This window comes from Cornus florida, unplaced genomic scaffold (genome assembly GCF_030987335.1).
Source record: "Cornus florida cultivar Cherokee Brave unplaced genomic scaffold, ASM3098733v1 CherokeeBrave_3.0.0_Hap2_Chr10, whole genome shotgun sequence".
In the NCBI taxonomy this organism is placed as follows: Eukaryota; Viridiplantae; Streptophyta; class Magnoliopsida; order Cornales; family Cornaceae; genus Cornus; species Cornus florida.
In genome coordinates, this window is record NW_026775580.1 from 93,840,775 (window position 1) to 93,984,953 (window position 144,179).

General features: G+C 34.1%; 9 protein-coding genes, 1 long non-coding RNA gene and 1 other non-coding gene across 20 annotated transcripts in view; 6 read left to right on the forward strand and 5 right to left on the reverse strand.

Moving 5' to 3' along the window:
- The first annotated feature begins 8,869 nt into the window (after positions 1 to 8,869).
- On the forward strand, positions 8,870 to 10,777 carry LOC132275954 (protein ALP1-like). The gene has a single exon (XM_059777170.1). It carries the CDS (start codon positions 9,008 to 9,010, stop codon positions 10,592 to 10,594), a length of 1,587 nt encoding a protein of 528 aa, XP_059633153.1. The 5' UTR covers positions 8,870 to 9,007; the 3' UTR covers positions 10,595 to 10,777.
- A 7,317-nt stretch (positions 10,778 to 18,094) lies between these two features.
- On the forward strand, positions 18,095 to 36,016 carry LOC132275955 (uncharacterized). Of its 3 annotated transcripts, XM_059777172.1 has the most exons (14): positions 18,095 to 18,510; positions 20,096 to 20,270; positions 20,775 to 20,858; positions 22,463 to 22,704; positions 22,827 to 23,070; positions 27,278 to 27,357; positions 28,452 to 28,536; positions 30,496 to 30,627; positions 30,711 to 30,824; positions 32,893 to 32,940; positions 34,824 to 34,908; positions 34,977 to 35,010; positions 35,733 to 35,783; positions 35,876 to 36,016. In XM_059777172.1, the coding sequence occupies exons 1-13, from the start codon at positions 18,329 to 18,331 to the stop codon at positions 35,743 to 35,745; spliced, it is 1,518 nt and encodes a 505-aa protein (XP_059633155.1). In that variant the 5' UTR covers positions 18,095 to 18,328; the 3' UTR covers positions 35,746 to 35,783; positions 35,876 to 36,016. The 3 variants fall into 3 exon arrangements, with proteins under 3 accessions (XP_059633155.1, XP_059633154.1, XP_059633156.1); XM_059777171.1 differs by lacking the exon at positions 34,977 to 35,010 and having other exon boundaries at positions 18,097 to 18,510; XM_059777173.1 differs by lacking the exons at positions 18,095 to 18,510; positions 34,977 to 35,010 and adding an exon at positions 19,497 to 20,011.
- Positions 36,017 to 40,536: 4,520 nt separating this feature from the next.
- LOC132275956 (uncharacterized) lies at positions 40,537 to 61,536 on the forward strand. Its single transcript, XM_059777174.1, has 15 exons — positions 40,537 to 40,710; positions 44,997 to 45,538; positions 45,608 to 45,881; positions 47,363 to 47,658; positions 49,561 to 49,743; positions 49,983 to 50,741; positions 50,863 to 50,954; positions 51,065 to 51,115; positions 51,231 to 51,319; positions 52,294 to 52,899; positions 53,210 to 53,284; positions 54,696 to 54,766; positions 54,871 to 54,928; positions 59,564 to 59,801; positions 60,473 to 61,536. Exons 2-15 carry the CDS (start codon positions 45,132 to 45,134, stop codon positions 61,156 to 61,158), a joined length of 3,885 nt encoding a protein of 1,294 aa, XP_059633157.1. The 5' UTR covers positions 40,537 to 40,710; positions 44,997 to 45,131; the 3' UTR covers positions 61,159 to 61,536.
- A 4,344-nt stretch (positions 61,537 to 65,880) lies between these two features.
- On the reverse strand, positions 65,881 to 69,212 carry LOC132275957 (pre-mRNA cleavage factor Im 25 kDa subunit 1). 2 transcript variants are annotated; one of them, XM_059777177.1, is made up of 8 exons: positions 68,965 to 69,212; positions 68,801 to 68,846; positions 67,070 to 67,163; positions 66,871 to 66,944; positions 66,696 to 66,782; positions 66,490 to 66,600; positions 66,081 to 66,184; positions 65,881 to 65,989 (listed from the first exon to the last, which is right to left on the reverse strand). In XM_059777177.1, exons 1-7 carry the CDS (start codon positions 69,117 to 69,119, stop codon positions 66,113 to 66,115), a joined length of 639 nt encoding a protein of 212 aa, XP_059633160.1. In that variant the 5' UTR covers positions 69,120 to 69,212; the 3' UTR covers positions 65,881 to 65,989; positions 66,081 to 66,112. The 2 variants fall into 2 exon arrangements, with proteins under 2 accessions (XP_059633160.1, XP_059633159.1); XM_059777176.1 differs by having other exon boundaries at positions 65,881 to 66,184; positions 68,965 to 69,211.
- Positions 69,213 to 70,694: 1,482 nt separating this feature from the next.
- Positions 70,695 to 74,921, forward strand: LOC132275959 (uncharacterized). 3 transcript variants are annotated; one of them, XM_059777179.1, is made up of 6 exons: positions 70,696 to 70,906; positions 72,287 to 72,360; positions 73,205 to 73,303; positions 74,058 to 74,184; positions 74,257 to 74,374; positions 74,559 to 74,921. In XM_059777179.1, exons 2-6 carry the CDS (start codon positions 72,351 to 72,353, stop codon positions 74,610 to 74,612), a joined length of 408 nt encoding a protein of 135 aa, XP_059633162.1. In that variant the 5' UTR covers positions 70,696 to 70,906; positions 72,287 to 72,350; the 3' UTR covers positions 74,613 to 74,921. The 3 variants fall into 3 exon arrangements, with proteins under 3 accessions (XP_059633161.1, XP_059633162.1, XP_059633163.1); XM_059777180.1 differs by having other exon boundaries at positions 70,696 to 70,862; XM_059777178.1 differs by lacking the exon at positions 72,287 to 72,360 and having other exon boundaries at positions 70,695 to 70,862.
- Positions 71,458 to 71,579, forward strand: LOC132280664 (small nucleolar RNA snoR134). Its single transcript, XR_009471668.1, has one exon. It is a non-coding gene; the product is annotated as a small nucleolar RNA snoR134 (small nucleolar RNA).
- Positions 74,922 to 82,200: 7,279 nt separating the features above from the next.
- LOC132275961 (uncharacterized) lies at positions 82,201 to 84,636 on the forward strand. The gene has a single exon (XM_059777183.1). The coding sequence runs from the start codon at positions 82,337 to 82,339 to the stop codon at positions 84,245 to 84,247; it is 1,911 nt and encodes a 636-aa protein (XP_059633166.1). The 5' UTR covers positions 82,201 to 82,336; the 3' UTR covers positions 84,248 to 84,636.
- A 2,607-nt stretch (positions 84,637 to 87,243) lies between these two features.
- LOC132275962 (glycerophosphocholine acyltransferase 1) lies at positions 87,244 to 92,509 on the reverse strand. Its single transcript, XM_059777184.1, has 8 exons — positions 92,181 to 92,509; positions 91,965 to 92,084; positions 91,728 to 91,785; positions 91,533 to 91,633; positions 90,740 to 90,835; positions 90,554 to 90,647; positions 87,979 to 88,216; positions 87,244 to 87,820 (listed from the first exon to the last, which is right to left on the reverse strand). Exons 1-8 carry the CDS (start codon positions 92,262 to 92,264, stop codon positions 87,463 to 87,465), a joined length of 1,149 nt encoding a protein of 382 aa, XP_059633167.1. The 5' UTR covers positions 92,265 to 92,509; the 3' UTR covers positions 87,244 to 87,462.
- Positions 92,510 to 99,503: 6,994 nt separating this feature from the next.
- LOC132275965 (ankyrin repeat-containing protein BDA1-like) lies at positions 99,504 to 102,961 on the reverse strand. The gene is made up of 2 exons (XM_059777187.1): positions 102,246 to 102,961; positions 99,504 to 100,870 (listed from the first exon to the last, which is right to left on the reverse strand). Exons 1-2 carry the CDS (start codon positions 102,813 to 102,815, stop codon positions 99,971 to 99,973), a joined length of 1,470 nt encoding a protein of 489 aa, XP_059633170.1. The 5' UTR covers positions 102,816 to 102,961; the 3' UTR covers positions 99,504 to 99,970.
- Positions 102,962 to 111,114: 8,153 nt separating this feature from the next.
- LOC132275963 (ankyrin repeat-containing protein BDA1-like) lies at positions 111,115 to 115,934 on the reverse strand. Of its 3 annotated transcripts, none has more exons than XM_059777186.1 (3): positions 115,221 to 115,934; positions 112,905 to 113,846; positions 111,115 to 112,215 (listed from the first exon to the last, which is right to left on the reverse strand). In XM_059777186.1, exons 1-2 carry the CDS (start codon positions 115,788 to 115,790, stop codon positions 112,947 to 112,949), a joined length of 1,470 nt encoding a protein of 489 aa, XP_059633169.1. In that variant the 5' UTR covers positions 115,791 to 115,934; the 3' UTR covers positions 111,115 to 112,215; positions 112,905 to 112,946. The 3 variants fall into 3 exon arrangements, 2 of the variants coding, with proteins under 2 accessions (XP_059633169.1, XP_059633168.1); XR_009470808.1 differs by lacking the exon at positions 111,115 to 112,215 and adding an exon at positions 112,315 to 112,601 and having other exon boundaries at positions 112,694 to 113,846; XM_059777185.1 differs by lacking the exon at positions 111,115 to 112,215 and having other exon boundaries at positions 112,625 to 113,846.
- Positions 115,935 to 135,400: 19,466 nt separating this feature from the next.
- The window catches only part of LOC132275969 (uncharacterized), a 9,427-nt gene continuing 648 nt past the window's right edge, over positions 135,401 to 144,179 (reverse strand). The window contains exons 2-6 of one of the 3 annotated variants that reach the window (XR_009470812.1): positions 143,282 to 143,347; positions 142,958 to 143,017; positions 136,183 to 136,292; positions 135,845 to 136,096; positions 135,401 to 135,746 (exon numbers count right to left, since the gene is read on the reverse strand). This is a non-coding gene — a long non-coding RNA (uncharacterized LOC132275969). Of the gene's footprint in view, positions 136,097 to 136,182; positions 136,293 to 136,486; positions 136,671 to 142,957; positions 143,018 to 143,281; positions 143,348 to 144,179 lie in introns of all 3 variants that reach the window. The other 2 variants (XR_009470811.1, XR_009470810.1) reach the window with 2 other exon arrangements.

Sequence of the window (144,179 nt, forward strand, 5' to 3'; positions counted from 1 at the left end):
AGTCATGAACCTCATAATATCTACTTCTGATTGAAAATCAGAACTAGCATATCTAACTAGGACCATATCATCACATCCATAAATGAGTATGATATCCTTGGTCCTCCTTAGGTACTTAATGATATTTTTCACAATAGACAAGTTGTCAAGTCCAGTATTGGACTGATCTCTACTGACTATCCCTACTATGTAGCAGATGTCCTGTTTGGTATAGACCATGGCATATATGAGACTCTCATATGCCGAAGCATATTGTTCCAGTCTCATTTGCTCAATCTCCTTTGATAGTCTTGAAAAATTACTTACTAGAGAGAGCCATCCATATCAATAAAGCAAGAACTCATTCTTTGAGTTATGCATACCAAACCTGGTCAAAACTTTATCAATGTAGGATTATTAAGATATGCCTATTTTCCTTTTAACCTGATCTTGCAAAAGCTTGATCCTGGGAATATAGCTTACATCCTGAAAATCCTTCATTTAAAAGTAATTGAACAACTGCCTCTTTATTGATGACAAAACTTCCATATCATTCTAAATGAGTAGGATGTCATCAATATATATAGAATCAGAAAAATAATGACATTCCCTTGTACACTCATGATTTATTCACTAAGAAATCTTCTGGTATCTTTTTGTAGATTAACTTGCCTTCCATAGGAATCACCCTACTAGAAAGTTCTACAAGATCCCAGAATTTATTAGAATACATAGATTCCAACTCTGATTTCATAGTAACTCGCCAAAACGATCTGTATCCATATCGGTTCACGCTTCCGTGTAGCTTACTGGGTCCAACTCGTGTTTAACAGGGATGTCCATAATGGTCTCACCTAAAAACATGATTCTGTCGGATTGGATGATAATCCTCCCACTACATCAATGTACCGATGCAAGAATCTGTGTAGTAGATGATGCAAGAATCTGTGTAGTAGATGATGCTAACGCATCAATAGGGAATTCATATATTATTCTCAATCTCTATAATAAGTGTGTTCACATGTGGTACATCTGGTACTCATACCAAATTCTCTAACATTGTGCTACTAGGTATGTGATTCATAATATGATTCTCCTATAGATAAACAGTGAGTGAAAACAATCAACTTTTATCTTTGAGATCATAAAATAATCCATCCTAGTGACTTTAGAGTAGCTATCAAATCTAGCATGCCTATGATCTGCTTCCAACTTACTTGTCCATATCAAGCGCACATGTGCAAGACTACCCTATATGCGCATATGATTCAAACTAATATTTAGTCAAAAACACAGCTCAACGGTATCCTTGAGACAGACTAAGATGGAATGCAGTTCATAATGCGCATCGATGTCATTAACGCTAAACTCTTAAATGAAAGAGATAATGTGGCATAACTGATCATAGATCTAACCATGTTAAGTGGAATTCTGTTATTCTTATTTGACACCTAAATCCATTTAGCGTCAATTGCGGAAAACTGGTACACAACACCCTCATTGACCATATAGTCTTTGCACTATCCCAAGAAATACTTATATCCTCGATCAGATCGAAATGTCTTGATAAGTTTACCTAATCTGTGCTCTACATCAGTCTTAACCTTCTCAGAATATACCAAGAGTTTAAGACTTGTGTTGCATCAGATAAACTTATCCAAAACGTGAGTAATCTTGCTTGGATGTTCATAAGACCACACGTGTCAGTATGTACCGACTCCAATTGTCCTTTATGTCTATTTCATCTGGCTGATTAAACCCTTAGAGTTATCTATCCTTCAAAACAGGGTTCACAAGTTTGGTTTAGGCTCCTCTGCCTCACTAGGTAATTAACCTTCTTTGACCAATCTTTGAATCTCATTTTGACTGATTACAACCCAAAAATAAACACTAAAAATACAATGAGTCAGGAATAACAATTTTTCTCTTAACATTCAATCTAGAAGATGCAACATTAGTTTCTACATCCTGCAAATCTTAAGAGTTTGTGATTATAGTATATTAACCATTTTTCAATGCACCAGAAGCAATCGCTTATCTATTCAATTTTATAAAACCAGTTTTACAAAATAACAACACAGTTTTTATAAACCACAAGTGAAACAAGAATAAGATAGCGTCTAACTTTTGTGCATAAAGATAGTTCTCTAATACTAATATCCTCATACTCTTTAATTTCAGATGTAATACTCCCATTGACTTAGCTACAACCTTGACATTAGGTCAAGTACAAATATATTCTATATCATCGAGGCTTCTGGATTCCTGAATCCTTGCAACGAATTGCAAAAATGTTGAGTGGCTCCAGAATCTATCCATCAGGAATTAATAGATACAACCACATAACATGGCTCAATGATTAAATATATATTTTCCTACGCCACGTCATTGCTTAGACAGTTCGTCCTTTAGTGTCTTCGTTAGCAGCAAAAGAAACAATTTAATTTGCCCTCAACATACACTGTCTTATTCCCTTTAACCTTTTGGATACCCATGTTTTGTGCTAACCTAGCCCTATTATCATCCTTCTTTTTTGCTTTGCCCGTCCACTTGGGCCTAGAAAAAGATGATATAGACTAGGTTAGATTGATAGGAACGCCCATACCCTTGATTATCCCTTCATCTGTTATCAATTCTATAAGAATATCAGCGAGTGTGAACTCAAACCGATTCCTTATTTAGTTCACTCTAACAGAGTCGAACGAGTTTGGTAACAAGGCAATAATCATGTCAACTTGAAACTTACCACCCAAGTCAGCCCTATTGATCTCCAGCTAATTTTTTAAATAATAAACAATCATTTTCCAAAATTCGATTTCATACTGAAGTTCCTTAGGCTATCTTGATGGTATGTAAATTTGACACGGTACTCAGGCATATCCTCTATCTAATCTCACCAAAACATTTCTTTAAGTATCCTAAAGTAAAAGAATTAGGTATAGGAGTATTAAATACATTTCGTACCCTTACGTTGTGAAAAAAATATCTAAATTCATTTTTCAGTCATTATAAATGAGGTCCAAAAACATTGAATATGTAAGCAAGCAGATAAAATGGATAAGACATAAATAATTTGAATATAAATGCAATCATACAATATACAAGGTGAATTATTAATACTGTCATGCATATTTAAAATTAAAATGAGTTTGTTAACCACATAATATAATAAATCTCAATCGAACAAGAGATCATTATCATTATTGGTGAACAATTCCTTTTAATTAATGCGGGTCCCTCAACTCTATAGTATAATAAATCAACCAATCAATATGTTAATAACTTATCCTGTTGGAGGAGTTCATTATTACTATTGTTGAGATTCATTTACTATTAGGCGAGTACTTCCATTAAAATAGTATGTGGGTCCCTTAACCACTGCATGAAAAATCGGATAACCAATACACCAATAACTTATTCGGTTGGCGAAGTTCATTATTGTTATTGGCGGGCAAATCCCATCATCTCCATATTTCTTAAGACAATGTCTTGTCTATCTATATGAAATGATTCCCGATTATATTTAACCTTTTTAAAATCACCTAGTGTAGACCACTTCGTTGGGGAGCTAGCACTATTGATTTTAGATTGAGTGTATAACGTTATTAATGCTCTAATGAAAAATAAAACATTAAATATCTTGTCATTATAATCTAGACTCTTTAAATCATGCGTAGGGCTTTATTTTTAAAGATCTAATTATAATGAACATTTAATATTATTATTTTCATGAGATAACCATTCTTGTAATATTAAGACTCTTTAAATCATGCGTGGGGCCTTATTTTTGAAGACCTAATTACAATGGTATTAATAACGAAGGCCATGGGGCAATGTATAAAAATTCCCGCTCCCACTCAATTTTTTAATCATTTATAATTAGGGTTTTTCAATTTATTCATTTACATGATATGATGCATGCAAAACGTCTTGATTTTAATCCAATTAAATTTAGAAAATATTTGGACTTTAAACGATTCACTATTATTTAATTTGAGGCACACTTTCAAAATAATTTACAAAAATGATTTTTCGTTTCCTAATAAGTGCCCTCAAATTAATTAATATTTAAATCCAATTAATTTTCATAATTTAATTAATATAAATCAAGTCATTTAATTAAATATCATGGATCCAATGCATGAATAATAATAATAAACAATTAATTATTTCATGCATCAGATAAATAAATAAATAACAGACAGAAGCAATTTAAATGGCCAATGGATTTAGCTTTTAACATTTAATTGCTCTAATAACTGCACGATGGTCTTCCATCAGCATGAAAACACCCGCAGGAGGTTGATACGCGCTAGGAGAAGCAAAACGAGGCTTGAAACGCACCTGGAAGGTCATTCACGCGCTCCCACGCGCCTCTGGAGAGTCCCAGCGCGTGCCACGCGCTTACACGCGCTGGAAAGATGATTCAGCGCATGCCACGCGCTACCACGCGCCGGCACGCGCGTGGGGAAGGTTCCTTTGTCCGGCGCGTGAGGCACGCGCCGGATGGTTGACTTTGTCTGGCGCGTGTACACGCGCCAGAATGCTGACCTTGTCAGCGCGTGTACTTCACGCGCTTTTCCATTGGCTGTCCTCTTCAGTGCACCATGGGTGCTACTACACTGGATTATAATCCCCTCTGATCTTTGATCCAACGGTAGCTAGTCCACGCGCATGTGTACCGCGCCACACCGGATCATCCGTCCATCTTCCGGCGCTGTCCCTCGCAGCCGGCATTGCTCCGGTCGCCGGAAAATCACCGAAAATTCCATAAAATATTTTAAAAATTCCAGAAAATATAAATTAAGCCTAAAAAATTCTAGAAAAATTCTGAAAAAATTCTAGAAAATTCCTGAAGCCTAATTTAACCTTCTTGGACCTTCTTGAAGCTTCATAGCATCCTTTGATGAATATTACATGGCTTTAAAAATATTTACAATTTGAAATACAATGAAAAAAAAATTAAATTACATCATTGAACTTTCAAACGGCTAAATCAAAGCCTTAATTACATTCATCCAAAGATAAAATTACATTCAATTATCCTATAAACTTCATCCATGGCCCAAACACACATCATCGTCCATTCACAATTATACATACATCATTATATATCAATATATTAATTCATACATCAACATACATTAATAAATAAATATATATGCATATCAAAATTGGATCCATGAATGATGAATTTTGATAAAAACATGATCTTTAGTAATGAATCAAACCATGCTCTGATACCACTGTTGGGAAACGTGCTAGTTTTAAAAACTTTTCGAGGGATTTTAATTCATAGATCTTGATTCATCACATAGAGACAAGTTTTATGTAAAAATAAAACATGATGTATCATTCAATTAAAAGATTGAATACTTACATCAAGGTTTTAGTAAACCTTAGATCTCTCCTCTAAAGTGAATGTTCTCACTTATTGTAGATCCCTTTTGTTAGACACCTTTTCCATGGATCTCCATCTTCTTGGTAATGGTCTTGCCTTTAGGAATCACTCATAAGCCTCCATGAATGACCTTGGAAAATTAGGCTTGTGGGAGCCTCCATTAGATGCGAACACTAACTCTAATTTTCTAAAGAGAGAAAATTTATTCCTTTTTCCTTCTTCCAAAAATCACCCCTAAAATATTCATAAACCATGTATATTTATAGGCAACATAAAGGTAAAGAAAATGAAATAACAAATCCTTCTCAATCTCTAATTCACATGTCTCAAATCTAATATGATTCCAATATCAAGTGGGCTATGAGTGAGAATCCATTGGGCCTATTATTTTATTGGCTACAATGAATTAATAATTGACCCGGTCCATGGACCCAATTTAATTAATTCATAAATTAATTTCTACTCCACTAAAAGAAATTAATTGAACTCCAATTAAATAATAAATAACCACTAAGTCAATATTGCACTCTGACTCTTCTATGCATAATTAGTTATCGGATAAATAAAGCCATCAATCCGACTACTTAATTAATATATTTATTTTGGTACCATTGATTATTTCTAGCTTGATCACAATAAAACATTTGTTTGACAAAAAATAATAATTTAAATAAATAAATATATAATAAATCATTTTGTCTAAAAACATACGAAGGCCTTCGAATTTACTTTGTGATCAACTATAATCAATACAAAATAAATACAAGTAGCAATGATGCAAATATTGAAAATATAACCCTCTAACTATTAATTACATAACTACCCAAAGTGTCGGTTTAAGGATCCCGAAGAATCCGCCGAACAAATCAAAGTAATTATTAATTAACAAAAGAGTCTATACTTTTCTCATGCTTAAGAGTCAAATGCCATGACGGTAATAGGGAGTAATTGCATACGTCGGCTCTCGCAATATATCTCAACCTAACGCGGATCCAGTTCAAATCTTAATTAATTATGAGTCCATCCATAATTACCGACTATGAACCATTTATGATTACTATTTATATATCATGCATTGATTGTCATCACATACATATATATAAATATCTCTTGTAATCAAATGGATACTATCAATTCTATAATGAATCGAAATATAATACATTGAATTTACTAATTGCATAAAACATAAATATTTCAGAAACGTCAGGAACATATGTCACTTTAATCCAAATAGGAATTTGCTATGCCAGGACATATAAATCCCAACACATTCAGTGTCCTGCTCTGTGGACATTAACCTTTCCTAATAGAGTGCAACAAGTGCTCCAAATGCAAGGGAGGAATTATTAATGGGATAATTTAGGCTATAGCCCAGGTTCAATTAAAAAAAATAGTACTATTATTCATATAAGCCTAGAATTGTAGTACTGCTCTTCCTCTTCGTATTAGCCCAACTATTTATGTGTTTATCTGGGCTATATGCTACTACTATCATTCTTCTTCGAACTGTTCCTGTGTTTATCTTTGATTTTTCTTCCTTAAGCAAGAGCATAAATTATGTTAAATATAAACCACAATTCAAAAAGTTTACAACTACTAGAAAGTGAAGAAATATCCAATTTTTCATTCAAATTAGGACATAAACCCATATTCCTTAGAACATGGGTAGTTTTATTTCAAAATCAATTAAACAAAAAAATTTTGTTGAATAGATGTTCAAGATTTAATTGGATAATTTTTTACTTTATTTTTACCCGGAAAACGAATTCCAATTGATACTTTGATGGTGGATAACAAACATGTTTTTTATACCTGATTTTAAGTTGAGATCTAAACTTGGTAAATTAGGTTTCTAGGTCCTCTCGAATCGGATCTTCAGTAAAAAATGATTAATTTTATGATTTAGTTACTTGGACATGAAAGTAAGACTATATTGAACACAGTATACCCTTACCATCACTTCTACAAGAAAATTTTCTAATATTTTATAATTTTTATTGTGTTCATCTTCAAATTTTTTTATCTTTAGTCCCCCTACTTTGCAATCCTGGCTCCGCCCCTGTCCAGATGTATGATTTGTCATCTTACAAAAGGAAGACATTTTTAAAAATGGGGCATAGTCATTCCTTACTTTGCAATCCTGGCTCCGCCCTATTCAAATGTATAATTTTTCATCTTACAAAAGGAAGACATTTTTAAGAAAGGGCCGTAGTCATCCTATGAATACATGCCCAGCTTAATCCTACAGAATACTCTCAACTTTCATATTTTCTATTAGCTCTCTTTTTTCTTTGTTTCTCATGTGCACCCATTAAAATGGTAGACAAAGTATTTGATTACAAAAGTTAAACTGTAATTTTCCAGGGCATGAAACTTCATAATTTCATTTTTAATTTTTCCGTTCCATTTTAAAAATCTAACTTTATAAAGTTTGATTTTTAAATTTTTGTTTATTATTATTATATTAATAATAAATAAATTAACAAATATATTTAGTGAGACGATTATTTTAAAGCAATGTCACATTACAAAAGTATGAAAAAGTGAATAATTACTCTATTTTGTAACAAATTTTTTTTTTTTTTTTTAATGAATAATGTTATTAAGACTATGTTTGGTTGGAGGGAATGATTGAGAGGGATGGATGAAAGGAGGGACGGATAAATATTTTCGTGTTCGGTTGGAAGGAAGAGAATAGAGTGAGGAAACAGGGAAGGATGCTTTATCCCTCCTTCCTTTATGTTTTTATCCATCCACTTTTGAGGGAAGGGATGAGAGAAAAAAAAGCATAACTACCTATAAATTTATAATTTACAATTTTAATCTTTTTAAAAATTTTGAAATAAATATCTACCTTTTATATATAAAAGAGTGTATTGTTTCTTCCCTCTTTTCTCTTCCCTCCAACCAAACATAGAAAATATTTATCCATCCCTCCTCTCATTCATCTCCCGCAATCCTTCCCTCCAACCAAACATAGCATAAGAAAAAAGTATAACTCCATTTATTCTTTCTATTAACCATTTCATTCAACTAAATATAAAATAGAAAAGACACCCTCTCTTTTTTAAGGATATCTCATTCATCCCTCACTTATCTATTTTTTTCACCCCTCCAACTAAACGAAGCAGAAGAAAATTTTAAATTGACCAAATAAAATATCTACATAGGTATTGCACATCCTCAGCTCATAATTAATTAGTTATTTGTCCTTAGTCTCAACCGGTTAATGCTATTAAAGTTTGACTACCATCCGACGTGCCTCGGTTGTCCCAATTATAAAATTTAACACCGCGTAAGTACTACATAATTCCTGATAATAAACTTTAATAATGAATTAATTGTTTTAGTTTGTACCGGAACAAAATAAATGTTGTAGTGGTGTCCTTCCCCACTTTTTCTTAACCGCTTTGACGAAACTTCGACACAACAACATTCCCAAAGTATACAAACGTGTTTCAAACCCAATCGTTAACAAAAACCATCAGCTCAATCTATCCCCCAACCCAACCGCGTAAGGGTCAACTCTCATTCCCGAGAAACAAACAGAAAAGTCCCTCATCCACGCCGCGTTCACACTTGCTCACGCGCTTCCTTCCTCCCTACACCAGCATCTATTATATATATATGACCACGTCTGAATTCATCATCTTCATCTCATTCAAGTTCATACTCTTCAGCGTTCACATTTCTATTCAACTCCACTTTATCAAACACTTTATCAAACACTTCCCAATGGAGATCTCTTCCTTCCCATTTCTCGACCAAGAAGATTACTACCCAATTCACAGCTTGTTCCAAGAAATTGATACCGATAATACTAAAAAGCGGCAAAGGACGGACACAGTTGGCGACGACGACGACCAATTATCTAAGAAAACTTCCATAAAAGAAATTCTCACCACATTGTTGTTTTTGGACCAAGAAGAGAAATCCAATTCAGTCCCCGACAACTACTATTTCAATCACAAAATCGAACCCATGAGTGAGAATTACAATCTCTTCCAAGATTTCTCTCATTTGGATGACAACAATCAATTGCCAGAGCCCTCCACCGAAGCAATTGGTGTTTACGCCACCACCGTCGCGTCAGACGGTTCAGCTCAATCGAGCGGCGGCGGTAGCGGTGGTAGTGGCGGAGTTGGGGGTCAGCACCGTCGGTTATGGGTCAAGAACCGATCGAAAGCGTGGTGGGAGCAATGCAACCATCCTGATTTCCCGGAGGAAGAGTTCCGTCGCGCGTTTCGGATGAGCAGAGCGACCTTCGACATGATCTGCAACGAGCTCGATTCCGTTCTCAATAAGAAAGACACGATACTTCGCTTGGCGATTCCGGTTCGACAGCGCGTCGCCGTTTGTATATGGAGGTTAGCCACCGGCGAGCCTCTTCGCCTCGTCTCGAAACGTTTCGGATTAGGCATATCTACTTGTCACAAGCTTGTTCTTGAGGTTTGTTCAGCTATAAAGAGTGTGTTAATGCCCAAATATGTTCAGTGGCCTGATGAGACCAAATTGAAGGACGTCAAGGATGGGTTTGAATCAATCTCTGGAATACCCAATGTGGGTGGGTCAATGTACACCACACATATCCCAATTATAGCGCCAAAAATCAGTGTTGCAGCCTATTTCAATAAGCGACTCACGGAGCGAAATCAGAAGACTTCATACTCAATTACAGTCCAAGGAGTGGTGGATCCGAATGGGGTGTTCACTGATGTTTGCATTGGTTGGCCTGGTTCAATGCCTGATGACAAGGTTTTGGAAAAGTCTGCTCTTAATCAAAGAGCCAATCAAGGGCTTTTGAAGGATGTTTGGGTAGTGGGAAATTCTGGGTACCCTTTGATGGATTGGGTTTTGGTTCCTTACACCCACCAAAACCTGACTTGGACACAGCACGCTTTCAATGAGAAGATTGGTGAGGTTGAGAGGGTGGCGAAGGAGGCGTTTGCGCGGTTGAAAGGGCGGTGGAGTTGCTTGCAGAAGAGAACAGAGGTGAAGCTGCAGGACTTGCCGGTGGTTCTCGGGGCGTGCTGTGTGCTGCACAATATCTGCGAGATGAGAAATGAGGGAATGGAGCCTGAGCTGAGGTTTGAGATCTTTGATGATGAGATAGTCCCGGAGAACAGTGTGAGGTCTGTGAGTTTGATGCAGGCTAGAGATCACATTGCTCACAATCTGTTGCACCATAGCCTTGCAGGCACTACTTTTATTTAGTGTAGTGAAAGAGTGTTTTAGTTTTTGTATCTTGATTATAGTACTGATTTCTAGTTTTTTTTTTGTTTGTATCTTGATTTAGTGATTCTTTTTACATGGCTTGTTTCTGTCATGTTATAGAATAGTTTTATTATAATTTTGTATGGGTTTATATAGAGAATTTATTCACCATATTTATTGGACTGGCGATTGGTCTCTTCATTTCTTTTTTTTGTCTTTTTTTTTTTTTAACAAGGTCAGTCTTCTAACTAATTTGAACATGTTGCAAAGTTGCTATCCTTTCAGTTTATGTCCATACCATTTACTTCTTGTTTGTTATATATATCTATGTATATTTATATGTATGGTGCGCGCTTATTTGATGAGCTTGGTTTTCTTTTGCTGTTGGTTTTTATGGAAAGCTCGCAGGCTGATTTTTGAAGTTGCTCTACGAAATCCTTCATTTGTGGCCTCTAAGGCAGTCCAAAGCTTCTGGGAGTTTTTTGATTCGCAGAAGTGTTGTTTAAATATGCATTTGACTCCTAAACCTTCTGTTTCCCCTCTTTCTTGGTCTCCTCTCCCTTTCAGCATCTTTTTTCCATTCAACCAGCCTTGGGCCGGGGGGGGGGGAGGTATTTTCATAAATTCAGAAGGCTTGGTTCTTCAGGCAGTAGTTTTTAAGCAGTTTTCGGTTTCATCTCCATTGGTGGCTGAAGCATTCGCTTTTAGACTTGCTGTCATGAGCGCTCGGTTTTTGATTTTCGGCACGTCTGGTTTGAATGTGATGCTAAAATCTTGCGGAAGCTTTGCAAGTAGGTTCTTGGTGCCCTTCTATCATCGCTCTATGTATCTATGATATTCACACTGATCTGGACCTCTTCTCGTGAGTTAAGGTGTCCCATGTGCGGCAACAAGGTAATCGAGCAGCCCATGCCCTTGCATCACTCTCTCCTTTGCGCTTGTGTGCTGATTCTGTCATCTCTCAACTTCCGGCGGAGGTGCTTCAGTTGGTGGAGTTGGACTATTGTCTTTTTATCTGTTAGTTTTTAGTGTTTGCCAGGGAAAAATATATATATATATATATATATATATATATATATATAAGAGAAATACTTACAGAACAATAGCAAGTTATTTGATGAAAGGTTACGACCATGTAACACTCCTGTAGTGGCATATGCATATATTTCTAAAATTCTCCTAATGTTTATTTTTGGGACACAAAGACCTCCTCTCATTTGACTGTTAATGGAGCGATGAAAATAATAAAATGTCCTTCATACAATTAAAATAAAATTAGTAAAAAATTCAATTAATGCAAAATAATAAAATGCCTTTCATACAATTAAAATAAAATTAGTAAAAAATTCAATTAATGTAAAATAACTAATATGGCCTTTATTAGACAAATTCAGTTAAAGAAAGACAGTATTTAAATAGTAAATAAAAGTCAGTTAATGTAAAAATTGACTTTAAAAAATCAGTCAAAGAAGGGCATTTTTGATATTTAATACAATTCATTAGTCATATGCAAGTCACATAGTTTGTTAACGATAGTGTTATAACTGTTGACTGCTAAAAAGTTATAGTTTACAATATTTTAAAATTTTAAAAAAAATTATACATTCAAAATAAAAGAGAAGAATATTATTTGCTCAAAAAGTATACACTAATAGTGTTTTATGTGCTTAACCCAATATAAGGAGGACCATGTTGTTAGATGCAAGATTCATTGTCTAAAATCTAAATCAGGTCACAGGAGAATTTATGGAATTTGGATCGGGAAGGAGATTCTGTGCACCCCTCTTGGAATGCTAATGCAACGCGTTATACAGCCGTGCAACGGTTTTATGACAAAATGTTTCACTATAAAATAAAGACGTAATATAGCTGTCACCTAAGCGTAGTAAAATTAGTGTACGGGTGATGTAAAAGCACAGAGCAAACGTGTGGGTGAACAGGTGAACGCTGTTGCATAGGTGACGTAAAAGGACGGGGCAGACCACGGAATGAAACGGCACGGGATAGGTTCCGGTTCCTTAAACATGTGGTGTGGTTTGGTGTTCTTTGTCACTTGATTGATCTAGGTGGCAAAGCGAACTGTTTCTGTTGTAGAAACAAAATGATGGTAGTTTGAACAAACCTGATGGGTAGAAAATGACACCCGCGTACCTTCCCCTGGTATGAACATAAGTTGATTTGTCAAGTCGACTTTTCAATTAAATAATGGTACGGCATGCATGGTCGATGTGGGTATCAAGGGCCCATAGATTGACTCACTTGTGCATTTGACTTTGCAATTATGCGGTTCAATTATTATTAACCCTTCAACTAAGCTACATTGATGGACGAGTATTTTATTGTGTTTGTCGTATATGAGCTTTTGTGAAAATGTTGTCAACATTTCAAACTATCCTTTGTGAGCAACTCTAGGGTGTGTTTGATTATACCGTGTATAAGATTTGAAATTGAAATTGAAAGGTTCAATTTCAATTCTCGCATTTGAAAGTCGCAAAATAATATAAATTTGTAATTATATTATAATCTCAAATATTTTAAAATAAGAGATTGAATCTCATGAAATAAGAAGAAATTTTCAATACTAAAGGTCTCCTCTCTCCATTGCTCCGTCAACACAACACACCAACATTATCGATACCTATCTCGATGGCTGATCCGAACCAACACTTCCATATCAATAGAACAATTCAAACCCTACATCTATAACACCATTGTAGTTTTCATACTCAAGCAAAAAAAAAAAAGTGTTCATACTCTTCCCATTGACGAGGAGCAATGTTGGGTAGCTGTTTTGCTTCCTGTTTTGTAGCTCTTGTACATCAAGGGGAGACCCATCGATTGACTCACCTGTGCATTCCACTTTGCAACTATGAGGTTCAATTATTATTAACTCTTCAACTAAGCTACATTAATAGGTTAGACGAGAATTTTATGAAAATGTTGGCAACATTTCAAACTATCCTTGTAAGCTAGTGTGTTTTGGTACCACGTATTAAAGGTTTCAATTGAAATTGGAAAATCCAATTTCTTTTCCAATTTTAAATCCCATATTTGAATACCACAAAATAATATAAATTTGTAATTGTATTATAATTCCAAACATTAAAAAATAATGGTATTGTACGTTGTTCTTTTTTCTTTGTTTATAAAAATCTCATTTAGGAAAAAAAATGTCTGTGTATGTATATATATATATATATATATATATATATATATATATGTATGTATGTATATGTATGTGTGTATATATGTTAGTTTTGTACAAGCGGGGTATGTCTATTCAAGTGTATGTGCTTGTATATCGTGTATGTAATTTTATATATATATGTATGTATATGTGTGTATATATGTTAGTTTTGTACAAGCGGGGTATGTCTATTCAAGTGTATGTGCTTGTATATCGTGCATGTAATTTTATATACATGTATATACATATGGGGTTTATACTATTTAATTATTTTTTTACTCAATTCTAAATTAATGATTTATCCGAACAATAAAATTGGGATTGAAATTCAATTACACTTGAATTTCAAAGCTTATCCAAACAGTGAATTTAGAACTGGATACATTGGAATTCAATAACATAAATTAAAACTTTTAATGCAATCCCAATCCAATTCTAATTTGGGACAACCAAACATAACCTTAAAGATGTTTCTGAAATGAAAAATGGATTTTGAAAAATGAGTAACAAATCAATTTACACCAACTTCACATCTCATTATATGTGAAATTGCTGAGGTTTTTTTCTATTTTTTATATCAAACCAACCTCTTAATTTTGTTCTGGTCGAATTTCTCATTCTTTGTTATCAGTTCCGTTGCTCTAACTAATTGTCTACCTTTTTAAGTGTGATTTTTATGTTATATACTACAATGCCTAAGGGCATTTCAGTAGATTCTTCTTTTATATCAATCAAAATTCCTTCCCAAATTGTACAAGCTTCTTTCAAATAATCCAAAGCATACAACTTTCTGAATGTAGAAGATATTTTATATATATATATATATATATATATATATATATCATATAATGTAGACACTTTCTAAGTTGCCTCTTGAGTTCCAGTTCTCATAGCATTGCAGCTACACAGACGATCTTGACAGTCAATTTCACGTGTGACAAATTAGTTCATGTCTTCATGGTATCAATCTAGAATAGCTCTATATTTTCATGATTCAGCACAAATTAGTGAGATGACATTATGAATCTATGAGATTTCTGCTTTCAACCAACAAATTAAGGACAGCTGTTTTCATCAACTCAGGTAGCTTCCTAATTGTAGCTTCCTTTTGGGATTATTGGCATTGGAATTTCATTGTAGCACAAAAAAAGGTCTGGTTTAAGACTTCTCCAAGGATCATTGCAACAACATGCTCATCATATGTTTCTTTTTAGTGCTAATGTACTAGTTGCAAGATTCTGTTCGGGGACTAAGGAATTTTTTCTTTTGAAATTACCATGATTAATTTTATAGGTATGATTACACTTATCTGTTTTGTAGATTGTCTAAATAATATGGACCTCCCTTATTATTTGAAGGAAAATGATATTTTTGACAACTTTCTAATAGAGATAAAAACCGACTTTCACGTGTCAGTACACTAATCGCAATACCAAGCCTCATGTGGCATATTAAATGCAATAGATCATGTGGCATATTAAATGCAATAGATTTTTTCAGACAAAATTACCTTTTTCTCTTCGTTTCCTTTGATGCTCTTTCTGTTGTGCTACGTTTGGTGTGCAGGAATGGAATGGAATACACATTCCATCCATTCCTTTATTTGGTATGCAATTTAAAGTAGGAATGGTCTTCCATTAGAATGAAAATTCATTCCACAACTAAATCTATGCAATGGCCATTCCATTCCCAAGTAAACTTTTTTAAAAAAATCAACTTCCCAAAAAAACCTCGTGTTCCAAGTCCAAAAACCACCACCACTACCTTCTACCACAACCACCTCCTCCTTTCACCACCGACTTCCACCACTACCGCCGCCTTCCGCCGCCACCGACTTTCACCATCGCCCACCGCTTTCCACCACCACCACTGCCACTTCCTTTCACCATCGACACCGCCTTCCTTTGCCGCAAACACCACCACCACCACCTTTCATCACCTTCTACCACCGCTACCGCCATCGCCTTTCACCATAACCACCACCTTCCACCAACACCGCCGCCACGGCCTTTCACCACCGCTACCTTCCACCACCGCCACTACCTTTCTCCACCACCACCACATTTCAGCACCGGTACCACCTTCCACCACTACCGCCGCCGCCGCCAGCGCCAGCGCCGCCACCTTCCACCACTGCCACCACCTTCTACCATCACAAGCGCCACAGCCTTCCACCACCGTCACTGCCTTCCACCACCACCGCCTCCACCTTTCACCACCACCACCGCTACCGCCTTCCACCACCACCACCACCGTCACCTCTTTCCACCACCACCACCACCTTTCATCATCACCACACTACTGCCACCGCCTTCCAACACCACCACTACCTTCTACCACAACCACTACCGCCTTCCAACACCACCAACTACACCACTACCGCTTTCCATCGTCACCACCATCCACCACTGCCACTGCCACCGCCACCATTTATTTTTAAAAAATTATAGAAGTATGTCATTTTGTTCTTTTAATTTATTTGTAACTAATAGGGATATTTTGGAGAACGCAATTAGAAATTTATTCCATTCTAAATTTTAAATTGGTCCAATCAAACACTAGAATAGTTATTGTCATTCTATTCCTACACATTTCATATATACAACCAAATAATAGAATGAGAATGGTCATTCCATTCCATTCCATTCCATTCCCATTCTCATTCCATTCCCACTTGCATTCTATTCCATTTATGCACACCAAACACAGCATTATATCTTTTCTTTGTGCTCTTTCTGTTACATTTTTCTCTGTGTATAAGTAACTCATATGTACATATTTTTGCTTAAAATTCCTTCTCTTTATAAAATATCTTTTCCATTAAAAAGCCTTGTTGCAGGAAATTTTTGTCTTTCTCTATAATCTTCAACTACGGTTTTCACCCCCAAGAAAGAAAAAGATTAAGAAAAAAAAAAAGAGGTTTGTATATCTGTTTCATTTATTAGTTCTCTTTTACGTCATCTGCAATTTATTTATTTTTTGGATATCAAGAACAATAATTGAGAATTAATATATATATTTATAAGTAAACATTTGTATAGAGAGAGAGGGGATGAGAAGACTTAACGAACTGCATAAAGAAGACTTAAGGAACTGCATAAAGATGTATGCAATCCATGACCGTACTCTTAGAGATTTTGAGATTCGTTTTCATCCATAAGCCTTCAAAAGTCCTACTTCGCAGCCGATGATTTTTCAATTGCATGCCTAAGAAAGAAAATTTGGCGTGCTTTTTTCATAGGTGCCTTTCCAATCGGAGTGAATCGGAGAGATCGAGACCATCGTCGGAGAAGTTTGGTCGTTCCGGCCAGATTTAGGTGTCCAAAATTCGAACGATCCCATAATCGGCATTAGGCCAGAGCCAAGGAAAGTAAGGAGTGTGAGTAGTGTTCTGGTGGACACGATCTAGGAAGACAAAGAGGAAACGGCGGAGCTCCACCGCCTGAGTGGTGTTTTGATTTGGAGAGCATTGGGGGGATGGGCTAAGAGAAAAGAGACATGTTTGTTTCTATAAAGGACTTCATTAGTTACAACATGACACTTGGACATCAAGGAGGAGTCGGTACTAAGTAGGTTATTTTAAGTCGGGTGAAATAGCAATGCTCTTATTTCAAATATAACATTAACCTCTCCCGTTAGTATTGACTTTGACCCGAAAGAGTTAAATGGCTATTATATCTATTGTACTTTTATTGTTTTTGTATGTAAAATATATGTTTCCTTACTGACAAAATAATCTTTTTAAAGTTTTCAAAGGTATTCCCGGGATTTAAGTAAATATTTAGCATGACATCAATGTGACAAGAAAGGTCAGTGCTTAGAGTTGAACCAGAAAAGAGGTCACTATTATTAAATAATCTATGAAGAGGTAAGTGTAATTATCCCTTTCTTATATTAACCCTAAATTAGATTTAGCTTCAATGGAAGGCATAGAGGGCTAATGATGGAATATCAGTTGACATGGCTTAAATTATTGAAACACATTTTAATTCATTATAACTTGTATTACTAGTTTCTTATTAGCTTATATTATTCGTTTCTTACTTCTTTTCCACATATGATCTATGTCAACTGTCAAATGTAAAAGGTCGAAACCCCATTTTTTATTTTATTTTTTTGTTGAGAATTTTCTTTTATATTTGTTCAATTGAGCATTTATGCATCACTAAATTAAAATTGTTCGAAATATATGGGGAATTGGAAATAGCTCAAAAATGGGGTTCGGGTAGGGTTGTAAAAAACCGACCCATCTGTTTTCCTGCCATAAATAACGGTTCATCATTCCAAGGTGTCTCTCTCCACGGACTGGAACTTTCGAATGCGAGTGGAGACCACCATTCAGTGGGACCTATTCAATGCTGAGCTGCCACGTGTTCTGTGAGGGTGTTAGAAGCAAGAGAGGTGGTTTGTTTCTGAAGAGGTTTTCATTCGCCCGACTTGCTTCGCTGTCTCAATGATCACATTTACAAACCAAATAGAGAGAGAGCAGAGAGGGGAGAGAGAGAATTGGCGGAGGCGTCCATAATCCGGAGATTCTAGAGAGAGGTATGGAGATTCAGAAGGAGGACGATAAGGTGACGCCAATGGTGGTGGAGACGGCGGCGACGGAGGAGGAAGAGGAAGAGCAGCTCGGTTCAAGCTTGACTTTGGAGAGAGTCGCTGCCGCTAAGCAATTCATCGAAAACCACTACAAATCTCAGAAGAAACACCTCCAAGATCGCAAGGAAAGGTACCAATTCCTCATCAACAAATTGAAATTAAATGTGTGTATGTATATACGACAGATACATATATGTATGTGTACATTCATACAAATATATGTATATATATATAGATATATTTGAATGCGAGCATATATTATATTAATAAAATTAATATTGTGGAATTCGTCAACATATTCTTTCGGCATTTCTTTTGTTCCAACATTTTCTCTATTCAAGGTCTTTTGTCCTTATTTTGATTGTTCATCAACATAATCCCTTTACGTGTTGATCATTTCTGTGTGTTCCGGTTTCTTTTATGTTTCTCTTGACTTTAATTTCTTGTTGGTCCGTGTTATGATATGAACATAGCTAATCTGAAGCTTAAACATTTATTAGATTGTAATATAACTCCATCACTCGATAAATTATTGTAGAATAATACCTAATGTAACTGATGTAATGATAGAATTGCTTCTGTTTTGTGGGGCGGTATGGGTTTGAGTGCATCATATTGCAAACGTACCACAAATTTAGCGAGTGCAAATAGATGAACTTGACGATGAGGTTGTTATTGTTTGAAAGCCATGGCTAAAGTGTACACGAGAGATTAGGAATCGAATGATGGCTTTTGAAGCTATTGTTTGAAAGCCATGGCTAACGTGTACAAGAGAGATTAGGAATCGAATCTCACCTAAGTCGAGGTTGAGGGGCTTATGGGGTGTGAAGTGCATTGTGCCAATCCAGAATCCTATGGTTGCCTGACCTAAAGAAGATAATTTATAATCTGAAATGTTTTAATGCATGCATTGAGCTGATTGTAGATGAAAACATATTACACAGACACGTGATTTGGTGTGTAAAGTTCAAACATGCTCTGATATATAATTGGTTAGAAAAATTCCACTAAAATAAGTTATACCAACCTCAAAATATGAAAATTTCAAACATACCAATGATGCTATGAGCTTTTATAGCGGGTCATTTGCGAACATTCTTTATGAACCCGTAGAAGTTATTCTTGTTTCAATGCCCTTGACAAGGTGGTTTTGGGATGGCATTGAGACTGGCACATCACTTTTCCAGCGAGGATAAGCCAAATGGGGGCTGGCTTTAGTTGCTGATTGATTGGAAATAAAAAATTATGTGAATTAAAGGGCAATAATTAAAGATATGATAATAATGAAATTTGCTACCAATAAATATTTTTTAAATCTTGTCTCACTATACTTGGCTGGAAGATGAAAGACTGATTTAACGCGGTTACTTTAAAGATAATATATTTCTCGGCAGAATATACTGTCTGTGGTTGCTATCGTTTGTTAATAAGAAAATCAAATTTTCAGCCATGAAAAATATTAACAAGTTGGTTCAGTTTTGTTGCATCATCTGTGGTTGTAGTTTTTGCTTGACAATATTCCTTGTAAGATGAAAGGCACCCTCCGAGAAAGGAATAGTTGGTCTGAACTCCGAATTGAAAAGCTCTGCTGAGAAGTCTAGAGCTACAAGAATATTATGTGGTCCCATGTGGTATAGTCTGCCCCAAACTGGTCGAACAGATCTAAATTTTGTTTTTGGAATGCTCCCTGACATATTTTTTTTTATATTTTGCAGGCGTTCAGTTCTAGAAAGGGAGTTAGCATCTTCAGATGTATCTGAAGAGGAACAAATTAATCTATTGAAGGATTTGGAGCGCAAAGAGACTGAGTACATGAGACTTAAACGGCACAAGTTCTGTGTGGATGATTTTGAGCTTCTAGCCATTATTGGGAGAGGAGCCTTTGGAGAGGTTTGAGATATGAATTTTCTTCAAAATGAATAAAAATTTCCTTCTTCCGGGTCCCTTTTTACCTTCAATTCACTGCATGAATATTGTATTTAAGCAATATTCTAATTTTTAATAATTGTGTGAAAAGTTGAGTGACTCATAATGATTATGACAAAATAATTAAAAAAACTCAGGGTGCGACCATCAGTCATCGATAATACTATTAGGTTTTTTTTTTTAAATAACCTCGTCAAATTTTAGACCGGATCTTGTATCTCTCTTTTCTTATATTACTCATAGTAATTTATGACAATTTCTCAAGTTAGTATCCTAGCTTTCAATGTGCTAAATGTTACATTTTTAGTTCCTGAACGCAATATTAACTGTCCCAATTTATTGAAATATTTTGGTTATTCATTTGATCAAACTTCAGGTGGTCTTGTATGTTTTGGCTTCAATACATATCATTTGCTTTATATTGTGAGGTAGGAGACTGACAGTTGTTTATGTAAAACTATTTTACAGGTTAGACTGTGCCGGGAGAAGAAATCTGGCACTATATTTGCCATGAAGAAGTTGAAGAAGTCAGAAATGCTTAGCAGGGGACAGGTGAGAACAGACATTATTAGCAGCTTTTATTACTTTCTCTAGAAAAGGACTACTTCGGTTTCGATTTTTTTATGTGATACTCTTCCCCCTTTCCTATTGGTTTTTATTTCATTCCACTCAAAGTAGAAGCTATTTCTTGGTAATGATGGTTCTATATTGTATGAGTTTGTAAAAAATATACTTATAGTTCATCTTGATCTCTTGGAATTAGTTATCATTATATAAAGCCTGTATATATATCTTATAGGAGTTCTATAAATTGAGCATTGAGATATATTTACAACAGCCATGATTCTAAAGTACGGTTTTATGTAGTGTGAAAAGGCGTCATGTCCTATTATTAACACAGCCATGGCTCTAAATTAAATTGAATGGAAAAGGTTCTTCTTTTTTTATTAATTTAATCAAGTTTCATAATATTTCGTTTGATCAATCATGACTGTTATGTTTGCTTTTTCACGGGAGTGTTGGACAAATGATCAACCTTTGATTGTGCACTTATATTCCGATTTAGATTTATGGTGTTTTATTGTTTAGTGGGATCAACATGATGCAGCATAGTGTGTGATCTGTGGTATGATGACATACTGCTTTTCCTTATATGGTGTCATGTTAGATATCAATGTATACTGAGCATGTTGCTAAATTTGTATATACTTTTCCCAGTTTCATTGATATTGAAGATTAAAAATGAATTGTGCTTTTGGCATTGCATGCCACAAATCTCTGCAGCTCTTGCTGTTGATGTGTTGGTGGGTTAATCATTAATGGTGATGCAAATCAGTTAGAATAATGATATTAAGAATAAGGAGTAGAATTCAACAGTTGGGACTCGGAGAGGCTCACATAGTGCTAATGAAATAAAAGGGTTATATAAAACCTAGGAATGGGGTTAACCTGTAAAAGGGAGATTGACCAATTCAGCTACTATATATTGGTGGTATGAAAACTGAATGGGTTTACCCCATATGTGTTTGAACAGTCTCCTCAATCTGCTTGTGGATAATTTTGGGGCTGGCAAATTGACCTGCTGGTGAAGGGTTCCGTTCTTGGTTTTATCTGGTCTTGCTTGTGGCCTGCGGTTTTGATATGTGTTTGCCCACGTGCATGAACACGTGGGCGTGAGTATTCAAAGGAATTTAATGGTCACTAAAAGTTGAAGCTCTCTCATTGTTTATATTTATGAAAGTCAAATACTTGCTGCTGCTAAAAGAGATTCCGTATTAATTGTGTGCCTTTACTTTTATCAACCCTTTTGATGTTATTCCTGAATCTATTTAATAACTTCTGTGTGCCGTTATTTTTGATGCAGTCACTATGTCTATGAAATGTGAATAGGATTTGTTAACATCTGTTACATTGAACGGAAGCGATTTACAATTCTCATGGCATGTAACCATTGGAAGCATTATGCATACTTCTCCAATAATTCAACTTCTACACAACTGCATTTTACTATAACTATGGTTACATTCTTGATTACCATGTCTTTCTATAGCCCATTTACAACTTTTACGCATTGGACAAATTACACGGGCTTCATACTTTTACGGCCTGTGGGAATATTCTTGTGCTCACTTATTGTCTTTCTCTTTACACCATAGGTTGAACATGTTAGAGCTGAAAGAAATTTGCTTGCAGAAGTTGCCAGTCACTACATAGTCAAACTTATTTATTCCTTTCAAGATGCTGAATTCTTGTATCTGGTGATGGAGTATTTGCCTGGTGGGGACATTATGAATTTGCTGATCAGAGAAGAGACTTTAACTGAGACTGTGGCTAGATTTTACATTGCCCAAAGTGTTCTGGCCATAGAATCTATTCATAAGCATAACTACATCCACAGGTTGGTGTTACCTCGATGGTCACATGTCAATAAACTCACTATAAATTAAAGTATGTTATAATGTATTAAATGTGAAGCTGGGTATTTTAATTTACCTTATTTAGAAAAGTATTTTCTTGCAGAGACATTAAACCTGACAACCTTCTATTGGATAAAAATGGTCACATGAAGCTCTCCGATTTTGGTCTTTGCAAGCCTCTTGACTGTTCAAATTTGTCTGATATAAATGAAAATGAAGTGATTGATGATGAGAATTTGAGGGAATCAATGGATGTTAATGGATGCTTTCCAGATAATGCAAAAGGAAGACGCTGGAGAAGCCCCCTTGAACAGTTGCAGCATTGGCAGTTAAACAGAAGGACATTGGTATGTAATCAACTCCTTTTCCTTGTCTAACATATATATCACTTTTTACATATTTGTCAAATTTGGTTTTAAGATCTTTATGTAGTTAGTATTGTCAGAATTTTTCTAAAAAAATATGTAGTATGAAGTCAAAATATTGAAATTTAAGACGAGACCATAGCAAGAAGTTCTTCTCCCTAGATAAACATCACATGAAGACCTTTTCAAAAGGTTCTTCTCAACACAGTAAATCTCATTCGAAGACCTTAGCAAGGAGTTATTTTTCCAAGATAAACCTCGCTTGAATAAGAGGCAACAGAAATTTCTTGAAACCTCAATGACACCTTGTACACTCCTGGACTGGGAGCAGGACCTAGAAGGTCTACCCATCTGTACAAGTCAACCTATGTGGTACTATGCACATCAGAAGGTTGATCCAGTGGGATCTTAAGCAGGTGTTGGCTCGGCGGATAAAGGTCAAGATTCATCGAGGAAGGTCCCCATTAAGTGAAGTAGCAAGACACTGTTGAATCCTCCCAGAGAGTGATTCACCCTTTCACATACTGATGCATCTAAATAATGAGTTGTCTGACCACAATAAATAGCCACTCTTACAACATTTTACAGCCACTGAACTCTATTCCCGCAATAGCTATTACCACGAATCAGTTTAACTGCGCTATTGAACCAAAAGAACCCCATTTGTTACAATAACTTTTCTCCTATGTGACAAGCAAACAATTTTTTGAGTTGAGTTGAGTTGACTTGACAAGTAGACAGTCACTGAAATGTTTTAATGTATAAAGATTGAATCTTTGAATGAAAATGAGAGTTTTGAGTTAAACTTAACCAAGTTCCCTTTGAAGTCACAAAGAGTGTTTCCCACAACCGGCTATATAAAGGATATTCTTTTCGGTCATCAAAGGCAGAAGTTATCGAAACCACCTAATTAAGGCTGTTCTTAAAGAGTCTGATATAAAGAAAATCTCTCTCAATGAATCAATAGTTCCACCTTCTTACTTACCCTCTAATTTAGCTTGGTCCTTTCACCTAGCCCATTCCACATGGAATATCCATCATATTACATGCAATACTTCATTGTTATTGTTATTTTTTTTTTTTTTTGGTAAGTTATTGTTATTATTACTTTTTTGGTTTGTTAATTTTGTGCTTAATAGCCTAGACTCTTGGGCTTTGACTGGCTTGGTCTTGCTGCTGTGCACCCGCAAGTTTTGCTCACGAACTTGTTTGGGCTTTTATTTCTATATTATGTTTTTGGTAATTTAATTTAAGGGCAAATTCCACTGTCCTCCCCTCGGGTTTTGTCAAATTACACAGATGTAGCGTTTGAGACTTATTACTTTGACCTCCCTTGAGACTGTGAAAAGTCCATTTTACCCTTCATATTTTAATACTTTCAAATAAATAAATAAAATCTTTTGACGTGAAATGCCTTTTCTGCCCTACATTTATAGAAAAAGCCTCTCTCCCCTTTCTTCTTCCGTCTCTGCATTCTCTCTCCTACCCACCCCTCCCATCTCCTACCCCTCCCACCACCACCACCCTTCTAACCTGAGTTCCGGCAATAATGAAAATCAAAATCAAAACTTAGAGAGTACATCACTAGTTAACTGATCAGTAGCAGAGGAAGATTATTCAAATTTTGGAAGAACTGCTAGTGTTCCCAGAAAAAGAGAGGGTAAAGCAATAGACTTTGCCAAAAGCCCAATTCAAAAAAACGCAAGCTTTAATCCATTGCAATTTGAAAAGGCGGTCAAAATTTTTAATTGATGCTTCAAAAACCTAAAAAAATATATATATATATATATATATATATATATATATATATATATATATATATATTCTTGATGGCCCAAAACCACCGGCATCATCTTCAATCGCCAGCACCACTTTCATCTCCGACTGCCTGCAAATTTTTTTTGTTGAAGCAACGACTCCTGCAAGATCTGTGGTTTTTAGCTTTATCAGTGTTTAATTTATAATTTATTTGCTCTGGCTTTGCCAATGGATTTCTTTTAATCTATTTTATATAGATACATGCATATATATACATAACTTTTATATGGACAAACATATACATATAGCTATATATATGTACACACAATTCATATGCATGACTCTGTATTTCGAATTGGAAGGGGACTTCAAAATCCAATACTGTCAGTTATAGATTCCTCACCGAGATTGCTTATACCTATTAAATACATACATATACATGTACCCAAATCGCACAATACACACACCTTAAACAAGACCCAGATCTTTTCAAAAAAGGAAAAGGAAAAAAACAAAAAACAAGGCCAAGATTGGATTATACATATTATAGATATACAAACACATGCACCCCTTAGACAAGACCCAATTTAAAAATAAAAAATAAAAAATAAAAAACTGATTGTAGTTTTGTTTTTGTGAGTCACTATTTAGATAATCATAGCACTAATTTGGAGTTGTAAGTATGTATTTGTGTCTTACTAATTTGAATCATTATATCATCATTTATATATACATATACATACATATATATATGTACTATGTATAAGGTCTTTTGAAACGATGAAGAAAATTTAAAGGATAAGAATAGAAAGGTTCAGAGAGATTATGAGGAGAGAGAAATCTATGTAACTTTAATGTTGAATTTAAAATAATAAAAAATGTAAAATCTTCTTTTTCATCACATCAAGGATAAATTTGTCATTGTGTTGATGGTATTATTGTCATTTCATGTCAAAAGACAAAGCTCTTAAAGTCTTTTAGCTCAAAACAAGGGCAATTAAGTCATTTTATAAAATTGTAGAAATGGATTAATATAGGAAGGGGGTCATTGAGCACACGCTCCTAACCTCCGGGGAGGTCAAAGCAATAGGTGTCAAACGCACTATCCGTGTGTAATTTGACAAAACCTCTGGGGAGTTCAGTGTAATTTACCCTTAATTTAAACTTACCTACTGATAACATTAAAAAAAAAAAAAATGTATTAGCTAAAATTTGTGGGAGGGCTTCTCAGCTTTGGCATTGCTCCAAGAGGGTTGACATAAGCATGGGATCTGGTCATCATAAATTAATATTAAAGTTTGTCAGATGCTATATGAGTCCATAAAACCGATAAAAGCTGGGCTACTTGCATAAATATATCGTTGCCTTTTAGATTAGAAAAATGGGCTACCACACAAATCAAGGCCCAAAAAGGCACTTGAGGTGTACCTTCTATTATATGCTTCTGATCATGGCATGGGAGTAATTGTCTAGACCATCTCCAAGTCTGAGACTTGAATCATAATGCTTCAGCTTTTGAGGCTTACAGTCACTAGGACTCTTTTTTATTTTACACTTCAGTGAGTGGTAGATAATAATATTAGCACAAATCCATGTGATTTATATAAATTACGAGTCACTAGGACTCTTTTTTATTTTACACTTCAGTGTGAGTGGTAGATAATAATATTAGCACAAATCCATGTGATTTATATAAATTACTTCCTATCGTTTAGAGAAAACATTAAAACTTTATCGAAATTAAAACAATTTGTAAAGTGTTGTCCTCTTTTTCTTGCTATAGTCAGTAGTCAGAAGTTATAACTTTGCTATTAGCTTCATATGTTCAAACTTATCGTACCAGTTGCTTCATTTGTTGAAATTAATTGTGTCTGTAACTTTATAAGTTTGCTAATTTCTAGTATTCACTTTTGAGATTCTTAAATTAAAATTCCTCTTCAATAGTTTGGATAATTTGGTGGATGGGGAGGAGGAACATATTAATGATATAGATGGAAGACTCTCTCCAAGTTCTTGGTGCTGTCTACTTTGAGGTATCCTTACATCCAAGTCCTAATAGTTGACCATGCTCTGGCTGTCAGCACATCCCATGCTGCAGTGCCTTTTATTGCATTGTGTTCCAGTAATTAATTTCTTCATATTATTTCTATTCTGAAATTCTGAAGTCATCCCACATATGAGACCAATTTTTTATGAAAAATTGCCGTCAGGAAGATCATTAGAATTTGTCATGTGACTACCGAGGCTTCATGTTGTTATTGTTTGACTTATGCTCTTAGGCCACGGTCATTTTCATATATGGTTAATTTGGAACTAATTTTCTTTGTTTGGCCGTGGTTGTCAAGATTTCAAGCATTTTTGCCTGTAATGACTGTCAGTTTAAGACTAGCTATCATGTGTTCTTTTTTTTTTTTTTTTCCCCTTCCAACAGGCATTTTCCACTGTGGGCACACCTGATTACATTGCTCCTGAAGTATTACTGAAGAAAGGATATGGCAAAGAGTGTGATTGGTTAGTTAATTCAAAACGAATGGGGCTCAGTCTAGTTATTCAGACAATTAATATCTTATATATGCCTATAATATGATTTGATATTTTATTTCCAGATTTGCTTCAGTAACAAGTTTACTTTCGTGGTTATGATAGAAGCTAAAGAATGAGAAGATCATTTTCCTTTTTCTTTAAACTTAGCAAAAAAATTTGGAGATGTAATAACGAGTAAAAATCTTTTCTGTTAGATGTACAAGTTGTGCACTTGTTTATGAATGACATTTTAGTTGAAAAGAACCAAAGGTAATGTCATGCTTTTCACAGAATTCTATATTTTTACCCAATTTGGTCCTGATTTTTTGATCCAGTGTTCACAACTTTTTGAGGTTTCTAAGTACATGTTGTTGTACCTTAAGATACTTGGTTTCTTTTTTACTCCCAGGTTCTTTTTTTGTTCAAGTTAAATTCTTTTATCTATTTTAAGAGAGATAATTGATGCAATAATTATATAGTAAGATATCTTATTTATTTACTGTTTTTGTGCTACAGAATTATTACAAGATCAAAGAGAGGTTGAATTTAAACTTTGCCTAAATTCCTAGATTTATTTCTTTTTACATATCCATCATGAAAAGATTTCAAGTGCCTTCTTTGACTAAATCGCATCCATTTTTTTTTTTCAAAACTTAGACTTGTATCATAATTGTGATAAATACATCAAAATTATATATCGCTATATAAATCATCCAATCATTGATCGCGAAAATTTCTGCAATAAATTGGGGTAGGTCACTAGTAATCGAATCGGTTGAATTTTTGTTCATATTGAAATAAATTGAGATCGATAAGGAGTTGGTTAATGATGCTTGAACATGTACTTGTTTTGAGTGCCTATTTATTTTGTTATTGACAGCTTAATAAGAATTACTGTCTTATAAATTGCTTTTACTCTTTAGCAATGTAATCCTATTCAATTATTGAGATACTTACATATAAGTACAGGGGGATCACTTTCCTTCCCCTTGGAAATTGTGTGTGGTTGGTGGATTTCGTTTTCTTGATACAATTGGCCAGTATTTTCTTTTCTTGTATTCTTACTAGTGGCCTGCTTTCAGGTGGTCTCTTGGTGCTATAATGTATGAGATGCTTGTGGGTTACCCTCCATTCTACTCTGACGATCCAATAACAACATGTAGAAAGGTTAACATGCTATCTTTAGTTTAAGATGATCAGCTGATATTAGTTTGTTATTGTTGTGAGTAATAATTACATGATGTCCGTAGGAAGTGTTAAATTTTATCGTTTTACAATGTTTTCATTCCAACTGTTTATCTATTTTCTTCTCTATATATTTGAAGGAAGTTAATATTTCTATGTACCCCACCGTCTATCTGGGTATTGATGATTATGTTCAGCTATCTTGGTCTGTTGATGATGCCAAAAGCACCTTGTCAGGAATCTTGAGACGTAGTTAGATGGCTATTTGAGAGTGTTTTATTTGGAATTTCTTTATGAAGTTATTTTCTTTCAAAGCTAAGTAACGGCATATGCCTCTTAATACTAATAGTTGAATTGATACCCAAAAAATACTAATAATAATAAATAAATAAATAAGCTGAGTCATCTTTGGAAAATTTCCTTTTTGGTAATTTATTTGTAGTTTTAATCTCCTTAAAGGTATTCAGGTAATAGTCTCAATTACAATTCTGACATCTCTTAGATCCTTCACAATCTAATGTAACAGGACGTATCTTGGATGCTGTAAGCATATTCTAGCAATTGTTTTAGAGGATATGTCTTTTGCAGCCTTTCATATTTGAGGTATATAATAAGCTAAGAAGTTCGAAGGGAGGAAAAGAAAAAAATGGACCAATGCCATAGGTGCTAAGGTAGAAGTCTTCAGTAGTCAGTCTACACGAATCTCTCTCTCTCTCTCTCGTGTGTGTGTGTGTGTGAACTGATGAGATAGAGATGAAAGACAGCATATTTCATCTCTAGTTAAGAAAATTGGTCTAATATTTCCGGTTCAGAAGCATATCGACCCAGTTATCTACAATTCTTGGATCGCTATTTAGATTGTCAAATTTTCTGCAAGAATCTAGCAGGTTCATCAAAATGTTATATTTCTCTTCTATTGCTGGCAGTATCTAACCTAAACCTTTGAGTCTACCTATAACAAAAGTTTTAAGGGAGCCCATTTGGTAACAGAGTCAAATACGGGAATGTTATGATTAATGGGTGTAGTTTGCCGGGCTTCTCAACTCAACTGTCCATGTGTCAAATTAGTTGTAATTTAAATTATTTCAAACACCCTGACATGAAGCTTTGTGATAATATGTAATATGATCTGTTTGGCTCGAAGTCTCTTAACCTGTTTATCAATGGGTCGAGTGGTTTTGACCACCCACCCAGCCAGTTACAGTATGATTAACTATATAGTTTCTCCCACAGACTTCCATGTAAAATTCTTACTGATTTTTTTTAACTGAACTTCATTACAATCGAAAAAGAAAGGGCAAATCCAAGTGTTTTTGATGATTTAAGTCACAAATTCCACTGAGCCATCAAATGAGATGATAAGTAATCAGCTAACTTCCCTTCTTCCTGAATACATAGTTGTTTAGTTTGGTTGGTTTTTATGCTTTTTGAGCTCCTTTCTTACTGCATAGTTACTTTGTGTATCAGTCGGATTCTAACTAAATACATTCCCCTCTTACTAATCACATTACACTCCAACTAGAGTAATTTGTCCCTAGATTGTATTCAACTCCATAATTCTCTTTACATAGTGCAGAAGGTCAATAAAGGGCAGTACCTGATTTTCTGTCAGCATCCCCTGGCACATCCATTGGAACTCCTGTTGAAACATAACAGTAAAGTGATCCATACTAGGATTAGTTAGTACAAGATATAACTGTATTATGTTGTCATTGCTCACACTCTTATTAGAGGTGTATAGTTTCTTGTGAGCATTGCTGCTTGAATGCTGTAGATTTTCTTCTTCTTCTTTTTTTCTTTTGCTCTACTCTTATTTATTCCATTGAACAATCATATCAGTACTTGTTTACTTCTACCTCCAAAGAAATCATGTGATGCATTATCTTTTGATATACATTGATTTTTTATATATTCCTTCTCATGTTGATTTAAATTTGGCAGATTGTTCACTGGAAAAACCACTTAAAATTTCCGGAGGAGGCAAGGTTGACTCCTGAAGCAAAGGATCTGATCTGTAAGTTGCTTTGTGATGTTGAGCATAGGCTAGGTACTCAAGGGCCAGAACATATCAAAGTAAGTTTCCATCAACTACAATGTAGTCCTCTTCTCTCTGTACCATCTCTTCCTCATTTTTATGTTCCATTGAATTGGATCAGGCTCATCCTTGGTTCAAAGATATTGTATGGGACAAACTCTATGAAATGGAGGCAGCATTCAAACCAGAGGTCAATGACGAACTTGATACACAAAATTTCATGAAATTTGATGAGGTAGAGTGTCCTGGCTATTTATTTCTTTGCCATCCTCTAGTAGTTATTAATACTATTATTATCATCGATGCCATCCTTTTGCTCTTTTTTTTACTTGGGATGATGGCTTTTCTTAGCTATTGTTTTTATATTTTTTAAGAAATGCCATTATTTCAAGTAAAATCTTGGTGTATGAAAAAACAGCACAATTTTGAGTCCATATATATAAATTATGTTATATTTATTTCATGATTTTTGAATGTCTCTGTCCGGTGTTTTTTTTTTTTATTTTTTTGTTGTTCTCTTAAAATCTTCAATGGTGGGTTATATCTATGGGTGCAAGTTGGGCAGGTTGAACCTGACCCAACCCAAAAATCTTTGGGTTGGGTTCATTTATTTTAACAATCGGTTTATGTTCGGGTTGGAAAGCCCAACCCAAATTTATATTCCTGAACCCACTTTTTTTATGTATATAAACTTGAAAGTAAACCCTAGATCTGTTATTCCTTTCCATCACCACTACTACCTTGCTACCGCAATACCACCGTGAAATGAATACTTGAAGATGGTGAGATGGTGTTTCTAGGGTTAGTGAGAGAAGAAGTGGAGAAGAAGAAGAAGAGAAATAATATAATCGTGGAATAGAAAACTCAACTTGAGATTCTACACCACTCCAATATTATATAGAAATAGCATGATTACAAAATAGCCCTCAAGCCCACAATAAAGCCCACAGTACAATAAGACCCAAACTCTCTAATTATCTAACATGATCCAAAGAGAAAACCGATGAGTTTTGGTCTATGATTTAATCTCCGTCCCACTGTAGCTCTTGGGTAGTCTGATAGCTCACCCACAAGAAGAAATACATATAAAGAGACCAAAACGAAAATCACTACCTACAAAAAGGAAAGAAAATTTGGTATGCAGAGTTTATCTCCTTCCTTCTCTCTCAAATCTCTACCCAGAAAATCAATGAAATCCCATTTCAGTGCCAGTTGAAAACACTCAAATAAATCTGATATAGATATAGAGATAGTCGATAAATCTTGTTACTTCATTTTATCTAATTTTTTCAAAAGAAATATATATATATATATAAGAAATTAATTTTCCTTTGATTTCTATTTTTTGGTCTGTTTTTGTTATAAATTATTGATGTCTTTTAGTTTCATAATGCAAACACTGGGTGGTGAGAGATAATGATAACCCTATGCTTAGGTTTAGAGAATATCAAGTGCAGTTAATATCCCTTGCCAGGGACCACCAAAAAAAATATTTATGGGTGTCTATAATCGGGTTTGGGTTGACAATCAAAAACCCATGATCAGGTTGAATTCAGGCTAACCCAAGATAACCCGAACTCGGGTTGGGATCGGACCCATGTTGGGCCTGCCCAACTTGCACCCCTATTTATATCTTCAATTTGAAGAGTAAATTTCAGGAATTCCTTAATTCTTTTTTTTTTTCTAAATGAATTGTCTTGGCAATGGTTATAAAATGCCATCACCATGAAGTGGACATCATTACAACATTTGTCATAAACAAATGAAAAAAAAAAAACTCTATTGATAATTATGATCATTAAATTACAAATCTCACATGACCAAAGAATATAAAATGCATTAGTCATAATGTAATTTTGGTCGTATATCATACAATATTATATAAGGAAAATATATATATATATATATATATATATATAAATATGTATTGTCGTGTCCCTGTCCTACTTTAATATTTCCTGAGTCCATGTTTCATACTATACTTGTATCTACGCTATATTGTTGAAATAATTGAGCTTTGGTTGGTTTCAAGTGACAAAGTGCGAACATATACAGTCTTCATGAACTTGTTCGCCATAAGCAACTGATGTGAGTGCAGATTCCAAAGCCAACTGTTTTTCCTTGCCACTCCAATGTAGAGTAATTTGAGCAACTTTTTAAGCGAGGATACAAGTCTTTTTGCCTTGTTTTATCATCATGTTTCTGATCTATGGATGGATAGATATGACAAAATCTTTTGATGATGTTCAGTATATTGCCTTTCTGAATCACCACTTTTGAAATGTATTCAAATCATGACACAGGTGGATCCTCCAACGCCAGCAAGAACTGGTTCTGGATCCATAAGGAAGGTATGTAAATTTTCTGTATAAAGTAAGCCTAATTTGCATCAAGTAGATGTAGTTTATTCTTACCAAGCTTAGTGGTATCTCATCAACCTCCCAAAGTGAGATGGCCAATTCCCATAGGGGCAAATGGGTGTCTGAGTTTTTCTGCCATTTCTTCTAGTTTGATAATTTCATAATTTAAAGATATTTCAGGGTCTCACGCAAAGGTCTGTCACCAGGCCCATAAGCCCCTGAGAGATACCAAGTCAGCCCATCATCTACTGTTCTGAATTTTAAATTGACGAGAATTCCCTTCTCTTGCCTCCATTTGCAATTCCCATCTACACTGCTAATGAACATCAACAAGCTACCACCTTTCAAGAAAAGCATCACCAAAGATACCACCCATCATGCCTTGAGAAGGCTCACATTTACTTATCAAAAAAAAAAAAAATGTGTTCTCCCTCACTTTTCATCACTGCAATCTCCGATTCAGTTTCTAGCAACACCGTAATTAGTATCCATTCATTATTTAATACACCTTCAATTATATATTTTTCAGTCCCCTTGGAAACTTCATCAATCCATGATATTTTACTCCTAAACTCTTTTACTGGTCCTCCCTCTACCTTCTGCTCCTACCTCAAGAACACAAAATTATTTTATGCTTGTAGTCAAGGTTTTAATGGTTCTTGGTATGTTATTTCCTTTCATTCTAGCATTAAAAGCTTTGCACCAACCAATGGTTAGGTCCTCCCAGAATCTAATTCAAAACATTCTATTTCCCGCACCACCCCATCCGAATTGTAAAAATTGGGAGTTCCGTTTGTACTCGTCCTAACATCAGTGGCATGTCCTTTGAGTAACCCTCCTTTGAAATTGTTCTTCGCTCAAATTAAATTTACCGAACAAGTTGAAGTTCTCTTGACTATTGGAGTTGGTCCTACACCCATCCTTTGACCAGCTCAAAACCTTAACCTCTCTCTATGACAACTACACTACTCCTATTCAACTTTTATTACCAGCTTTTGTAGTTGTTGTCAGAAAACTATTATCATGTCAAACAAACGATGGCAAATATGTCAAATCAACCAATCTTATTTAAAAGCCACAACAAAATAATACTGATTAAAGTATCGTGCAACGAAAACTTCATTTGATTCCTTCATGCATAAGAAGATAACACAACTTTCTTTACAGTAAAATGGCAACTAAAGCCAAATAAGCTGTAAAAGGGAAAGAATTCCAGAAAATAGAACAATTTATCTACCTTTCTATATCTCTTTCTACATATATATATATATATTAAATAGATAGGAATGCAACATTTGATTTTTCACATGGCAGCCTTATTTATTTCTCCTGGTCTCTCTCCTCTTTCTTTCTCTCTCCTCTTTTCTGTCTTCTCTCTCCATTTTTTCCTCTATATTTTACATAGATTAGAGTATCAATATTGCTGGATAAATTGCACATCAAAAGGATTCGTGGAAGATATTGTATCAAATAATATTTTGAAATTTTGGTAGAAGGCAATGGTGGAATTTTTAGCAAAAACGCTGAACAAACTGGTTTGAAAAATGAAACTGATAGCACAACTGAAGAATAAATATTTTAAATTAGTTCAAGAAAGCATGTCCAGCCTTCAAAGGAAGTGCGGAAGGAGGAGGATCTTTTCCCTTGATAATCAATCCACCTTGATTGAGTTCTGCCAGAAGTCGATTTCATGCTTTTCTATTATGACATGCATCATTCCTCTCTTCAATGTCATTAACTAGACCACTTATCTGCAAAAGTTACACAAAGTTATCCATCTTGAATATGCTTACTTAAATGCCATATTTTTATGTATCCCATACTGAAAAGATTTACCAAGACATCTTATTCTGTTCATTGAATCTCTGTCACAGACGTTGTTGACTCCCAAAGATTTAAGTTTTGTTGGTTATACATACAAGAACTTTGATGCTGTCAAAGGGATGCGTCATTCTTTTGGTCAGTGATTTTACTTGATTATGATACTTTTTGTTTCCTTTTTCCCCCTATTGAATTTATTCGTACAGGATGGCCTTGTATCTGCCAAACATTTTTACAAAGGTAAAATCCCTATCGAACATTCTCGTATTTCTGAGTATATCAAGGTGTTATAAGTTGCTCTTAGATTAACTGCTATTGCAGTGGGCTGGAGTTTTGATAATTCTAATCTCAAAATTTAACGTGTGTACTGCAAGCATTGTACTAGTGACCAAAAATAAATGTCTTTTTTTTTCCTAATACTTTCATCCTCAATTTCCATGAGACATCCAAAAGTATTATTAGCTAAAAGAATTCAGTTTTTTATTCTAACATTCTGCCACCTTTTGTGGTTCAGTTTGATGATATGTTTACAGGTTCTATGCTCTATAACTTGTAAACAAATCTTCCCGCCATTGGAAGATGTGTATGACTTCCGCAGCTATCTTAAAATACTTGTGGAATAGTTACCTTTGAAAGAGGGTTACTAGAATTTTGAAAATAGCTCGGCCAGTAATTGCACATTCCCATTTTGGGCAAAGGAAAACTCAATCTGCTATTAGTTCAAGACAACAATTGTTTTCTTTTTCCTTGACTGCATAACTTCTTGCAATAAAGCAATTAGTAATTTAACATTTTGAAGTAAAAAGATAAGTGAAGCCATCATGTACTTTATATTCTTTTCTTTTTTCCTGTGAAAATTTATAAATTCATTGAACAAGAGTTTTAATAATTTATAGGCCTGCTTGTTTGCGTTACCCTATAATTTCCACTGTGGATCTCTGATATTTGTTTTATGCTCACAGATATAAGGAGTAGCACGTCGCCACCACGTTCGTCAATTGATTCTATTCGCAGTAATGAAATTGAATACTACTCTAAATCTTTAGTAATGTTCTATGACTCTTATATGTGGTTGGATTTTTATGATAGTTAATGTACCTTTTAGGTGATTCTGCCGTGGACTACTCTGTCCAGCTGACAACTGATGATGATGCAGAGACACTGATCCATGTTCCGTCAGCTGATATCATTTCAGAGTGATGAGCAAACCAAGCCATCGCCTTGTAAATCTTTCTTTTTTTTTTTTGGGTAACAGATGGACAATCACCCTTATGAATATGGTAATGTACCTACTTTATTTTTATCAGGTTTGCCCTTGTTTGCAATCTAAATGAAGTTCAATCCCGCTTATTTTGCAGAACCTTCCAATTGTACAGTCATCAGAGGAATTTCCAAAAGGCCGGTTGATCAGTAGCAATGTAGTCATTGTAACTGAAAGTTCTTGTGTCCGGTTAGAGAGTTTATCATTTTCAAGTCCTGACTACCCAGGTTGGCAGAGCAAAATCTGCTATCGCTTGTGACAGTTTCATGGCTTTTTACTTGGTTTCTTTTCCTTTCTCTCCCTGCGCTATGGTGTAGAGAACTCCAAATACATTTTAGCTGTATTAACGACACCAGTAACTAATATTTTATTGAAAGCTTTGGGGTTTTATAAAGACAAACAGTAAATCAAGTAACTAATATAGTATTTCATGATGTGAAATATTACATGTTTATTTGCAATCTAAAGATTTATTTGCAAGCAGTATGGACTTCAAACTTATCCACACTGTAATCTATGGTAGACTTTTAATATATATATATATATATAAGCTTCGGAGATGCATTAATGCCAACACTCATTACTTTAACAAATATTACTTGTTGGATGACACGTGTAAATTGCTGTAAGTAAATTCAAGCTCATCAAATTGGCTAGAAGGTTGTTAACAGGTTCATGAACTTTTCTTCACATTTATATTGTAATTAATGCATTCTTCCCATTTTAAATTATTAACTTATATTTTAAGTTTAAATATGCATATTTAAAAGACAGTTATAAAAAGATGGCAATTATATAAGAAACACAAACATTACTCATACCTAAAGGATTTAAACTCTCACTATTTAAATGAATCAATTAATTTGGGATGTTCTTAAAATAAAATAGGTACTAGTAATATGGTTACACAAACCAATCACCTATTCACAAGGGTTGCAACAGACCGGACCAAACCGGTGCGCCAGTGACTTTGAATGCCCTGGTGCCCAAGCTTGGGTACATTGAACTATTGACCTATTCATGGGAACAGGCCTGGCCAGAAACGAAAATGAAGAAGGCATGCCCGGTGCAAGGGTTACTATGGCGGGTTGTAAGTAGAAAGTACTCCGTGGAGACTATTAGGTGGTTGTTCTAGTGGATAAGGCTCCAAATGAATTGAACTGAGCCGAGCCGAGCCGAGCCGAGCCTTAGGTTGTTCGGGCTCGGGCTCGCTTGTTTATAGTTCGGCTCGGGCTTGGGCACGTGACGAGCTCAAAAAATTGAGCTCGGGCTTGAGCTTGTCGTGGTGTTAAAAAGCTCGAGCTTGGGCTTGTCATGGTATTAAAAAACTCAGCTCAAGTTCGGCTCGTTTAAAAAAATAAATTGAATTTATAGTCAAAATTTGTTCAAGCTCGTTTCCGAGCTCGCTAGCTGTTTAGTAAATTATTATATATTTATTTTATACTTTCAAAAATTGAAGAATTTCATTAAAAAATAAAAATAAATGTAAACGAGTCATGTAACGAGCCTACAGTTCATGAACATAAACAAGCTTACACGAGTTCATGTTCACGAGCTGAGCCTAACATTGTTCGAGATCAGTTCATTTACAGCCCTTAATACACTCTTGTAGGGGAACTCAGTTCATTTACAGCCCTATTGGTGAACCAGTTCAATTTATTCTCTCATATTAAGAAAATGGTTCTACAAGAATGTATTAATATATTATTAAATGGTCCAGAACCATATAATAAACTTTCAAGCCGTAAAGCGTCTTATTTCAATCCAGCTATTCTGGGCCTTTTGGAAGTGGAAAGAGGTTGGAGGGAGATAATTTATGTAATCCACCTCCATTCATATGGAATTAAGGTAGGGAATATGACGATGTTTCGATAATAACAATGGTATTTGTTTGTAATCTTTAAATTTCGATGGATCATGATCGTTAAATAGTTAAATTAGGTCTAGTGTATGCAACTACTAATTGAATATGTTAATATATGAAATACCAACCCCAATGGGTTGGCTCAAGTTTTACATAGGGCTGCAACTCAGGCAGGCTCAACTTGAAATAACCCGAGCCTAGTCCGAATTTTTGTGAGCTTGGACAATGTTTTTCTAATTTCAGTTTGGGCTTGGACTATATATTTTAAGCCCAAATTCAATTCCGGCTGGGCTTGAGTTGATATGAATGAAACCCGAAACCCAACCCGAGACCAAAAATATTATATATATTTTATAATTATACTTGAGTTTAAGAGTGTAGTAGTCAAGTTGATAGTGTTTTTGAGATTTATACCTAAGGTTTCAAGTTCAAGTCATGGGTGTAGCATTTATTGATTCATTTTTCACACACAAATTCTTTTTAGTTGGGCTTAGTGCGGGCTCGGGACAAATTATGTATGGGTTGGGCAGCTCGGCTTGGACTGAAGATTTTCTATACGGGCCTAACCCGAGATGAGTGCTAAGTCCGCCCGAGTTGCAGCCCTACTTTTAGAGTAGTATCATGTTTAAAGTTTAACTCCATGTGTGAGTAACATCTACGAGGGGAAAAAAATGGCAAATTGCAAAAAAAATAAAATAATAATAATAATAATAATAAAAATAAAAATACAACAACTTCACTTGTAACCATTTGCAATAAATCCCCCCTTTTGAATTTTAACTGGGGGTGCTTAGCTATATTTTGAGACCAAAATGCCCCTTGCTCTTTACCACCATACATAAGCACAACTCATTTTGTATCCAATTCGTTAAAATTTTGAAATTGTTAAAAAGATAAATTTAGTTGGCATAATTTTTAATTTTTAATTTTTAATTTTTATTATTATTTATTTATTTAAAGTAATGCGATCGACCTTGGGTCCTTCTAATAATCAATGGCCGTGCCGGCATACAACTGAGTGATTAATACTCCGTGTCAACGATAAAACATTACCACCATACAATTCTACCTACAAGTGAAATCAACTTCTCCAAACAAAATTCAAAATGGGAGTTTAATGCAAATGGTAACAAGTAAAAGGGGTTATTTGCAATAATTTTTATTATTCTCTCTCTTGAAGTTGCAATAAGTTGAGGAAATATAAAAATAATATTTACGTTTTAGCCTGATAGTGATTTAATTGTGGAGACAATTGATGTGTAGGAAAGTTGATAAATTACAAAAGTCCAAAATAAATATAATGTTAGAATAAGTATTGTTATGCTGTATACTTTAGAAATTAGAAGAAATTCAAAATGTGTGAGACACTGAGATTATTGAGAAGACAAATTGAAGTAACGGTAACATAAATCTATTGAGAAACTTATGTGGACCAATTGAGGAGTTGTTTTTATTTGGTAATTACTATAATAAACAAAGCATAATCAATGCTTTAAATGAAATATATATAATTAATATAAAGAGATGACTTATATGGAACCTATTATTCCCACTGGGGCTTAGGCTATTGTCAACTTGTATTCAACAACAAAAGAGCGATTGTATTTATTGGTTATTAACACGGTAGACAAAGCATAATAAATACATAAAAATGAATAGGGATGAATCTTAGGGAGCCTCTTTTTTCATTGAGCGCGTCAGGTCATTGTCTTGTTACAACATACAATGTTAGTTTTATTATCGTGAAAAAAAAAAATGATAGTAATTATATTTGGAAAATAAATAAAATGAAAATATTTTAATAAATTTATTGCAGAACCATTTTTTATATATTTTTTCTATTATAAAAATAAGAGAAAAATTTATATTAATAAAGTTTCATTAAAAATGTTAGTATTTTCTTTCATTTCTTTCCATTTTTGGGAGAAAATTAAACTCATCAAACTTTAATGTATCTCTCCAAATCCTTCCATTTAATTTCTCATTCGTTCAAAATTATATAGCAAACGCAAAAGTAAAAAGGTGAGCTCAAGATATTAATTAATTCTAATTTTAAAAAGTGAAATTTCTTATACTATGTCGAGTGCAATGCAATGCAATGATTTAATATATATTTTATAAATTGAGCAATGTTGTTTGTTACACGCGGAGTGTTTCGACACATATGGCAACAATTACAAATTTTCTTAAAAAATTCAGCTATTAAATTTAAAGTGGGTAATCGATCACACAATACACAAGAAAAGATATTTAATTTTATTTTGTTATCCTCATTTTCACGTGTATCGGATTATTACCCAAGTTTCTAAATTTTATTTTTGGACTATTCCTTAAATATTAATCTATTTAACCCCAAATGTTATAATCCTAAAATTTTTCCTTTGCCTATAATGGAACTTAGGTATTCAAATTTCAAATTTTTGGTATCTTGAATCTTAGTATTCATTATATTTCTAGTTATGTTCTATTAAAGTTATATTCCATATATAAGACACGAAATACTAATTGGAGCCCCTGAAGCCGACTCAGCATTTCTCTTCCAATAATGCCACTGGTTTAAACTCCATTCTTCTAGTATTTCACTAAACAAAACATGGGCATATCCGTAAATTGAAATGCCAACACCACCGACCATAACACCTGGTGCTTTCGTCTTCCACGGCTTTGAACGAACCTTCGATTTCAAGCTCCGAACTCAAAAACACCTTAGAATCTCCAAAATAATTCAAACTAAATTTCGAATCCCTAAATTGATTGAATCGATTCAGCTTCAAACCACGGAAGAATGCATTTGCACTTGTAGTCTCATCCAAAGGTATATATATATATATATTTACTTGTATATATAAATGTTTGATCTCTTTATTCAAAACATTTCGTTGATTCAGCTTCTAGGGTTTCGTTTTTATCTATAGTTTCTGTTTTAACTCAAGGTAGATTAGGCGTTTTTCTCCTTTCCTATTTGTCGATTCAACTTCTAGGGTTTCCACTTTTAATATATATTTACACGCAGGCATATATGCAAATAATAGTTTATATATATGCTTTGCATGTATAGAATTTCGTTGGTTGAACTGAATATGAGATGAAAACCATTTATTGTGGTATCAGATGGTGACACTGTCTGGCTAAACTTTCTGTGCTGATTCGGTGAAGTACTTATTTTGGTTTTTATACTGATCAAAGCACTTGCGTGGAATGCAAATTTAGATGAGCAAACAAAGATATATAGAAAAAAGGAAAAAACATTATGAAAGTATTTGTCCTAGATTATAGAGATCAGACAAACAATTTGAACTGAGGAAGTGAGAGAGAGAGTAATATCATTTTTTGGATATATTATAGAGAGAGAGTAATATAATTTTTTTGGATATATTATATTTATCATTTTCTTTTTTTACGATGATGATGGTAGTGTCGAACTTATTACACACAGCTGTTCCGTCCCACAAGCACAATTATCAGGAAATTATCTGAGAGTCCTCCAAGGGGATTTGAACTCCTAACCTATTGTGAGGTGAGAGCCTTGTCATTAGGCTATTCTTCTGGGATCAAGTTTTGGAATTGACAAGCTACATATATTGTCTTTTATTTATTTATTTATTTTTATCAGATTTTGTTATCTGTTGTTTGATTCACTTACTGTCTGGCACAGTCAACAAGTTCGGATATATTTAAAAGTGTGATCATAGTTTGAATTGTGGCTGGTCTGAAGAGAATTTACATGGATAAGGAAAATTGTGGTGGGGTGTTTTTGAGTTTAGTTATGGTTTAATTATTTTTGTTATTCATCATCACCAACATTACCTTTAATTAGCATATTATTTTTTCAATAAAGTTTATATGGTATTTGTTTATGGTAAAGGTATCCTAACGTGTGTGTGTGTGTGTGTGAGCACTGCGAGGGTGTGTGAATACAGTCTGAGCTTTATATGCAGCCATTGTACTAGTTCTGGTTTCCATTTTAGTATTCATACTGTCCCAGTCGCATTTGTTGCTATTGTGAGTGTGCCCATGTGTGGTGTGCTTGCCAATATAGTGATGTATCCTCTTATGTATTGTTAATAGTGATAATTATGAATTAATAAAGAATCTAACTAACAAATGTTATAAAAATCATAATGTTGTGGAAAACTATGTTAGATGTGGAATTGAAGAATAACTGATTGTTTATCCTAGTTATTGGATTTCATTTATTTAACCCCTTTTAAAATCAAGTAAAATTGCTACTCATCGTCAAAAACACTAATATTATCATTCTTATCTTTATCCTTCATGGATGGATAAATTGCTACTATAATTTAAAAAAGAAAAAAAATGATTACTCTACACAATATTTTAGAAGTTGCTTTTTACTAGCCAAAATAAAAATACACTTGTTTAAGATAAGTAGGATTAAATTTGAATGTTTGAAGTGCAAATAGGGATACAGTGAAGATTGATGATTAACTTTTCTACTATTTAGGCTCAAATGCTCATAATGAAGGAAAAATTGGATTTGTTGTTAATTTGACCAAGGCAGTGGAGGATTGCATTTAGTATAATGTCTGTTCTTCGTATCTCTCTAAGATTGAAAGGGTAAATCTATGAAATAGACCAACCATTATTTATATGACAAAAAAGTTGGGTTGTCAAGAAACAACATATGCATGAAATGAGTGTGGCGGAAATGAGAATGTCCAGATGGATGTGAGACAAAACAAGGAATGATAGAAAAAAAAAAAAGAATACATTTGTGAGATAGTGGAAGTAACACCATTGGATATAATGAGAGAAATGTGGTTAAGAATGTCACCAACATTAACGTGGGTAGAGTTATTAAAGAAAGATATGGCAACATATGGTTCAACTGAGGTTATGACCTTAAATAGACCTTAACTAGAGTAGAAAAAAAAAAATTGGATTCAAGAACGTGACCCTAAGTAGTCGGGTGTAGGATTTCTTTCGTTGAGTTCATATTGGCTTGAATGGATAATATTTTTATCTTAAGCAGCTTGGATTAAGACTTGGCAATGTTGGATGATATATTTATATGGGCACTTGGTTCTTGACTGTGAGAAATTATGTCCTCCTTTTCTTATTCATGTTTCAAAGTCTCCAAGTTTAACTATTTTAACCAACAATTTCGTTTTACCTGTGGCTAGGTTTACACCGTGTTATCTATTCCATCCGGATGACCAGTTAGAAACTCTCAATTTCACAATATTGTCCTCTCCGAAACATTATGCCATTGTCAAATTATAATAAATATATAGTGTGCCACCATGAATTGCTCACTTCCAAAACCCTCAGGAGCTCCGTGTGCTTGGACGTATGTCCATTTTACATTGGGTATAATGTTATATAGAATAATAGTAGTTAAGAGAACTAGCATATTGAAAAAGACAGAAGGGCAACTGGGCAAGGCCCGTGTATGGGGATCGGCCACTGACTGAAAAATGGAGGAGAAATCCATAGCAAATGAATAGGTGGGGACTATGGAAAATACTGTAGAATAGGTTGTCGAATTTGAAATTCTGTCTATGGGTTTCTCCTTTTCCCTTGTTAGGGTGCTTTTTGTCTGATTTAAGTGTCATTTTGTTCCATTTTTAAAAGAAAATTTAAGTCCGTATGCCTACACCTATAGACTACGTTCTGATTACCTGTGGAGTTCGAGAGCAAGACACAACTACTAAAATTGCGTGATATCTTATATAGAAATATCATAACTCACCTGGTTAGATCAGTACCGGTCCACCCTTCTCATTACATCCTGCACATACACTGAATGATGGCATTTGAGTGAGAAGAATTTTTTAGTTATAAATAAAGATAACTATTAGCACAAACATTGTTGAATTAATTGTGTGGTATAATAACATATCACGCTGTCAAAGTGATTTGCAGCAAACTAGGAAATGCGTTATATAGTTAATGTAAGCCATTGATTACCTTGTGGTGCTTTAGTACTCTAGAATTTTAGAAAAAATGGTGGTTGCCTTTCTACTATGCCTTTCACTAATAGAAACAGTTGTGGTACTGATTATGATAATGGCAATGGTGCCGATGCTGATGATCATAGGAGTGGCAGCAGTGGCAATGGACCCCCCCAAACCAAAAAAGAAAAACTGTGCTTAATGCAAATGAATCAAAGAAGGAAGTTATGAAGACTAAAGAAAAAAGTTTTATGTAAGGTATAGTGGTTAAAAAGAGAGGGAGCGAGGGAGCAAAGCTCTTCCAATTTTTTTGATCTTCACGCTTTAATTCCGTATTTCTACACGGAGGTTAATTTATAAGGTTTTTCGATTCTGAAACATTTATACACTGAACCGCCCAATGCAGTAACGTGAGGAGTTGAACTTTGAAAATTAGAAGGAATAACAATATTATATTCCTGTAATATCATTTCAGTGACAATTAGTCCATCTGAATGCCATGATTGTGGGACCCAAATCAATAAGCTCTTGAAGAAATTGTGATTTTGGGGAGTTGTTTTGTCGATCATTTGTTCACATGTGCTGCTACTAGGGTATACAGTGGTGACATGTAGTGGGAGAGAGGTGCTGATTGCTAATTGCTCTATAATTGCCTTTGTGGCTGTTGCTCAACTTTGTTTGTTGTAATCTGTGTGTTCTTTCCTGAGTGAGGAGTTTATCACCATCCTCTTTTTTTAATAAATTAACAAGGTTTTACCATTTATAAAAAGATTCATGTTCTCATGATCTCCATTTCTTTTCTTTTTCTGTATTTCCTATCTATAGATTTGGAAGAAGGGAGGTGGATTATATGAATCTAGACTTCTTTATCTTCCAAAACTATTGTTATTAATGTAAAAGCAACTTCTATTGACATGTAGTCCTACGAGACCTTTGGAAAAGTTAATGCCTCTTAATTTGAAGAATTGTGGATTTATAAATCTTAGCTTTGTAGCTTGCATTGATCTTTTTCTTTTTAACTAAATACTGCTGGTCTTGTTGGGGACTTGGTCCAACTCAATATTTTCTTGTAGTTTTTGGTCATTAGCATTAAATATATTAACTTTTTTACCATGCAAAAAATGAGCTTTCTTATTTAACTGATCTGGACTTGGGTTCTTGTCCTCAACTCATTTCTACTTAACAGGTGTAATCTCCTGTTGTAGACTTGTAGTCATTAAAAATTCAAGTTTGGCTCTCATGTGCTGTGGTACTACAGTATTGTCATGCACTACTGTGTTTACCGGGTTTATAACGGAGAGGGTGTGCGGATACTGATGCGATGGCAGCGTCTAGTAAGTTTGATATGTCATCTGGCAGCCCTGATAGGCCATTATATCCACAGCGTGCATCCTTCACAGCTGCTTCATTGGACAGATTGGGTAGCTTTCGTGAGAAAATGGAGAATCCAATCCTCTCAAGTCTTCCAAGCATGTCAAGAAGCTGTTCTGCTGTAACACAAGGAGATGTGTTGAACTTCTTCCAATGTCTGAGGTTTGATCCGAAATCAGTGGCAGAGTATAAATTTAGTAGACAAGGGGATTTTAAGAGGACCACAAGTGTTGCTCTTGGCCTTCCACTTGATGACTCTCCTTCTGGTTCTTCAAAAGGCAAGCTCCTGCCTTCTCCCTCACCAGAGGAACTGAAACGGCTCAAGGCTGGTCTTCGTGAAATCTCCAGTAAAGCCAGGTAGTTGTTTGCATTTTATTTGATTTCGATTAGAGATATATATACTTTATGGAGTTCTATCATAAACAGGGAGCGTGTGAAGATCTTTAGTGAAGCCTTGTCTGTTATCAAAAAGTGTTTCCCAAGCATACCATCAAGGAAGAGATCCCGACCAGATTTTTTGTCCACCGACCGATCCAATGCCTCACTCCCGAATGATCGGCCAGTTCTAGGGACAGTCATGGGTAAGATGGGAAGTCAGAGTCATGCCATTGGCAGTGCTTTTGAACTGGAGCAGCAAAAGTCGGAAGAAAGGACCAAAATTGCCAATCCAAACAAGCGCACACGAACTTCTGTGGTGGATGTGAGGGCTTGTATCTTGTCTTCTCTTTTCTTTATGTGCTTCCTTGGGTCATGTTAGCAGATATTAATTTCCTTTTTAGGATTTTACATACTAACCATGTAATTGAATTTAGTACAGGATTTATGTTTTACTTTATTTATATATTTATTTTACTAATTTTTTGAAAATCTGTAGTCCGCAATGTACTTGTTGTAGTTAGTAGCTTGCCTGCATGCCTTTGATCATACCCTAATACTTCCCTCCACTTATTATGAAAGCTCTATCTTTTACTTAAGAAGGGTCGAATTATTAGTAGTTGGAATCTTGTAAAATGTTTCTGAAACTTGTGGATTTTATTTAGGGTTTTGGTTGGTAGAATAAAGGATATAACATAGGGAAAGGATTAGAATTATGGAAGTTTACTTTTAGGTTCAAGAACCGATGAAGTTATAAACTTATTGTGATTAAAGTTGAAAATCCTGCTTGCAGAGAAACAAATAAAATAAAGGTGAATAAATGAAGAAAGGGATATTACTTGGGGTTCTCTTATGCATCATGCCTATGATTGAAATTTATCAGGCAGAGTATTATTGCTAAATTTTTCTATGAAGCATCTTCCATATTAAGGTGGGATCTTTAGAGGACTTGGACTATCCATATTTAGGAATTAGACTATCAAGTAATTGCATTTGTAATTCTAATTGGACTTGGACTTGGACTATCCATATTTAGGAATTTTGGGACTGAGACTGGTAGAACTTGTGTAAATCTACTTAAATCCACACATAAAGAGTGAAAATGAAACTCGACTCAAAATCCAATTTATGGAGACATACAAGAGTCCATGTATTTAAAGGAAATGATCAAAATACCCTTGACTCCACAATCACAGAAAAATATGTTAAATTAAACTAGAAGAAAACTAAATTTAAGATTAGCTTTATATACAAAGTTCTAGGTGTGTGTATATATATATGTATTTTCCGGTAGGTAAAATAAATTTTATTAACAGAAAATTATAATTACAGTAGGGGGGGAAACCCACAAATAAAACTAGCGAGCACCAAAAACTTTGAGGTAATTGTTACTTTAATAGTATTTGGATTATATATATAGAGATTTAGAGACTTTAATTGGTAAAACCTTGATAAATCAACTAAAGTTCACGTATAAAGACCCAAATACCATAACTGGTACCAAAATGTGGTCCAGGTACTACCACTACAACCCATGTCAAGAAAAAACATAAAATTACCAAACTACCTTCAACCCTTAAAACATAAGAAATAATATATTAAAATAGACCTTAAGTAAAAATTAAACAACCAATAAAATAAGCTTCGCTCAAGGCTTGTACTAAAAGTTGATTTAAAGGTTCCATGTGGGTCCCCTCAAAATTAAACCAATTCCCGTTATTTATTGCTCTCTTAAATTTGCTTTTCCTTGGGCTTCTTTTGTGTTGCATTTTCATTATGTTTATTACTTTATGTTGACTATTGTAGACGGATACGCGTGCAATAACTCCTGCCAGAGCATCTGGGAGTATGGATAGGGATAGGGAAATATTAAGACATCCAAATAGTGGTGCAATTCAGGGTGAGGATCGAACATTAACCATAGGTGTTGATGGTTGGGAAAGGTCAAAAATGAAGAAGAAGCGTTCTGGGATCAAGCCAGATGTCTCTCCAAGTCGTATGACATCAAAACCTGTTGATGGCTACAGGGAACCCAAACAAGGAATGCAGCCAAGACTTTTTACAGATGCTCGATCAAGGTTGAATGACTCTCATGGGTTCAGGTATTAATTCTCAAAGTGCTACATCATGTATCTGTGCTTGGTAACTCTTTGAACTCCAAGCATGACTTGTTAGTTCAATACCAGTGGATTATATATGTATATATATGCTTGAGGGCAATGCCCATGTCCTATTTGTCGTCTCACTTTTTTACGAGAGTTGCTTATTTCAGTGTCTTTAATTTTTACCATCTGTTATCATTGAATTTTTTTTACTTATTTCAGATATGTGCTGTTATATGCTCTTTCCAGATGTAATTTATAATGAAAATTTTAAGCCTTTCAGTGAGATACTTACCAGAGATAAAGCCATATTCAATTGTTTGTCAGTATTGTGGTGTTGTGGCCCAAATTTGGTGCCGGGTCTTGTGTGGGCCTAAGCCCCCAAGGAAAAATTTTGACCCGGTTTTTTGTTTGCGGGTCGTGGACCCTGTTTAGTAATCTTTCGTAGCCCAATATATAAGGGCACTTAGGGTTTGGAGTGAGATTATTGAGTGACACTGAAAATCGAGCGAGAGCTAGGGTTTGGGGGGCTGAAACTTGTAATCTCCACATTTTCTTATAGTGAATTCTTTCGCCAGATCTTCATCGTGGACATAGGCTTTGCCGAATCACGTAAATGTTTGTATTCTGTGTGGCGCATTTATTTTTCTGTTGTGTTTTTTGATTGTTTCTTGGGTTTGCTGCCTTTGTCATAACAATTTATTTGTTTTTGATAAGTTATAGCAGTTTATTTATTTATTTTTATCTTCTTCTCTTTGTTACAATTGCACCTTTTAGATCTATGTTACATGGACTCTTCCAAAGTAGGTGAAGTACCCGCGTCCAACACACATTATTTGGACGTGAGCATGACATACGCGTCTGATATTTTTGTTGAACATGAACCTAAAAAAAACCCTATCCAATAATTTCATTTTATTATTACTTCAAATGAATGAAATGTCTATATTGGTCACTATTTTACATAAAAATGTTACTCTACTAAAAAAAAAGAAAAAAAAGAAAAGAAAAAGAATATTTAGCTGTGTCTTGTCCTGTTTGGGAATTTGACACATTCAATGCGTGGGATACATACCCATACCCGACACAAGTACCCGAGTCCATCTAACATGGCTTTAGAGTTATACATTCCCCATTTCCTTCTGCAAAACCATGCAGAGACTAGAATCTAGATTCAATATCTTGATAATGAGTTCCTTTCTTTAGCCCTTTTGGAAACATCTTCCTTTCTAAATTCTTCCTGGAAATTGATTGAAGGGCAAAAATGGAGCTGAGTTTTGGATTTTCTGTATCTGAGATTCAATTAATGACTTATCAAAAAAAAAAGATTTCATTATATACATAGGTCCATCATAAAAAACTAATGATAAGATGTAGAAATTGATTGATTGATATACCTTGAAACCCTATGATTTTTATTCTTTAAATAAAAAACTTTGTAAGTTATGAGGTAAAAATAATGACTCATACCATGGTAACCTTCCGTAAATTCTCTTTTATATCTATTATTTTGTTGACCCATTTCTTATTTTTTAAAACTAACATCTTCTTTATTGTATATGAATGCAATGTCTGAGAAGTTACTTTCGAGGCTTTACTTCAGACTGTTGATTGGCCTTGTGGGTACCTAGAAAGTTTGGTTTTGTTGCTTACTTGTGGGTCAACCTAGAGAGAAAGTTTACACTGTCAATAAGATCTGGGTTGAGATAATAAAGTTCTACCTTGAAGGTTTTACCTTACCTTATAGGAGGAAAAGTTTCTTGTTTAGGGAAATTATTGAGTAGAGTTATGGATAAGTTAAACATTTGGTTCTTTTTTGGTTCAAATCTCATTTATTGGAATTATTTTTCCAAATAACACCTGTTCTTTTTGCATTGATCTTCGTACGCATCTTCAAAATAGGCCTGGAGTTGCTAATGGAGCTGTTGGAGTTGGAAAAGCAGATGGCACCTCACAGCAAACTGGCTTGGGCATGCGTTCATCCATCCCTAGGGCCGATCAGGACAATAGTTCCCATGTCCATGATAGAAGAGATCGTCCTACTGGTTTAGACAAGGAAAGGATGAATCTCAGAGCTGCTAACAAGTATGCAGGGCGTCCTAAACACATCTTTTCTCATTAACATTTGATTTACTGCATTATGTTCACAACTGGTTTACATTCTCTCTCTCTCTCTCTCCCTCTCTCTCCGCACACACACACACACACACTCTTTTAATTATATTTCTTTCCAAGCACATTCTTACATACCCTGTTGGATAATAGTCTTTACCTTCCAGAGCCTCCTTATTAACTAAATCCTTTTTGTCCTGTACATTGTCCAGGACCAATATCCGAGAAGATTTCAATTCGGCTAGCCCTACTTCAAACACAAAAATGAACGCAACTGCTCGATCTCCACGATCAGGTTCAGGTGTTGTGCCCAAGTTGTCCTTGATTGTTCAACGAACAACTGCTGCTAGTGATTGGGAGCTTTCTCAATGCACAAGCAAGCTCCCTGCTGCTGTTTGGGCTAACAATCGCAAGCAGCGGACGCCATCAACAAGGTCTTCATCACCACCTGTTGCACATTGTGCTAGCCAGAGGCCCCAAAAGATTTCCCGTACAGCTAGAAGGACAAATTTCGTTCCTGTCATTTCAAGTAATGATGAAACCTCTAGTTTGGATACGGTATCTGATGCTGCAGGTAATGAAAATGGGTCAGGATTTGCAAGAAACTTGCCCAGTAATACTCCTCAACCTGTTAAATTAAAAGGTGACCACTTTCCTATGGCTGCGTTATCAGAAAGTAAGGAGTCAGGGGCCACTGAAACTAAATATAGAGATAAAATTAAGAAGTCAGATGAGATGGATGGGAAAGCTGGTCAGAACGTTCAAAAGGTGTCAGCTTTGGTGTTGCCACCAAGAAAGAATAAACTTGTCAGTGGGGAAGAGCTCGGAGATGGTGTTCGGAGGCAAGGGAGGACTGGCCGAGGTTTTACTTCCACTAGATCTCTCATGCCAATGACAGTTCAAAAGCTTGGCAATATGGGAACAGCAAAACAACTCAGAAGTGCCCGAGTTAGTTTTGATAAGACTGAAAGGTTACTACATTTTCCTCTTTCTTGATCTTGTGGTTATTTGATAAATGTCTTCCCCATTCTGTTCTTGGTGATGTTTGGTTTCTGATTAAAATCTTAAAGTATTGTTGATTTTTTCATTCAGCAAAGCAGGTCGTCCGCCAACTCGGAAACTTTCTGACCGCAAGGCTTATACACGTCAGAAACACACTACTGTTAGTGCAGCAGATTTTCTTGGTAGTTGCACCCCAAATCTATTAAACAAAGATTTCATGATTTATCCTGAAATTTGTGTGATTATTTGTTCTTCTAATCCTTTGATAAGTTAAATTTTTTGGTTGGTTCAGATGATGGGCATGAAGAGCTGTTGGCTGCTGCAAATGCTGTTATTAATCCCAGTACTGTTTTCACTCAGATATTTTTTTTTCCTTAATACTTTTCACTGAGAATTCTTTTTATTTACTTTTTGTCAAATTATTTCTTCTTTATTACTTGATTCAATTGTGACTGCAGGTCATGGTTTTCCTAGTCCATTCTGGAGGCAAATGGAAGCATTCTTTTGTTATATATCGGATGGAGATATAGCCTTTTTAAAGCAACAGGTTATGGGCTTCATTTTTTTACTATAGTATTTTAAGATTTGGTATGAGCATTACCTTCTTACTATTTTTGATGAGTCATTGGCAGATATCTTATGCTGAAAAGTATTTAGGTGATGATATGAGCATATTCATGACAAAGAAGCTTCTTTGACTCGTCTCATGTACTGTAGGGTTTTCTTTTTAAAAATAAATGAAATGATACATAAGCGCTCTTTTTTTGGGACAATTGTGGAGTGGAAGAATGTTTTGGACACTTATGTCTTTTTTTTTCCCCTTAAGAAAAATGCAAGAGCGAAGAGGTACAAAAGTGGAGTGCGAATGTCAATTTCCTTTATTTATATGTATGTATATATATAGATATATAAATTCCCCCCGAGTAGCATAGCATATTGTAGCTAGTTCCTTCCATTATTGGTTTTGGCTACATGTTTTGACATTTGATATGAAAATAATTCTTAAAATGAAAAAAGGGAAAAAGGGAGGGAGTTTTAATAATTTAACTTGAATTGTCCATTTTTGTTATTGCTTTATTTTAGATGGGCAGTGTTAGGTTTGTAGAACTTAATGCATCTTAAGTTGATGTTACTGTATTTTTTGGAAGTTGAGTCGATGCTTCTGCTGGTACTATTTTTATTATTATTGTTGGTATGAAAAATTATTGTCATCGTCATCATTATTATTATCATTTTGGTTTCATAGAGGAAGCATTGGTTTTAATAAAAAAAAAATAAAAATTGAAGAGCTTGTTTTGGTGCCTCTTATTGGTTGACCATTTCGATGATATTTTCCAAGTTTGTATGCGATACAGTGTAGATTGCACTGATGCATTGTTGTATATTGTAAAATTGGACCGCTGTTTACTATTGTAAAATTTAGGTGCAATCCATTTAAATTATAAATTGGGAGTTACTCGGATAAATTTCTACTGTATTTTTGAATTATTCTAATTATTGTTGATTTTTATTTTTATACAGGGAAAATCAGTATCCAGTGTGCCAGCACCAACCTTAGTTCCTCTATATGGAGATAGTTTCAGTACTCCCAGTAATGGATTTCGGTTAATTGAATCTGAGGAAGCTATGAATGGAACAGAAGGTGTTGAACCCATCCCTGAACAGTGGACAAGGAGTCCTAATGAAATTCCCCTTTGTCAGAGACTCATTGCGGCTCTAATCTCGGAAGAAGGAAATGAAGAGCTCTGCTGCAGTGGGAATGAAGACCTCAAATTTGATATTCATGGATCGGAATTTGAGATCGATGCAGAGTTGGAATCCAGTCCTTTGTGTCATCGGTCATCAAGAAACCTTCACCTTGCTGGACGTGCTGCTTTTAATGGTTACAGGATAACTTCAACTGGGAAATCCCTTGATAAACTCGAGCACATTGCGCTAGATAATGACATGACAGCCATCCCAGAAACAGGGATACTTTCAACTTCTGATCATCTTGAAAATGGCTTACTTTCAGACCAAGCAGTGGTGCCTGGCACGGTCTGTTCTGAGTTTCAGTATGATAGTATGACCATAAATGAAAAACTTCTCCTGGAGCTTCAGAGTATTGGACTTTATCCAGAGCCAGTGGTAGGTTCTCTTATACAAGAGCTCTCATATGAAATCAGATCCCTGTTTCCCTTTTTTTTTTTAACTTCTATAAGGTTTTCATTTTATATTGGATGGCTGCTGTATTGGTTTTTGTTTCCTTACCTTGTTGTTTTCATCAAAAGTTTTGCAGCCATTGTTGCATTTAGGATGTAGGGCTTTTCTTGTTTAAATGGAGTAGGGCAGGGAATTTTATAAATAAGAAATTGATCTTATGTTAATGTGTTGCTGAACCAGCTTTCGTATAGCATGCATTAATATAATTTTCTGATTGCATATTCCATTTTCTCAGCCTAATTTAACACACACTGGGGATGATGAAATCAATGATGATATCAGAAGGCTGGAGGACAAGTACCAGGAACAGGTATATTCTGATTAAGAGAAAGCCTTCTCTCTCTCTCTCTCTCCCCCCTTGATTCTTACGTCCACTTGATAAGACAATTAATAGAAGAGTGTAGGAGTAACAAAAAGATCTACGCATGGTTTTCATTGACCTAGATAAGGCATATGATAGGGTTCCAAGGGACATAATTTGGTGGGTTCTACAAAGCAAGCATGTCCCTAAGAAACTTATAAACCTTATTCAGCGTATGTATAGCGAGTCGTTGACTAGAGTTTGTACTACATATGGGGAAATTGAGAATTTCTTCATAAAGTAGGACTACATCAACGATTCATGTTAAGTCCATACCTATTTACAATAGTGTTGGATGAAATAATGAAAGACTTCCATGAAAACATTCCATGCATGTGCTTCTTGTTTGCGGATGGCATGGTTTTAATAGATACGCCGAAAGAAGCTTTAGAAACATGGAGAAAAGCTTTAGAAGCAAAAGGTCTAAAAACTAGTAAAACTAGAATAGAGTGTATGAGATGTAATTTTGATAAAGCAACAAAAGAATACAATATAAATATTAAAACTCAAGGACCAAATAGTTACTCAAAACAACTATTTTCGCTATTTATGTTTAATATTACAAAAAAAGGGGGGGATAGATGGTGATGTGGTAAGTAGGATTGGACCAGGGTAGACAAAATGGAAGCAAGCTAGTTGCATCCTTTGTGACAAACAAATCTCAAATAAATTAAAAGGAAAATTCTATAGGACGGTTCTTTGGCCAGCTATGTTGTATGGAGCAGAGTGTTGGGTGTTGAAAAAGAAACAAGAGCAACACATTGATTTAGTGGAAATGCGGATGCTAAGATGGATAATAGGAGTAGCTACTATTAGTGATAAAATTAGAGGAAGTAGGCTTTGGTGGTATGCTCATATACAACATAGAGCGGAAGACGGACTGGTTAGGAGGGGAAGGCTTGTTTGCCTAGAAGGTAAGTGACAAAGAAGCCGGTTAAAACTTACATGGGATGAAGTAATTAAAAATGATTTAAAAAAACTAAATTTTGTAAGATACATGGTTAAAAATATGAAAGAATGGAAAAGGAGAATTTATGTGGCCGACCCCATTCATATGGGACAAAGTCAAGGATGATGATGATGATGATGATGACATATTTGAGCTTGCTTCTTCTCACCTTGATGAGGGCAGGATTTGATTCAAGCTTTCTAGTACAAGTGCCTGGAGACTTGAATGATAGTTGGCACCTCTGTTATATATTGTAATGAACAAGAAAGCAACATGCTCAAATAGATTTAGAATGGGAATTGGAAACAAATTTAGTAATTTTTCATGCATTGTAACATTATTTTTAATTACTTTCCTATCTTGCAATTATGCATATCTTCTGGAGTTTTCATTGTTTAGTTGAATTCATAGGTTTCCAAGAAGAATGGCTTGCTTGGGAAGTTGTTAAAATCTGCATCAGAGACACGAGAGATTCAAGAAAAGTAACGATTTTGCCCTCTTTCCGTAGATAACATTACATGCATTCAATTTTTGCTCTTCCTCTGTGCATTATGGTACTAATCCATACATTTATAATATTGTGTAGGGAGATTGAACAGCGTGCTCTTGACAAGCTTTTAGCAATGGCTTATGAGAAGTATATGGTAATTTTATTGTTCAATCCCTAATTCTTTTCACTCGATATTTTGGAAATTTGAATGGATACCTTTTGTTGCATTTGGAGTAAATTATTTCTTTTGGTTTTTCCGTGTTAGGATTCAAAAGAAAATGTGGGTATAATGCAGTGTATTGGTGTATGAGGGAATTTTTGTATCAGTATAGTTCAGAGAACAAAATTATCCATAACGAGCATGGTTTTTGATGATTATGATTATCGGAATTCGGGAATGGGTGCAACAATGTTTTACCCAATACGTTCCTTGATTGATTATAATTTTAGTATCCATGAATAATTTAGTAATGAGCTTGGAATTGCTGATGCTACTAAAAGAAATAATTCAGAGTATGATTAATTTTTTGTTTTCTCAATAGTACAGTTTTTAATCTGATTACAATCATAGAAGAATCTATTTGAGGATTGCAAAAGTATTCCCAAAAAATGAGGTTCAATGTCAATACTTAATCTAGATGCAATCAGTTTTGGAAATGCACATTTACATCTTACATTATATGATAGCTCAACTCAAAACCCAACTATTTGGGGTGAGCATGAATCTTTCTTTGCCATTCACTTCTGTCTAGGGCCATTTTCCTCTACCGAACCATAATCTCAAATGTCACCTCTCCTTTTTTTGGCCATTGCAACCCATGTTCTTTGTGTCCTTACGCTTGGCTTTAATTTCCACATCAATTAGGCCACACATTACTGTGCATATATCAGTTTTCTTTGGGCATGATCTAACCACCCTTGTCTTATTTCCTCGTTGTTTTGTTAATTTATCAGTCTGTTTACTTTCAGAATTGCATTCCTCCCATATTAATTCTGTTGTGCTGCTACTTTGTGCATTTTAACCTACTTGTTTCACACTTGCATTGTGTACAGTTAGTCTATACCAATATTCAGAGGGAAAAAGCAAAATTTTATGTTCTATATTCAGCATGATATTCAGATATATCTTTGAAGGTTCTGTGTAGAATGTTTTCCAAAATATTAATTTCAATCTGATGATCCCTAACAGAGAACATTGACTGCTTAATAATTCCAAATTTAGAATGTGGAATGCAAACATGGAAATCTTAGTACTGCCATTTGTATTCTTTTTCATGAGAAATATGGTTGTTTCCTGTACAATGAGAGTTGCAAGTAGATGAGTGCAGCGATATAAAAATACAATGAATTATATAAATGAAGGATTCAGTTTGTCCCTTTGCTTTTCAAGACTTATTGGGGTTTGCTCTTCAATAAATTAAGCCATTCCAAAATTCTAAAACTAATTAAAATCGTGAATATAAAAAAAAATTGATTTGTGCATCAATCCTTAGGATTTAAAAAAATTCAAACCCTAAAATTTTCCAAAATCTAAAACCTTCATTAATGAGAATAACTTCGTCTCTAGAAAAAAATAAAAATACAAAGAACGATAAGCACGGGGAATCCTTCGGCGTTTCAGTATGTGGAGTGGGGCTGGTTGTGGGGGCTGGGGGTAGGGCAAAAATTGGTCTTGCACGTCAAAGATTCTGGTTTAGGAAGATGTGGATGTGCCTATACTGTGATTCCAAAATCCGATTTCTGGTTTTCATGCCTGTTTCGTAATTTGGAGAAAGGATATCGATTTGAAGAAATTCTTTTTACCACTTCTGAGATTTAAGTTTAAGTGGTTCACATGTACTTGCTAATCTGGTGAATGATGATTAGCTTTGATTGTGAAATCTGGCCTTGTTATCCTCTTAATAAGGGCCACAAATCTTGTTTTTAGTGAAAGATCTTTGTTGCTCTATTTGATTGCTTTCCGGTTTAATGCTCCTATGTTCCAAGCATCATGCGGCAAAGAGAATGAACTGAAGGTCGTTAGACGGAGGAGTCTGCCACTTTTATTATCTAACATGTGATATCTTGGTCCAACAATCAAGTGGCTGGATTGGAGCATTGTATGTATCAATTAGCATTTAAACTTATTAAGAAATTTTTGAGTCAGCGAAATTCAGCAGCTATTTGAAGCAAACAGAAATGAACAAAGAAGTCTTCTTACAACAGTAAGAGAGACTAGGATTACTCCTATCACCGTCAGCAGCCTAAATTTTTGAAGCGAAATCTGGGAAAAGCCTTAAGAGAAGTTAATACCCTGATAATAACTCGAACGATATTCATAAAGGCTTGGTTACAACTGATAAAGAGGCTGTCCCTTTTATAAGCTAACTATTAACGACACTGCTATTTCCTAGACTGTCTTTTAGACTACCCAAAGAGCATCAAAGACAACTCCTACTATTCCCATGACATTTTCAGACTTCCTATACCATAATTACTATATAATAGTCTTTGACTAAACACTTTTCAAGACACTATTGACTGCCTCAATGTTGACTAGAGAGATACTATTAATTATTTGCGTCAGACCCTCCTCCGCCCTCAAGTTTGAAGCAATTTACCACGATCTATTAAAAACCCGAATAAAGCCTTCCATCCTTTCTTTCTTCTTTTCCTTACTTGAACAAAGAACAATAGTATTCTTTCACCAGCAAATAACATCTTTTCATGAACTTCCTGAGTTATTTCTTTAAATTTAGAAGATTTCGGAAGCTTGCTTGAACACATATCATGAAACAAAACCTGAATTAATCTGATTTTCGAATGATAACGACTCCAAGTTATATGTCACAGCAAGAAATCATCCCAAATTGAATCATGAATACAGAATTCATGATTTTCCAACTTAATGAACAAAGCTTCAATTCCCAAGTTATTCAAGCATCCTAAATATGATGTAATGCTTACTGAACTACGTACCGTTGGATGATAAGTGTTTTTATCCTCAGATTGCCCACCTTGAGAAGCAAAGTCTAGTACAGATTCATTATTTTTACTCTGAAATCCATTATATGCAGGTTGAATGGTGACAACTTCTTCAACTTTACACAAGTTACTGGTTGCTTCCTTAGATTTCTCCTCTGTTCTCTTACCTGCTTCATTGTCCTCTTCAACCTCAGCTTCTAACATGTCGTTGGCTGCTTCTTCAGACTTCTACTCTTCCACCTATGGTTTTTCTTCACATTCCTCTTAATTGTTGTCAAATTCTGGAAGATGGGAAGTTGAATGAACCCCCATGATCCCTTCTTCTTCATCTAAACCTCCGAGAGATTCATCAAATGTTGAAGTGACATCAACATAATTCCCAATTTCTTCCACAACCAAGAGTTGCTTTCTTTCAATATTGTGGCTGTTTTCTCTTGGGAACTTGGCAGACTTGTATCTTGAACCTTCGCACGTCCAGGACCAAAATTCAGATACTTGGGCATGGTTCACCACTGCTGTCCAAGTGTTTTGTGGCTGTTTGACTATTGTGGCAGCACCCAATTTTGCACTTTTGAACTGTTTATGCTGCTGACTTCTTTCTCTAGTAGGTTGTTCAGTCCAATTTTCACTCTTGAACTGCTTATGCTGCTGAATTCTTTCTCTAGTAGGCTGTTCTGTCCAATATTCGCATTCATATGCATCCATTTGCTGATCCCATTCTCTCCTATCCTCTAGATTCAAAGAAAAAATGATTCCATATTGTTCTAATAGCGTGCTCAGTTGAGAAAATGTTGCAGATTTTGAAAGTCTTCTTTTGTGGCTATCTTGCTTCCTTGCCTATTCATAGATCCACAGTAATCACAGATCCTATAGCAGGGCTCTGATACCAGTTGAAGCAAACAGAAATGAACAAAGAAGTCTTCTTACAACAGTAAGAGAGGCTAGGGTTACTCAAATCACTGTCAGAGCCTAGATTTTTAAAGGGAAATCTGGGAAAAGCCTTAAGAGAAGTTAATACCCTGAAACTAACTTAAATGATATTCATAAAGACTTGGTTACAACTGATAAAGAGGCTGTCCCTTTTATAAGGCAACTGTTAATGACAATACTTTTTCCTAGACTGGCTTTGAGACTACCCAATGAGCATTAAAGACAACTCCTACTATTCCCATGACATGTTCAGACTTCCCATACCATAATTACTTTTTAATAGTCTTCGACTAAACACTTTTCAAGACATTATTGACTGCCTCAATCTTGATTAGAGTTACTATTAATTATTTGCATCACTATTTAACATTGTCAGATCAACATGCACACATGCTTTTGTTGGGATTTTTTTTTTTTGGTTACTGTTGCTCTTTGGAAATTAATCTACTTTTTAAACTGCTATAACATGGTTGGTGACATTTCTAGCTGCAAAGTTTTCTTTATTGTGTTGGGCACTGTCTAGCAGTGGGAGTTTTTGACTTAAGTCTTCTAGCGACGGTAGGGAAATTGTTTTGAAAGTGAGTGGTCCTTTCTCCGCCTGTCTTTGTGTGTCTACGTGCAGCACTTGTGTGTACATGTTCTTTCTGGTTATAATTTTTGTTGATTGTTCATAATTACATTTTTATAGTTATAATTGTCAATATTGCCAAGTGGTGTTGTTGATTATTCGTGCAAAGCTAGGATTCTTAATTAGAATAATACTTCATATATTAATTTTTCAGATTCCCAATTGCATCCAATGTGCCATGCTACTGGAATCTATTCTTCTTCTTTTTTTGGTTTTTTAATTTCAAAATAGAGGCTCGACTTTGACTCAAATTTTTTTTTTTGGCAGACTTGTTGGGGTAAGAGTGTCAGCGGAAAAACGGCCAAGCAAGCTGCCTTGGATTTTGTTAAGCGGACACTAGAGCGATGCCAAAAATTTGAAGATACAGGCAAGAGCTGCTTCAGTGAACCGTTATTTAGAGATATGTTCCTCTCTGGGTTTGCCCACCTCAATGATGCACAAACAGCTGGTACTGCTGCTGATGGTGAATCTGGCAAACAGTATGTCAACACATCTGGTTTTTCAGGTACTACATTAGATATCTCATGGATAAAGTAGCATTTATACTATAATAAACTAATATCAATTGATACATCCATCATATTAAAATCTTATGTTGAGAAAACTTTTTTTGCAGAATTCTATATACTTTTAACTTAGTGATAAGTTTTTTTGGTAACATGCAGGGGCGGAGCCAGTGTATGCCCGGGGGGCACGTGCCCCCTGGCCTGGCCTTGCTTATTATAATACATATACTAAATTTTTATATTTTTACATGTATATATGAAAAAATTCAAATAATGCCCCCCCTAAAATTTTTGTTTTCTAAAATTATCTCTTAAATTTTGTATTTCTTCTCTTTTTTTTACTCTTTAAATTCATTTAATTTCCTTTAAAAAAAGTCAAATTTTCCTTTTTGAATCAAACTCCAATTTTTTTCCCTTTCAAAATTCTCTCATTTTTCTTTCCTTTTTAATTTTTTTGTTAACTATTTATCTATCTTAAATTACTCATTGATTGACATATTATTTTGAGTAATTTTTCTTCTTTGTCTCTTGATTTATAGAATCTATATTTATTATCGTGATTATTGATTTTTTTTTTTTACATTGTGTCCCCCCTAAATTTAATTTCTGGCTCCGCCCCTGGTAACATGGCACATTTGAGTTCTGAATTGTGATTTTGTCTTTGCTGCAGCTCCGATGGGTACACAACAAAGCCCTTCTCTCGACAATCATGACAATTATATAAATAATGTGATTGCCTCTGTAAATCCTTCATCTGAACAAGATATTGGTAAAGAAGTCACGTGGTCAGGAAGGATAAAAAAGAGGGAGTTGTTGCTTGATGATGTTGGTACAATTGGTTCTTCTAGTGCCCCTCCAGTTAATGGAAGATCTCTTTCAAGCAGTGCAAAAGGAAAGAGGAGTGAGAGGGACAGAGAGGTTTTATCCAGAAATGGAACCACTAAAGTTGGTAGGCCTGTGTCATGCAATGTTAAGGGGGAAAGAAAGTCTAAAACAAAGCCTAAGCAGAAAACTACTCAACTATCTGCTTCTGTCAATGGCCTTATTGGCAAGATGTCTGACAAACCTAAAACACCATTACCTACAGTTCCGAAGTCGAGTGAGATGATTACAAGTGGCAGTGCCAAGGGAAAAGATGAGTTTGGTTCGGATGTATTGGGTGATACTGAGGGTATTGATTTATCCAACCTGCAAATCCCTGAAATGGATGTTCTAGGTGTTCCTGATGATCTTGGTGGTCAAGGACAGGACATTGATTCATGGTTGAACATGGATGGATTGCAAGAGCATGATGACTATGTGGGTGGCCTTGAAATTCCGATGGATGACCTGTCAGACTTACATATGATGGTTTGAACTTGAAGTTGCCTTTTTTGTATATTCCTGTTCATTATACTAAATACAGAAGAAACATAATTGCCGTTTTCAAGAAATGACCAACTACACGAATGGTTGTTTAACTGTCCAGTCCATAATTGGGCTATAGATTTTTTCGAGACTCCTGCACAATTTGTTTCATGTGATCCCAGTCGGATGTTTTGGATTTTGCTTTTTAAGTTGGTGACTTCGACTGTAAAGATCTTTTTGTTCAATGTACAAGATAGTCTGTTGTAGTCGTCGTATCTTAGGTTTAGCAAACACCGAATTCTGGTTGTAGCTTTTACAGATAAGAGAACAAAGCATTCTGTACATACATTTTGAATTTCCAATAAAATCAACTTTTCCTTGATGCAATGATTTGTGGCAGGTGTACTGATTTTTACATATTCTCTTGCTTTATGTCTTTTTAGTTTGTGATTCTTCATGGAAGTTTTCTTCTAATGTCAGCTACTATTGCAGCTGCAGATTTCCATATTGGATTTCTGTATTGAGGATAAGGTGTGAGATCTTTCAAGTAAGGATATTGACTGAATCATGAGCAGAGTTCTCAGCAAATACATAAATATTTTGGGATTTGGTGGTTTTAACTTATTGCTTCACATCTCTCCTGCCTTATTTTGCACTGAATGCATTTCACTGATTTCTAACAGTTTATCATATGTCGGCTGGCTTTTTTGTTGGCAGGATAGGAAGCACGGATACGGACATGGGTACAACACGATACGGGCATGGTGATTGGCTAATTAGGACACAGATACGGCAATGATATTTCAAAAAAATAGCACTATCACTATTTTTGAAATAAAAATATTATTATATCAAAATAATAAATTTTGCTCATTTTATACATATAATTGTAATTTAAATCACTAATTTGGAACTTAGAACTAGATGTTTGTTTTTTCTGTTTTAAAAAATTATATATTATTTTTCTAATATCCTCATAATATATTTTAAATTGCATTGAATCCCATTTTTCTAAAAAATATAATTACAAAATTACACCGCTGTGTACTGAAAGTGTCCCAAACGTGTCTGCCTTGTCCCGGTTGTGTTTAACCAGAAAATAAATATTCAGATTCCAAGATACTTCTAGCCGTGTACCACACATGTCCAATACCATCACGGCACCCCTAGCAGAAGTGTTGGTGTTTCCTAGTTGGCAGGTATAGTCTCATTAGCTGGTAGCAAGTTTCTCATTATCTATAATTGTTGATTTTGTAGTATTTGTTCCTTGTAGTTGTACGAGGTCATACCCAGTTGGTGGAAACCCCAACATGCGACTGAAATAGATCACCGCTATAGAGTTTTTCCTTTTATTGTCTGAACTTCATTATTATTGAAATTTGCAGGTAAAATGATGTAGTCTGTCCTAATTTTATTTTGCAGGGTTTATTCATTCCTGGTATTAATTGCTAAATGCCATTTATCATAGTCCAGCTAAAGCTATTAACTTGTTCTGTACATTGGTGCAGCTGGGGTAAGTTTTCGCTCCGCGACTTTTACTTTTTGACTCTAGTCATATACAGCATTCACAGATTGGAAGTTCTGATCTGTGGCCCCAGGAGGTGCTGGATGTCTCTGCTTGAAGCTGATGCTTTAATTAAATGATTTTTGGTTAACAGCTATAGAGTCCTGAACATTTGGCTATCAGCTCCACCTCCTTAATGTTCACCTTGCAGTTAGTCTGGGATAGAACTTGTTTTTTGTTATGAATGCATAACTATTTTGATGCTTTAGTACGTATCAAAGGTATCTTTAGTAAACAAATTATATGATTATATGCATAAATTCAACTTGTCTCAATTAAGTCAACTCATTATTGACCTAACTATTTGGGATAAAGTTAAATGAATTTTGTGTTGCAGTGCTGCACAATCTAAGGTCATGATTTTAGTTTAATATTGTTGGTGCAGTAGTTAATGGTCTTCACCGCATATAGAACTTAGTCAATTTTTTCTCTCTCTCTCTCTCTCATTTTATCTCCAATAGATGTTACACTAATAGTTTCTCTTATGTAATCATTTTATAATCATATCCTTTTTTGTCTAAACATACATCAATTATATATTGATATTTTCAACCACACTCATTTGATGAACATACTTCTTAATTGCTCAACAATCTGTGCTACAAAGGATTGTATAATAGTTGTTTAATGGAATTTGCCTTTGATTTAGAAGTATAATTGATCACACAGTATGTTGGAAACACTCTTTTTATTTAACTTATTGAGCTTTAATTCTGTGAGTAAAACCATTCTCAATCTCTTTCAATGAATAATCAAGTCTAGGTAATGTTATTGTTTATCTTTTGGTATCTCTTCACCCCTGATTTTCACTATTTCACCACTTGCACTCTTAGTTTTGTTGAAGTTGCATTTCATATATCCAGACAAGTCCTACGTTTCTTAAACCCATTTTATTCGAGAGCTTCTCATTCTCCCCAGGCTTTAATTGTAGCACTTATCTCTTCTTTAGTTTTCATTAAATTAAACTATATCACCAACAAATAACATACACCATAGAACGTCATCTTGTAGGTGTTGTCAATTCACTTACTACAATCAAGGCAAAAAGATGGGGTCTTAATGCTAATTGCTGATGTTAGTACAGTAAATTTTTACCTAGGCATTAAAAACATTCGCCCCCGCCCCCCCCCCCCCCCCCCCCCCTTTCCTCCACTTATTAGGCTTTGTTTATTTATTATGACTATGACTTTATTGTTTTTTAATAGCAGACATCTGTTAGTTATGACAATCTTATTAGAAAATTCTATTTAGCGAGACAGGTTATATTTTTCTAAACACTAAAAACCCCATACTGTTTCAATCTAACCATTGAATTGAATGCCCCTCTCATACTAAAATGAGATTAACTGGAGATTCAGAGATGTCCAATCAACGTCACACTTCAAATTAAAGTTCTATTTTTATATTCTGTAAAGAGAAATTTGAGTTCATGAATTGAACATTTACCTAATGTCCAAGTATCCTTAATTTAATTAACGTGATATTTGAGTAACTTATTTTTGAGAAGCATAATAAGTACTATAGAGTTATCTCATTTAGTAATGAAAAATTGAACTTGATGAAATGTAACTTCCTTAGGAAGTTATTAAATTTTGTTAAGTTGCTGCACCAGGTATAATTAGTTATTTAAGTTTTGTTAAGTTCCTGCGCTGGTTATAATTAGTTTGATCTTGATCCATACATGTGTAATTAATTATTATTTATAGGAAATTGTTACTTCTGCAGCCAATACTATTGTTTTAGGAGTCCTCACATATGGGTCTTATGTGAGTGAGAAAGGGAATAAGAATACAACTGTGGGGTTGTGGGAATAAACTTCTCTTATTATATATATCACATCACATCACATCACATATTTGTGTTTTATCTTCCTATCGCAAATCTGTGTGTGTTTTGGTGGTACATTGAGTTCCTGTATTCATATTGAAACAATCATTTGTATTTCCAGGTCACGTCCAACTATGATCTTTTGCACTTAGTTCAACTACTGAGCTGCTCCTACTCTACTGCAGAAAACGACTGATTCACCACTCTAAATTAGATTTCTGAACCATTTGCAGATGAATGTATGATGCTCTAACGACAATTTTTGTTGATTTTCTTTTTTGGGCTCAGTTGATGGTTATTGGTAACTTTATGTTTTTCTGGATCAAAAAATGATGTTTGTTCCCTCAAGCAAAAGGTGTCAAGTGCTTCAAACTGGCCAGCAATGGCCTACATGGGATGTTGCGACAAATGAGAGTTTTCATGTGGTGCAAAAGCGAATCCACCTCTGCCACAAGAAGACTGGTCTACAGGGGCAAGGGAATTGATCCTGCGACTTGAAATGCAGCAGACTACATCACAAGGCTTGCTCTCCGAAGGGGAAGTTAAGACAAACTAATCTCTATTTTAATTGTGGTTGAAAGCAAAGTGGAACTTTGAATAGGGGACATGTTAGCTGGTTCATCCATAACTTATTTGTTATTCTTTCTTCTTTGATCTGAATAAAAATAATTAGTTAGTTCCATATGGTAGTATGGTGTTACAAAACATCACAGGCACCTCTGTTTTCCGACTAGTAGCACAAGCACGGCCTTGTATGTTATAAATTTTGAACACAACTGTATTACATTATGAAATTTGCCATACTAGTAGTGCCTTATTAGATGTCAATTTATGCTTCAATTATGGAATTATTGATCTCCATGGTTGTTTAACAGTGGAACAGTACTTCTGCACTTTACAGACATACAATGCTCTCGGTATTCCATTACTATAAACTGTTCTTGCAATGAAGTGCGAGTATGATAACAATGATCTTGAACCAAACTCTTGAGGTTGATTTCAGCTCTTCTTGCAACAGCCTAACCCAATTTGTATGTTAAACTAATCAAACCAAGCACGAATGTCAACCTAATGAAAAATTGGTTTTCATTTATAATCTAGCTTGCTTGATGTTTCTACTTAGGAAGTGCATTACGCTTGTGCCAACTGTTCTTGAGCTTAATCAAGTTGAGCTTCAATATCGGTCAAGCTTCAAATGCTAGACAATCAAGTGTAATCAATGACTTCAGCTTGTTAGAAAAGTGCACTGATCTTAGTGGTGTCTCTGAAAGATTATTTACAATAATTGGAATCAAACACGCTTACCGGTAAAATGGAATCAAATGGCCTGAGCAACAAAATTTTGAACAAAAGAAGGAACCAATCATGGCATTAGTTAAAACCCTAATGTTGCTCTGTTAAACAATACAATACGTAAGAGGTTATATCATCTCGACAAAGCCACAGGTGTTTACATGTGTGATGTGCCTGCTGAGATTGCATGGCACCGTGACGCTGCTTGCTATATCCCTTTTCTAACACACATTGTTCTAACTGGTTCTTATACTTGCTGTAGAAACAAGTCAGTATCTTTCAAAATTCCATAACATTGATGGAGAATCTCGACAGCAACTGTGGAACTCCTGATATTATTGGTCCGTATGTCTACAAAATTCCACAATTTGAATGCATCAATATCCATTTTTATCATCGTGAAGGTGATTGGACATCCCAAGTAAATTGAATAGTCCCACTTTATCTTAGGCAGCATTCGAGCATGCAAGTTGCAGTAAGGAGATTGCTTAGCAATAAATTAAAATTGAAATGAGTTCATTAGGGGAATTATTATATCATGCTTCCTACTGTTGACCAGCTCATTTTAAATGCTCTGTAAAAGAAGGGACTGATTCAATCTCCACGGGATGTCATAATGCCCGTTAAACTTTGGAATTCAAATGAAGAAATCTTACCTTCTTGTTCTCATGAATCTGACACAATGGAACTGCAAGCAATTTTAGGTTCCTTGGTGCAATGAACCTCTGCGTTTCCGGCAAGTTCACAAGAAAGAGTTTTATACACTCCTATAAAACAAGATAGGCACACAAAAACAGTAACATACCATCAAAAACAAAGAAAAGTCTATTTAAAAAAAAAAAAAAATTTGTGGACAAATTACCTTGGGCCTCTTCACATTAGGAGGTAAATATGGATACAACAATGTTTCGAAGTCGGGCCTCCACAACATCCCAAGGCATTCTCCCACCTGAAGATTGAGAACAGTGCATTCAAATTTCACAGGGCCAGCAATGAAAATACAGGGAAAGAAATTTTATAACTGATATTTCATATACCTCCCAGTCAGATCCAAAACCATCTTCCTTGACAGATAGCTTGCTGTTTAGTTTACGTTTCAAGCCATCAATATCTGCAAAATCAAATCCATACTAGTGCAGTGAACATTTAGAATTCCTTCCACCCTTTTCAAGAATGTCAACGCTTTCTAATTTTCACATTGACAGAAGTCAGAACATCGGTAGTATGGTGTATTACCTGATTCACCCAGCCTCAAGCGACCACCTGGAAGCTTATATATGGAATTCCGTACTTGCAACAGCAATATATGAGGATGTTTGAACAACTCAACCTGTTTTATACAGTTAGTGTTTTCAAAATAGTACATCTGCTACAAACTTGTTTATCAGTGGAAAAGGTTTGGTGGCAGCCTCATAATATAGAACAGTTAAGTTATCGAGTTCAAGATAAGAGGCAAATGGTCATTTTTCATTCTTTCCCAGCCAATGAGCATAGATATTGGTAAAAAAGAACGGATATTGGTAAAAATTACTTAAAACAAACCATCAATTTTGACATGAACTTCCTAATTCTGAAGTATAAATAACATCAAATTCAGAATTCTTAACTCAGCAAACACTTCAGATGGGATAACTCCGTTCACACACTGATAAAGAGCTCAATTGGCATGACTAAAACCTTCATTAGCTCAAAATAGAATTTGAAATTCATCATCGGAATCTGATCTAAGGTTAGCCAAATTTCAATAAATAATTTATTCATGCTCATTGATATCTCTTGCATCACTGATTTGATCACCAAAAGTTATTCGAAGAAAGACATTTATATGTCTCGTCCTTTTTCAAGTAAAATACAGACCACTGTGTCCCATCTTGTGAATAGCTAATGGTAATTACCTTAAACCTTCTCGCATACAGTTTACTTCTGCACATATATATAGTTATGTATGCATGTTTGTGTTTCGTATGACAACATTTTAAATTGTTACTGCATAAAACCGGGCAAACAACCTTTGTATTGAAGATTTGGAACAAATAAACATACGTCGCATATTAATAATGGATCAATTATCTTTGACTCATTCTCAGATTACGAGTACAATCCTTTTACTAGATTTTGCATCATTACATAAGGCTCAGGTCACAATTTAGTCATTCAATTTCATTCACTTCTTCATCACTTTGTGCTGAACAAATAGATAATTTAGTACTCCACTTACATCATTAAATTTTATCGACCTTGTCATCACTCCCGAAAGAATACTTTCAGTCCACAAGTGCCACTCAGGTTTTCACTATTTTACATAAAAGTTATGTTCACTTTCTTGGCTTGGCAACATAGATATCAAACTTGACTTACATAAGATGGTCTGCGCCACAGGGGCGGACCGTTTAAGGGACCAAGGAGAGCCATGACCCTCCCTGCCCCCGCCCCCGCCCCCAAAAAAAAAAAAAAAAAAAAAAAAATTCAAAACTAGTATATATACTAGGTGTGCTAAATTGCTAGCTAGTACCAGTTGTACCTTTTCAATAAAAAGTACAAATGTTCGTAACAATTTGTGCTCCCTTGCCTCTCAGTTCATCAATTAATACATATGTTAAATTCATAGTACTCATCTCTCTCCTTTATTTATTTAATTTTTTTTTTGTTCAATCAATAACGCTAATAGCAAAAATAAAGTTAGTTCTTTACCATACTGATCTATCCTCGTCCTCTTCTTTTTTTATTTTTTTATAGTGGTTCGCCAAAACCCTTGCTGCTAGTTTATCTTTCTTTTCCCATCCCTTTTTCTATTGGTTCTAATTATATACACATATACATATGTGTACATATATGTATGGGGAATCACACAGGACTAGTATGAACTGAAAGATTAAGATTATCCAACCAAATTCTATTATATATTACCAAATTAATCACGAAATCAATGACTTTGCAAAAAAAAAAAAAAAAGATTTAAGAGAGTACCAGTATGACTGCTTGCACAGAAGTCCTCAATCCATAAGCAGCATAGCTGAATGAAAGAGTTATATTAAAATTCAAAAAATCGACTAAGAAATATTTAAAAAAAAAACCTATTCATTTGTGCGTGTGTGTATATGTTTTGTATAAATATAGAGAGAGAAAGTGACTTTGATTTCATTCGGAGGACGCGATCGGCTTCGGGCTCGTCTTTGAGTGGGACGGCGTCTTTGGAGCCAAAATAGTAGTTGCTGAGAGGGTAAATGTTCAAAACTTGACTCTGATTCTGATTGTTATCCATTGCTGAAACCGTTTCGCCATCCATATTCTTATGCCCTGCAAGTTAGAGAGAGAAAGAGGAGGAGTCGGGCAGAGTCAGACAAAAGAGACGTACTGGTACTGCTCCCTCCATAAAGAGGGAAAAAAAAGAGAGCAAAAGGAAGTAGGAAACGTGGCGGGTCTAGAGAAACCGGTGCTGACATGGTATGTTATTCTTGTCTTTTATTCATTTTTCTTTTCATCTTTTTAATTTCAATCCGTTATCATTGTTGTTCGTTGTTGGAGGGATTTTGTCTCAACACCGTCTAATTACTTATGACTTATAAGTTATGAGTATAAAATAATTTATTTTTTATAATTAAGTACTAAAATTAAATTAAGTCATTAATATGTCATCATAATAAACTCTATGTGGGTTAGCTCATTGTAGAGATGCCCGGTTCAAACCGAGCAGGAGTCTTGTCTCCCAATTTCACATCCCATTGTGCTCTCTTTAGTTTTTTTTCTTTATTTGTAGTATATATATTGTAACATTATTTTTTATCGCGTTGAAAAATAATTAATTTGGAAGGGTTTCAAAATTTGGAAGGGTCTTCAATTTGGAAAGATCTCAAAATTTGAAAATTACTTTGCCCAGTGATTAGTGCACATTCATGTTTCCAAGTGTATCCCGATTAATGCTCTCAAGCGAATGAGTTTTTTTATATTAAACCATTAGATTGAAATAATTTTTTGAGATTTATAAATTTTTTAGTGAATTATGAAATATATATTTAATTTATTGATTAAAATAGAAAAATTAGAGTGCAGGAACTCTCTTACTAGCATTATTCGTATATTCTTCAAAAAGAAAATAGAGAATAGTGTTAACTAGTTATCACACTTGGTTGATTAATGAAGAAAAAAAGAGAGAGAATAAATAATAATAATAATAATTGTGTTTAGGCAAACAAAGGAAATGAAACTATTTTATTAAATTTATAACCATACCATTTTTCATATAATTTGTTTTTTTATATATATAAGGACAAATACTAATAAAGTTTTATAAAAAATATAAGCATTTCTTTTCCTTTTCTTCCATTTCCTCTAATTTTTGTAAAATAACAAAAATTACTATTATTGCTTTTATTGTATTTCTCTAAATTATTTATTTTTCTTCCAACATTTCATACTAAACACAATTTATCTTCCATTACTATTCTCTATTATTTCCTTTCCATTCTTATGTGTTTGAATTAATTTAGTAATACCCACCCAATCCTCTCTCTTCCATCCCAATCCCCTCTCTCTTCCATCCCAAATTTAATGGGAGGGAGAAAACACAAAAGAAAAAAATCAATAACAATATTTTGTGATTTTTTATTTTTCGGAAGTTATTTTATGATTTTTTTGATGTGAAGTAATCTCGTCAAAGTACATAATTTTAGATTATTTGTCCAATTGACCTACCAGCTGTCTGACGTACTCTCGTCACCCAACTCATGTGTCACACTTGTTTAATAATTTCTGGGAAAAAGTATTTTGAAAACAAAATTTTAAAAATAAATAAAATAAAATAAATTTGCACAAGTGATTTACTACTGAGAATGAGCGACGCTTTATATATACATATATATATATATATGTGTGTGCGTAATATAACAGGCACGATCCCCTCTTCTGCACCAACCCTCCCGCCTCTGATCTGAAGCGAAGCAAAGGATAAGCTTCAAAGTTTCATTTCTCAGTTTTTACAATTCAGAGGCAAGTTCTCCTTCTATGCAGAAATGTGGCAAATCAATAAAAGGTGATGATGACTTTTTGTTTGCGCTTTTCGGACTTTTTTTCGAGGTAGATAATCAATCCTACTATATATATATATATATAGAGCTTCCTTTTTGAGTTCTAGAGGAATTTTTGCTTACAGGTCGCTGAGTTTTGATACGATTTATATTGTTATGGATTCCTTTCTGCTTGTAAATTCTATAATCCAATTGGGGTTTTTTTTTTGTGAACACTAATTTTGGAATGCTGTCTAGGTTATAAAAATGATCTGTGTGTGTTTGTGTGTGTGAATAATTGAGGAAATTGGGGATGCAGTCTCATTTTGTTGAAATGACACAAACACACACAACATGAAGTTAAGGATGGAGGAATCTAGTCATATATCAAGGTTTGAGGTGTTTATGGCTCTAGTAGTCATAAATCCATTGTGCTTAATCTGTACTGAATTTTAACCCTACATGTATAGCACTATAGGAGTGGACATGGATCTTTTCTTGAAAAAGGAAGAAGGCAAGATAAACTATTTCGAATTAATTAGAACCATTTTTCAACTCAATATTAGTTCTTAAGGATTTGGACATTGTTCTTTTGCTGTGTTTGAGTTAAAACCATTCTTTTTGCACGGTGCACCCCGGGCTTCTCGGAATCTTTCCTGAAGAAAGCCCCAATGCTTGTGCTAGATCGCCGCCGTCTACTGTTGCAGTTTTGCCCTGTATATGTCAAATTGACGGCCACATATCATTTCACCTGTAAAACAATTAAAAGCATTCTCAAGAACCTCTGTGTCTTGGGAAAAAAGTGTTACTCCCATAAAGTGTAAATAATTTTGTTTCTTGGCTAGACACATATGCTTTATTTCTCATCCCATGACATGTAAGCCTGATCCCTTTCGGTGAAATGTTGCAAAAGGTAGGAAAATCAATGGACCAACCCAGTCACTTTGTTGTTCTGTTGGAAGTGATGCACCTTTTTTGCGTTCAATGACTTGGAGATAATGTTTCCATTCAGGGAAAAACAGAAGAAGATAAGATTCCTAATTTTTTACACCTTAACCTAAGATTTATTTTATAGGTTAGGTAAATATTCACACAAGCCCACAAATGCCCGCCCACTATGGAGCTTTAACCCCTCACTTCCCCTTTGAGGGAGGGTAGGTTATACCAGCTGCGCTAATGGCCCAGTGGTTAACGCAAGATTTATTTATTTGCATGTCTGTGTAAATGATCGACTTTTTTTACCAAATGTTCTCAAGCCAATCATTTTAAAATTAGTGGGAAGATGGATGATTTTTAACCATTCATCCCACAAATTTTTGTGAGATTCTATTTCTTTTATTTGCATTTGTTTTCTACACAATCTTGTTGATCAGTAATAACTAAGCAAAATTGTAGATTAGAAAGTTTCTGAATGTTAAATATAAAGTGCTCTTTTAATTATTTGAAGCAGGTAGTTTGGACTCTCTACAGAATTGAGGCCCTCAACCTATTGAAATACATCAGCTGAACTACACATGGACCAGAGTAATAAACTTTTTACATTACTTCATCTCACAGTATCATGTTCTGAATAGAAACATAAATAAGCAATGATTTACACTTATTTCAATTTATTTTTCTTCTTCTCCTTTCTTATGTTTATTCTTATGTTGAGATCTATACTCTGGTAATATAAACTAATATGAGACCTCATATGATGCAAAATAATAAGTATACTGTATTTTTATTTTTCAGTAAGATAGTAAGCGTACTGTAGATAAACCAGAAAACATTAAATGTAGTTCAATTTTTTTTTACTATTTCAATATAGTTACACCCACCTTGATGAAATATTGTTATTCCATAGAGTAAACATTTTCTTTGTTGAAAGTTAGACAATACACCAAAAATCTGGAAAAATTAACGAGGTTTTGCATTAGAAGAAAATGTTTCACTACCTTGTGTTTATCTTCTCAATTACATCATTCACAGGTGTCATATTATGCGATGAGATATATACTTTATTCTGTAGGTTAAAATCAATTCAACTTAAATTTTATTTTTTTTGAGGCACACACATATGGGGTTGACAAAGTAACAATTATTAAAGATTCAGTAGCACCTTCCAAGATAGATAAATTATGTGGATTGACATTTTGAGGTTTTCAAAATGACTACCACTAGCCTATATTGCAGAGATTTATACATGCAAGTCATATGAGTATATAATACTATTTTCTTCTACTTTTGAAGTTACAAGCCCATTGAATCTATGCAATTGATTTTTTAATAATCTGAGTTATCCATTCATAAGAGTGTGTGTGTGTGTGAGAGAGAGAGATGCCTTAACTTCGTAATGACTATAACTTGTGCTTTCTTCATGTCACAGACGCTACTATTGAGGAGGGAGAGGGTTTGAGAAGTGGCCTTTCCGAAAAGCATCTTGATCTGTTGAGGCCTTCGGCTCGACATTATTCAATGTTTAAAGGTAGTAATTCTGTTTGGGTAAATACTTAAAGTGGTTGTTGACACACACCTCTGGCAACTCCAATTTACCCCCTCATATTCATAATTGAGTTGTATATAGTGTCTGTTTGTTTGTTTCATTCCTCTTCTGAAAAACAAGAAAAAGGAAGAAAATGCTGTATTTACATTCATTTTCTGTTTTTGGGCCAATAAGAGAAGTGGCCATATTCGAAATGGATTTGCTGTACCACCAGTGCAATGGTAAAATTCTAACAATCTCCATGTCTGCGATATGAATCTGATGTTCTTCGATGTTCCTTAGTATCATTTTATTGATTCCAGCATGTGAGTTACGAACTTAAAAAGGCTTTAATATTTCCTTCGATTTATATATATATATAATAAAGTACTTTACATTGTTCTTCCAGAGCTTACTTTTCAATTTTTCTTATTTTATTTGATTTTGGTGCTTTTGACATTTCCTTCGGATTTTTTTTTTTACTCATACTGAAGCAAAGGTATTCTAAATTACAGATATTCTTGTATGTAGTAACTCTGAGTTCATACTAATCAAATTTATGTCCATGTATCAGACTTTTAACAGGTTGTGTTGGCAATTGGTTGTGAGCTGATTTTCCAACATTTAGTTCTATCTTTCCTTTTTTTTTTTTACTTGGACATTTAGTTCTATCTTATGTTGAACAAAACGAAATATATGGAAACTTGTCTTGTGATTAAGTAAATACCTGAGAAGTGAGATATTTTCTTGATGGTAGGACAAGGAGTGGATGCTAAAGACCTTGAAAAAGGCAAGTATGCCGTCATCAGAGACACAGAGGACTCCCAATTAGGGATATATGACAAACCTCTTCCTTGCTTTGGTTGTGGGATTGGATGGTTTTCGTGAGTATTCTCCATTCTTCTTCCTTCCTCTCCCATTTCCCAGTATCTCATGGCCACGTCATTTGTTTTCAGTTTTCTACTAGGGTTTTTGTTCCCCTTGATGTGGTACTATAGCACAATTTTGTACTTTGGAAACTACTACCGCAGAGACCCCAGGGAGCGAGCAGGCCTTGCTGCTTCTGCAATTGCTGTAAGTAGTAATCTCTCTCTCTCTCTCTCTCTATAATCTAATCAAGCAAAAGAAAATATAAGAATCACTCTTGAAATTTTTGTCATTTGATTTATCTTCTTTTACTTTTGGCCTTGTATTTCATTATTTATAAATTGTACTTCAAATCAGCAGTGATGTTTTAAGATTATGATTGCTGTTACAGGCAATGGCATGTTCCGTTGTGTTGTTGATCGTAGCAGCAATTCTTCTATTCTAAACCTTGGTCATCCAATTCCATGCACTCCCAAGACTTCTGTGAGCATCCAAGGAATTTGAAAGGGCTCTTGTTCATGGAGATACGAAATTTTACTGCAAAATCAAAGATAAAAAAGATGTCTCAGTGCTTGGCCAATCCAAGGTGTTTTACTACAAACTAAATATGATGAAAAATCACTCCCCTTTCCCAATGTTAACCATATAGACATGAAAATATAAGATTTTTTTTTTTTTTTTTTTTTTTTGGCACTACAATTGTACACAAATTACTTTCAGCAGAACCTAATGGATCACAGGAAAATTTTATGGCTATCTACTGTTCAGTAGATAGATATTGGTACTAATCTTGAACTACAGGCCCAATGGTCAAACACGGAATGATTCACTAGTGCTTGAATATGACAGTTGGATTTAGAGGATGATAGTGGTAATTAATACTCTAAACTCGTGTCGACAAGTGACTGAGAGGCGTGAGTGTGAGCTGCTATGGGGCTCACACCCCTGTTTTTTGGTCAGTTGTCGCGTACCGGCTGGTGTAACATGATTCTCGTGGTAAATCTCTCTCTATCTTTTGAAATTGTTGCGCCATGGAATTTGAATGTTGAGCATCTTTAGTATATCAATAGATAATGATCTCTAATTTTTGTGGTTATTTTGGCAAGAGCAAGCCTTCACAGTAGGCTCATCTGCTTGTTTGAAACTTTGATATTTTGAGCATGGTGAAGGATGAATATTGGTAAAAAAAATGCTAGTATAGAATATAGATTCATGAATGGTAGGCTTGTGAATGTGTGACTCTATGCTCGGCTTGTAAACATATCTTATTTTTATCCTTCTGTGATTTTTGACAACTTTTGAACCTCTTTATTGATAAAGAATTGTAATAAAATATAATAAAAAAATAAAAAGTACTATGTTTTGCTAAGAACAATTTAGAGAGTGAAAAAATTAATATTTAATCTGTTTCACAAAATTTGTCCATTTTGAGAGTTGTGATTTACAAAATTGTGAGTGTTTTCAGAATGAACAAAAATTTTAGGACGAAAGGAGTACTAAATAAATAAATAATTTAAGAATGGAAAAGTTTATAGTTGACATTATACAACTAAAAGAAAGGAGTACTAAATAAATAAATAATTTAGAATGAAAAAGTTTATAATTGACATTATACAATTTAAAGATAGAGGAGTGATTGACTTCAGACATCACTATATACTGTGGCTAAGATAATTGTAGTTTAGATTGAGTTCAACAGAATTTTCCAAACCGAGTTCATGAGTCGAGAGTTTCAAGTTCAACTCGGTTCTCAACTCGGTTTATCTGCAGTGATATCGACAAGTCAACATGGTAGAAAAATTGGAATAATGAGGGAGTAGGGAAAAATATGTACGGAGGATGCAGAAACCAACCGATTAATGACTTGAAAAGAATATCCGTGAAAGGACAGTGCTAAAGAAACCAACCAATTAATTAATTAATTAATTTGGTAAGGTTTTTTACTTTTTACTGACCGCGACAACTGCTCTAATTATCAAATTTTTCTTTTTATTTGTGTGTGTTTCAGTGATGTCGATGTTGAGTCTTTTAAAATAATTTATAATTTATTATCGATACATGCAAAGATATTTTCTAAGAGGAGATGAATTAGGTTAACAGAAAGTGGTTTGCATTTATCTTTAAAACTCAAAATCGTCTTCTTTATGAAATTAATATGGCATGTACTTGAAGCAAATGTTGATGGAACAGGTTGTTATCTACTTCCTGAAAAAGAAACCTTTATATTTGGATGAGAATGCAGTTCATAGCCCCACCAAACGACAACAAATAGGGATGCGATATATATATATATATATATATATAGATATATAGAGAGAGATTAAATATATACAGATCCGTGATAAACTAGCTCATGAAAATATGCGGAAGTTCCTTGTAATTGCCCAGAAAACATTGGCAGAGAGAGAGGAGAAATTGTAAGATTGGTCAGAGACTTTTCCCACAAATTATTGACAATTCAATAAACAATTTCTAGAGAAAATGATATTTCAATAAATAATTATTTCTTCCCACATTATTGGTTTTGGGATGTTGATGTTTGTTCTAATTCCCGAATTTTTTAACACAACGCGTAACCATCCATATCTTGCTGTCCCTCATTCGACTCTAGGTCTCGATTATGACTTTATTAATAAGATTATGCAGTGTGTTGTTACTTAATAATAACAAAATGAGTTATGTTATACAAGAACGACACGATACAAATAAATTGATAAGTCAAATTTTTAAAAAGTAAGACATACATACAGTTTGGATAAGATTATATATAAATATAAATATTTATTTTTTCTCCTAATTAATATGAATTTTTATTTATATATAGAATAATACTATTATAAAACTTTTATTCATTTTTAATTTTTATATTAAGAGTTATAATAGCTTTTATATCGTATAAAATTAGTCCACTACTTTGTCATAATAATTTTTATTATTATTTTTTATATATCATGTTTATGACGTCAATCTTTTTTTTTTAAAAAAAAGTTGAACACTTTAAAATTTGTTCATATTATTTTCAAGATTACTAGTTAAGTTTGTGTTAGAAATGTTTAAAAATGTCGGTCTAATTGTCCAAAAAGTGTGGACAAATTGTTCGAAATTGTAAAGTATCCAAAATATTAAATTTTTTTTTTTATTTAAGGATAAATATATGAATTGTCGGACACGTGTCCGATGAGTATCGGTGTCCAACACAAACACGACACGATTACGACATGTAGAAATGTTCGTGCTTTATAGTCTAACACATTTCGACTATGAATGTGGTCTCATTATATTGCATTTCACAAGTGAAAATTATTTTGTTAGAGATGATCATTTCCCTAATTGAAATTTACCAATAGTTTTTTTTCTTTTTTTTTTTTTTTAAAGTAAATTACACTTACCCTCCCTATTGTCATGGTATATTACACTTAGATCCTTTGTATTCCCTTCTAGTAAGATATGTGTAACAAATTGATTTTTATCAGTGTTACTAACGATTAGAAATGGTCAACCTGACAACTTTTTTAGTTTCATATAGCAAATATGTCATTTAAATTGCTACGAAGATACTTTTGTCCAATGTTTATTGTGTAAAAGACAATTATATCCTCAATGGTCATGGCATTCCTGTTAATATTTTTTTTAGTTAGGGATCTGAATAAAAGTTTTTCACAAAAATTTGAAGGATGTATATGTCATATAAAATTAAAAAGTTTGACACATCAACGTTAACCATCAACGACAGTTAGCAAAATTGATGACAAGCAGGGACGGAGCCGGTGTATGGCTTGGCCCACTAGTTTACATATAGTAATTTTTTATATTTTATGTATATATATGAAAATTTATAAATAATGCCCCCTCTAAAATTATTAGTTTATAAAATTATTTCTTAATTTTCTCCTCTTTTCTCTTTTACCCTTTAAATCCTTAAAAAAAAGTTAATTTTTTTTTTTTTTTTTTAAAAAACCCCTCCCAACTCAAATCCCTGATCCGGCCCTGACGACAAGGGTTTCTTCCACGTATGTAATTTGAAACTAGAAGGAAAGTAAGTATAATAAACCTTAACTAGAGGGAGCTAAGTGTCATTTAGCCTAATTTATTTGAAAATTAAAGGATGAAAAATTGTGACAAAGACCACCATAAGTGCATGATTGAAATGGAAAATTGAATTGTCACGTGACACACGCAGGGCGGGTGGAGACGCTAGCTGTTAGAGAAACTTAGAGGACACTTCGTAGCCAATGGTTGTAAATCTTTCAAGCTGTCCCTTCCTTTCCCTTATTTTCTTCCACAACCAAAAAAAAGTAGACCCTACTTGAAGTTTAGTTGCACTTGCAATAAGCACCCACCACAACAAAATAATGTTTTCAAACCACGCTCCACCAACACGCGTGAAGATCACGTCACAAAATCATCACAAAAAAACGTGTACAAGTGTGTTGTGATCACTTTTCTTAAAGTGGCTAGCAACTCGCAACCAATGGGACCTTCTTTTGTCTAAAATAATGTGACACGTAACGACACGCTTATACACGAGTGGGACAAAAGATTAAGATATATATCTCTACCTAAAACACATACTGGTCCTCTTTATATGATTTTAGTGAATGATGGTGGAAGGAAGTCTTAGGCACAAGGCCTTTTAATATGTCTTCTACTCTTGTGTATATACATACATACATATATATATACACACACACACACACACACACAGAGAATTGAATTGCATTAAAATAGTGTGAACAAGAATTGGTTGTGTAAATGACTAGGACAAATTAAAAGCTTTGGTTAAAAAAAAAAAAAAAAAAAAGTTAATTTTTTATAAATTGTTTTGATTTTTACTTAAAAACGTTTTCAGTTCCAAACAATAGAAAGTGTTTTTCAAAAACTCAGCAAAACACCAAAGAAATTTAAAAATTAAAAATATTTTACACGAAAAATATTTACAAAAAAACCAGAATCGATTATGCGCGGTTCAAATGCAAAATTGGATTTAAAGCGGGAAAAGATGGGGCCAATAGTGGTGTACTTAATCAAAAAGTACCTTTCATGCCATTCAAATGTAACCAAAGTGCCACATTGAAAGAAAGGAAGTTGCTAATAATTTTTTTTTAAGAATAAAGTACAGTCATACCTCCTAAAGTTTGGCAAAATGATACTCAGTGAAAAATTATTTATTTTTTGGACAAAGATACTTCTTGAAAGTTCAAAAATGGACAAAGACACTCCTTTACATGAAAACCTTTGACCGTTTGTAAGACTTTTTTAACTTTACAATTTAATAAATTGGATTAATCTACCTTCATGAACAATTTATGTAAAAAAAAAAAAAACTTTATATTGTTAATTTTTTTTTTTTATTTTCTTTTTTTGTTATTTACTTTATAAATGTCCCAACTTTTTAAAAATATAGACGCCTAAAATGATTTTTTTATCCAATACATATATTTCAAATAAATTATATTTTGTTATTACTTCTTTTCTTTTTCTTTTTCTTTTTTATTTTTAAATTAAGATACTTAATTCTTTAATCTAAAAAAATTAAACCAATCTCTTTTCCTTAAAAATAAAAAATATGGTACCAGTATAATTTTATGCATCACAAATTATATATCAAATATTATGCATTTCCCAATATAAAAGAAAATAGATACCAGTATAACTTTATGCATGCCTTTGTTTCCCCCCCCCCCCCCCCCCCCTTTTATGTTGAAAAATACATAATATTTGATATATAATTTAAAATACATAAAGTTATATCGGTACCATATTTTTTATTTTTAAGGAAAAGAAATTGGTTTAATTTTTTTAGATGAAAGAATTAAGCATCTTAATTTAAAAATAAAAAAGAAAAAGAAAAGAAGTAATAACAAAATATAATTTATTTGAAATATATGTATTGGATCAAAAAATCATTTTAGACGTCTACAGTTTTAAGAAGTTGGGACATTTATAAAGTAAATAACAAAAAAAAAAAAGTGAACAATATAAAGTTTTTTTTTTTTTTTTTTACAATTTTTTTTTATGCATAACTTATTCATGAGAGTATATTGGAACAATTTATTAAATAGTAGAGTTAAAAAAGTCTCCTAAACGGTCAAGGGGTAATTTGGTTAATTTCTCATGTAAAGGGATATCTTTGTTCATTTTTGAACCTTCAGGGGTGCCTTTGTCCAAAAAAAAACTAAGTTTTCTCTGAATATCCTTTTGTCAAATCTCAGAAGTGTAGTTGTACTTTACTCTTTTTTTTAAAAAATTATTATTGTCATTATCATATTTGCCTCATTATCCAATATTGTGTTTGTTTATAAATTGGTGTTAAATAAGTTTCAAAGACTTTTTTCATACATAAAATGTGTACATTATAATCAACCAAATAATATTTTGTTTATACTTGCACGGAGGAGATAACCTTTAATTAAAGGTTTTATAACTTGATTTGGTGATGAAAGCTGGAATAATAATCAAGCACAGAATGCAATTCTAAGTTTTCAAAACAATCACATGTAATACTAGTTTTAGTGGTAATTGTCATTTTTCTAAGTCACTGAAATTGGAGAAATTCCAAAAATGAATCTTGCTTTTGACGAAACACAATGTACAAATAGTAAAAAGAAATCATTTGTCTCTTCTTTTGACAGTGTGATGATTAAAAGATGTGCTTTTGGGGTTTTGGTGTAAAAGGCTGTGTTTCAATCATTACAGCCACGCTCCAATTATACAAAACAGTGAAGTAATATCTGGAATACCCCCTACTTCTTCATATGGACAACAAATGATCCAACTTCCACAAAAAAAAAAAAAAAAAAAACACACTTTACATGGGAGGGTATTAGGCTCTGGTTTACGTCACGGACTTAAATAAATATCAATTTAGCCGATACGACAAAATATCAGCTCCAAAAGCTATAACAAGTTCTAGTTGTATATTAATTTCATATCTAAAGTTTTTCTGTATTTCATTGTTGAGATTAAGATCCTTAGCTGTATTTTTTATTTGGAATAGTTAAGAGAAATTATATTTCTACCCTAAAAGATTTATTTTTATTATTTATTTATTTTTATGTTTTTCAAGTTTAAACAATTGTGCATACACCTACGATTTTGTTACCACTCAATTTTTTTTAAAAAAATGGGAGATTATACCATTGTAGAATGCTCTATAGTTATATGTATATATTCTTGCTTTCCTCCAAGAACTTCACATACGAGATGGTATGATTCAAAAGAGTCTTGCTATTCTGGGGGGAAGACCTTCATTTAGCCGAAATTATCAAGACATGAAGTAGGACCCAAACATGATTGTTTGGGTTAAGTATATAGGCCATGGTCAAAGTCTTTAAATCATTTTTCCAATTCAAAACGAGATTATAATAAGGGAAAATTACATATAAATGGAGTCAAAGTTTCATATTTATTTAGAGACTGAGTCAAAGTTTCATATTTCTCTAAAATGGATTGCTGAGGTGGCACATGGTTTTTTACTGTTTAAAAAATTGTGGTGTCTAAAATGCCCTTCCCTAATAAAAAAATAGTACCTTCAGTTCAAAAAAGTAGTACCTTCAATTCAAAAAAGTAGTACCTTCGGAGAAAAAGTAGTACCCTCGCGAGTGTTTAAAAAACATGGTACCTGGACGCCAAAAAGTAGTACCTTCAGTTCAAAAAAGTAGTACATTCGAAGAAAAAGTAGTACCTTCGCGGAAGGGTATTTTAGGCATCACAATTTCTAAACAGTAAAAAACCATGTGCCACCTCAGCAATCCATTTTAGAGAAATATAGAACTTTGACTCAGCCTCTAAGTAAATATGGAACTTTAACTCCATTTATATGTAATTTTTCCTTATAATAAAACTGTTGAGTTTACTTCTTTTTTTAAAAAAAAAAAATAAGAAGAAAAAAAGAAAAGAAAAAGAAAGTTTACTTATTTTTATTTTATTTAACTCAAATGCTTTAACAGTTTTTATTAGTTTATGATTTATGGTACAATATAAATTAGAGATATATATAGATATATATATTACTATGTTTATATATGTACATGATTTTTAAATGTGGGTTAAACACTTGAACTTCATTGCATTTGACACAGTACCTCTCTGTCTTCCTTTTGGCCAAGGCTCTCAAAAGCTTTAAAATCTCTTCCTCCAAAAGCAAACCAAACACCAAATTCCAAATTCATGGAACATGATGGAAACTCACCACCCTATTGGTCCCACCCCACCACCGCTCTGGTCCGACCTCGCCGTCGACAATCGCCGCCGATTCTCAACCCGGTGGTGCTCATCATACTTTTACCTATCCTAGCATTGCTCATCATTTTCTTCCTAATCCCTCCATTTCTCTCTCACACCTCTCAAATCCTCCGACCCAATTATTCAGTGAAGAAGAGTTGGGACTCGCTCAACATCTTACTCGTCGTGTTCGCTATTCTCTGCGGTGTTTTCGCTAGGAGAAACGACGACGGATCAACCACCACCGACGAAGACAACACTAATGTTTCGTTTACCAATAAATCGCATCAGTCAGCTTCGAGTCAATGGTTCGAGTATTCTGAACCACCCAAGGAGTCTAATCATCCTCCGATTGCGACACCGACGACCGGTGTTAGCCGGTTGAGGCGGAGCTCCAGCTCGTACCCGGATCTGAGGCAAGAATCGTTGTGGGAAACCGGTGATAGGAGGTTTCGGTTTTCCGATGATTATGAAATGTATAGATCGAATTCGTCGGATAATGTTCGCCGTCGTGCACGGCGAAGTGAACCGGAGATAGATGATTCTGACGAGAAGATTATTCCGGTGGATACGTTTGTAGTTCGATCGTCTTCAGCGGTGCCTCCACCACCGAAATCGCCATCGCTGGCGCCTCCACCTCCGCCTCCTCCGCCACCGGCGAATTTGAAACGGAGACGATCGTTTCAAAGTGTTCCACACAAGGACAAGGTAGTTAAGCAAAACAGTGAGGGTGAGTTCAATAAAAGCCGATCGCCTCCTTCGCCGCCACCCCCCCCGCCACCGGTAATGTCGCATCGACCTGAAGAGAATTTCAGAAGAAGTGATCGGAAAAAGAGTTCGGCTAAGAAGGATATAGCGACGGCTATAGCTATAGCTTCCTTGTATTTGTATAATCATAAGAAGCAAAGGAAGAAGCATAGAACGAGGAACATTTACGATAATGCCAATCACTCTCCACCTCATACAAATTCAATACCACCATCGCCGCCACCGCCGCCGCCGCCACCTCCTCCTCCTTCTGTCTTCCATAATCTGTTCAGAAAAGGAAGCAAGAGTAAGCGAGTTCATTCCGTTTCCCCTCCACCTCCGGCGCCACCGCCGCCGCCACCTCCTCCTCGTTCAGTCTTCAATAATCTATTCAAAAACGGAAGCAAAAGTAAGAGATTTCATTCAGTATCCACTCCGCCTCCTCCACCCCCACCACCTCCACCTTCGTCGGTCTTCAACAACATATTCCGAAACGGTAGCAAAAGCATGCGATTCCATTCAGCGACTACACCACCTCCACCGCCACCGCCACCACCGCCGGCAAATTCAACAATTTCACGGTCATCCAGACGGAAGACTCAGAATCCACCTCCATCGGCTCCACCACCACCAGTACCTGACTCTCCGAGGCCGAGAAATCCAGTTGCCACCGGCCGGCCACCGTTACCGAGGAAGGTGGGCAGCTACTACTACGACAGAGACGAGAATGTGAACAGCGGAGGACAGTCGCCGCTCATTCCAATGCCTCCAATGCCGCCACCGCCGCCGCCTCCACCGTTCAGAATGTCTCAGCCGAAGTTCGTAGCTCGCGGTGATTTTGTTAGGATACGGAGTACTCACAGCTCACGTTGTAGTTCTCCGGATTTAGAAGACGTTGATCTCCCATCAACGAATGAATCATCAGATACTATCAACGGTGGAGATGCAATGGGCTCAGCATTCTGTCCCAGCCCAGACGTGAACACAAAGGCGGATACCTTCATTGCTAGACTCAGAGATGAATGGAGATTGGAGAAGATGAATTCAGCGAGAGAAAGGCAAAAGATGGGCTCAGGCCCAGTTTTAGGCCCAAAACATAGTCACATGTGAAGTTGGCTATAATTGCCGAGCTGAACTTCTTTTCACTTACACACACATTAATTAATTCATCTACATATTGATATACAATATATATATATATATATATATATAGGTGCATGCAGAATGTGATTGGGATTGGGCTCTTATAGTGTTTTTGGTTCCTATTTGAGCCCTTTTCACACATAGAGGATTGTGAGCTTGGATTTCAGGTTTGAATTGTTTGTTTGATATGTGAATTGTGATAGGTTATGTATAGAATGTTAATGAGAGATTGGGCTCTAAGTGGGTTTTTTTGGTCTCCTCTTTGAGCCCTTTCAAGCTGTGGAAGAAGCGAGTTTACATTTCAGGGTTGAATTGTTTGATGGCTGAAATAAATTCTTATTGTTGTGGTATGTAAATGCACTTTCTGTATCTGAATTTCAGTTGTGTCATATTATCTTTTCACTCTCTCAGCTCTGGTTTGGTGGTTTTAGACCTTAACATCAAAGCAAAATGAGCAATCGACAATGAAAACAGCGCACGCGTGTGGTTGGGTTGGGTTCATGAGCTCTCATTATTAACTATTAGATTGAGATTTAGTAATTTGTTTAATTTTGTACCGACTTAAAAAACTGCTATAATCTAGTAGTCAACATATAAAGAGGCCGTGACTCTTGTCACGAGAGATAAAATTACTCTAAAATATAGATTTACAATAGAAATTAGAACGAGAGATCCAACTAACTTGAAACTGATATAAAAGGGGCCAAACGATGAGATTGACATGGATAAATACATTGTCTACTTGATGTTTACAAGATTAAATGGATGATTTTGATAGGGGAGTCAGTATCTAACTTCATTAAAGGCGTAACATACAAGCACCAAATCCAATAGCTCATTGAAACCATAATAAATATAGCCATATAAACAATGGGCGGTGTTTGGCAAATTCCCTACCATGGGACTATTATGTCATAATCTGAAGGGCCTAAGCCACCTAACATGTTTTCCCCTAGCCATCACTTGTTGCAATTTAAATGCTTTTAAAGTTACATTATAGATTTATAGGTTATTTAATCACATAAATGAAAGCCATATCTTGTTCAAATTATTTATTAGTTGTAAAGTAGAACACTTTATCCTCAAGTACATTGTTTACTCAAACTTTGTGTTCAAATTTCAAATCTAAAAAAGATGTTGGGATTTGAATTAGAGGTTTGATAATATTTTCTGGTCCCAATCAAACTCTCATGGACTAATTTACAGTCATTTTTCAAATTATTCTTGTCACACCTCTATGCACCTTAATGCCACAACTCCAACTATGTGCTAGTATTGGCTTTGCCCCGGTCTATATCTTGTTTCAGGTCCATGTAATGCACCTCGAGTCAACTAGCCATTCGACCCTAAACTAGTAATGAAAGTCGCCTTCATGACCATAGCATCTGTGTCATTCACACACCAATATGCACTATAAACCATTGCAATCTCATAGCATAAGTTACCCATATGATCAAGTAGTTCACAAGAACCACTTCACATGTTCAAACCCCAAACACTTGGTACCTGATAAATTACTCAGCTTATTACTATCCACATATACCACACGGCTCTTAGCCACAAAACTCCATAGGTTAAGTTGAATCCAAGCAAATGTTGGTGAGTTAACAAATGGAGCCTAAATGGTGCCATCAACAGCCCATTTGTCTTAAAACAACATCCATGAAGATGCTTACTCGAGGGATTGCAGGGGAAGATTTTGTGGTCGTTTACATTGAGTCTAATGCGTGTTAGAGTAATCAGTGAGGTGGACCTAAAATTGTGCGCACGTAATTTTCTAACTTCTGGCGATGCAGCCTTGTCTTTGCATCTTATATTGAAATCCTTAAAATGACTCATATCTAAAGCACTTGACCTGGAGTACAGAACCTACCTCCCTCGACTACCAGAACTACCAGAACGAACTTAAAATGACGCTTATCTAAAGGCTTTTTCTTATAACCTACCTTACTCGGCTAGCAACAAACTGACTCTCTTTGATGAACCACTTGGCTATGGTAATGAACGCACCTCACTGAATGGGGAATACCTTTAGTAAAGGCAAAAGTGACGCGGTAATTGGTTAAAAACTAAAAGAAGTGAATTGAAACATTGTCTTTATTCATGCAAGAGCTGATGGCCATCTAACCACTGGACGCAAACATTTCCAAAGATCAGTTTTTTCAAAGTTCAGTGCAACTATGCAATCATCTTTACTTCAAGCACAGTTATGCAATTAATTACAATCCACTAATCTAGCAACAAACAAACAATTTACATGCATAAGAAGACAGTCAAAGGGAAGAAGAGTTAGAGGCTTACACTTTGAGCAGTGGGAGAGGGCAGAATGCTTGAGCTGCAACCTGTCATCCTTGTCTCAACATTTTGGAAGAAAGTTGCGACTCCAAGCCTACAACAAATCCTTATTGGACTTCATCTGCGCACATACCACCACCACAATATTTATGGATGCATAATGTTCCCAGGACAAGAGTTCTTTGAATCTGGTAGCAACATGAGAGAATGAGTTGAGCATATGATGATTGCAATATGACTGCTACTCTCTAACTCCTCTCTGCTATATTACTTTTGGTAAGGACTTCTTTATGCCATTCAGCAGGCACAAGGCTACTGCTCACATTTGGAGTCTATAAAAGAACAATTTAACCCCTGGTATCAGGAAATATAAAAACCTGGTTTCAAAGTAAAAGAAATATCTGGATAATATGTCATAAATGTCATATGGCCACCATATGGATTTCCAACTCAATAAACCTATTTCGCTATATGCACAACATATATTATGTACCTGATTGAACACAAAGTGATAAACAATTCATTACAAAATATCCATGACGTATTTTCTCTAGAAATAATGCAAGCAACCTTGCCTACATACAAATAAATAACAAAACCATCTTATTCTAACACACCAAACCATTCCATTTCCTGTTTTTTTTATCATTACCATCAAAATCAGATACTGAACTCAAAATTTCTAAATTTTTATATGAGGTCAGAAACAAATTGCAAATAAGACTACAGTTTAACATCTCTTTATGCTTAAATTACAAGTTAAGACCCTCTAAATGAACCAGCAATTTGTAAAACCACCACAACCACCACAAAACAAATCAACCAACAAGTTCCCTCTCAGGACATATGAAACAAGAGTTTTACAAGGTATTCTTTGTAAACAGCTGCTAGGATTGGGCCATCTCAACAGATGCGTTCACTGAGTTTTCCTGTGCCACGAAGCACTGATCTTGCTGAGGTTGCACAGGCTGCATCTCTGATTTCTTCTTCTCCTTGAGAATCACCTGCCTTGGCATCACTTCTAGTAAAAAGCTTCCTCCATTCCACACAGCTGCTGAGACCTTCAGTATTTGAAAAATAACATGTAATTCATAGGACAAGAATATGGGGACTGTAAGTGCCATGGTTGCCACTGTAAATAGGCCTTGGAGCAGGATAAACATAACGAGGCGATTCTGATCCCCAAGCAAGCCACTTAAACGCCACCATATGTTGTTTGCTTTTTGTGCTTTTTTTGACAGTTCCCTATCAAACCAAGAATGTATTATAATAACTAACAATAAAATTGAAAATAAATAAATAAATAAAAAGGAAGTAGAAATAAAAAAATTCCTCCGGACAAGTCACGTCAAAATAATAGTTTGTCTATTGTTCGAAAGTTCAACAATGAATAAATTGAGAACCTGTATGAAGTCATGACTTCAGGATCTCTTAACAGCCGCTGTCGACGGAGAACGTTTACAATGAGAAAATAGAGCGCCTGCCAGAGACTGTAAGCAACCAAGGGAACTAGAAAAAGCCATGTCCACAAGTAAGATTTGCTTTCTACGTAAGGCCATGAAGCTCTTATAGACGATCCCTGAGGATGCATGGCTTCAAAGAATGTTGGATCCCACCATCGAATTGTGAAGAAAACTAACCCTGAAAATTTTGTTTTGTTAGATGCCACATTCTGTTGGTAATTGACCAACTATGTTAGACTGCAAGAGGCAAAGTATACATGGAATTCAGAAATATCCAGTAAAAGTTGTATCCAGTAAGTTAGATTTAACATTTAAAAGAATTTGGTGGTCCTTAGCTAATATTTTGACAATCATAGGAACTCTGATTCGTCCAAAAAGAAAATCACCCGAAAACTTGCAAATTTACAGGCATAGACTAATCGAATTTTCTCATTTTTTTCCCTAGTTATCGAATTTTCTCATTATGCTAACTAAATTACAGTTGGTCAAATTCTGCAAGTTGATGACTGAAGGAGTTTCATTTTAACCACTACTAATCCATGTGAAACGAGTTTTGTAACCTTAATCTCGTGAAGCAATAGTAGTAAGGGAATATTACACAAGGCATCACAACAAAGGGGTCCACCTCGACAAGTGTAAACCAGTGAAGCATCCTACATGACACTGCACCCATTCCCCATATCATTGTAGACACTTTGAGCTTGACTTGAGGTAAAATTACTGTGGAGTCAGTTGACATCATCCGCGAATGTCCATTCTCTAAATACATATTCCATGTGATAGCCACCTCGTAGCTCCATTACATGGACTCTTCAAAAGTAATGAAGTACCCGTGTCGAACACATATCCCTCGGACATGGGTATGGAATATGTGTCCGACACTTTTGGTTAGACATGTACTTAAAAAATATATCCAATCATTTAATTACATTATATTATTACTTTTAAAAGAGTTAAACGCCTATATTGAACATTATATGAGATAAAAACATTTCTTTACTCTAGAAAATAAAATAAAATAATTACTAAAATGAATATTTAGTCGTGTCCGTATGTCTTTCTGTTTGGAGATTTAACAAGTCCGACACATGGATACATACACGTGTCCGACACCCATACCCGAGTCCATGTAACATAGCCTCGTAGGACTTTCTCTCCTCAGCAGCCCCTTGTTTAGCAATATGTCTTTCTCTCTCTCCATCTCTCCCCCCACTCCTCCCTCCTTTTCTCTCTCTGGCCTCTCCTCCTTGTTTCTTCATGTTCTTCCCCATGATTTTCTTCTATTCCTAGAAGAGGGGCTGTGACATTTTATAAAGTTTTCTTTTTGTCCCCCAAATATAGGAGGAAGAGAGAAACACAGAAAAAATAATTTCAAATTGTGTGCTGTCATGTGTCCTAATTAGAGAGTTTCCATCTTCCCCAAATCATAGCAATAAGCTCCTTCCTTGCAAAGAACCGTCTTTGGTTCAGCAATCAAAAAGCTTGAAAGGGTCAACCCAAATATGAAGCTTCTTATGGAAGTAATTAAGTGAGATAATAAATGTTGTTTCACTTCTTTACTAACCAGCAATTGAAAAGGCAAAACATGATAATTGCTAAATAACTAAAGCATCATACAACTCTAATCACAATTAAGAAATAGAAAGAACATTTCATATTTGTTCTCAATTCTAAACACGAGAAACTGCAGATCTGATCAGGAAATCGAAGTTGACATGAAGAAAGTGCATCAATTATGAATTACCAAAGAGGCCAAGAGTCAATCAAAAGTAAATAAATTCAACGTAGTGAGGTGAGTGGGTAACAAGTAGGGGTGGCAAAAGTTGACATGACCCGCCGACACGACTCGAACACGACACGAGTTAAATGGGTTTGAGTTGACCTTAAACGGGTTCGGGTCATAAACGGGTTGGCATGATTAACCAGTTTAGTTAATTGTGTCGTGTTTGGGTTGAGGGGTTCAACCCGTATAACCCGTTTATACACGTTTAACTATATATGTCATAAATAAATTTCTGTTTAAGTTCTAAAATTACTATATAAACTTAGTGTCTTATAATTTAATCGTTTGTAAACTATAAACTATTTAGTAATTTGGTTGATTAAAACTTATATTTCTTTTAGTATTTATTATTTTATTGAGTATTATTAATAATTTAAATAATAGATATATATTTTTTTTTGTAAATAAGTCATTAAACGGGTTACACGTGTAACCCATTTAATAAACAGGTCGTGTTAGTGTTGAGAGTTCTTGACACGATTATTAAATGAGTCGTGTTCGGTTTGAACTGTTTAGTATAATACCTTTAAGTTGACACGACACAATTACGACCCGCAAACACAAATTGCCACCCCTAGTAACAAGTAATGAACTACAGTTATTTTTTCCACCAGTAGAGATTACCTTCCTTGTCAAGTTTTAAGTCTAGATATGTTACCAGCAGCAGTGCACCAGACCCTTTAAAAAATATATATATATAAAATAAAAAATAATAAAGAGAGTCCAACTCACCTGGTAAAAGATGTATGAGGACGCTTACAATTTTGTCAACAGAATTAAAAACTAAGCTACAACGCCAAATAATCAGTGCCCATGCTAATGGCCCCTGCATCCATATTCAACAAAGTCAGAGCATAAAGGAAATGAACTGTACTGTCATCAAGGTGGTTCAAGTGTAACTCAAAACTATTTGCTGACCTCTGCAAATGAGAAGGAAACCATGAAAAGCTTCTCATTTTTTGGATAGAATAGAAGCACGACCAAGAAGATCGTATTGGCATAGTAACAAAAGTCCTGCACGATATGATACCAACCGAGTCATTTTTTCATTTCTCATCTTTAAATGACTAAAAGAAAACCAGAAAGTCGGGAGTTTGAATCATTGTCATTGAACACTTCAAGGGAAATAAAATTCTAAAACCACAAAGGAAAACACTTACAGTAAAACTAATAAATCTTAAAATTCAGGGAAAAGAAACATTTAAAAAACAAATGACTCGCTAAAAGCTACAGCAGTAACTGGTGAAGAGAATTTCCACCCAGCATGCAACTGGGCAAATAGAATGTAGCAAACCAAAATTTGTTCTATGCCCTATATGTACACAAAGAATATAGCAAATAGTTGGAAACATGACCGATCCTGTAGGATGCAATTTCTCCAAAAAGATCACATTATCCCTCTTTCTTTCTAAGTACCAAATTCATCTTTACTTTGTCAATGAAATACACCATCAATCTAAACCTAAGAGAGAGAGGGAGAGGGAGAGGCCTATATGGTATATACTACATGAAGTGGAATAAAGACTTAAAAATGGGAATCTCATGTCTGCTTGTGAAGCAAAATCATCGACATAGACAACAGATTTCAGTACTAGCAACTGAAGTCCAATGACTGAAAAGTGAAGGATATTATAAGTGATCAGAATTCACAAACAGAAAGATATGTGAACCTAGCCAAGATAACAAATTGTTAAGGTGAGTCAGAGCTTACCAAAAGATAATAATGCAACTTCTTGAACCGGTAATAAATCCATCGAAGAGGAACAAAGGTGACATAGAAGAAACAGTATACATAGGGAATGTCTTGTGGTCCTAAAGAAATGAAAATCAACCAAACCAATCAACAAACAATTACAACAAATTATTAACTACAAATTGAATTTATGGAACAGAGTATTGTGCTCACTGGCACCCAAAAGAAAGCAAAAAGCCCCGAAGCCAAGAACACCCAACAGATGAGTCACCTATAAACAGCATGAGATTCAATGAGTAGAGATTGAAAAACCAATATCAATTGCGACCCAACTGATCAAAACATAATACGAACACGATGGTATTCATTGAATGAATCCATAGCAAAACCCACTTGCTTAATAACGTATATAACATGAAAAAGTGTATATTTGTGCATATATAGACACACCTTGTTGATAAATCGTTCGTGTTCTTCGGCCTGCTTAGCGATCTTAACAGCTTGTTTGGATAAGATCTCCTTCGTTTGAACTGCTTGTTTCGATAAAATCTCCTTTGTCTGAACCACTTTCTAGAAAACCAAACACACCCAAATACGAACAAACAATCAGCATGATTAAGAACTTCAAAATCAATAAAAATCAGAAACCCTATAGATCAATCATACCTTCGATCGATCTTTGAGCCTCTGTTTCACCTTCTCGAACGAATCCCCATTTGCATCATCCATTGTCTCTTCGTTACTCGACATTTTCCTGGTTCCAAAAGTAAAAACAGATAGATAGCAAAGATAGAGAGAGAGAGAGATGAGGCAAGGAGATGGGCGTTTTGCTTCGAATATGCGTATGGGAAAACAACTGCAAGTGCTTATGTATGTATGTATGTTTAAAATAATTGATGGCTTCAAAAACTTCTATTGATTTTTATGATGATATGATTCTAATCCTGACAAGGCTGACATTAACCCCAAATCTTGAATTTGGTTCTCTGGAGTAATTGATTGATATATATATATATATATATATTTGTTAATACGGAGTATAATTGTTCCATGGTACACGGTATTCATAGTGCACCTTACACGTTAGAGTAGTACGCGTCACGACTTGATATTTGTGCACACACGTATTGTTTCTAACTGTTTTCAAGTAAAATTATATATGTGTGTGTATATATATATAGAGAGAGATATATATTTGGTCCTATTTAATTAGTACTTGAAATGAAGACCACGCATAAGCCAAATAAGAAAGGCCGCTACTGATATTGATAAACTGTTGTTATGCACCATTTTAGTTAATTGTTTCACGTACTTGTTGATTCGTAGTTAATGGAATGAAGATGATAAAAATGGCTGACCTTACAACTAACTAATAACGTTATTGATGGAGCAATTAGAACCGTTAGATCAAGTAAAAATCGGAAATAAAGAATGCCTATTTGGCTTCATTTGGTACCAAAATGGCCCACCACCAATAGTATATATATTCTAGACTACTAATTTGGTTGATCCTTTTTGTGGCGGTGAGGATTCTCATTGCATGGAATTCGTAGATTCTGATTATATATATATATATATATATATATATATATATATATTTTAATACCGGCCTTTTTAAACACTTCATGCATGCAGTGAGATTCCAATCTTCTTGAAATTATAGGTAAACTTTTCAATGGATCAAGTTTTCATTGGTATCTAATCTATATCCGATCACTCAGATATAATTTGAATAAAAAAATTCAATAATTCGGTAAAAATTTGAATCTAATAACTCGTTATTTAAATAATTTGGGTATGAACGATTTGACAGTGATCCAATTAAAATTATATATATATATATATATGTATATTGTTATAATTTATAATGCACGGGATTTGTGGGGTGCTGTGTATGTCCTGAAGTGAATTACTGATTAGTCTCACTAGTAAGGTGAGAAAATACCTCAATATCATTGGTCATCCTATATATATTTACAACTTTCTAATCCAACTAATCTTATAACTTGAGATTCAAATCCGAAATAATTAGAATATAAATTAAAACATTCAATTCAGTAACTAGTTAGTGATCTGAATCTGATCCTCCATTAACTAAATAAATCAAATGTGAATTTAGCCAATCTAATTTGTTAACAAGCTTAATAATAGGTATTGAATTTAAATTATCACATTTTGGACACAAAATAAACTAATATTAGAAGCATGTCATCGATTTGTTCATATTAAAAGACCAAAATATTTTAAAATAATAACATAAAAGTTGGTCAAAGATGAGAGTTGGATTTAGCTAAATTGGGTCAAAATATAGAGATTTGGTAAAAAATTAAATAAAGTACGTGACTTATTCTAAATGAATTTTGATACAAGATTATTGTATATAATGAGTAAGCTACAAGAGACCAAAATCATGGTCTCCTTGTTCAATGTTGGAATGACCCTGCATCTTTTTCTTATTATTATTATTTTTATATTTTTTATTTATTTTGTATTTTTATTTGTACAAGTATTTCATGTTAGACAATGAAATTTATAAATATTAATCCTCTATATCCTATCTAATTCCTTAATTCTTGGAGATTTTAAAAAAAGTATTATCAATGATCTCTAAAGTACAGGCCGTTGATAAAGTAATTCTTGATCATAACTTAGAGGGATTTGTTATAAGATTCAATTTTTTTTGGCAGCAAATCTGAGAGAGAAATTTTTTTGTTTGAATGTAGTAATTTATAAAAAAAATTAAAAAATAAATTGTAACTTTTTGTCATAATTAATAGTAGTAGTACGAGTGTATTATGGTAGCCAGCCCACAAATTGATTGGTATACTGGAGTACACGTGATTATTGCCTTATGGATGATGTAGTTTCCGCACTTCAATAAGGCTGCATTTAAACTTTTAAGCGGTGATATTGTAGCCAACTTGGGAAATGTGAGAATTGGTCCTCCATCTTTCACAAACCCGATGACAACCCAGACTTTACGACTTTCAAGCAATGAATTGAAAATGGCTTCACTTCAATCCATTCAATGTTTTTACTACTAGTTTCCAATTGACTACTGTAACCAAAAAAAAAATTTGACTGACCCAGGTCGAACATTGGGCTCACACGGGTTGAGACGAAATATCTGTGAGCGGAAGTGAGATATTCAACGAATTATCACATTGACAGGTTATAAGATGTCAATTGTATCATTACCGGCATATTATTTTAAAAGGTCAACTATTATATGTAATGATGAACAACTTTTTATAACACAACCAGTTTTAAAGTTACGAGTCCATTAAAATTTTAAAATATGCAAAAGTTATCCGGTTGTCGTTTAAAGCATTTGATTGCTTAATATTATTTGTAATTATTATTATTATTTTTTTAATTAGTATTCACACGTACATGTCTCTTTTGAAACATAAACCTTGGATCTATTTTTAAGAAGTAAGAAGTTAATACCGTCAGGCTACTACCCGTTGATTTATAGTTATTATTTTTTTATAAATAATAATAAGAAAAAAACACAGCTAGCCATGAGCAACAAGACTCTCCTTTAAGAAATGGTAAAGCATTTGCATTTCAGTGTAATGTGATTATTGAATTTATCTCACACAATTGAATGATAAATGTCAGTTTGACTAAGTAGAAACTTGAAACCCATCTAAGCAAGAAAATACTCGCATAAATGAATTGAGTCAGTATTAGCAATGAACGTTAGTCCTTTTCAATGGTGTTAATATAGAGAGGTGGTTGCATTTAAATATTTATAATATTTTTCTTTAGGGTTAATTTCATTGATAGTCATTACGTTTGATTAAATATCATCTTCAAACATATTTCAAAATAACTATCACTCACATCACAAATTTTTGCTTGCTCCGTTTTTTAATAACACCTCAACCGTTAGTTGAACAGTTCTGACACGATGTAAAATGACTTAATCATCCTTTGAATTTATCAAACCAACCCTTTAGCATAAATAATTAAATTAAAATACTAAAATACACCAAGAAAGTTGTAAATTTACAAATTAAGCCATTTTGATGTGTCTGTTGATTCTTTTTCCATTGAGAAACTAAGGTGCACTGGAACAGAAACCAAATCTGACTTTTGGAAAGAGAATCGGTGCCACAGATGAGAGCAAAAAGAAGAGCAAATAGAGCCCGAAATGGGAGCTTTTTAGTATCCAATTTCAACAAGCTAGCGGGGAAGGAAATCCAATTCTATTTCTATATGTGAATACTCGGTGTGATGTCAATAGAAAGGAAAGATCTCCCATTCAGGAAAATAAAAAATTAAAAAAATTAAAAAAAAAGATCTGAAAACTCATTTTGGTATGATTTTTGAGTTCTTTTTTAATAGGAATTGGGGTAGACGTCAGTGGAAAATCAAAGAAGTCACATTATGGTATACACAGACATATATATATATATATATATCTATATATATATATATATATATATCTCGCAGAACTGTTTCTAAATGTCAAATCAAAGAAGAATGTTTTAAGCTTCTAATGTTATTAAGATAGAGGGGAGCTCGTCGAGTAAGCCAGTGGTAGAAAGAGGTCCATCAAATTTAATTTGCCCTATTCTTGGAATCTTAAGTATTTATGGAATCACAGCAGACTCATTCAATTCGTCACAAAGAGCCACAGAGCATAGGCACTGCAAACACATTACACACAGAGACATATATATATATATATACACACACAGAGACATCCGCCGCCACCACCCACACAGACATCCGCCATCGCTGTCGTCGCCGCCACACAGTCCCAACACATCACCAATCGTCGCCGCCACCACCCACACAATACCAATCCCAACCCAACACCCATCAGAGGATTGGCTCCTCAACTTGTCACCGGAATCTGCAACTCTCCACCGCCAAAGCCTCTGTTTTCTCTCGGCCTCCTCAAATTGGGTCTCTGCAATCGAGAAGATGATAACGTTATGATGGTTTACAATCTTGTCTCTGAATATATCTGATGCAAAGATTGCTTGCGTCGACCCCGTACCGCTTTTGTCAGTGTCATTCGTTTTCTTGCCATTCCCTCTTCCATGGGACCAGTTGACCCCAGCTGACTTTCAAAAAGAAGACTTTGAGCACCGACTGGTTTTTCAACAGCCTCGTTCTCTCCAAAACCCCTTATCAAATCTCAACGGCCAATCTCGATCGCTTCCGCCCAAAAGTTGTTTCGCCTCCGTCTCTTTCTGTTCCTGTTGAAACCCGAGTCGGCAGAAACACACATCTTCAATTGCTCATCTCTGTTGCTATGTCTGGTTGGTTGGTTGGTGGGTGTGGGGTATAATGGTCATTTAGGTACTGCGATATTTTGAAATAAAAGAGATTAAAAAATTAAGGGTAAAGTTGTCTTTTTCTATGTATTTAAAAGAAACTTTTAACGAAAAGTCAAATATGATTGTTATTTTTAAAAAAATGTTTGAGAATAATATTTGGTCAAATTTAAGAGAATAATATTTGGTCAAATTTAAGGAGGGGTGTGAGTGAAATTAATCATTTTCTTCAATAAATACTTAACTAAAACACATTTAGTGTGCCATGCAGCTATATGATCACTGAAGATTTATAGAACTAGCAAGATGCATATATGCTTGTATATGCTATGTTTAGCTTCACTAATCCACACTTTAAATTTGAGACTGAAGAAATTTTGAGCTAAAATTTTTTATATGTCAAATCTAAGGTATTAATTCGGTTTTCCCAAACATAATATTAGTACAATGGTGATACCATGACACATGCACGAAATTGCCTGCATTAAATCAACATATTATTAACATTATATATATATATATATATACGGAAAACTATTTTTGCCTAAATGAAACTTCTAAAAAATCAGCTACCATCTTGTGGTGAAAATGGTTAACTGGTTATCACATTGTAAGTTTCAAGCAATAAATTTCATTTCCAAGCTTGTGTTCTATCCTCTAATCATGTGACTAATGTAGTGATCAAATAATGAACAATATAATGACAGATTTGGATTGAGAGCTAGAAAAGGCATCGCAGCTCTTTCGGGCACCAATTCAGTATGTGACGAAGTGTGGGCAAGTCCAACAATTTCAAGACATACTGTATATTCATAGTGCGAGTTGGGCAGGCTAACCCAGCCCAACCCAAACCTAGCCCAAAAATTTTGTAATTTGAGTTTTTAAATTCATAAATCGAACTCGAATTGGATTGAATTTTCTATCTCCTTTCTATCTCTCTTTCTCTCTGTTCTTTTCTTTTTCCCTTCATTTTTTTCTTAGTTCTTTAATAGTCCCTTAATTTATGAATTTAGTTCTTTCTAAACTTGCATATTCTTATGCACCTTGGAAAAATGAGATCCGAAAATTTCAGCCGAAGTAACATAAGACTTCTTTATATATTATTTATATATTGTTACTTTCTTAAAATTTTTATTTCCTTATAATTATTAGATCCCAAACAATATCAGAATCCCCAAAAAAAAAAAATTATTTTCTTAAATTATCACATTTTAAAAGATTTATTTTCTTATATTATTATACCCCAAACAATAGCAGAATCCCCAATTTTTATTTTTTCTTTTTATTATTTTATTATTTTATATTTATTTTTCCCTTAAACTATTACCTCCATTAAATTTGTACTTCCTTCTTAGACCCAAATCAAAATTTTATAGTGAGCCCAAAGAATTAACTCCTAGTTGCTTCTCATAAATACATATTAACCTTTAAATGATGTATAATACTTCATCCTCTTTGCTTAAGATATTAACTCATTAAAAAAAAAAATAGATTAAAAAAATTGACCCGTGAAATGCGTTTGACCTGTCCAAAATTCTTGGACCGAGTTATAGACATAACTCATTTTGGATAGAATTCGAGTTGGTCCAACCCAACCCGATTTCGGGTTGAGGTTGGGTTGGGACTAGGCTGGGTTGGGCAACGGTAAGCGTAGACACCACTGAAATGACATTATCACAGATTATCAACTTCACTGTCTTCATTCTTCAGCAATGGTATCTAATAAGCCATCTTAACCTCGGTGTGGTCTTCGTATTCTTCAGCTCCGCAATAGGCAGTTTCTCCACAAGAACCCTACTCGTGTCATACTGGCAAATACAAGACATTTTATCAGTTGTATAATTCATTCGAACCCAAACACTTGCTCATGAATTTGCCCTCCCTCTGCTCCATTTCTCAGGTAATTTGCACCATCTTTTTCTTCCTTCCCCTCTGCTCCATTTCTCAGGTAATTTGCACCGTCTTTTTCTCCCTTCCCGTGCTTTCTGTTTCTGCGAACAATAGCACATTGTTGTGTTCTACAGGACTACACCTAGCATGTCAATAAGCAGTACGACATGGACCACACCTAGCATGTCAATAAGCAGTACGACATGGCCTCTGTGTTCGATATATATATATATATATATATATATGTATCTCCAATCAATTTAAGGAGAGATGGAAAGAAGTGGTGAATCAAAAGCCATGAGCCTTAAGTCCTTTCAAACAAGTAAATATGACAGTTTAGAAGATATTGCTACTTAAAGGCAAGAGAGTAGATTTTATTTCATGGGTGAGGCTTTCATTGTGATTAGAAGCTTCTGCATGTAGAACTATACTTTAAATTACTCAGGGAAAAAAATTAAAATAAATAACTACGCTTCGAATTAGAAGCTTCTGGCACCTTCTTTAGGTTGGCGGGGCTGCCATCCTGCTGACCTTCATATATAGACTAGCAGGATCTTTCAAAGCAGCAAGACCAACTGTTTAATCCCCATTCAACTAAATAAAAATAATAAATAAAAGAAAATTAAACTCAAAATCCTCCTTGTTAGCTGCACAGATGCAGGTTCAAAGCAAAATTTTGACCCCAGATGTAAGAATACTTTTTTAAAATACTTCACATTTTCCTTCTAGAAGCTAGACTGGCTCAAAGTTTTAATATGACCAGCCATAAATCTATGACCTCCTGATTTATAAGACGGTGAAACAATTACAAATTAATAGTTTACTTTCCCAAACATGTCTCTAATTACATGATTTCAGTGCGTTGACACAACGTGTAAACATAGCTACCCTATCGAACGAGCTTTTGGGCTCTACAAAAATCAAATTCAAAAAGTAATACAGAAACGAATTAATACATTCTAGAATTTACAGATCGAAAACTTACAATGTTTGTGTAGCATACCTAGCAAAAAAACCCAAGAACATAAATGATCTCATAGAAAATCTTCATCCAGCGTGTCTAATGAAAGCATAGCATCTCTACCTCGCACTAATTCTGATGTACAACCAGACATGCCAAATATTTACTTTTGACACTCTGTATAACATTTAGGATCCCACATTCAGAAAAGGTGAAGCAAACAGTGTTGAAGAAATATAGACAAACCTGCAACAAGAAGAATATAGCTGGCAACCTATATAGTAGAGGAATGTACTCACTTTATATTCATCTCAAATTTCTTCGTCGTCGTCTTGGTCATCATCAATTTCCTCTAAAGGTGACTCTTTTTGTTTAATATACCCATACTTTCTGAGAATCCATAAATTCATGCGAATAACATTTCCTATGAAAACAACGGCCATTAGCGTTAACCATGTCAAGACTGATATCTCAGTAACCTCACGCAGTGTCATTTGGACATTTTTCTCATCTGGCGACAAGTGTCGTAGACCCATAAAGTAAGTCATTACCAGCGCAGTGATTGCTATCCACATTGTCACCATTTGAATCCATGTCCATCTCCGGCGTTTTATAGGTAGCCCGCTTACTAGTAGAAGAATTATGCTTAGAGATGAAAGGAAAGAGATCGTGTTAAAAATCATGAACACACCATACTCACGTGGCTTGGTATCTGCCATCACGGATTTCCCGGCAGAGTGAGGGTCCTTCACAGGGTTGCCATTGGAGTCTACTTTATAGTCATCTTGCCAGACACCTCCTGGTGGGGTTAATCCAGCTTGAAAGGCCACTGTTGCTATCAGTGATGCCACCACCATCAATGAGTTCCGCTTCCTACCAAGCCAATCCTTATGCTTATGCTGCAATACTGGGTCCTTCAAACTTTTCCTTTGCGAGGACAGTCGTTTTGATATCCCTTGCGAGGACAGTCTTTTTGATATCCCTTGCGAGGACAGTCGTTTTGTGATCTGAGGGACTTTTGCTGCAGTCAAGTCATTCGTGATCAAATGCAAATCCTTTACGCTTAAAGCTCCAGCAGCTCGAAGTGTATCTTCAATTTCCATATCTCTCAAATCTCTTGGACTGTGTTTTAGGATATCTAAAGCAGTAGAACTGTTTGCATTCAAAGCGTTAACTTCCACTCCATTGGTAGAAAGCAAAAACTTCGAGGTCTGCACAATTTAAAAGGAACCATGCTGTGAATGGAGATGCATTAAGCCATACAAGTCTTAACCATTTTCAATTACACAAGTTAAGAGGAAAAAAGAACCACCTTTATAAGAGATATATATCACTCATAATCATATGACGGTCAATTTGTCTTAGCAAACACACCAGCAGTAGTTCCAAATAGTCGATTAAATTTTAGGTTCATCAAAATAAGCTATATTAACTGATTCGTAGTATAATTTACTAAGGATCAGAGAAGCAAAATTCATTTTCAAAATCATTCTCGACCCACAAGACATTGAACTAGCTATCCTGATCACCTACAGTATGGCTGTTTAATGCTTCCCAAAAGGCATCCTTTTATCAGAATTTCCATACCCTTGTCATTGAAATTGGCCAAAAGACTGCAAGATATTCTTTTGGTTATGTATTACAGAAGTTTCTCAGAAGAGATTTGCCAGTGTTCCCATGACATATATTATGAAATTTTGGTTATACTTTGTGAAATTTCAAGCAATACAGAGTACTAAAAGCCTGAATACTCTTTCTGATTAAGATAAACTCGTTTTTTAGCAAGTAAGATGCACACACTCGCAATTGCCCTTTGTGGCGACCAGAATTCTCAACCATCTACTTGAAAAGTAAAAGAGATGCCTAGAACTCAGCTCTTGGTACAGCATATCACTATTTTACCTTTCATTTCAAAACAAAATGATTACCATTCAACAATTAGCGTCCCTTGAAGCTACAAAAAATCAACAAGTAATGAAGGATTTTTATTATTTTATTTTTTTATATATGCACCCTTCTTCAATTATTTGCCTTCGATATGTGTATATATATATATATATATATATATATATCTTCATCACATGTTTCTTTGCTTTTAGGCTCATTTGCAATCCCTGAAATTACTACTACTACAATGTGGATCTACCTTGACACACCTTGTGCCACCCATTACAAGTTTAAGCACACCATACTGTACACAAAGTCATATATGCCTAGTATTCATACTGATGTTGCATTTTGGAGCTCCGAATCGGCGCCTTTGAATTGAAATTGGAATCTGATGAGTGCAGACATGTATTATCTATCCTTTTGTATTCATATCCTACTCCAATTTAAAATTGAATTGATTATTGATTAATTTTATTTAATAAAATTAGAGTCCATAAAGAAATTCAGATTTTTGTGTATATCAGACTGAACGGCTAGCAATATTATTATTACTAATCAGTAAAATATATGTGAACTGTGAAGAAGTTCAAGTATTTTAGATCCTCTCATCAATCTAATTCAAATTTTATATACATATATATACTATATAGATAGATATAGGTATTAATTTAGAAAGAGAAAAGCAATGATTAATACCTCAATTTGCTTCCTGGACACAGCAATATGCAAGATGGTGTTGCCTTCGCAATCTTTCCAATTCAACAACTCCAAGTCTTTCTTCATCGATGCAATCAACAACTTCAACTCCACCAACCGATTGTGCTTCACACACAGGTGCAAAATCGTCTCGCCTCGATCCGTCAACACCCAAGTCGACTCAGGGTTGACTCGGACCAACTCATTCAACACCTCGACTCGGCCTTTAATCGCAGCCACATGAAGAGCTGTTCTTCCATCTATGTTGCGAATCGTACACGTGTATGGATCTACCAATACCAATTCTTTGACTATTTTGAGGTGGCCTTTTGCTGATGCCAGGTGGAGTGGCGAACAGCCTTGTGAGTCCAACTCGGTGGCGAGTTCAGGCTTTCGACTCAGTATCTCCTTGACGAAATCGAGGTGGCCGAGCATGGAGGCCACGTGTAGGGGAGTTTCGGAGTGGCAAGAAACGATGGTTCTGTCCAAAATTAGTGGATCTTCTCCAAGAAGTTGGAGCAGTGAATCGACACTTCCATTCAGTGCAGCTTCTGTAAGCCTTTTCTCCATTTTTCTCTCTCTAAAAGCACACTTTCTCTCTCTATCTATCTATCTTCTTCCCTTGCTCCCCCCTTGTTTGATAAGTCTACTCTCCCTCCATATTTATTTCACTCTCTCTCTCTCTATAATATATTATATAGTACTCCGTGGTGGTATTCGGGTCAAGAGACTTTGGAATCAAGTTAGATGATTAGAAGTTTCGACGCGTTAGTCTTACGGCATTGGAATAATATTGACTCTCCATAAACGTCTTCTCTCTTCTATTTTCCTAAAATAAAATTAGGAAAAAAATTCTATTTACGTTAGCCTTCTCCATCTTCTTCCTCAGGTTTTTTTCTCTCTTTTTATTTACCAGGCATCGCCGGATCCTATTCTCAAACTTTCAACTTTCTGAAAATTTCTTACCCCACAGTTTAAAAAAAAAAACTTTTGATTGTTTTATTTAAAATGATTTAGGTATACAAAGTGTTTAATATAAATTATATTGAAGGAATCTAAAAAAAATTAAACAAGACTCATACATAGACGATATCAGATATTTTAATGAGGTGATATATGAGAAAAAAATAAGACTCATCTCTATAGAGGAAACTATATTTTTCTTTGATTAAAATTTTAAATGTAATAATGTTCTCGTTCTCTCGGTTCCAAAATACAGTCAACATTAAAGTTTTAATGTGAAACTCAAATGAAAAACATTTAATAATGGTAGGTAGCTTTCGTGACCAACGCGTCTTCCATAATTTCCTATGATAGTGTTCTATAGATGATTTTATTGTTGGTGATATGGGAATGTCGTGTTACCTAGTTGCTGGTTAAGAGGATGTGCATAAGTAGAAGGAAGATGAAAAAAATTGAGAGTTGTTATTCGCACTCCAAAATTTTATCAGACACTTCACTTTAATTTATTTATAAATGAAATAACAAAAGTAGCCTTCAACTATCCTAGTTGATCTCCTCATTTTTCTCCCTCTTTTTTGATCTCTCTAGAACTCTTTCAAATAAAATTTTGCATCTCTTTTCTTTCTATCCTTGTATGTTTTTCCTTTTTACTCCAACTAAATCACAAAAAGTCTACTATCATCAAATTACTGGTTTCCATTTTTTTTTCTTTGTTTTTTTTGTATGTTTCCCTTTTTTACTCCAACATAATCACGAACACCTACTATTTACAAATACTTATTTATCTTATTTTGTGTACAATGATGAATGAAAATATGCATATACATAATTCTGACAAAATACTGTTCATGTAGCTTTTTACAGTCAAATTTTGAAAATAGATGAAAAAGAAAAAAAATAAATAGAACATCGAGTGTGTGTCTATTTCTATCCGGAGGAGAAGCTATCAAAGTTGAAAAAATTTATACTTTACTACACAAGAAAACAAAAGTTAAAAAACCATTAGAGAAAGAATACGACTTTTAAAGAGAGTAACATTACATAGTTTATGATTATAGCTTTTGAAGTTCTATCAGATCATATCTTGTTATCCTCATCTTCATCATCAATATTGTCTAAATAATTATGGGTTCTTTTTCATATTTTCTTTGTATTACTCTGATTAATCTCTTTTTTATTTCAAGTTGATAATATTGACAATAATTTGTATTTTAATACATATGAGGCCAATCTAAATACTAATAGAAGAGGAAATATGGTAGGGAGAGGAGAGAAAGGGGTGAAAGAGAAACAAAAGAGATAGAATGAAAGGTGAGTTGAGAGAGTTGTATTAAAACAAATCAGGTTATTATAAGCTCCCAAAAAATTTAAGGGCAAATGCTTTGGATGGTTCAACCATTCACAAAACCTTTTCACAATTTCATTTTAAGAGAATAGAAAGGGTGGACAGCCATAGGACTTTTGTGAAACTTAAATATCAGCAACCTTTATAAATTATGAATTTATATGTGCTTCAATGAACTTACATCTATTTTTAATATATTTATTTTACATTTCAATCACATAAAAGGTTTGTTAAAATTTAAAATAAATATATTAAAATATAAAATAAATGTATTGGAAATTTTTATAGCACACTAAAAAAGAGGAATTAGTTACATGTTATGTTCATACTACCATCCTTGACTAATGATGCTTGTAATTAAAAATACGTCCGGAAAATATTGTTACAAGAGTTTTGAGTTTGTGATAAGAGCGTTTTTAATTTTACCACTGACTTGTTCGTAGATGTTAGGTGAGCAAATAATTATATACGGAGTATATTTTTAGCTTAATTCTAATAATAATTCTTTTGATTTATTAAGTGATTCCATAATTGTATTTCCAATTTTTATAAACTTCAGTCTATGTCACAGTAGATAATAATTTCTTAGCGCCTTAGTGGTTCAGGTATGATTAGTTTATCTTACTACCAAACCTCGAAAGAACGAAATGATCACCATTATTCTTTATATAATAAATTAAATAATGTATTCAAATAGAAAAAGTAGATGAATGAAATAATAAATACATTTATCTCATCAACGTTTTTAATGATATTTTTTCCGTCCATTTGGTCAGTTGACTTTTAAATGCAATTTTCTAATAAACATATAAATAAATAAAATGTCATGTGAAATGGTGGGAAAGAATATATATTTAATGCGACTTGGACAAATTCTTCAAGGAACACCAACATGTTGACTTTTATATACATGCATTGTCAAGAGGTGGGATGGGAGGAATCCGAATCTTCATCTTGTATCATTGTTGTAAGACACTATAGTATAACAAATAATAATTTAGATTTTAAAAATTCAACAAATTCAATTGAAAACTTATATTACGATGTTATTAATGTTGATAATGTAACGACGATATCAATTTTTATTCAACTAAATTTAATTAGTTGTATTTGAATAATCTTTTTATTATTATTCTATTATAATACAACAATCTCATAATAAAATATAATTTCACCAAAAAATAATATAATATAATTATTATTTATTGTATAAATAAAGGGAAGTTACAAGAAAATATATATATATATATATATATGGTCCTCTCCCTTCCCCACCGGATTCTGTAGCTTTTTCCCCCAAATCTTGAAACCCAACAACAATCAACAACAGTGAACCCTCTAGAGGCCTTCGATCGTGTGAAGAGAGGATGAGAAATCCATTCCACCATCGCCACTTGTTCTGTCGGACTGCACAAAAAATAAAATTAAACTTAGGGGTTTGTTCAGAGCCCACCAAGTTGGATGCTTGAAGATGGTGGTGGTAGTGATGGGTGTCGTAGTGGAGGCCGTTACGCAGTAGTTGGTGATGGAGATGGTGGTGGTAGTTGATTGGGGCATTGGTACTTCGATGGACACCACTTTTATGTAGTTTCGATTACAAAGTTGACGGTTGGGAGGTGGTCGTGGTATGCCGGAGAAGAGGGGTTCGCCAGTGAGTGGTGATTGAGGTGTGTGGCTGATGATGGGTTTAACTTTGAACACTTGATAGATATATATATATATATATATATATATATATATGGGTTTAACTCACTCTAGAGAGAGAGAGAGAGAGAGAGCGAGAGATAAATCCTCTCTAAAGATATATATATATATATATACACACACACGCATATGGGTCCCCTTCTCAAAGACTTCAATTTTGCTATTAGTATACTCATCATCTGAAATTATATAGATATACACACACCACTGTAATTGCGCACTTGGTGGAGATTACTCCTCCAATCGACTGAGTCTAACTCTCTCCAATCTTAACTCCTCCTTTGCTCCAAGCAATAAGTAATTAGATCAATAACATCCAGAACATATATAGGATTATTTGAATTATATCTCATTCACCTGTAATTTGTTTACATATAGTCAACGGTAAAACAAAGTTTTTGGAACAACAATAAGGGTTTGATTGTCTGGCCATGGTGTGGAAAGAAGCAACTAATCGACCATAATCTTTGTATTTGCCATGGCTGTGTATATTTTATTTGATGGAGGGAGAAGAGGTGACTTAGATACATAGAGAGCATTTGTAGTGGGCTGGTTTGGAAAAGATAATTCCGAACCAGAGGTCAGAGACTATCATTTCTTTTAAAATAATAATATTATTATTATTATTATTGAAGTATAATTTTGTTAAGATCTAGATTCGATGACCGTTCCTGCAAGAGAAGAGAGATGGTAACCAAAATTAGCACCGGTGACGTGTCGGTTGGTACCTCCGAAGGTCAAGTCAGTTCTTGGATTTCAATATTGCATAATTAATAACTTTTGGGGATATGAAGAGAGATTTTTGGAAAAAGGCAAGGGATTACCTTATTCTTATTCTCATTTGAATTTGGCTCTATTTTAATTATATATTATCTTTATATGAATGACTCGATCTAGGTTGGACTACTCGGTTTGAATTTAAATTGTGTTATTCTTTTTCCCTTATTACTTGTCCTCCATTCCTGAACTATTGTTTGTCGAGCATTGGGAATGCCATGTAAAATTTTCATTTTTTATATTTCTTTTTCCGTCTTTTTCTTTCCAAGCTGGTTGCAACTTTTTTTTCTTTTTCCAAACAAGCTAACTAATACAAGCTAAGTATGTACAATTGCTTCTTTCCCAACCCCTTACTAAGAAGAATAGTTGTGTTTAGTTCACCCATTAGTAAGATAAAGTACATTGAGCTTGGCTAGCACGCCCTTCAAATAGATTTTTTTGATCTTCACAAGCTTGCCCGTTAATTTGGAAGTATATTTTACGCACTATACTTAGCTCACCAATTAAGAAGGGAAAGTAAATTTTACGAGCTTTACTTAGTTCACTCTTTAAAAAGAAAAAGTATATTCTCGAGTTTCAGCTTGCCCTTTAAAAAAGGAATATATTTCTCCGAGTTTCATGAGCTCGTCCTTTTAATAAGGGAGTAGGTTTACCCAAACTTCATGAACTCGCCCTTTAATAAGAGAGTAGGTTTTCTTGAATTTCGTGAGCTCACCTTTTTATTAAGGAATAGATTTATGTGACTTTCTTGAACTCTTTCTTACTAAGGGAATATGATTTTTTTTCCGAGCTTTGTGAATTCGCCCTTCGTAATTATTTAAGTTTATTTGAGCTCCGTGAGCTCATTTTTACTAAGAGAATAAGGTTTTACCCAATCTTTATAAACTCTCCTTTAGAGCATTTCCAATAAACTCTCTAAAATTAGGCTCTCCGAATTTATCACATTACCATTTTTCACTAGCCACGTCAGCATTTTTCATAACCACATCAGCGTTTTAGAGTCTCCAAATTTTAGCTATCGCATGTATTCTAATGGTGCATTTTCACTCTTCAAAAATATTAATATTTTAATATTTTTTAAATTTTTAATAAAAATTTTTTTTTTATTTGTTAGGGAAAAAAATTATTTGCTTAGCCAATATAGCCTTTAAGACACTATTTGGGTTAGCGAAACAATACCTAAAATGGCTATAATGTCAACAGGAACATTAAAATTTTTTTTAAAAAAAAAAAATTCACTTTTTTCTAATTTTTTAAAACTTTTTTTAGCCTAAAAAAGCCTTTAAGGCACTATTTGTGTCAGCCAAACAGTGCCTTAACGGCTCTTTAGTTCAGTTATGTTGAGGGAAAAAAAAAAGGCCAAAAAATGCAAAAAAAGCTGATTTTTAGAATTTTTTTCACTACCAAACACGTCCTTAACTGTATTCTGGGCTACAGTGTTGTTGGACCACAAAAGTTAAAAATCCAAAAACTGGTCGGGCCTGCAGGTCAGAAGCCTGCAATCGCTAATTGGGTCATCCTTGCTGGCAACCCATTCTACGACCCAAAAATGGGGGCCTATTTTTTGGAGATTTTAATATAGCAGTCCAATAGCTAAAAGAGGCCCAGAATCTCTAAATTCTGGGAGTTGGAGTTCTCTTAGTAAGGAAATAGTAGTTCGTCCCTTTAATAAGGGACATTGATTTCCTCCTTTTTGTATGCTAGCGACTTGCCCCTGTATAACTTGCATATTTTTTCTCAAAATATATTTGTAGACATTACAAATATACCGCCACAGTAAAAATTATAACAATGCTTGTGTCCCAACCACAGTAAAAATTATAACAATGCTGAGAAAGTGTGTCCCGAGCTGTTATCGGAAGGTGAGCGAAGATGGACTACCCCTGGAGTAATGTTTGTGTGTTAAAAATATATAGTGAGATTCTTTTTCTTTTTTTTCTTTCCATTTCTTTTGTTTTGGGTGGGGGCCGAGTGGTGCTCATGTAGCTTAGGAGATGTGGTGATTTGTGATGAATATTGGACATCTTAAATTAATAGAGAATATATACATCTCATACTTGCATGATAATGATAGAATGTGGTTTGTCTATCAACTTGGGAGATGTGAGAAATGGTCCTCCCTCTTTCACAAACCGATAACAATCCAAACTTTACAACTTTCAATCAATGAATTGAAAATGGCTTCACATGAATCCATTCAATGTTTTTACTACTAGTTTCTAATTGACTATAACAAAAAATAATAATAATAATAATAATAAATAATAATAAAAAAAAATTGACCCTAATTGACCCAGGTCCAACTTTAGATTCTCATGAGTTGAATGTGAGACATTGAACGAATAGTCACATTGACAGACTATAGGATGTCAATCATATCATGATTCCATATCGTCGAAAAAAGTGAAGTGTTATATGTAATGTTCAACACCCTTCTATAATACAAAAAGATGAAGTGTTATATGTAATGTTTAAAACCTTTTTATGACACAAGAAGTTCTGAAGTCATGAGTCCATTAAAACTTTAAAATTAAACATACTTATTTTGGAATAGTAATGAATGACCTCTTGAAAGTCTTTGGCCGGACAAAAGTGAACAATAACAATATTATGTTTGTGGCTCAATTTACTATCCCTGTTGTCACTTAAAGCATTTGATTGCTTAATATTATTTGTAATTATTATTTTATATATATATATATATATATAAAGCATTTGCGTATCAGGGTAGTGTACGTTATTGTATTTACCTCACACAATTGAATGATAAATGTCAGTTTGACTAAGTAGAAACTTGAAACCCATCTAAGCAAGAAAATACTTGCACAAATGAATTGAGTTAGTATTAGCAATGGTGTTTAATATAGAGAATGTTTTTGTTAAGTACTCATTAAATATAATTCTTAACTCATTAAAGAAAAAGATTATAAATATTTATATGCCATGCTGGAGAGCTTTATTTGTGCATACATGTATGTTCACAAATATATTGCATATACATGAACACATACATATATGTATATTTGAGTTTTATGTTTCTTTGGTTATTAGGTCCATACAATCATGGTTGTGCAAATTAAGGCCTTGGGTTTGTCTGGAACACGATGGTGCATAAGTCACACAGAGCAGAAGCGAATTTTCAGATTCTGTGTCATTTGAAGCATTTATTTTATTGGTCACACTTACTTTGTCTACTTCCTTTTCGAAGAAATTCTTGTTGGATTATATGTACATTTAAAGCTATTGAACTGGTTTAATTTTTTGTGGGGTGTAGCAATAGGCTGTTATCACAGTGGAAAATGACAAGAGGAAGCATCTTCCTGGATTTTTATGCCAGAACATTCGTAAACACTTCTTTTACCTGTTTTTTATAAATGCCGAAGTACCATATCCAAGAGCTTAGGCCAGTTTCATGAAGGAATCCCGTTCCTACCCTCATCAGAGAGGTCTTTCTTTGAAAGGGGAAAATCTCTAAAGTGGTAACGCACCAAAGCCCTAATAGTGGCTTTGTGCGAGCCTTTGCCTCGAGCGGTATTGTGAACTCCTAATAGAATATATGTGTGTACTCTCATAAATAAATTCAAAACAATCAAATTTGATTTTCTGATTTTTCTCTCTCTAAAAGGCTTTCTCAAAATATAGAATTGATTTTCCCTAAAGCCGTGAATTAAATCTAGAAGACTAACAAAGCAAGAAAATACTCGCACAAATGAATTGAGCTAGTATTAGCAATGAAGATTAGTCCTTTTCAATGCTGTTAATATAGAGAGGTGGTTGCATATAAATATTTATGATTTTTTCTTTCATGAGTTAAGAATTATAGTTAATGGGTACTTAACAAAAACAAATTTAGTGTGCCATGTATCCATATGATCAGTGAAGATTTAGAGAACCAGCAAGATGCATATATGCTTGTTATTCTCCTGTAAAAAAAATATATATATGCACTAATCGAATCGACGCTTCAAATTTGAGATTGAAGAAATTTTTAACTAAATTTTTCAATATGTCAAATTTAAGGCATCAATTCGATACTCGAGACATAATATTAGTACAATGGTGATACCATGACACATGCAGTAAATGAAAAGAAATTGCCTGCATTAATTCAACATATTATTAACATAATAATATCTTTTCCCAAATGAAACTAAACTTCTAAAAAATCGGCAACCATCTTGTGGTGAACAATGGCTATGACATTGTAAGATCCACGCATAAATGTCATTTCCAAGCTTGCGTTCTATCATCTAATCATGTGACTAATGTTGTGATCAAATAATGCACAATATAAGGGCAGATTTGGATTGAGAGCTAGAAAAGGCATCGCAGCTCTTTTGGGCACCCATTCAGCATGTGACAAAGTGGGCAAACCCAACAATTTCAAGACATACCGTATCATGTAACACAGAGAAGGCAATGGTAAGCATAGACACCACTGAAATGACATTATCACAGATTATCAACTTCACCGTCTTCATTCTTCAGCAATGGTATCTAATAAGCCATCTTAACCTCAGTGTCGTCTTTGTATTCTTCAGCTCGGGAAGAGGCAGTTTCTCCACAAGAACCCTAGTCATGTCTATCAGTAGGATTGACTCGAACCCAAACACTTACTCATGAATTTGCCCTCCCTCTGCTCCATTTCTTAGGTAATTTGCACCATCTTTTTCTCCCTTCCCGTGCTTTCTCTTTCCGCGAACAACCAGCACATTGTTGTCTTCTACCGGACTACACCTAGCATGTCAGCAGTATGACATGGCCTCTGTGTTCTATATATATATATATATATATATATATATGTATGTATGTATGTATGTATGCATGTAAATATATGGGATTAATTCAAGAGGGTTATATGACTACTCTGTATCTCCAATTAATTTAAGGAGAAATGGAAAGAAGTGGTGAATCAAAAGCCACGAGCCTCAAGTCCTTTCGAACAAGGAATTATGACAGTTTAGAAGATATTGGTACTTAAAAGGCAAGAAAGAGAAGATTTTATTTCATGGGTGAGGCTTTCGTTGTAATTAGAAGCTTCTGCAAGTAGAACTATGCTTTAAATTATTCAGGAAAATAAATAAAAATAAATAACTATGCTTCAAATTAGAAGCTTCTGGCACCTTCTTTAGGTTGGCGGGGTTGCCATCCTGCTGACCTTCATATATAGACTAGCAGGATCTGTTTCAAAGCAGCAATAGTCACTATCTAATTCCCATTCAACATTCAACATTCAACATTCAACTAAATAAAAATAATAAATAATAAATTAAAGAAAACTAAAACTCAAAATCCTCCTTGTTAGCTGTATAGATGCAACTTCAAAAATGTGTAGTATTTACACATTTTACTTCTAGAAGCTAGACGGGCTCAAAGTTTGAATATGACCAGCCATAAATCTATGACCTCCTGATTTATAAGACGGTGAAACAATTACAAATTAATAGTTACTATCCCAAACATGTCTCTAATTACATGATTTCAGTGTGTTGACACAACGTGTAAATCTATATTATATCTTAATTGTGTGGATTTTGATGCTACCCGATCGAACGAGCTTTTGGGCCCTACAAAAATCAAATTCAAAAAGTAATACAGAAACGAAATAATACATTATACAATTTACAGATCGAAAAGTTACATTGTTTGTGTAGCCTACCTAGCAAAAAAAACCAAGAAGGTAAATGATCTCATAGAAAATCTTCATCCAGTGTGCCTAATGAAAGCATAGCATCTATAACTCGCACTAATTCTGTACAACCAAACTTGCCAAATATTTACTTTTGACACTCTGTATAACATTTAGGATCCATTCAGAAAATTTATATGAATACGGTGAAGCAAACAGTGTTGAAGAAATACAGACAAACCTGCAACAAGAAGAATATGGCTGGCAACCTTTTATATTCATCTCAAATTTCTTCTTCGTCATCTTGGTCATCATCAATTTCCTCTAAAGGTGACTCTTTTTCTTTAATATACCCATACTTTCTGAGAATCCATAAATTCATGCGAATAACATTTCCTATGAAAACAACGGCCATTAGCGTTAACCATGTCAAGACTGATATCTCAGTAACCTCACGCAGTGTCATTTGGACATTTTTCTCGTCCGGCGACAAGTGTCGTAGACCCATAAAGTAAGTCATTACCAGCGCAGTGATTGCTATCCACATTGTCACCATTTGAATCCATGTCCATCTCCGGCGTTTTATAGGTAGCCCACTTACAAGTAGAAGAATTATGCTTAGAGATGAAAGGAATGAGATCGTGTTAAAAATCATGAACACACCATACACACGCGGCTCGGTATCTGCCATCACAGATTTGCCGGCAGAGTGAGGGTCCTCCACAGGGTTGCCATTGGAGTCTACTTTATAGTCATCTTGCCAGACACCTCCTGGTGGGGTTAGTCCAGCTTGAAAGGCCACTGTTGCTATCAGTGATGCCACCACCATCAATGAGTTCCGCTTCCTACCAAGCCAATCCTTGTGCTTATGCTGCAATACTGGGTCCTTCAAACTTTTCCCTTGCGAGGACAGTCGTTTTGATATCCCTTGCGAGGGCAGTCTTTTTGATATCCCTTGCGAGGACAGTCGTTTTGTGATCTGAGGGACTTTTGCTGCAGTCAAGTCATTCGTGATCAAATGCAAATCCTGTACGCTTAAAGCTCCAGCAGCTCGAAGTGTATCTTCAATTTCCATATCTCTCAAATCTCTTGGACTGTGTTTTAGGATATCTAAAGCAGTAGAACTGTTTGCATTCAAAGCATTAACTTCCACTCCATTGGTAGAAAGCAAAAACTTCAAGGTCTGCACAATTTAAAAGGAACCATGCTGTGAATGGAGATGCGTTAAGCCATACAAGTCTTAACCATTTTCAATTACACAAGTTCAGAGGAAAAAAGAACCACTTTTATAAGAGATATATACATATCATTCATAATCATATGACGGTCTATTTGTCTTAGCAAACACACCAGCAGTATTTCCAAATAAAACAATTCTGGTCGATTAAATTTTAGGTTCATCAAAATAAGCTATATTAACTGATTCGTAGTATAATTTACTAAGGATCAGAGAAGCAAAATCCATTTCAAAATCATTCTTGACCCACAAGACATTGAACTAGCTATCCTGATCATCTACAGTATGGCTGTTTAATGCTTCCCAAAAGGCATCCTTTTATCAGAATTTCCATACTCTTGTCATTGAAATTGGCCAAAAGACTGTAAGATATTCTTTTGGTTATGTATTACAGAAGTTTCTCAGAAGAGATTTGCCAGTGTTCCCATGACATATATTATGAAATTTTGGTTATACTTTGTGAAATTTCAAGCAATACAGAGTACTAAAAGCCTGAATACTCTTTCTGATTAAGATAAACTCTTTTTTTAGCAAGTAAGATGCACGCACTCGCAATTGCCCTTTGTGGCGACCAGAATTCTCAACCATCTACTTGAAAAGTAAAAGAGATGCCTAGAACTCAGCTCTTGGTACAGCATATCACTATTTTACCTTTCATTTCAAAACAAAATGATTACCATTCAACAATTAGCGTCCCTTGAAGCTACAAAAAATCAACAAGTAATGGAGGTTTTTATTTATTTATTTATTTATATATATGCACCCTTCTTCAATTATTTGCCTTCGATATATATATATATATATATATATATATATATATATATGCAATCCCTGAAATTACTACTACTACAATGTGGATCTACCTTGACACACCTTGTGGCACCCAGTACAAGTTTAAGCACACCATAATGTACATAAACTATGGACTTCCTGATGTTGCATTTCGGAGCTCCGAATCGGAATTGAAATTGGAATCTGATCAAATTTAGTTCAAAGTCTCTTCTTAATTTTAGCCTAAATTATTCTCTTTAGTGAGTGCAGACATGTATTATCTATCCTTTTGTATTCATATCCTACCCCAATTTAAAATTGAATTGTTTATTGATTAATTTTATTTAATAAAATTAGAGTCCATAAAAGAAATTCGATAGCATTATTATTATTACAAATCAGTAAAATTCATTTATGTATATGTAAACTGTGAAGAAGTTCAAGTATTTTAGATCCTCTCATCAATCTAATCCAAATTTTATATACATATATATACTATATAGATAGATATAGGTATTGATTTAGAAAGAGAAAAGCAATGATTAATACCTCAATTTGCTTCCTGGACACAGCAATATGCAAGATGGTGTTGCCTTCGCAATCTTTCCAATTCAACAACTCCAAGTCTTTCTTCATCGATTGAATCAACAACTTCAACTCCACCAACCGATTGTGCTTCACACACACATGCAAAATCGTCTCGCCTCGATCCGTCAACACCCAAGTCGACTCAGGGTTGACTCGGACCAACTCATTCAACACCTCGACTCGGCCTTTAATCGCAGCCACATGAAGAGCTGTTCTTCCATCTATGTTGCGAATCGTACTCGTGTATGGATCTACCGATACCAATTCTTTGACTATTTTGAGGTGGCCTTTTGCTGATGCCAGGTGGAGTGGAGAACAGCCTTGTGAGTCCAACTCGGTGGCGAGCTCGGGCTTTCGACTCAGTATCTCCTTGACGAAATCGAGGTGGCCGAGCATGGAGGCCACGTGTAGAGGCGTTTCGGAGTGGCAAGAAACGATGGTTCTGTCCAAAATTAGTGGATCTTCTCCAAGAAGTTGGAGCAGTGAATCGACACTTCCATTCAGTGCAGCTTCTGTAAGCCTTTTCTCCATTTTTCTCTCTCTAAAAGCACAATTTCTCTCTCTATCTATCTATCTTCTTCCCTTGCTCCCCCCCTTGTTTGATAAGACTACTCTATAATATTTATTTCACGATGTTAGCCGCCTGGAGTGGTGGTGTTCGGGTCAAAAGACTTTGGAACCAAGTGAGATGATTACTAAACGGCATTGGAATAATACCAATCGTCTGTCACGTGGGAGATAATTTATCGAGAGATTAGCGCGGGGACTTTTATACTTAAGGTAATCATAATTACTTTTTGAAAAATAATTTTTTTACTAAATAATTGCAGTTAATTATTAAATTCACTCTTTTAATTAATTAATTAATTAATTAAAAAGAAAGTAAAACCTTTTACTTAATTGTATTTAATATCAATAGCTAATTAAAAATAATACACGCAAGTATTAACTACTTTTATACGTAAATGATATAAAAAAATGAAAAAAAAATAGATGTTGGTTCTCCTCTCTCTTTTTTTTTCCTAAAATAAAATTATGAAAAAAATTGTATAAAAAAATGAAAAAAATAGATATTGGCTCTCCTCTCTATTCTTTTTCCTAAAATAAAATTAAGAAAAAAAATTCTATTTATCTTAGCCTTCTACATCCTCTTTATTAGGTTTTTTTTTCTCTCTTTTTATTTACCAACCATCGCGAGATCCTATTCTCAAAGCTTCAACTCTCTAAAAATTTCTTAATTTTCTTTTTCGTTATGTTTATTATTACTTAATATTATGGTTCATCTTCCCCAACAGAAAAATAAACTATGCCCCATTATGGTTCTCTCTAATCCAAAATACAAGCAACAAGTTTTAATGTGAAACTCAAATGAAAAACATTTATTAAATGGTACCTTGGTAGCTTTCGTGACCAACGCGTCTTCCATAATTTTGCTAAATAGATGTTCTATAGATGATTTTGTTGTTGGTGATCTGGGAATGTCGTGTTACTGGTTAAGAGGGCATAACAGTAACAAGGAAGATGAAAAAAAATTGAGAGTAGTTCTTGACGTTTCAAAATTTTACCAGTCACTCTACTTTAATTTATTTATAAATGAAATGGCAAAATTAACCTTCAACTATCCTAGTTGATCTCCTTATTTTTCTCTCTGTTTTTTGATGTCTCCATGACTCATTCAAATAAAATTCACTCTGGTTTGCATCTCTTTTCTTTCTATATTTGTATGTTTTTCCTTTTTACTCCAACTAAATCACAAAAATTCTACTATCATCAAATTACTCCTTTCCATACTTTTTTTTTTTTTTTTTTTTTGCTTCCTTTTTTACTCCAATAGAATCACTGGTCTATTCTATCCGGAGAAAAAGTTATCAAAGTTAGAAAAATCTATACTTTATCGGAGAAAGAATAACTTCTAAAGAAAGTGTATAACACTACACAGTTTATGATTTCCTTTGAGATTTCCTTTGAGGTTCTATTAGGTCATGTCTTGTTGTCCTCATCTTTGTCGTAAAAATATTATCTAAATAATTATGGGTTTTTTTCACATTTTTTCTGTATTATTCTGATTAATTTTTTTTATTTTTTTTATTTTTTTTTATTTTAAGTTGATAGTATTGACAATGATTTGTATTTTATTACATCTAAGGGCAATTTAAATACTAGTATAAGAGGAAATATGATAGGGAGTGAGGAGAAAAAGGGGTGAAAGGGAAACAAAAGATGGAAAGAGACTGAATGAAAGAGTGAGTTGAGAGAGTCGTATTAAAACAAATCAGGTTATTATTAGCTCCCAAAAAAATTAAGGGCAAATATGACATTAATAAATGCTTTAGATGGTTCAACCATTCACAAACCGTTTCTCAATTTTATTTAAAGAGAATAGGAGGGGTGGACAGCCTTGGGACTTTTGTGGAACTTAAGCAACCTTTATAAATTATGAATTTATATGTGCTTTAATGAACTTACATCTATTTTTAATACATTTATTTTACATTTTAAATTTATAGAAAATTTGTTAAAATTTAAAACAAATATATTAAAATATAGAATAAATGTATTGAAAATTTTTATAGCACACTAAAGAGAGGAATTAATTACATGTTATATTCATTCTACCATCCTTGACAAATGATGCTTGTAATTAAATAATACGTCCGGAAAATATTGTTGCAAGAGTTTTGAGTTTGTTATAAGAGCCTTTTTTAATTTTACCATAGTCTTGTTCATAGACGTTAGGTCAACAAATAATTATATATATATTTTAGCTTAATTCTAATAATAATTCTTTTGATTTATTAAGTGATTCCATAATTGTATTTTCAATTTTTATAAACTTCAGTCTATGTCACCGTAGATAATAATTTCTTAGCCCCTTAGTGTTTCAGGTGTGATTAGTTTATCTTACTACCAAACCTCGAAAGAAAAGTAATTAACTTGAAATGATCACCATTATTCTTTATATAATAAATTAAATAAAGTACACGAATGAAATAATAAATACATTTATCTCATCAACGTTTTTAATGATCACTTTTCCGTCCATTTGGTTAGTTGACTTTTAAATGCAATATATATATATATATATATATATATATATATCTAAGAGTCAACATGCCGGTGTTCCTTGAAGAATTTGTGCAAGTAGCATTAAATATATATCCATTCCCACCCTTTCACATGAAATTTTATTTTATAAGTTTACTAGAAAATTGCATATATATATATATATATATATATATAACGATTATTGTAAGACATAAGTTTACCGAATCTTAGTATGATTATTGTAAGACACTTATATTATAATGAATAATAATTTAGATTTTAAAATTAGGACAAATTCAATTGAGAACTCATATTATGATGTAATTAATGTTTATAATGTAATCAATTTTTGCATACAATTGCCTAAAAAAGTGAAATACAACATACAAATTATTGTACAAACAAGATTTGGTGGAACCATTTGGATGCCTTGTTTGATAAGGTTGGAGATTCACCTATTTGTTAGCCTAGGACAGAATCACTTGTTGACATGGATGAATGATATTAATTTTTATTCACATAAATTTTATTAGATGTATCCGTATAACTCTTTTATTGTTACTCTATTATAATACAATAATTTTAAAATAAAATAAAATTTCACAAAATAATAATGTAATATAATTACTCAGTATTATTTATTGTATAAATAAAGTGAAGTTACATGAAAATTTGAATTGGGTTGCTGTCTCTCTTGATTGATAATTAGTTAAGATATCATAAGCATCCTTAATTTTTTTTCTTTTGTTTTTCTCGAATTGACAATGCGTCAATGACCCACGTATAGGTTTAATATTCTGAAAAAAGAAAAAGAAAATATAAGATGGCAAATTGGGTTTGGGGTCAAAGATTCAAAGTTAAGAAGCTTCTTCTGGTATTTTGTCACAGCTGGAGCATGAGTTGACAGAGTGGGCCAAATTAATGGTATTACTAATTCACTAGGGCCCACTGTTTATTTCGTGAATATCAAGAAAGTAAAAGTTCTTGTTCACACTTGTAAGTCTAACTTCAGTTTTCAGACTGCTAAAATTTAATCTATTCTGTATTTCCATCTGAATGTGTCATTTTTATTCTTTTCTAGCATATCTTCTCTTAAATTTAAATATTTTAAATTATTTTAATTATTTCTTCCCATGTGAATATGTAAATTTTGATCGGCCTTTATTATCGTGTAATTATTTAATTATTTTTTGTTTTTACTTTGTAAACAAATAACTATTCCTCTTTTAAGGGTTGAAATTAAATATTATCAATCACTTTGACCATTCAATTTTTTTTAGTCCTAATTCCCAATCTTCCCCTAACAATTTATCATACTTTCATTCTCCATTAGTTGTCGTGTGAGATGCACGTGCTTGTGCATGGGTTGGGCTTCAACTAAGATTTAAAAGTTCGGATCTGGTCATGCGAAATTTGGCCCTTTGGGCCTCCATCCCCACACGTAATGATTACTATTTAGTATTTATGTGGGCCCAATAAGACTTGGCTGTCATGATTATAATGATCCATAGTTCCACAAACCTATATTAGTTTTAAGGTGTAGGCTTGTGAAGTGTGACCCAATAGTTTAAACATGTCTTACATGATCCCAATTGATCATGTTAACTTTTACTTACATATTGAGTTGTGATAGGCCAGACTCTGTAACGAGGTTCAACTTTCTTGATGGAACACACAAGTGAACATAAATATACAAACAAGAAGCAATGCAATAATATTATTATTATAGGAGTGAGAGTGAGTGGAAATGAGAATAGGCTGCGTCAATGGTCAAATCTCTATATTTAAGGACTTAATTTACATGGAACTATAGTGGAAGTTTGCTTTACTTTTCATGAGAAAACTATGGGTGTTTTGGTGGGCCATGGATGTAAAATTTGTTGAATGTAAAACCTGCACTTGACCAAATAGATATGCTTCATTGGATTGATGTTTGTGGACTTGTGGTTCTCATTTAAATAAGCTCAAGAACACGAAATTTATATGAAGATAATAAGTGAGTAAAAAAATAATGAAATTTATATGAATAAGATCACAAAATATAAATATACGTAGTATTATAAATGACAAGCCAAATAAACGAATTATCACTCTTCAACTTCCCATGCACACACACACACACATATATTTTTATAGGTATATCACTATCATATTTTTATCTCTGTTATTATTACAGAAATAAAATATTATTATTATTTTATTAAATTAAGTTAATCTTTGCCTTTTTCAATTTAATATGGTAGTCAAAGAAACCTTGTTTGAGGAACCATCACAAAGGATCCAGTCTTAAAAAAAAAAAAAAAAAAAAAAAAAAAGGGTTAGAACGAGTCAACTCGTTTTAACCCGTCCATTTGAGTCCTTACTCATTTATGACCTGTCATTGGTGGTTAAAAATGGATTACTAACCGATTCATACCCAACCTATTCAAAATCCGCCCAAACCCACCCCTACGTGGAACTAGTAGTTAAAAATACCTAATATCGTTTTTCCTATGAGTTTTAGGTGAATTAACAATCAATACAATAATAAATTATTCACCAGTAAAAAATATATATATACAACGATAAATTGGCGTATACTATCTTCATTTCCTTTTAAAGAGTTTTTTGGGATTAAAAAAAAAAATCTCGTAAACATTTTTTATCACATCCCACCTTTTGGGGTGTAACAAAATTTGCTCTCAATTCATCAATTTGTGCACAAAGCATGGAAGCAACTACCCATTTAACAAATTATTTGACTAAGGTTGAATATGGGTGACAACCCATATTTGATCCGATCCAAACACAATCCACCCATTTGAAAGCATTTTGTAGGGCCAGGATTTTTTTTGCAGTATGAGTCAACTGACAGCAAATTCCACGCCACCCCTAAAACCTAGTTGCAAATGGCATCACACACACAAGGTTTAAACTATATTGGTTATAAGTATATGTTCAGGGGGCGGAGCCAGGATTCTATGGTTGAGGGGCCGAATTGACAATTAATATAAGACTATTTTTAACCAAATATATATATATATATATATTCAAGAGCAGATCAAGAATTGCATAATGAGGTAGGATAATTTATTATGGGGTGAGCTAGTACTACTAAAACATTTTTTTCTTTTTTCCTTTTCTTTTCTTTTTTTTTTTTTTTTTTTTTTTTTTTGAGTTGGGCTAAAATTACCTCTAGTAAAAAAGTCTTTTTTTTTTTTTTTTTTTGAGTCCCATATTATCTATTATAGTCATACAAAAATTTATCAAACCAACTGTAAGGCTATTTGTGTATAAAAATAAAAAAAGGCCTATATCCAGTCAAAAATGACATAAATATGTACAAAAATTAACCAAAAAGACCAAATAACTACTGCAAAAGATCAAATAATTATCTTTGAGACAATAAAATTCATATATTATCGATTGGTAACTTGACCATCGCATAACTAATTAACCTAAGATTAATCAATCAATTAGTTATTTAAATAAGTTTTTTTATTTTTTTTATTTTTTATTTATCAAACTTCCATAACAAACACAAAAAACAGAGTAAGACATTTAAGTCAAAATTTAAAAAACGTTCAACCCTAAAGGAAAGTGAATATATTATCTATTATAGCAATTGGGCTTAGTTTAATATAATATTAAAAGATTTAAGGAAAAAAAAAAGTACAAGAAGTCGTGTATTTTTAATAGAAAGTTAGAAATCATTTATAGTTAGAAAATATTCTGGGGGGCCAAGTATGCATTTATCTATATGATTTTTCATTTTAAGTAATACTAATAAAAGTTAATAATAATTCTGGGGGGCCAAGGCTCCCGCTGGCCTCCCCCCTGCCTCGCCCTGGTATATGGTGACAAATAAATAACAAAAGGTTAATTTAATTAAAATGTTACATGCCTAGCTGATTTTGTGAAGACTCCAGTTGCTTTAATAAGTAGTGAACTTAATGGGAAAATCAAATATAGTCTGGGACACACTGGAGTATTGTAGTAAGCTCTTGGGCTTCTCGTTGCTAGTATAATGTACCAGATAATAATCTGCAGAAAATATATTCAGCCAACAGTTCTTTTAGCTCCTAGTGAACTTTATAATATACTAGAATAAAGTTAAAGAAATTTGTAGAAGTAAAAATAGGGTTACATAGAAATAGGAGAAGAAATAAGTGTGATTGTCATAACGTAGAGTTTAGAATATATAGAAAACGCAAACTTACTAGGATTACTTTGATACTGATGAAATAGTGCCAACCTAATCTTAATGTCCGAGTTCCAATTCCTAATCATCAGATTTTTTTTTTTTTTTTTTAGTTAGCATCAGGAACTCCCCTAGGCAGGGCCCCTTCGGGGCCCACCCTAGGCTAGAGCCTCGCCCCAAGGATACACCGGGTAAGTCGGGAGTGATAATGGGGTTGGCAGAGATCGAACACTGGCCTAGTGTGAGCCAGTGCCAAGCACTTACCAACTGAGCCAAGCCCCTAAGGCAATCATCAGATTCTTCAACTTCATTTCTTTCTTTCAAGATGATCTCATACCATGGAAATTCCATTTGTTTCAAAAGCTCTATTGCCTATGGAAAAGCTGTGTCCCACGGTTAAATGCGAAACTATATACGCAACTTTATTAGATAAGGCGTTTACTTGATGATATCGAAGTGATATTATATATTCATCAAATTCGGACAACAATCCATTTGATCACAGCACACTTCTGTTTCAAAAGCTCTATTGCCTATGGACAAGCTGTGTCCCACGGTTAAATGCGAAACTATATACGCAACTTTATTAGATAAGGCGTTTACTTGAGGATATCGAAGTGATATTATATATTCATCAAATTCGGACAACAAATCAAAAAATTTGCACCATAACAATAGTTTTTATATCAATATAATTGGAAACTGTAATATAAATTTAAATAATAAACTCAAACTTAATATTAAAAAAAAAAAAACCTTACTCATAAAGTTCAAGACATTCTATTGATATTTCCTTCCAACAACGTAGCACCTTGACAATTTGTTTATTGTCAATCTTCAACATTATATTCTTTGCTTTTGATCTCCTTCGAAGAATTTGATCTATCCCATAATGCACTCCAAGTAAGAGTACTTCATCTCCGGATGTTGCATCATGAAGTGGCTTATGGAAAATTTCCAAAATCCTTCCGCAACAATCTCTTAATACTACCCCACAGGAAGCTTCTTTGGTCCCACCAAGATTTTTCTTAAAAAATCCAGAAACGTTTAACTTGTACCATTCATTGGGTGGTACATCCCAAAAACAGACTTGTACTGAGTGTTTTAGTGAAGTCACCAGACCACTCTCCAAAACATAAATTTGTTGCTTAAACATGTAATTATAAATAATCCCTTCCCACTTATGAATCCTCCATTATTTAAAGATAGTGAAAGTTTAATGGGATGCAATAATTATAAGACTTAATAATTATAACATTTAAATGTTAAAAGCTAAATCCATTGGCCATTTCATTTATTTGTATTTTTTTTTTTTTTTGTCCTGTCATTCATTTTTGTGATAGATGAAATGCATGAAATATATAATTACTAATTATTCATGTATTGGATCCATGATATTTATAAATGACTTGATTTATATTAATTAAATTATGAAAATTAATTGAATTTGATTACTAATTAATTAGAGGACACTTAAGGAGAAATGAAAAATTATTTTATTTTTTAAATGTGTGCCTCAAATTAAATATTAGTGAATCATTTAAAGTCCAAATACTTTCTAAATTTAATTGAATTAAAATCAAGGCGTTTTGCATGTATCATATCATGTATGTGAATAAATGAAAAACCCTAATTATAAATGATTAAAAATTGAGTGGGAGCGGAGATTTTTTTACATTACCCCGTGACCTTCGTTATTATAACCATTGTAATTAGATCTTCAAAAATAAAGCCCTACACATGATTTGAAGAGTCTAAAATTACAAGAATGGTTGTTTCATGAAAATAAAAAATATTAAATGTTCATTATAATTAGATCTTTAAAAATAAGGCCTTATGCATGATTTAAAGAGTCTAAGATTATAATGACAATATATTTAATGTTTAATTTTTCATTGGAGCATTAATAACGTTATACACTCAATCTAAAATCAATAATGTTAACTCCCCAACAGAGTGGTCTACATTAGGTGATTTTAGAAAGGCTAAACATAATTGAGAATCATTTCATATATATAGACAAGGCATTGTCTTAAGAGATATGGAAATGATGTGATTTGCCCACCAAAAATAATAATGAATTTCGCCAACCAAATAAGTTATTGGCGTATTGGTTATTTGATTTTTATGCAAAGTGGTTAAGGGACCCACATATTATTATTTTAATGAAAGTGTTCGCCTAATAGCAAATGAATCTCAACAATAGTAATAATGAACTCCTCCATCATGATAAGTTATTGTTTGTGTAATTTATTATACTACGAAGTTGAGGAACCCGCATTAATTAAAATGGATTATTCACCAATAGTGATAATGAACTCCTATTCTATTGAGATATATTATACTATGTGGTTGACAAACCCATTTTAATTTTAAATATGCATGATAGTATTAATAGTTCACCTTATTTATTATATGAATACATTTATATTCAGATTTATGTCGAATCCATTTAATCCGCTTGCTAACATGTTTAATGTAGCTGGACCTAATTTATACGGACAAAGAAACTTAGATATTTTATTCACAACATAAGGGTACAAATGTAGTTATTACTCCTATATCTAATCATTTTTCTTTAAGATACCCAAGAGAATATTAATGCTTTTAATAGGTGAAATAAGGCAAATGATATTGCTCGGCGCATTATTTTAGAGTTTATCTTGAATACATTCCAAAGCTAACATTTGCATTATTTTATTTTTCTTTAAGCATTATGTTAAATCTCAATGAGATGTTTTGGTGAGATTAGATAAAGCGTATGCCTAAGTACTATGCCAGACTTGAATACCATCAAGATAGCCTAAATAACTCTAGTAAAAGATTGTTTATTATTGAAAATTAACTGGAGATCAATGGGGCTGACTTGGGTGGTAAATTTCAAATTGATATGATTATTGCCTTGTTACCAAAGTCGTTTGACTCTTTTAGAGTGAACTAAATAAGGAACCAGTTTGAGTTCACATTCGCTGATATTCTTATAGAGTTGGTAACATATGAAGGGCGTTCTTATCAATCTAATCTAGTCTATACTATCTTCTTCTAAGCCCAAGTGGAAGGGTAAATGAAAAAAAAAAAAAAGATGACAATAAGACTAGGCTAGCACAAAACATGGGGATCCAAAAGATTAAAGAATATAAGGTAATGTATGTTGAGGACGAAGGAAATTGTTTCTTTTGCGGACAACTAAGACACTCAAGAAACAAACTGTCTAAGTAATGACGTGGCATAGGAAAATGTATATTTAATCATTGAGCCATGTTATGTGGTTGCATCTATTAATTCTTGATGGATAGATTCTAGAACCACTAAACATGTTTGCAATTCTTTACAAGGATTTCAGAAATCCAGAATTCTTGATGATATGGATATGTATTTGTCTTTTGACCTGATGTCAAGGTTGTAGCTAAGTCAGTGGGAGTGTTACATCTGAAATTAGAGAGTATAAGGATATTAGTATTAGAAAACTATCTTTATGCACAGATGTTAGACGAAATCTTATTTTTGTTTCACTTTTGGTTTATAAAAACTGTGCTGTTACTTTTGGTAAAACTGCTTTTATAAAACTGAATAGATGTGTAATTGTTTCTGGTGCATTGAAAGATGATTAATATACTATAACCATTAGCTCTTAATATTTGCATGATGTAGAAACTAATGTTGCATCTTCTAGATTGAATGTTAAGAGAATATTTATTACTCATGGCTCATTGTATTTTTAGTGTCTATCTAATACTTGATATTTTAAATAATTTATTAATTGAAATTAATTACTTCTATTTTATTTTTAAATGATTTGTTTGATTTATTTAGAATTAATTATTTTTATTTTATTTTTAAATAATTTTTTTTATTTAAATTGAGTGCTTAGATTAATTGTCTTATTTTAATTAAATTATATTTCGTTATTGATATGATGATTGTTGTGAGTGTGTTTGATTATTGATTAAATTGTTGGCGTGTTAATTTTATTGGTATGGTGTGACTTAGTTGTAAATTCTTGTTTGTTTATATACTTCATGTAATTAGTTATTTTAATTTAAGTGTTATTTAATTATTTTATTTATTTAAATTAATTGGACTGGGTTTAAAGAAAGTTGGACCAAATGATATGGTCTTGGGCTTGAATGAAGCCTTATTGGGTTAATTAATAAAGCCCATGATTTTGTGATTATTTAAATCATCATTTTTGTATAATTATAAATATATATTTAATTATATATAAATATAATTAATTAATAAGTGTTATGAAAGAATATATATATAGATATATATAGGTATATATGATTTAACTAATTAATAATTAATTATGGAAGGTAATATGCATATATTATTATATAAAATATATGTGTCTAGATATATATATTAGTTAATGATTATTAGTTTCATTTTATTTAGTAGTCATTATTGGAATAGGATTAGGTATTAAGGTGTATAAATATACACTTAAGGTTTTATTGATAAAAGTTTGTCACGTTAGAAAAATAAGAGAGGTAGAGAGAGATGGCTGACAAGGAGGAGGTTGGATGGATGGCGGAATTGGAAGAGACAATCAAGGCTTGAAGCATCGGTTTTGTTTCGAAACCTTCAGGCGAGTTCTTCTCTATGTTTCCTCTTAGAACTCATAAGGATTTCATCTTGAGTATCAATACTTAGATTAATTTATTTGATTAAATCATGGTTAGATTGGATAAATTAAAAACATGAATTACTATATTTTATTTTTTGTAACTTTGGATTTTAAATTGTGAGATGTATGTGTTGTTTTTATTTTTAAATCAATTATTATGCTTGATCTGTGACCCAAGAGGGTTATTTAGGGTTTATAGAATTTCTGAGAATTTTTTGTAATTTTCTAGAATTTTCTGGTATTTTTTTTTATATTTTTTAGGATTTTATTATATTTTATTTTCCTATAATTGATAGAAAATTATATGTGTGTATATATATATACACACACATTGTGTGAATTGGCGCTTCAAATGGGAGTTTCGATTCGGTGTGGCGTGGCTTACTTCTCTACCATGCGTACATAGATCATGGCCATTGGATTGTAATGATTAAGGGTGGATAATCCAGTGAAATGCGGCACATGAAATGGTGGTACACATGCTGATCTGGACCATTAAATTATTTAATCTTAAGTGGATTAATCCGGTGCATTGCGGCACATGATAAGATGTTACACACGTTAATCTAGGCCATTGGATTAATTTAATATAAGTAGAATGATTCGATGCATTGCGGCCTATGGAAAAAGGGTACGCATGTGCATCCGGACCGTATATGTTGTTTAGTCAACATAGAAATAATTTGGTATGGACGAGCTCATGGCAGGTCAAAGACTCTACCCAATCAGAACGCGCCAGTACACATGGAGACTTGGATCCAGTGTGTGCAAGTGCGTGGGCGCGCTTGCTGATCCATGTTTGCCTTTTTGTGACATGAAATTGAAACGGTCATAACTCAGTCATTTTAAATCGAAATTGGGTCATTCTTGAGCTCAAATTTAAAGATTGTTCGTCCTCTTTCCAATGGTACTAATTTCATTATTAGATTCCTATCCTACTAAGAGATATTTATGTTTTAGTAAGACAGTGTCGGAAAATTATTTACCGAGATGGAGTATTTATGGGAAACTATTTCAGACGATATTTAGTAGCATTTAAATTGCGTAAATATAAATAAATTTTATTTATTTATTTATTTAAATATTTATTTATATATGTGTATATATGGTTTAATGGATTTGATTTATGAGTTGTATGGATAGATATGTATATATATATATAATTGTTGATATATATGTATATGTGATTTTAAATAATGAAGGATTATTAAGGAAGAATTATACACATATATTATTAGTGTTATTATTCTTATTTGATATATCTGGATAGACTGGTTATTAAAGTAGTGATATGTTTATAATCTGTATGAGATGTCTATGTAATTAACTATTGTTGAGTCTAAAATTGGTACATGGATGAATTGTAGGTATGGGTGAGTTGCCAAAGGCTTAAAAAAATATTGTCTTATTTGTATGAATAAAATATATACATAGGAGAAATGGTTGATTTGTCAATGTATAAATAAATATACTAATGTATAAATAAAAATACTTAAAAAGGTATGGTTGAGTTGCCAATATATAAATAAACATATTTATAATGACATGATTGATTTGCCAAAGCGTAATTAAATTACTATATGTTAGATGATTAAAATTTCGTCTATAGTTATTGTATGTATGGGTTCGATTAGGATTTGTTATTATTAAATTAGAATAATCGAGTATTTATAAGTTAGTACATTATTTTATATATATTAATAAAATAATATTGGAGAAGATATGGATGAATTACCAAGGCATAAAATCATTCATTAGTGGTTATAGGGTTTTGGATTAAAGGAATTATTCCTTAGATTATGGTTTATTATTTAAATGATTAAATAATTATTTAAAATGGAATTAAGGTTAAAAGGTTTCTCTTTAAAAGAGAATGAGATTGTGGATTGGTTTAGTTAGGATTATGTTTTAATATTGATTTAATGGTTTTGAAAATTAATGAACCTATTAATGGATGTGAATGTTATATTGTATATAATTATTTATACATATGTGTATCTTTAATAAACTTAAAACTATATTAGGTTTGATTTTGATCAGAGAAGATCTGCTTATTGGTTTTCAGAGGCCTAGTAGAGAGTGCTTGCTCGTAGGGTTTAACCCGCGATTTGTTTTTCAGGTTATTAGAAGTTCCAAGTCTCAAGGTTGATGATCCGTAGCTGGAGGACTTATCCATTCTTTTAGTTTATTCCAAAGTAGGATGATAAACTTATTTAATTTATAATTAACTGAATTATTAAATATTGTTTTAGAAGTCCTTGCATTACGGGATTCCCGAGTTGTAATTTTGGAAAAGTATTAATGAAAGTATTATTTAATAGTTTTCTTTAGTGTATTATTTATTCTTTTTGTAATCTGTGCTTATTTGAAATACATTAATTATTTTGATATCCCTTAATTTTCTGTGCTGATTTGATCAACTCGTGTTCCGAAATTAGGGGGTATCACAGTCTATTATTGGGTTATAATCAGTCAAAATGAGATTCAAAGATTGGTTAAAGAAGGTTTATTACCTAATAAGGTAAGGGAGCCTAAACCAACTTGTGAATCTTGTATTGAAGGATAGATAATCCTAAAGGCTTTAATCAGCCAAATGAAATAGACATAAAGAACAATTGGAGTCGGTACACACTGACATGTGTGGTCTTATGAACATCCAAGCAAGACTACTCACGTTTTGGATTCATTTACTTGTTGCGACACAAGTCTTAAACTTTTGGTATAGTCCGAGAGTGTCAAGATTGAAGTGGAGCACAAATTAAGGAGACTTATCAAAACATTACGATTTAATCGTGAATATGAGTATATCTTGGGATAGTACAAAGACTATATGATCAATGAGGGTGTTGTGTACTAGTGTTTTCCAATTAACGCTCAATGAATTGATGTGTCAAATAGGAATAACAGAATTTTGCTTAGCATGGTTAGATCTATGATCAGTTATGCTACATTATCTTTTTCATTTTAGAGTTTAGCCTTAACGATATCAATGCACGCCAGTGTGATAGCCTGACAGTGTTTCTCGCACTCGCCCACGGCACACCCGCCCACTGGGTCATCACAATTAGGGGTGACAATTCGTGTTCATGGGTCGTGTTCGTATCGTGTCAATATAAGGGTATTATATTAAATAAGTAAATCCAAACCCAACCCATTTAATAATCGTGTCAAAAATCTCAACACTAACCCAACTCGTTTATTAAACAGGTAAACGTGTTAACCCGTTTAATGACCTGTTTATCAAAACGAGACATTTAATATTTAATCAAAAACTAAATAATAGAAAAATATTGTCATAATTAACCCAAATATTCAAATAAAAAGAAAAATCATAAGGTATAAACAAGGTTTATATTGAAATGACTTAACTATTCATAGTAATTGGGTTTAAACAGGTAACATATTACATAGGTCATAATCACGATAATAACATGTTGAGTTAAATGGGTCATAAACGAGTTACACGGGTTGAACTCCTCAACCCTAACCCGACACGGTTAAGTAAACGAGTTAATCGTGTCGACCCTTTTATAACCCAAACCCGTTTATGCCAAACTCAAACCCTTTTAACTCGTGTCAGGTTCGTGTCGTGTTGTCGTATCGTGTCGTAATTTGCTACCCCTAATCATAATCCACCCCCCTTAGAGGCCCAACGTCCCACATCGCCTAGGTAGAGGAAAGGTGAAGTGCTTATATGTAAGTGTGTCATCTCCAATTGGTATGAGGCATTTTGGGATGAAACCCAAGAGCAAAACCGTGCGGGCTCAGGCCCAAAGCGGACAATATCATACCATGTGGTAGAGTGGGTCGTTACAAAATTATGAACTGCATTCTATCTTAGTCTGTCTCAAGAATACATTTTGAGCTGTGTTTTTGACTAAATCTTAGTTTGAATCACATACACATATGGGGTAGTCTTGCATATGTGCGCTTGATATAGACAAGTAAGTTGGAAGCAGATCATACGTATGCTTAATTTGATGGCTACTCTAAATGCACTAGGATATATGGATTATTTTATGATCTCAATGATAAAAGTTGATTGTTTACACTCACTGTTTATCTATAGGAGGATCATATTATGAATCACATACCTAGTAGCATAATGTTAGAGAATATGGTATGAGTACTAGATATACCACATATGAACATACTTATTATAGAGATTACGAATTATAGATGAATTCCCTATTGATGCGTAAACATCATCAAGTACATAGATTCCTGCATCGGTATATTGATATAATGGGAGGATTATCATCCAATCCGACAGAATCATGTTTTTAGGTGAGACCTTTATGGACATCCCTATTAAACATGAGTTGGACCCAGTAAGCTACACGGAAGCGTGAACCGATATGAATACAGATCGTTTTGGCAAATTGCTATGAAATCAGAGTTGGAATCTATGTATTTTAATAAAATCTGGGATCTTGTAGAGCTTTCTAGTAGGATGATATATACCTATGGAAGACAAGTTAATCTACAAGAGGATACCAGAAGATTTTTTAGTGAATGAACCATATGTGTATAGGGTAATGTCATTATTTTTCTAATTCTATTGATGACATCTTACTCATTTATAATGACGTGGAAGTTTTGTCATTAGTAAAGAGGTTGTTGTTCAATTACTTTGAAATGGAGGATCTTCAAGATGTAAGCTATATTCCTAGGATCAAGCTTTTGCAAGATCGGGTTAAAAGAAAAATAGGCTTATCTTAACAATCCTACATTGATAAAGTTTAGACCAGGTTTGGTATGCAAAACTCAAAGAATGAGTTCTTGTTTTACTGACATTGATTGCTCTTTAGTAAGTAGTTTTTCAAGACTAGCAGAGGAGATTAAGCAAATGAGACTGGATTAATATGCTTCGACATATGGGAGTCTCATATATACCATGGTCTATACCAAACAGGACATCCACTACATTGTAGGGATACTCTGTAGATATCAATCTAATCCCGGACTTAATAACTGGTTTGTTGTGAAAATATCATAAAGTATCTTAGGAGAACCAATGATCTCATGCTCATTTATGGATATGATGATATGGTCCTAGTCAGGTATAATAGTTTTGATTTTCAATCAGAAGTAAATACTATGAGATTCATGACTTGGTGTATGTTCACTCAATGGAAGGGAAATCAGTTGGTAGAGTGTTAAGCAGATTTAAACTGCTGACTCAAACCTGAGGTGGAGTACATTGTAGCCTTAAAGGCAGCAAATGAAGCCTTTTGGTTTGATCTCACTGATTTAAAGGTTGTGGAGCATACTAGCCTGCCTATCGAGTTATATTGTGACAATAATGCAGAAGTAACCCCAACCAATGACTCAAGGCTCCATAGAGGAACAAGGTACACTGAGAGGAAGTATCATGTCTTAAATGATATTTCCGACAAGAAAATGTACTCATGGCTAAAACATTACATTGGAACACAACTTTGTTGATCCATTAACAAATGTGTCATCAATCAATAGTTTTGATCATCACCTGAAAACATGGGAGTTAGATGCGATTAGAATTGGCTATGAGGGCAAGTGAGAGCTATTGGGATTTATATGCCCTAGCATAACGAATTCCTAATTGGATTAAAGTGACATATATTCCTAAGATATCTGAAATATTTATGTTTTATACAATTAGTGAATTCAATGTATTATGTTTCGATTCATTGTGAAATTGATAGTGTCCACTTGATTACAAGAGATATTTATATATATATGTGATGGCGATCAATACATAAATATAAATAGTAATCATAAATAGTTCATAGTCAGTAATTATGGATGAACTCATTATTAATTAAGACTTGAACTGGATCCAAGTTAGGTTGAGATATATTGCGAGAGCCGTCGTATGCAATTACTCCCTATCATTGTCATGTCATTTGATTCTTAAGCATGAGAGAAGTAAAGACTCTTTTATTAATTAGTAATTACTTTGATTTGTTCAGCGAATTCTTCAGAATTCATAGACCGACACTTTGGGTAATTATGTAATTAATAGTTAGAGGGTTATATTTTCAATATTTGCATCATTGCTACTTGTATTTATTTTTTATTGATTATGGTTGATCACAAAGTAAATTCGAAGGCCTTCGTGTGTTTTTAGACAAAATGATTTTATATATTTATTTATTTAAATTATTATTTTTGTCAAACAAATTTTTTATTGTAATTAAGCCGAAAATAATCAAAGGTGCCAAAATAAATATATTAATTAAGTAGTCGGATTGATGACTTTATTTATTCGATAACTAATTATGCATAAAGGGGTCAAAGTGCAACATTGACTTAGAGATTATTTAGTATTTTATTGGAGTTCAATTAATTTATGAATTAATTGAATTGGGTCCATGGATCTGGCCAATTGTTAATTCATTGTACTCAAGAAAATAATAAGCCCAAAAGATTCTCACTCATAACCCAACTTGATATTAGAATCCTATTAGATTTGAGATATCACGTTAATTTTAGAGATTGAGAAAATTATATTGTCTTCAATTATTATTTTTATTTTGCCTATATATACATGGGCATGTATATTTTAAGTTAAGCATTTGTGCAATAATTTTTAGAAGACAAGAAAATTATTTTCTTTCTAAGATTTTAGGGTTCGTGTTCTCATCTAATGGAGGCTCCCACAAGCTTAGCTTTCCAAGGTCATTCATGGAGGCTTATGAGTGATTTCTAAAGGAAACATCATTACCAACAAGATGGAGATCCATGGAAGAGGTATCTATCAAAAGAAAGCTACAATAAGTGAGAACATTCACTTTAGAGAAGAGATTTAAGGTTTACTCAAACCTTGATATAAGTTTTCTATCCTTAAATTGAATGGAGCATCATGTTCTTCATGCATAAAATTTGTCCTTACACATGAATCAAGATCTTTATTTGAAAAACCCTCATAAAGTTTTACGTACGGACGGACGGACCTGGTTAACTTGATCAAATACCTTTTTTGGGAGAAAGAAGGATTGGGACCAGTAAGACTGAATAGCAACCAAGATGGTTTTAATCAGCATATATAGGAAAAGTATCTATCTATTTAGCAGTCCAAGAGCTCACTCTAGATGACTGAAGATGTCAAGGACACACCAAAGTACATAACAGAGGGATCCATTTTCAAAATTCATTATTTTGACCGTGTTAGCAGAACCCACCCCTGAGAAGTACAAGGCAAAAAGGCTCTTGGATTGATTAATGCAGAGTACGTCCAGAATAGCACTGTACGTGGAGCACACTGACCAAATCAGGGTTGCCAAGCCAAATACGAACAAGATGATGATGATATCATCTGCAAAAACTAGGTACGTGCATAAGAGCCAGCTTACTACACCTCCAGTGGTCCCTGTCGCAACCCTCTTCTACCCTTAAAAAGAAACCATATATATATGCAACTCACCAATCCATTTATAGGGATAAAGTAGGAGGCAGCGGTGATGCAGAGCTTGATCCAATGCCCGGGGGTATTTGAATAGGCTCAAGAGTATATAAAAGATGGAATCAAATGCTTTCATCAAATCAACCTTTAAACCACATCTTGGCTGAGGGGAATGCCTATTGAGAGTGGCATGTTGCGCTGGGAAGAATTTAGAGTCAATGTAATGGAATAATAGTCCTGTAATTTTCTTTTTACTTTTTTAAAGGGCAAAATAAATCTTTTAAATGTTTGGATGTTGATGACGTCATTCTTATTAGATTGTAAAACCATTTGACTTACACGTCAATATAATGCAAACACAAACGTTAGGGGATTGTGGTGTAATTTTTTTAAACATGGGAACAAAATGTGATTTTCACTTTCTTAGGGGGAGGTGAGTGCAACTTTCCCTGAATATAAGGTGTAACTTGTGTCAAGCTCTTGAAAGTAATTTCATCAACACTATACCCATGGTTTTTGGTCTGTGTTTGAGGGTATGTAGCTTAAAATTTGTTGTATGGATTCTGTGATTTTGAGCAAAAACTACTTTCTTCTTTATTTCTCACTTTAAGTTTTTCTTTAGGTGTAACTCTGTTTCTCTCACACACACATGCATTTGAATCGGCTTTGTGTTTTGATGTCCCGTTGTTTACTCTTTCCATTTTCAGTTATTGTTGGAGCATTAGAAGAACCCAAAAAGTCATTGCAAAAGCACTTCCAAAGTTCGATGAAAATGATGCCTTTCGTTTGTTTTTCTTGTTACTGGTCCTTTTTTTTTAGTTAATTCAGCTACTCTTTTCAAAAGCAGTATCCAAACACCCTAAATAATAACTTCTAAGCCCAGAAAGCCAAAAGCAGCGTTTGAAAAGCCAAGAAAAACAATAGTACCTTTGTTTAACTTTAAAGTCATCATCTGGTATGTGTATGCCTGAATTAATGGCATTAACGAGATTTAAAGAGTCATTCTCCCATACACATGGTGCATTGTGTAAACCACTATCCTTGTAAGAACGGCAGAAACTATAATAGATGCCGCACATCTCCGCCTCGTAGGATAAGAATATCTCATTGACCTTACCATAAAACACTGGTCCCAGATTGTTTTCACTGTCTCTATATACCCTGCCCCGCCCCGTCTCTCCAGGAACACCCTCAACTCCAGAAGTTCTTGAAGCTCAGACTTACAGATTATATTGTCGTTGAGGCCTGGGATTGTCAACCATTAGATTGGTCAGAAGTTCTTAAAAGAGCCATTGATGATCCAGAATCAATAAATGTGCCATCGGTGTTAAACCTATTTATACCTGCCGAAGGAGCCTCATACCCAACTGTCAATGAAATAATCAGATTGTGCCACCATATTAAATAGTGTCCCTTCATATAATCCAGAATGTAACACCTACTTTCCTTTATGGAAGATTGAAACCATCATTCAAAGTCAAGGGATTTGAAATGACGTCTAAACGACGCAAATCGGCAACTATTGAAGAAATATATCTCCTTATTTCGTACAAATCTTCCTTCATACCAGATTCCAAAAACATTTTTCTGACGTTCTGGAATTTTATCAAAAAAAAAAAGTCATTTTTAAAATCTCAATATATAATAATAATAAAACTATTCTACTAATTATAAAACTCACCTCGGGGTCCATACTATAAATGTGCTTGTAAGGTCCCCCATCTTACGATGACATATTCTAAAAAAGACGTGTTCCTAAGTTTCCTTTTAGCCAGTTTGGAGTGGTAAGACCTGTAATTTTGAAGTATAATTCAACCCGTAAACTAATACACTAGTGTTAATTTCGTTACATATAATGATCCCATACTAAAACTTACTATAAAAGAACAATATTGTAAGTTACTAAGTTGGGTCTATAGTCAGTCCTTGATAATTTGGACATTGCTAATACTTATATTATAAGATCTGATTGAGTATCATTTTACCTGTAATCGGATGAATGATTCTCAACTTTGATCGAAGGTTGATGATCATTGCTTTTTGCAAAGGATTGATGACTCTCTAATTTTGAAAAGGAATGACGACTCTCTGATTTTGAAAAGGATAGATGACTCCCGGATTTTGCACAGTATTGGTGACCTCGGTGTTAACATGCAGTCTCTAATTGTTCTGTGTACCTTATTGTTAGCAATGAAAAAAATATGCAATTTGGTACCCATATCTCATTGAGAGCACTCTGAATTGGTATAATCAGAGTATTCACTACATTAGGGTTTTCCTATTAGGATTACACACGCATGCATACACAAAAACAAACACACAAAAAAAGAGAGATATCGAAGGTGTTCAAAACTTTGGGTTGCATTGTGTATTTTAATTAGAAAGAAGAATTTCAAAGAAATTATAGTTTGAATAGCATAAAAGAAGGCAAAATAACCCAAGAATTAAACTCAATTTATATAAATTAAAATTACAGTCAGAATAAATAATAAAGTCGTTCTAAAACCTGAGCAAATGAAAGATAAAATTTTACTAAGCTTAAATTAACCTTATTTATTGTATCTAGATGACTATTGGTTTACCACCAAGGGAAATACACAATTACCAAATGTATATATGTGTGTTATGGTGTTAACAATCTTCTAGGGATCTATTGTTAGCAAAAAGATGCTATTTTTGAACCCACCTGTCATTGAGAGCCAACTCTTAACTGGTATAACTAGAGTATTCACTGCATTAGAGTTTCCTGTCACATTCACAAATGCATGCATACACACAGAGAAATAGATAGGTATCGAACATGTTGGTGTTCGGGAACTTTGAGAGTAAGTATCGTCTGAGCTATGGCTATTCACTGCATTAGTTAACTATTGCTTTAATTTTTGTTGTTACAGAATGAGGAGTTGAAGAGTTTGAGACATACCACGGACAATATAGTAGGCGTGTGATTGAACTTTAGAAAAAATAAAAAATTGCCATACAGCCCAAATTTCTAAACGGAACGTATTTATCATTGTAAGTAGCTATAACTGAAAATAATTTTAGCAATAGGCCATACAGAGTGGTATTGAAACAATCTCAGTTCTCAAAGGCATCATATTTTCTTCGTATATAATTTTCTGGCTAGTTATATTATACTGATTAATGATTTATAAAAATCAATAGGATCTGAATTTAGGGTTGGACTAAAATTCCTACATGACAGAGATAAAAGAATTGAGACGGGATAGAAAGCAGATTATCCATTAAGAGGACAACACGTGTTACCACTTCCAAGTTCTTGGTTTCTATGCAATGGAGTCCCTGCTGGCTCTGTTCCTCTACATCCCCGCTTGCATAAAAAAGATATGGATCTACGCCGTATATCAACAGGATTATGGTTTCGAGGGTCCTCCTCACCCTACTCGATACAGATTCCATCCTCAAGTTGAACCCATTCCTTCACTGAATAAGTGAAGTACTTCAAATTCCTTACTGCCTTAAATACTTAAAGAGGCCAAAAACAGACTAAAGTTTAAAACTTGCTCAACCACCTTCTGCTATATTTCACTTCAGAAACAGACTTTCAATGAGACAAACTCTTTCACAAAGCAAAGTCCCTCCTACGGGAACGGCAAGCGATGCGGCATAATAATAGGACATGCCCTCTACCTACTCTATGAGTGGATCAACATTCACTGCATAAGGCATTCGTGCCCGCCTTTACTCCTTCCCTCTTAAAACAAAGTCCATACCATGCTTGTAGTTTAAAATCTCTTATTTTGAAAACGATGCGCGAACAGAATCAGTGGGAAACCTACTCATCATCTCTGATGCACTTGGGATGAGATAAAGGGGCGGACTTCGCTCCTGTTTCCTTATAGCTATGGAAGGAAAAAGGAGAAAAGCACTCTAAAATAGAATTCTCATAAGCCTTTCTTGCCACTTTATGTCTGACTTTGGCTTTGATTTTATGGGCTTCTTGTAGTCTGCGCATGGTCTCGCTGGTTGAGAGAGTTAATAGAGTTCTATTTAAAAAAAAAAAAGAGAGAGAGAGAGTTAATAGACTGCCTAATAGACTGCCTTTCTACATATTCCCCTAGAGAACTTATAATAGGAACTCAAATGTTTGAAGTCACAGTCAGATTAATGCCAACCAGATTCATGCACCTCCCAATGAGCTCCACAACATGGTGTCCCCATGGCTGTTTGTCGTGTGGGGAATGGACGTCATTTGACCTATAACTCCAAAAAAACTTTATTCACCTATGAAGTAAGCAAACAAGCTCTCCAGTCGACTCAGTAACTACTTTGGAGCCCTTAGCTTCCTTGGATGACACAATAGAGAAAAGGGAATTTGGCAATCAATCTACTGAGAAGACTACAACTAAGACGAAGAAATGAAAGGGCAGACTCATTCTTTCTATATCTTGCTGGGTTAATTGACTAACTTTCTCTTCGAGACCCTTCTTCGGGTAGAATTTAGGTTGTCAAAAAAACACTAGTGGGAGAGATTGGATTTACAAATCATTGTTGGATAAAGACGCTAGATTTGACTCGTGCACTGGGCACACCTTTCTTCTTGGTAGTTCTGGACACCTCCCTTTCTTTATTGAATCTATCTTTAGCTTAGAAAGGAGGCATCAAATAGTATGGATACGGTGGATTGAACCCTTAGGTCTTGATCAGAGCCTCTTATTTATTCCCAACGGCCAGGGTGCCGTTGATAATGAAAACCTTCTCGCTGCAACGATTGACCGGCCAAGTTCACTTATTGAGCCCATGAGATGGATGAATGGAATCAATAGATAACTCTCTAAAACTATATAGTAAGTGATAGGATGTTTGGAATTATGTCCACCCTTAATTCCTGTGTCCCGATTCATCTATTATCGAGGGAGGAGGAGCAAGGTCCTCCAACGGTCACTAAGAAAAAAGGTATTAACTTCAATCAGAGGATCATTTTGCATTAAAATGGTAAAGTACTTGAGTGAGAAACCGCCTATCTTCCCTGAGATTGACAAGAGATCTCTATTTCCTCCACCAGAGATAGACCCTTGTGAATAAACCATTATAGAGTGCTTCTAGTACTTAAAGTTTGAAGCGGAGAAGAATGGTTTATGCCAATAGAGATTTCAAGTGTGTCCTCCCTGAAAGGATAGATAGTAAAAAACGCTAGTTAATGGATAATTGCTGTCAGAAAACCACCAATTTCATTAGGGGATTGTATTTCACAAAAGCATGGGAGAATTTGACTGAATTGGTATTTGTTGGGGTACAAGCGCAGATTTCACTGGATTGTATCGCTGGTGAACCAATCCCTAGCCAAAAGAAAGCCCCGCCCTCTTCACTTGTCTCTTTTTCTTTAATTATCACTTCTTCTAGCCTCTTAGCGGAAACCAAGAACCACAAAGTCTGGGCGCACTTCCTTAAAGATGATCTGGCCACACTTCGGCTGCTCTTTATGTCCTTTACTTGGGTGGTAAATTAGGGAAGAGGGGGTAAGAAATATAAACTTGTCTATTGTATTTCTGATCCATGCCTGAGCAAAGAGGGACTGGTGTTGAAAGAGGGACTAGTGTTGAATCTGTGTTTACAGTCCCTCCTCATTTGAATAAAAGTACCCATCTCTAACTCCCCCGAGGTTTAGGGGAAACCTCCCTTTCAAGCACCTCACTGGTGACTAAAATGTCTCTATTCCCATTTTCTACTGTTTTCTAACGCCACGCATACTTATCTCTCTAAACCATCTAACTCAAAGACTATCCTTGCTGTTAATGTACTCCCATGCCAAAGAGCAAGCAGCGGGATGAACCTTTTTATGGCTGAAATAGGAATACTTAGTACTCACCTAGCTGAGTAAACACTCTATCAGTAGCTCTCTTCTGGTACACTAGATTGGTAATCATGTGCTCGTGTGTTCTTGTTATCAAGGATTGGCATCACCAGGTTGAGTCTCTCTCTTTGGCCTTAGAGTAGTATATTTCCGGATGTTTTGTATTGGAAGCACCTGTTCCCAATGTAGAAGTCAAGTAACGTGCATATCTATCAGACTCAGTAGGAAAGTATGAAAAAGCTGCAGTGCCGAATCTCACACCTAACAATGGGTCGAATCTTGAAGAAGAAGGCTTGGTTGAGCTGTCAAAGGCTAGGGCTGATCTCTCTCAACTCCCAGCTAGATGGAAATGGAATTGCATTCAAAATAGGAGCACTGTGTCCACAATCATATACTTGTAACTAAGGGATACAAGGATACATTATCTTGCTCGAGCAAAAGGGCAAGGAATGCAAAGAACTACTTTCTAGGAAGGTTATTTAGAAGAAAAAGTGCTCTGGGGAAGTATGTGGAAGCTGGTACTCTATTCTATAATTACGCAAGCTACCCCTTTTTTACGAGCAAAAACTTCTAAGCATCCATCCCTGGACCCATGTAGGTGCTTTTTCCAGTTGACTTTGGGAAAGGAAATCCAGCTGCTTACAGGCGCAGCTGTTAGAAGGGTCAATTCATGAACTTCTAATTCTTTGGCATTTCACTTTGCAGGGAGAATGACTTCTATTAAGGGCTACGATCAAGAAGACCTATTGCTAGAATCTGGGGAGGCGAAACGCGGCAAGAGGCAAGGCTGACTAATGAGGGCTTCCTTAACAATAGCTACAATAAGGGACCAGACTCTTAAGTGGAAATGCAATAGGGGATGAACAAGGCCACACATAAGAATCAGACCTCATGACAAAGAAATAAAAGATTAATTTAGTCATGCAATTGGAAGGGGGCAGAAAGCAGAGTATCCATATATAGTTTGATCCCACTGCAAGCTTCCATAACTACACCATCCTCTGGAACCCTCATCAAAGAGTGTAAGCATACAACAATATGACATAAGCTAAACTATATATACATTCATTCAACCCCAACAATTGATATTGATTTCACACACTATCGAATGAGAAAAATGATGAACATTCCAGCACACGAGCAGAAGCTTTTACTTATTTCCTTTCTTGGAATTTTGATCAACTACAAAAAAAAAAAAAAAAAAAAAAAAAAAAAAAGGTAGTCAATGGGCCTATTTACTAACGCTTTTACTTTCTGATTTTTACTGTCAATTCCTAAAATTGTGAAGCAAAAGTGAAATTTATGTTTACTAATATAATTTTACTTTTCACCTTTTAGAAAGTACTTTCAGATTTAATGAAGGAAAGAGAAAGGGCCCGTTTACTAACGCTTTTACTTTCTGATTTTTACTGTCAATTCCTAAATTTGTGAAGTAAAAGTGAAAATTATGTTTGCTAATATAATTTTACTTTTCACCTTTTAGAAAGTACTTTCAGATTTATTGAAGGAAAGAGACAGTGAGGATTTGTTACTTTCCCTACTTTCTACACTGTTTACAAGAAGTATTTTCTCTACTGTAGCATTATTTATCAAAAAAAAAAAACTCAAAAATTAGAATATCCAATCGTTGCACGCTGCCTCCTCCCACCATGGCCATCGCCCAAGGGTGGATCCAGGATTTTCTCAATGGGGTGGGCTAAATCAAAATATATCCAAGTTTAAGTATAAAGTTACAAACATATATATATATGTGTGTATATATGTATGATATACGTAGGATCATATTAGATTAGTAAAGTAAGTTATAAATATATAATATTAATTATTGTCTCTGTTTGTAACTTTGAGTGCATCAGAGCTTTCCATTTCATTGTTGTACACTTCTTGGATCCGATACATGAAACAAGCCAAAAGCTCACAACCCTATCATTGGTTCACAGTTGTCGTACACTTTTGTGCCCCCAACGATATATCTTTCTCTCTACAAGTCCATATCTATAGAAGTCTCCCATGCCAATATTAGTCAAAACGCTCAGAGAACTTATTAAGTTTGGTAATTCTTATTGGTGGACTCTCTTTTCTTTGCTGTTTCAGTTTCAACATTTCAGAAGCTATGTCAATGCTCAATCTAATAAAGTTAAATTAAAATTGCATAGAGTCTTCTATTTCTTTTTTCACAGATAAAATTAAAGTTTAGAGAGATGAAAAAGAAGAGAACCCATTTAGATGAATCATATTACACACCATTGTTTCAAAATTTCAATAACTAAAAAATCGTGTGTAAAGTGACAAAGATTCTTGAAACTAAAAGAATTAGACACTATGCTCAATAGTATGCCTTCAACTCCAAATTTCCTTCAATTCTAAGTGTGCTGACTAAATTTGAGTGCATTAACATATTATCAACATCATCAATCGTCATCACTAGAGTCAGCGTTGACATCAACATCCTCATATCGTTAACAATAACTCATCTACAATTGTCATCTAGAATCACATAATCCTCTTGCATAGATATACATTTGATTAAGATAAATTGAAAAGACACTTCCTATCATAATTGGTCATTTTAAAACCAACATCACTGCTACAATGGTAAGGGGATTTATATAATTCAATTAGCTAGGTAAAAAAAACATACCTATTTTCTTTTTGCCCACTCCACCCATTCCCATCAACTCTCTTCTTTCAAAAAAGAAACCTATATTATTAGAACAAAAGAGGAAAAGTTTTAAAAGTGTTAACAAACTTGTAAAACACATATTCTGAAATTGAAAACTAAACTTCCAAATCTTTAATTTCCATTAATAAATTGTTCGAGCATTACATTATAACAATATTATATATATGTATGTAGAAACAAAAACAAAAACAAAAAAAATCAGTATGTAAAACATGAATAAATAAACGTAACCAATAGCTAAAAATGCCAATTTAAATTTTAGAAAAAGTAAGAGTTTGTTACCCAATGACTGAGGAGGCATGTTTCTTGAACCTTGTTCTTGCTAAATGTTAAGGCCCGATGTTAACCCTAAAAATAAAAAAACACTCAAGTTGTGAGGAAGAGGTTAAACAATCTCACTTATAACAATTAAAACACCACCATCTAAGTACTATCTGTATCATGTATCAACACAACCCAATTATGCTTTCAGTCAAAATGTTGGACACCTATCCGCAGAAAGAGGTGTGATTACGGATAGGTGTGATTAGCACATATTATACTCAGCTCTTATGTTAAATTAATCCGATAACAAAGTACAATGCATCAATTTAGAAATAATCTTCAACATTAACAAATCAATACCCTGATATTCTGCATTCTAATAACAAAAGAAAATCAAAAACCAAAATTTGAAAATAAAAATATGGTAGAAAGATTGAATATGTCCTTCGTGGATTACACAGATTGTATTTCTATGTGAAACAAAACATGCAGGATTTCTCAATGTTGTGGGCTAAATCAAAATATATCAACGAAAATCAACTGTTGTTTAATTCAATTTTAGTTAACTAACAATGTTTCTTTAGACAATTGACTGATTAAGGCATAAAAAAATCCTATTTGGGTAATTAATAAAAAAAAATTACCAATTTATTTCTGAACAATTCACCACTCCATACCCTATCTCTTCTTTTGACCAATTTACTAATCCTATTTGAGAATCTACTAGTGGCAGCAGGGCGTGAGGTAGTTCATGGCAAGCCCCTTCCAACACTATGGAATTCACTCAAAAACATGTTTTTCGTAAGTATTTTAATTTTAAAGAAGTAACTTTAGAGCTTTTCCCTATATTAAGTATTTTTGCTTGTCAAAGTTCTTGTTATGATTTTTTTTTTTTTAGTTCTGAAAAGATTTCCAT

Excerpts from the sequence above, each read along its gene's own strand:
- LOC132275954 (XM_059777170.1), top strand. The coding sequence starts at position 9,008 with ATGACCACGTCTGAATTCATCATCTTCATCTCATTCAAGTTCATACTC.
- LOC132275963 (XM_059777186.1), bottom strand. The coding sequence starts at position 115,790 with ATGGAGAAAAGGCTTACAGAAGCTGCACTGAATGGAAGTGTCGATTCA. Across the intron at positions 113,847-115,220 it reads TGTCCAGGAAGCAAATTGAG|ACCTTGAAGTTTTTGCTTTC; the intron begins GTATTAATCATT and ends TAAATTGTGCAG.
- LOC132275955 (XM_059777171.1), top strand. The coding sequence starts at position 18,329 with ATGGAGATTCAGAAGGAGGACGATAAGGTGACGCCAATGGTGGTGGAG. Across the intron at positions 27,358-28,451 it reads TATGGCAAAGAGTGTGATTG|GTGGTCTCTTGGTGCTATAA; the intron begins GTTAGTTAATTC and ends GCCTGCTTTCAG. Across the intron at positions 28,537-30,495 it reads CAATAACAACATGTAGAAAG|ATTGTTCACTGGAAAAACCA; the intron begins GTTAACATGCTA and ends TAAATTTGGCAG.
- LOC132275965 (XM_059777187.1), bottom strand. The coding sequence starts at position 102,815 with ATGGAGAAAAGGCTTACAGAAGCTGCACTGAATGGAAGTGTCGATTCA. Across the intron at positions 100,871-102,245 it reads TGTCCAGGAAGCAAATTGAG|ACCTCGAAGTTTTTGCTTTC; the intron begins GTATTAATCATT and ends TAAATTGTGCAG.
- LOC132275959 (XM_059777178.1), top strand. The coding sequence starts at position 70,835 with ATGCAGAAATGTGGCAAATCAATAAAAG. Across the intron at positions 70,863-73,204 it reads ATGTGGCAAATCAATAAAAG|ACGCTACTATTGAGGAGGGA; the intron begins GTGATGATGACT and ends TTCATGTCACAG. Across the intron at positions 74,375-74,558 it reads TTGCTGCTTCTGCAATTGCT|GCAATGGCATGTTCCGTTGT; the intron begins GTAAGTAGTAAT and ends TTGCTGTTACAG.
- LOC132275956 (XM_059777174.1), top strand. The coding sequence starts at position 45,132 with ATGGCAGCGTCTAGTAAGTTTGATATGTCATCTGGCAGCCCTGATAGG. Across the intron at positions 49,744-49,982 it reads AATCTCAGAGCTGCTAACAA|GACCAATATCCGAGAAGATT; the intron begins GTATGCAGGGCG and ends TACATTGTCCAG. Across the intron at positions 51,320-52,293 it reads TAGCCTTTTTAAAGCAACAG|GGAAAATCAGTATCCAGTGT; the intron begins GTTATGGGCTTC and ends ATTTTTATACAG.
- LOC132275961 (XM_059777183.1), top strand. The coding sequence starts at position 82,337 with ATGGAACATGATGGAAACTCACCACCCTATTGGTCCCACCCCACCACC.
- LOC132275957 (XM_059777177.1), bottom strand. The coding sequence starts at position 69,119 with ATGGATGGCGAAACGGTTTCAGCAATGGATAACAATCAGAATCAGAGT. Across the intron at positions 68,847-68,964 it reads GTCCTCCGAATGAAATCAAA|CTATGCTGCTTATGGATTGA; the intron begins GTCACTTTCTCT and ends TCTTTCATTCAG. Across the intron at positions 66,945-67,069 it reads CTTGAGGCTGGGTGAATCAG|ATATTGATGGCTTGAAACGT; the intron begins GTAATACACCAT and ends TTGATTTTGCAG.
- LOC132275962 (XM_059777184.1), bottom strand. The coding sequence starts at position 92,264 with ATGTCGAGTAACGAAGAGACAATGGATGATGCAAATGGGGATTCGTTC. Across the intron at positions 92,085-92,180 it reads GGCTCAAAGATCGATCGAAG|AAAGTGGTTCAGACAAAGGA; the intron begins GTATGATTGATC and ends TTGGTTTTCTAG. Across the intron at positions 91,786-91,964 it reads ACGAACGATTTATCAACAAG|GTGACTCATCTGTTGGGTGT; the intron begins GTGTGTCTATAT and ends TGCTGTTTATAG.